The following is a 139,381-nucleotide window of genomic DNA, read 5'->3' on the forward strand; positions in this document are numbered from 1 at the left end:
GAATTGATCATTATACCTTTGATAAAAATCCTCATAAAAGTTATACTTGTACCTATAAAAAAGCAACAACCTTAAAAGGGATAACCAGTTAAAAACTTATTCCACTACTCTCTTTAAATAAAAAAGAGGTAGAATTCTAAATTGATGAACTAAAATCACACTCTTACTTTATTGTATGTCACATTTGACAACGAGGAGGAGGTTTTTAATAATGAACTTTATTCTATCTTCATTTAATTTTGATTCATCAATTTAGAATTCTGTTTTTTTTGTTTGGTAAAGATAGTAGAATGCGTTTTTTTGTTGATTATTTCTTTCAGAGTTGCTGTTTTTTCTATTGTTTATGCTGGTATATGTATGAATTTTGTGAGTTTTTTTATCGAAATATATAATAGTCAATTTAATATGTTTTCCCTATTATTATTATTGAAAAATTATTTTAAAAAAACAATGACATAATTTGTCTTTTATTAGATTTCTCATATCTAACTTTTTGTCAAAAAGGGGTTAAATGCTATTTTTTTAAGTATAAGGGGATAAAATACTACTAGATAAAAAACACAAAGGATTAAAGGTATTTTAGCTTATTATTTATTAAGCAAATACGTCGAAGCTCATGACTTGCTTTATGCATCTTCTTCCAACTATCATCAATATCAAGAGTATCCATATCAGTTTTTCTATCCAAAATATATAATTTAGGGTAAAAATTTACTTTATTAAATTTATATATTCACTTTTCACTATATCATATATCAGCTTCTCTATTTTTTTTGTCTCCTCTATAATGTTAAGGGAATGAAATCTATTCCTTAAATTTAGTAAAATATTATTTATAAATGTAAAATTTAAGAAATGAATAAGGTAATTGATATAAAAGTTATTTTTAATTATCCTATTTAAAATTCAAAATAAATTTTTTAGATAAGATAATTGATATGGATGCTGTAAGTCTTGAAACTCCTCCTCGAATATCCCATCCAATCTTTAGCACATCTTGAACCCTTGAGGCAAAATATTTCATTGCATGAACTCATGCTCCATGAACTTCATCGCCTTAAAGTTTCCTGTTTTACAATCCCTTAAACGACTCATGTGACTTTCATAAGAGTCCATTATTGAACGTGTTGCCTTATTCACATTAAATCGTTATCAAGACTGTACCTCATTGAGTCATGAGTTCCATGGATGCCAGTTCAGACATAGGCCATCCCAATTGAATTCGGTATATGATTTTTAATTAAAAATATTATAATTAAATTTTTATTTAAAACTCATTTTTTTTAAAAGATTTTTAACTAATTTTTAATTATATATATTATTTTAAAAATCTAATAAATTTTTATTTGTTCATACTCTTGAAAATGGTACCTTTGCGGCCTGTGCGTGAATTTCGTACATGTTTTTTCTCTTAGGATGTTTTCACGTATAGTAACAAGTAATACAAGTGGTTTGTTTGTCCCTAATAATTTTGTCCATTTATATCTAGATTAACACGGAAAAAATAAATTATAGATAACTATTAATCACGTTTTCACGTTCTTTTTATCCCTAGCCAGTGATAACCTGTGATATTTTTATCTCTTACCAGCAATCCTTCCTCCATGCGCTTTTCTCCTCTTCCTCGATAAGAACATAAAATTGGATTCCTTATCTATTCAATATAATTAAAGTAGATTGCTAGTATTTTTATGCATCAATTTTTTCAATTATACTATTGATAATGCCATTTCTTTACTTCAAAATAGGCTGAGTAGTTTTTTTTATAACATAGATAAATTAAAATTGTTTCCTAAGTTTTTAAAAGAAAATATTTTTTGAGTCCTATTTTTTTTTTTAAATATGATATATATGTTATTTGATATTGATGAGAAGGAGTGTAAATTATTCAAGTCGTTTGTAAATTATTCGAGTCTTAATTTGAAAAAAAAAATTGTTCTAATTAGTCCGATTAAGTTAACAAGCTGAGAATGAACCTAATTTCGAGTTCGAAAAATTATCGAGCTAAGTTCAAGCTTAACAGTATTTAGTTTGTGAGCTCGTGAATATATTCATTTAGAGACCCGCGAACGTATTTTTTAAAAGGCTTGTAAACATATTCGTTAAGAGACTCATGTATATATATATATAATATAATTAACTATTATAATTAATTATCTTAAACATGCTTAACTAAGCTCGTTTAAATTTTACATGAATTTTTTTTAACTAACTCGAGTTATTTAATTTTATTACAAGCCAAACTCGAACTTAAAAATTAAAGTTCAAATTGAACTCAAGCCAAGCTCAAGTTTACAGATAACAAATTGAGGTAGAAGTTGCTTCGAATTGAGGTCGAGGTTGTTTCTTACTATCTGACTTGGCTCGGTTCAATTTGATTACAAATGATGATTTTTTTTTTAAATTACTTTTTTTAAAACAATTAATTCAAATTTAAAATAACATTGAGATAATAAATCTTATAATAATTATTAATAACTGCTTAAATAATTTAATAATTAACATTTTTTATTGTCAAATCTTAAATATAAAAATTTAATTAGTAGCGTTCCATCTAATATAAAAGATCTAAAAAAAAAATTCACGTGAGCCCTTGAGACGAATTTTATATATGTCTCGTGTCTTGTCAAGTTCTCGAATAACTTAGTGTAATTGACTTGATATTTTATGCGGATTAGAATTGTAGGTCGTATAATAAAGTAGGAATACCCTGTCTTATATTTCACATAAAATTTAGTTTGAATTTATACAATTAGATATATATGATTGGAGAAGAGATGAAAGAGACATAAATTTCATTGTAAATGAGACTTTAGTCTCATATTGGGAATTTTAAGATATAGTGGTTGGTTTATATTGATTTATATGCATTGATGACGTAAATAAATGTATGGGGAGATATTTTCTATCATGTGTGGATGTGCAGGGGTACAAATTCAGGGTCCAGATTATATTAACCAAGTTGACTCGTGTACGAGCACGATCTGTGCTCGACTAATACCGGACCGGTCGGGACAAAATTTGCCCAAGTGGAACAATCGATATTTGGGTACATAAACTTTTTGCTACTTATTAAAGGGTATAACGAATGTATTAAATTAATGATTAATGCAGTCGAGTGAAACGTTGACGTTTCACAGTTGACGAAAAATGATCATTAAATGATCATTAACGCTGTCCATTGGTCTGAGCTCCTATATAAAGAGGCTGCAATCTTAGACAAAATGTGTCACGCTCAAAAAATTGAAGCTCTCCGCCTACATTCTCCTTCTCTTCTGTCATGCATCACCATGCTTGGCGAAGTGCAGTACTGCCCGTGATAGCAGTCGGGTACCACTCAGTCCGCTGTAACTATTAGTGCTCGATGGAAATCACGGTTCACCGTTGTATCATGAGAAAAATATGACCTGAGGAAACCTCGAAGCACAGCCAGAGCTGGAGCGAATTTGTTTCAAGAAAACTACGACTCTCGCATGCCTCAGTCCATCCGCCTGCTCGAATTATACGTTCGCTCTGCCGCTAACTCGGTCGGCCTCTGTGTTCGCTCGACCCTCTGCTCGTCCGACCTCTTCTTCGCTCGGTTGCACTCTCGTTCGACCTCTGCTCGCTCGACCTCTTCTTTGCTCAACTACATGCCAGTCCGACTGTAGCTCGCTCGGCTGCACGTCAGTTCAACCTCAGCTTGCTCGGTCAGTTTGCTCAACCGCTCACTCAGTTCGCTCGACTGCTTACTCAGTTCGCTCGACCGCTCACTCAGTTCGCTTGGCCGCTCGCCCAATTCGCTCGTCAGCTCGTTCGCTTGCTTGCTCGGTCGCTCGGTCACTTGGTCTGCAACTCGCCCGTCCGACCGCTCACTCGCTTGGCCTCTTTACTCGCTTGCCTGCTCACTCACCCGGTCAATCACTTGCTCGCCCACTCACTAGGTATGCTCGGCTATCTACTTGCTTGCCCGGTCGATCACTCGTCCGCGTTCAACACTTGGCAGAAAATCAACTTTTACTGACAGTCTGAGATTATCTGTTTAAGTCATATCAACAGATAAGTTAAATTTAATTTATGTATTTAAATTCAACTAATTCTTAAGATCTCCAGTAATATATTATTTTGTCCAACAAATATTTTGTATGTGAGACTTAGATATTAAGTGATTTTGACATTTATAGAAAAGATATCAATAAGATTATTAATTCGGTCTCCATTGACCTCTCTTTTCCGTGATACACTCCCTTAAATATCTCTTGTAATTTATCCCTAAATTATATAAAGAAAAATAAATTATAGGATAAATTTATAATAGACCATTAGGATGAGAAGATTTAGAGAGCATGCATACTATCAAAAATTGATCCTTTGTCTTGTTATAATATATCTATCATCCTCTAATTAATTACTCTAATTAATTAGACACCCGTGAAACTGATTTTTTTCCCCTCCTACCAATTTGGTACTCTCCACTTAATTATCACATCAAATAACGGTTGCTGGGCAATCATTGGTGGCTTGTGGTAGGTGTCTAGGTCAAGTGTCGGAGGCATGCTTGCGAGAGCCATCATCCACTTATGGACGACTGTGGGGCTCACGAGCAGTGACGTAAAAGAGAAAGCAAGGGCAAGTGATAGACTTAGGACGGAGGACCCAGACTCAATGATCAACTCGTCTTTCATTGACTGATCAATTCGTCTTTCATTGACTGATCAATTGGTTCAGATAATAAATCTAGAATTGATTTTCAGTATATGTAAAATACTTTATTAGCTGTCTTAATTCCTTATAATGTTATTATTAGATGTGGTAAAAAAGACGATTTGCTCGTTCCTTGTACTCTTGTCAATCTGTCCCTAGGTCAACACGGAGGATATAAATTACGGGTAATTATTAATTATTAGTACAAATGATCAAAATATGAGGGAGGTCATACTCAGATGTATTAAATTTTGACCCCAATACCTCGTATGATAATACTCTATATTTTAACCATCATACCGCTTCTAAAAGGATAGGCTACTATTATTAAATGAAAAATCTTAAGAACATCCACAAGGATGTTAATGTTTGAGGTATTAACATCGACTTAGATGCACTGTAGAATTCTTTAAATCTCGTTAATGCATGCAAATAAAATAGAATATAAAAAAAATAAAGTTTTAGTATTAACACGTGAAGACGTTACGGTATTACGGATGCCCTAAGAGGGTCGTCGAGATTACCTCGTATGATAATACTCTATATTTTAACCATCATACCGCTTCTAAAAGGATAGGCTACTATTATTAAATGAAAAATCTTAAGAACATCCACAAGGATGTTAATGTTTGAGGTATTAACATCGACTTAGATGCACTGTAGAATTCTTTAAATCTCGTTAATGCATGCAAATAAAATAGAATATAAAAAAAATAAAGTTTTAGTATTAACACGTGAAGACGTTACGGTATTACGGATGCCCTAAGAGGGTCGTCGAGATGAAAATTTTAATTTAATTTTTTTCCCTCCAATGATCAGCTCGCCGGCGGTGTAGGGGCGGCAAACTAAGTCAGTGGGCTTCTCGTATCACCCGATCCCAGGCCCGGCCAGCTCACCCAGACGGAGCACAGTCCTCGCCAGTTGCTTATAAGGGGTAAAGGTAAAATGACCAAAATAGCCAGCCCACTGCCCACCGAGGTTTACTACCTTCTTCGACATCCCCCTCTTTCCCGCTTATCTTCGATCTCCAAATTTGGAGTGTGCTCTACCACTTCGCTAGCAGCGATCTTCTCCTCGCCACCGGTGTCGTCGGAGGGATCTTTCCGACGCGCCTTTCGCTTTCTCTTCCCTCTCGTTTCTCTTACACCCAAGAAAACACACCCTACATCTCTAGCCGCTACCTCCGCCAATGTCGATCGGGGTCCGCGAGTTGTCTGTCCTGGGCGAGTTCAAGCCGTTCGGTCTTTCGGTCGAGGATCTCGACGGCAAGCCACTCGACGACGCTTCCTCGGAGCACCAGTACTTCCTCTTCCACCCGGAAGTCGCGCGTGAGGGGCACGGGACCGCCAGCAACCTCGACTTCTCCTCCCCTTGTACACCTTCCGAAGGAGATCATGAGATTTTCATACGCGGCAACCAGTAATTCATCCGCCTTAACATCTTCTTTTATAGAGGAAGCACATTATTAGGGTTTAGGGGTTGGGAATAATTAAGTTACATTTTCGTATCTTTTGAATGGTATCACTTGTTTCCATTGATCATGAATCCGTGCGTCTTTTGCCAGATGATTTCCTTTGTTTCTTTAATGCCTGTTAATCCCGGAGCGCGATGTTTGTTTTTTGTGCGATAGAAACATACTGTTATCCCAAAGAGATCTAGAAAACGCACGGCGATAAATGCCTCTTCCTGACGAGGCGTCGTAACAATTGTTCGTTGATAGGAAGCTCTCTTTCAAAAAAAAAAAAAAGTAGAACCAAAGAGACTAATACTTCTATGCCTGGAGGACTATATAACACACTTCATAATATATCACTTTCATACCTTGTGTTGAATTATAAAATTCTCCATTCTCCTCTCTGGTTTCGAATCTTGTTAATAAGCAAGGGACATGTCTTCTAACTGGCTATGCTATCTTCTTAACTTCAGTACTTATCATCCATGCCTTAAAACTTCTATGAAAGTCAGGTTATCTATTATATTGTGCTTAGGAGCTCAACCTATTTAATTTGTGTCTTTTTGTCGAGAAGGCCAATCTGCATTGATAAAACCTAGCCTTATTATGAGCAAATTCTACTCACAAAATCATGTCTGAATGCAACCCAATTCAATGTCCAGCTAGCTAGCTTGCTGATTTAGAACTTCTAAGTGATTTCAGTTACACTGAGGATGGCTTTATTGTGTTGTAAGAAAATTGTCAAGTTGTCTTTGAATGTTGTGTCCCATTTTGAATGTTATGGCTTGTCCAGCTATTGTTGTCTTGGTAACAACTGTTTCAGAGGTCTTTTCCAAAATATTTGAAATTTTCTCGTGGTTGTATATGACGCTCAATGTTTAGTTATGATATTTAGACTTTCCATGTCCTATATGACATTATATAGCAGTGCTGATAATTATTCTGTAATAAGTAGTTAACATGCTGCTATTTATCTAATCGTTTATATTATTTGTTGATAGGATAATATGGAGCAGTGGGCCCCAGGTTCATAAAAGATACACCTCCACCAAAGCAGTCATTATGGTATTCTTTTTTTTTTTTGGTTTAAACTATGGTTCGTATGCCCTTGTTAGATATTCAGCTGGAGTCACCAGTTATTGACATGTTTTTACTATTCAGTGTATATACATATATAATCTGTCAATGACATATGTGGAATTTGAAAAAATTTCATAATTATCTTATGCGTAATTCTCTATCTGGCGGCAGCAATCTTATTTGGTTTATGGAAGCCACTAGTGGAAATTGGATGGATGACTATCCCATTCCTTAAAATCTCTTCCTAATATATGCATATATGTATGTGTATGTGTGTGTGCATTTTTCTGATTTCATTATAGTTGGCATCTGTAAGATGTGAAAAAGAAGGATGTCTTAGTCACATTTGGTTTGATACATGAAGGATTCATTTAGGTACTCTAGTTTTATCAGTTTGGATAAACACTGTTTCTTGTTCTCAATTGCAATGTGTAATCATATTGCAGAACTCATAATGACATGCTTAAGAGCGGAAAGCCTTTGAACCTCGCTTCAAGAACTAGTGAAAATAGTTGTGCTCATGAGGGATACAAATATGTTGATGCATTTTGATTTGGCTACTTGATTTCGGTAGCATAGACTGATAGTTAATAACAGTTGAATTTGATGATCACCATTGTTGTTTGGTTCTTAGATGGTTTTTGATCTTTCTTAAATCCTGAAGTTGGCTACAATTTTAGGTTCAATATTTCACCTATATGATTTTATTAATTTTATGCTTTATTTGATTTGATTTAATTCTTATTCCACTAATGCAAACTTTGTTGTGTTGTTAGGTCTGTTGGTGTCACATGGAGGGTATTTCAGATGCACTCCTCTGTGTTTTACAGAGTGATGTGTTATCTATTTATGGCGTGTCTGGTTAGTTCATTAAATTTGATTTCATGTTGAGGAGATCAACAATAATTGCTATTTATTAAATTGCAGTAACTTTTGCTAAAGTTAATAGTTATTGGTGTTAAGTGATTTAGCCTCACATATGGTGTTTTAAGTTTATTATGCGATGAGTCCTATATATGCACCATGTAATAGATCTTTCAAAGTCAAAGAATATCAATGCAACATTATTATTCTCTCACTTATCATGGTTTTAGAGCCCCTCTTGGAGGGTTAGGTTTGCCAGAAGTAATCCCCTTATGGGAGATCGTTGATTACATGACAACCTCCCTTCATTCATATACTACCTTTGTTAGTGTCTTTTTTTGTTCTTGTCATTCCACATGACCTACTTTCAACTTCTTCTCTCCAAGAGCATAGTGGAAGCTTATAGAGGGATAATATTGTTTTTGATGATGTTGCTTCTTCTATGGCATGGTTCCAAGGTTCTAAAATTCACTAGGTGTTAGTCGGGCGACAGACCAACGCTTAGGTTGCTTAGGCGGGGACTAGGCGCTGCTAGGTGGATTCCTCGGTATTAATATAAATTACATAATAAATCACATACTATAACTCTAATACAACCACCGCTAGGTGCTTGGCACACCCATCGACATCAACATGAACATATTTTGTTCTGACTGTGGATTGAAACCCTATCTCAAAATGAGGTTTCAAACCTTGATATTATTTGTACAACTCCTAGGTGTAATTACATCTTAACAAGGGGTACCCCACTTGATGACATTATAAGAACAAGAAATAACTCAAGATAAATTATTCAACACACACATATACTTTTCTTTTGTTAGAAAAAGAGTATAACGAGGATATATAATACTAAAATGTCAAAATGAAAAAATTGGAGGCGAAGGAAAATGGAGACCAAGTATAAATTGCTATGTAGGTAAATAAAAAATATATAAATTTTAATCTTGATTAAGAGTTCAAAAATGTCGATAAGACATCACAACACTAGAGTTTTAAGTTGTTAGGCTTTTTATTTTAATATAAAACTTTTATTCTTGTTCCACTTAATTTTTATCATTTATTTTGCATAAATAAATCTATTTAATTTTGACCATTTATTATCACATGCTAATCCACTTTTCACTACGAGTAAACAATTAATAAGCGAATCACTAGAGTTAGGTGCTCAAAATATGGATAATATGTGCTAAAACCCTCACTAATGATAAGCAACATTATATCCCCTCGTGCGAATAAATATTGATTGTGTGCAACCCACACCACCACATATTTGTGGGCGTTTAGATGCTCTCATAGAAGGTTAGTTTTCACTTTTTAATATTTATTTTTTACAATTAATAATAATAATTGTTATTTGAAGGAGAGCCTTTACGTAACGGTAAAGTTGTTGCTTTGTGACCTAAAGGTCACGAGTTCGGCTGTCCTTGTTATTTCACTTTAAATCTTGATAAAATAATTGGGTTCACATTTTGTTTATAGACTAAGTCACCTTTTTAATATTGTAGTAATTTAATTATATATTAGTAGATGATCTCTATATAAAGGTTCATAGCTTCAGAAAGGTGTAAAAGTATCAACACGCAAATCAATAGGTAGCATAGGTAATTGAGGAGCAATCAGAGTATCAATTTTATCCTTTGATAATAGCCCCTCTTAATGTTAATTCCTACATGTTTATAACCCTACTTGCAAATTTTAGTGATGGTTTAATTTCCCTTTTCAAAATATTTGTAGCAACATAAATGGTCCTTTTACATATTTAATTCATTCATAAGGAATATATAATTGAATCTAAGGATTGATATATCTATCTCAAATATACAGTAGGTGAACATCTGAAACTCTACAAGGTTAGTGCGCTCTTGGCAATGCTTTTCTATAAAACCAAGCATAGAACAACTTAGAAAATCTTAAAATAAACTAAATATAATAATTACATAAAACCTAAAACCTAAATTTCATTAAAACTCAAAATCAATGTATCTGATCTTTGATTTAACATCAAAAAATATTAATCTTCCATCTTGAACCAAATGCACCAACATAAATACTACAACAAACCTTAGATAGAAATGAAATAAGACCAAAGTTTTACCTTGGTCAACAAAATAAAGTAGTTTTTTAAATAATACAAAACACTCAAGCTAATCAAACCTAAATAATAAATAATTATAGTCTAAAAGAAGTGACTGTTTCCCAACACCAAAAAGGAAATTACTCATTGAATTCTTATCTCCAAACTGAGAGTGGCTAATGGCTCTTCAATCTTGGTAAATCATGGTTAACTCCAACTTTGACATAAGGTAAACTTCAGGAAAGGTAGTGTCGCAGTGACTTCGCTCAAGGGCACAAGGGCGTCAATAATCTTGTGCACATCAAGGTTTGGCAAATCACTTTAGGGTGCATGAGAGCCGTTCAACAATGTCAATGCGCTCAAGGGTGGAGTGACAAAGGGTGATGCAACATCATGTGGCAATAATGGGGCTCATGCATGGTGAGGCGCAATAGACTGGTGTGACAATGCTGAGTGTGTGTGACGTTAGATGCAAGAAATACAATAAGGGAGAGAGGGAAAATGAGGGATGGTTGGCCAACTTAATGCGACTAAACAAAACTGAATTATCCTAAATAAAATTTGGTTCATCCCTAAACTGGCTAAAATGAACTCAAATCGCGTCTTCTCATGAGCCTATTAATAATCCTCTATTTAAATTTCCCAAAATGCACTCGACAATCTTGAATATGAGCCTTCTTTAGAAGAGTCTTGAAATGATCCTTCACTTGAACCTTGAACCTTAAGATCATTCATTAAGAGTCCCTTCTAGAGAACCCCCTTATCAATTCTTCACTTGAGCTTTCTAAAGAGTCTCGACTATCCTTTATCTGAGTCTTTTGCAAAACCCTTGACAAGTCATCACATTTAATAAACATTTGCACATGCTATTAACCTTGATTCAGGTCTACCATTATGATTCTACCTTAGAGACTCAAAAGAAGCAATTAACTTGAGAGAACAAAACTAAGTTAAAAAAAGAATAAGATAGAAATAAAAATCATTAATAATAGTTTTAGAAAGATATCTATAAATATGTGTTAATTTATACTAACTTTTGAGGTTAAAGCTTGTTAGCATATTGATTTGATTCCTTTTAACTTGGGATTTCATTGAACAATGATTGCTTTCAAAAAACATGCATCTCATAGGCTCAAAAGATCATAACATAGAATATCCTCATGCATTCATTGGCCCTAGAATCCCATAATGTTGTGTTCTACGCAAGAATTTACAAATGAATCTAATGCATGCTTATTTAACTTTTCAACTTATTTAAACATTATTTTAATTTCAAAGTATTTCCACTTATAGATTAGAGGTAGTGTTTTCTCATTTATTGGAAGGGATGATTGAAAAGGAAGAGAAACAAAGAAAGATGAAGATCCACTAGATTTTCACACATTGGGGAGGTTACCCAAAAAAGGAAAAAAAGAAACCATGCGTAGTGAACTTCACGAGGCAATCATTGCTTATCGTGAAAACGATGTTCAAAGGAAGTGTTACCAACTCTTTTGAAGGCAAGTCCTTCATGGTTGAGGGTAATTTATAGATTATAGTTTTTCTTAAATGACTTGTTCTTATTTTGAGCCTATAAGAGGGATTAAGCTCCCATGTATCATCTTTTAGGTTAATAATTTTTTTCTTCTTGCTAGACAAGAGTTTGAGTGTTGGCTGACACATTTTATTCTTGCTGCATCATTATGTATACACTATGTAGTATTCCTTATAAAAGAAAACATCAATACAACATTATTTTCACCTACATAACAACTTAGAAAAAGCCAGTGATAGTCCTAAGCACTTATTGTGATGTGTCTTATAAAAGTAAAGAATATCTAATCATTGTACTAATGAGATAAAATATACGTATGATAATGCAGGAACTAATGTTAATGTTGGAAAGTGTGACTAATGTTTTTCTATGATTGTTGGTTGGCATCAAGGGCCAACACTAATTCCCTATTTTTGACGTTAGTTTTAGATGAATTCACCAATCATCTCAAGTTAGTTATTCTTGGTCTATGTTATTTGCAATGGTATTATGTTAATTTGTAGCATATAGTTCGAGTAAATTCAAAGATGGAAATTGTTGAGAACCTTTAGAAGCTGAAGTTTTAAATTATGACTAATTAGATATTGCTAGCAATATATAGACATTGAATAAAACTTATTATTTAACAGTGAAATTGTTTTATTTTTTCATGCGCTTTGTCTTCATGTGCCTTATGCTTTTTGTAACTTAAATGGAATATGCTCTCAATTCTTAAGTTTGCTTCTAACCATGCCGTTGCAGGTGAGGTTGTTTGCATTCCTATCCCATCTCCCATTGCATCTATATTTCCTCTTCCATTTGGCTTACTTCTACAGAAGTCAGTAGATGGGAACCATCGGATGTCTTCCTTGGGCTCAGTTCTAGGTGCAACAGATATATCTCGTTTTGGTAAAGATTTTGTTCGGAATTACCAAATTTCCGGTCAACCATTTGAACTGGTCAGAGAGAATGAGGTTACCGTCTCATCACATTTGATTCTAAAACATCCACTTGAAGAGCCTCAGGTAGAGCTGATATCAGTTTATATCTTGAAGAAATATGTTCTTTTGTCCAATTTGTGAGAGGTTTTTTCCCCCTTATACACACTTTTGTTTTGTTTTTATGAAATACAATGTAGTAAGGAATTGCTTGGGAATGCTATATTATCCTCCATTTTTTTTTTCAATATTCACAATACTATAATTGGAATCTCTTATATCTTGATCTGACAAAGTTAGATGAATGATTTACCAGAGAAGAAGTTTTATATGTCTTAATTGGTGGAGTGAGAAGTAGAGAAATGCACTAAATTGTCATTGCCCTCGTCATCAGTTCTATTTCTATGAAAATGAAATTTGAGCTTTTCAGAACTACTCCTGATGCCACTCTTTGGCTGCTTCATGTTCCCGCAATATAACTGAAATAAGGTGTTAAAACATTTTTTCCCCATGATAATATCACATGTGTGGCTTTTTTCTTCTTATTTGGCCCTTGGTGAGTTGAACTTTTAGCAATGGACACAGATATTGGTAGTTCAATGAATAATTATTCATGTTTGTTTTCATTCTTGAATCAGTATATTTGTAATGTTTAACCTTAGCTCATGATTTTGTTGCCCAACATTTTTTATTTGTTCTCCATTAACTTTGTAGGCAACCTACATTGAAGAAAGGGGGAAGTTTGTCTCCATGAAAGATTTGGAAGAAAGAACCATTTGGAGCAGTGATGTTGTACCTTTGATGGCATCATATCATAGAAGTCTGTCTTATGTTTAGTTTCAAGTGTCCTATTAAGCGCGCTGATATTTTTTGAGTCACCAAAGTCTCTTTACTGCAGGCAAGATGCAACATTCTGTTTGGCTTGTAGAAATCATAAATCGTTCTGAGGCTGAAGTTGCTGGGATTGATGTGGTAGCAGCTGAATTATCTACTAAACAATTCTCCTTTCGGAGGATATGGCAGGGAAAACGCGCCCAGTATGCTGCTAATAAGGTTGTCTGTTGTGTAATTTAACTTTTGTCTGGAAATTTCACCAGTATTATGATTATTTTCTTCTGTGCATCCACCTAGCTCCTTCCAATCAAGGTTTAAGTCCTGTTCCATGTTGTGATTTTGGTGCCTGGCCCAACTAGATGTGCTGGTGCTGTGGCTGATAATGTTGCAGGGCTTACTGATTGATAAGAAGACATGACTTAGTGTGTGAAAACAGAAAATATGGGTTGGAGAAGTTGTGGATCATCATTTCTGCTCGCTAATGAGGTTGACAACTTCATGTTCGTCGACACCTTCCCAAAGAAGAGAAGGATGAACTGCTGGCCTCTGTTGGAAGAAGAAGATAATTCGTTCTTCTTGGGGACATCTAGTTGTGACTTTGTGCTAATCCAAAGAAGAATGTTTCATCAATAGGTTTTTCTAGATAAGAAAATATGACCAAGAAGCTGTGGGCTTCCATAGCAACAAGAATAAACTCATTGTCCACTTGCTACTTAGCTACCTTTGTGGCAAGACTTTGTTCTCATTGCAAGAAGAGTACCTATTTTAGGCATTGTTATTACTGTCTCAAGGCAATTTGCCTTTTTATCAGCCAGTGAAATAAATTTGTTTGTCATGTTGGAGAAGAAGACGACCTTTTTTTTGGATGTGGCTTTAGTGTCTTTTGACTCTTAGGGCATGCTTGGTTGAAAGTTATTGTTAATAACCTTGATTATCTTGCTAAGGTTATGTTTTTTAATAATGAGTGATTCCCATGTAATAGAGCATGCTTGCTATGTCAACAAATGAGGATATAATATGGAATGTGATTAAGTGTGAGGTTTTAAGTGATTTTGGGATTAACAAATTTTTTTTCCTAATTTTTTTTTTGAAAATGAGTTCCAAAGGTTGAACCAAATAACATTAGGTTATGTTTTATTCCATATAACCTTGGTTATGTGATTATCTAGTAATCACATAACCAAGGTTATGCATGATAACTTGAACCAAACATACCCTTAAGGTTGTTAAGGTTGAGAACCGCCTAAGAGTAGGTTTGGATTGATTATACATTCTAAATTTATTTTTGACATTTATAAGTTATCACATTTATCAATTTCAATACAGAATATTAATATGAACATCTAAAATACATACTATTCCAATATGATGAAGCATAACTAAAATTAATTGTAAATCTAAGAAAATTATAATACAATTTTTGGTGTTCCATTGGTATATAATTAATTATAGTTATAAGATGGATGATAATGATAATAATAAAAAAACATTCTTCTACTCTAGAGCTAAAATAATTTCCTATAATTTTAAATTTCCTGATACAAAAATTATTTATTGTAGTAAATATTATTCCTTTCAATATCTAATTGAATGGAACTATATTCTATGTTGTCAAAGTTGTTGGAACTGAGATCATGCATAGGAATGATAAATGGACCTACAATAAAATCCTAAATTCATAAGGTTCTAGCCAAAATCAAATCCTAATTAGGATTTGGATGGGGTTTAGGTAGTTTAGATTGAAAGATCATTTGCTCCTTGGATCTGGATCACAGTCTTGACTACCATGGTCTTGAAGCATTATGCCTTCCAAATCGTAGGCACCATTCTGGTGTCTTGAGGCATTCCATATTCAGCTTGGCCAGCGAAACAAAACATGGACATGCTGACTGGCTTGGATTGACAATTTAATTTATGTGTTTGATAGTTGACTGATGGATTCAACTTGTTACCTTATATTGTATTCTATTACTGAAATACGATTTTCTCCAAAGAATATAACAAACAGCAGGTGATATTTTGTGGGTTAATTTAGCCCCCATTGCTGGCTTCAATCCTTATCTTCCTGCATTGCATTGGAATAAATAAGAATTATCTTCTAACTCCTAAGATAATTTTTTTTGTTTGATTTCCATCATTCTTATATAGACTTTTCCTTTGTTTTTTTTAAAAAAAAATCTTATTTCAAATTTAATCGACTTGCTTTGTTAGGTGTTTCTCGCCACTGATATGGATGGAGTTCCTGTTCTTTGTTTTTTACATGCTGACCAAAAAATACTCCTTGCTATAAGGCTCCAAATTGATGAAGGTTATGATGACGCCCCCATAGACATTAAACCGCAAACCAGTTGGATAATTCCTGCTCTTTCTGCTGCTTCTGTTAATGTGACACGGCCCAGGTTTGGTTATATTTTCGTAAAGTTTCCAAAAAGTTTGGTCACATTGTCCTAAGCGTTATTTTTTATTTCAGAGTTAAAGTTGGGAGGTTACCATTTAATGACATTATTGTCTTGGGTGCTGAAAATAGTCTTCTTTTATATGTAAGATTAAGCTTTCACCAACTGATATAACATTAATTTATGTTACAATATCAAGTGTACTGTTTTTTCTTTGGCTGAATGCTTCCATTATTTTATGCTCAAGTATTATATTGGACTATCTTTTTTACTTGTTTAGTTAGTGGTCTATTTATTGAGCCTTAGTTTGATAGAGAATTATCTAATTTTTGGGAATGAATGGAAGGGAAAGTTCCCCAATCACAAACTAACATTATTTTGCCTACATAAGTTGATTTTTTTCAATATGATTCAGTTCATATCAACTATTTCAAATTAAACTTTGATGATGTTTCAACCTCTCTCTGGTAATAATCTATTGTGATGAGATGAGGCTATTAAGATCTCCATTGATACACTTGTGATGCTTTGACAAGGTGGGGAAAAGGTTTAATGAACCAAAAAAATTGACCCCAAATTTATACACTACATAATGTTTCATTGAGGGATACTATGAGCAATTTTTGAATTATAGAGGCTGCCCAAGTGTAATTAGGCTTTATCATGAAACCCGTATAATTTACTCTTATACCTTGTTACCAAATGCTGTAGTTAAATTCATGTTTCAGAACTTATGGAAAATTCAATTGACTGTATTTTATACCTACCTTTAGAATTTATATAATAACATAAATGCATGTTTATGTGGAAAGGAGGTATTTTAGAGCTGGTTAGCTTCTATTTTTCTTGAATATTGATGTCTTTATTTTGATGTAGTTTTGCAAGTTACTTATTAGTAGTTACACAGTTTGGGCTTGACCTTATTCTAATTTTTTTTTTTTCTTTGTGGCCATACATGTTCTGTTAATTTACATTTTTAATGATGGTTCTACTGGTGGAACTCTGTTTTTTTTTTGTGAATACTCTTTGTTTTTAGCATGTTTTTGACAATTTGCAGTAAAGGAATGTGTAAATGTTCAAACAATGGACTAAACTTATGGTCTGAATATTGGATTGAATTATCTGGTGAATTGAAATTTATATGCACACCTGCTCTGATCCATAAATAAGGGGCTGTTTGGTGTAGATGGTTAGATGAGCTGCAATCAAAGGTGGTCATATACTTTTCTTTTTGATGTCATATCTCTTAACAAATGCAAAAAATAAATTCTTCTTGGCAGGCATAGAACATTAGAATGATCATCTATTTGCGTGTTCAAATATTTGTGAATCTTCTATTTCTATGAATTTTTAAATTGCTCCCAATATTAGATTCAAAATTGGTTTGGTTCCGATGGTTGCATTCTTGCTGGCAAATAATGATATAATGTTGTCACGGTGAATTGGCTCTTTCTTAATTTTCAAAATTGTCTTTTGGAGCTTTGGCTTATTATACTAAGCCTGAGTTTCCTAGGAGACAGGTGAAAGGAAGAGGTCAGGGAAAAGAATCATAGGAAAGGATAACCAAATATTTTCTAGTGTTTATCTTCTTGAAAGGAATGAAAGAAGTAGAGTTTCCCTTTCAACTGTTTTCTTAGAAGGAATGAAAGAGGGAGATATAAATTTCAACATTTATTTGTTAAAACCATAAAATATAACCAATAGATTGAAAATAACAATTGTGAATTTTTTTAGATCCAATTTTAGCTCCATTGCACTTGAAACATTTTTTTTTTCCATACATTTTGGGCATAAGCAGATATAGGCTAGACTGGTTGAAGATTTTCCTAGTTCTTTCTTTCCTCCCTTCATTTTCCCCCAAAGGAAACCAAGGTAAAGGATCACTGGGAAGTCTTCTTGCCAACTTTTTTCTGTCCATGCTTTCTTCTCTTCTAGGAAATACAGCCTTAAGTTGGGAGTCTTCTATTATCTGCCTCAATTATAGATATTTCTTGGCTGTTAAGTATTGTATCTAGTTAGTTATTATTTTTGTTTTAGAACTAAAAAATATTCAAATTTGAGGATATATTTTGTGTGTTTATCTCAGAATTGTGTATTTTTCTTTTTGATTACCTCAAGCTCTGTTAGAATCATATTATTCTTGTGGACGACTTGACACCCAAGCCACTAACTAATGATTTGTGCAATCGGGATTGGTATCTTGAAGATTTGTGTGATTACTAATTATTTTACAATCTTCTCATAGTCAATATTTCTTTTATGTGCTGCTTTCTATTGTAAATATTTGATTATTCTTGACTGACTCATTCTTTTTTCTTCTGGCCTTTTTTTTGCTTCGATTTTTCCTGTAGTCTGGCAAACAATGCCTTTGCAGGTTCTTCTTGCCTAATGGTTCGGGGAGGGGCATTTTACCTATGAAGCATATTGCACGAACAACAGATATGCTCTATGATCTAAAGATTACAGGATTAAAAGATGCTGTTGAAGGTCGCATTAATGTTATTGTAAATAATGGACAGGTAGTATTCTGCTTGATAGTTATTTGCTGCTTTGGATTTTTCAGAATCCATTGCCCTTCTATTGTGCATTTAGTTTACTCTAGTGCTACTTTACTCCTTGCAGATATTCAGATGTTCTTTGCGCACAAACCCCACTTCCTCTTTAGCAACCGACTGTATAACAGCTATGGCGGAGGGATTGCATTTTACCTTTTATAGCCATTTCGCCAGTCTCCTTTGGGGTGACCACAGTCATTCAGAATGGGAGGCCTTCACTGGTACAATAATGAGGATCTGCAGTAGATTCAGAGCTGGAACACCGAAACAATATCCCTCTTTAGCGCCTCACACAGCTTGGGATTTTTTACTCGATAGCAATTTTCACAAGTGTTACCTCAAACAGTCATTTGGACATGGAATCTCTCTCAAGAACTTCCCAAGTTGTAATGGCGTTGACCATAATGATTCACAGAAACTAGACAAAGAAAATGAGAGATTTTATTCTCAGCTTTTGGCTGGAACTTTGGAGTTCTTGCATGCACTTTATGAGAGTTTGAAACTGGATAACTTGCGAAAACAGTAAGATTTTATTCTTTTGGTTCATGAAAAGTACTTCATAGGTTAAATAGTTTTAGCCTCACTTTTTTTTTTGTTTATTTTTCCTTTTCTCTCCTCTTGATGTTTTTATTGTCTCTCCTCTCTTTCAACTATCACTCATCATTGATGTGAGGTGAACTTGGTGCTGGTAGCTACTACGCTGCTACATGCAGATCTATCTCCACTTCTCTACTTTCTCTTGGATTAGGGCATGGAAAGTTTGAAACCCCTAAACCTTAGCCACAATTCATATGTTGCCATCTCTTCTCTTCCAAGCAATTTTAGTGATTTCTATTATTGACCCATTAACCTTGAGGGCCAGTTTATTTTATTTTATTTTTGGATAAGTCAAAATTTATAACTCGAACCAAGAGTAAAAGAATTGGTCGTTAGGAGTGACTTATGTCTCACAAAGAGTAAGATCAGATTACACTCCCAAGGACCGTTATACATGAATTTGCACTCTTGAAAATCTTCTCACAAGCTAATTAACCCTCATCAAAGAAACTTTATTTCTAGCCCTCCTTTACATGGTGTACTATAGAAGACAAGACAAGATGACGAGCCTTTGTCAACATTCTACTCCCACGATAATATCTCCCAAAGACCCTCATCATCCGCTGGTAAGTCCCATTTGCCGCCAATCTTTTATCCTCCTCCATAGTCACAACATCTATCGATAAAAGGTGCACTACCGGTCCTCTAGGTACTCTCGTGGGTAGCCGCTTTAGTGCTAACATCTAAAGGGTAATTGCATGACTCTGCTACATATGTTTGCCACATTGTCCGGACGCATGACTTCTTAGGACTAGGTCGCCTAAAGAAATCATATGGCTGAGTTACCCACCATCCCAAGAAAACCATTCTGCTAGCTTCTGTCCAAATGTCTTTGATGATCCATCAGCCAATAATATGAGATCCCGTATTTGCAACAAACACTTGACCAGAGGGGAATCTGTGGGGGCTGCCTCCCAGGTCCATAAATCGTCACGCTTCAGGTAAGTGTGATGGACTCACTTTATCCAAAGTGCATGTTTCTTAGCCTATTTCCTCCAAAGTACTTTAGCCAAGAGAGCTAAATTCTAAGCTCGCAAGTCTTTGAATCCCAACCCTCCTTTATTCTTCGATTTGCACATATCCGCCCATGATAATGGAGGATGGTTAGATGTCCACATAAAAGAATTGCAAATGCAGTAGATGCGATCAACAATTGCAAGGGGCAAAGGAAGGATGGATAGCCAGAAGCATTCAATCCCTTGTAAGACTGACGTGATGAGCTGCGCTCGACGGATCAGAGAGTCAAGTAGGGGGCTATAATCAGAAAGTCGGATGTGCACTGCCGTTAGTGAGATCCCCATATATTGGAAAGGCATGGCCCCTTCCTGAAAACCAGTGATGGTAAGAATCTATTGGCGTGTCGGGTCCGCAACTCCAGCTAAGAAAATATTTGACTTTAGCCAATTAACTTGAAGTTCATTCACTACACCAAAATCTAATAAACAAGTCGTCAGCGCACCTTCGGATGCTACATCACCTTGACTGAAAAGAAGATCATCTGTGTAGGCCAAGTGTGCTAAATGGAGATAGCCACACTAAGGGTGAACACTAAAGTCCGTTCTTGTGGTGCACCTTTGTAGAAAATAGGAAAGATGGAAATGAGAATTTTTTCAAAATATGAACGCTTTTGTTTGGCTAGTAACTTTGATGGAAATACTTCGAGGATGTAAATAACCTGATGAAAGTTTTCCAAACATTTCCTTGTTTTTCTTTCTGCATGTTTGGAAGGATGGAAAGTTTCAAGGTGATGAATGATTAGATTGTCCCTTTTCTTTCAAGATATTACACCATAGGCAAATTTCATGGAAGTCTTCTTTTCCATCTAAGGCATTGAAAATATCTACCATGGCAACAATCATGCTGCACATTCTTCACCCAGGGCACTCAATTTTTGATGCCTTTGATGAAACCGTATCTATAATCACATCATGACAACTAGAACATCCTAACTGCAGTGGTGCCATTTTGACAAATTCAAATGTTCCTTCTTCCTGTTTCTTTTCATATAACAAATTAACAAAGGAAACATGAGAATATTAGACTAATCCATCCTTAGCGCCTTCCTCATTTCTTTCGTCCATCTAAATTCCTATCCTTTAAGTAAACAATGCCTTAGCTTTTCTACCCATCTTGCTCTTCATCCTATGATCTCTCAATGCATCCTCTATTAATGAACCTAAATTTAATGATCTAATTAGGTGAATGGTTCACCCAATATAATAATTAGTTTTAAGCTTTTGAAATCTTTGTTGGCTCTAATGCATGGATCACCTTTTCAACTCTCCACCGCTCAACTAAAATTTTGCAAGCAACTCAGCATGAAGCTGTTTTGATCTCATAATGTCTCTTGACTCCTCAACATCATAGGTTAAATTTGTTTTTTTTTTATATTCCTCTATGCAACCAAGGAGATATGATATACTTTTTGGTAGACGTACTCATAAGTATATGAAGAAATATACAATTGAAGAATGTAGATCAATCATTTCAGGAACATGTCACAGCCACAGCTGTCAAAATCAGTCAATACAGATACAAATGGACCAAGTTGAGTGGATATTGACATAGGCTAAGCTAATCATTCTTGAGAAACTAGGCATCCCATGAAGAAGAAAACAACAAAAACCAAGCCTCATCCCATGAAGAAGAAAATGTTTAGAAAAACTAGATATTTGATGAAATTATTCTAGCTAGAAATACTCTATACTGGAAAGCAGATGGAATCAATTAACGTTTGTTCAAAATTGAGCTGATTTTTGAATACCTTGGCCAATTTAACTGTTGGTCGTAGCTTATATCCTAGAAGATATGCTCTGGGCACAGAATTTAGCAACCATGTGATGTGCAATTTTGCATCTTACATTTAGTTATCGTGTTTGAGTGAATTCTATTTTTACTAGTCTCCCATGAAAGAAATAATATGTTATATTTGTTTGAACTAAAATAGTGATATAATTCTATATGCGACTTGGATATTTGATTGTGCTCTATGCTCCTTTTTTTAATTTCATGTGACATGGCTTGGCTCTATATAGCAGGATTTTGTGGGGATTTTACATTCTACTTTTTCCTGTTGGCCTTGTTAACTAATTAGCATTCTAATAATGCATATTTTGCACTTGCAGAGATGTGAGGCAGCTGGTTTCACTATTAAATGCTATGGCTGCTTCTTTGGGCGAGTCAAATTATGTTGATCACTATGTTCGTGACTTTCCCTTTCTTTTAGCTGAAGGCTTTCCTTTCCAGTCCTGTGCTTCTCCAAGAACTCCTCCATCTATATTCCAATGGATTGAAAATTGTATGCAGAAGGGATGCTACACTTCCAACATGAATAACCTCCCCTCTTTGCTTTTCAGAGAGAAAATCTTTATTGTGAGTTGGGCCAGAAAGATTGTGTCATTCTATAGTTTACTTTTAGGTGCAGAAAGGGAAGGTAGGAAGCTCTCAACTGGAGTGCATTGTGAAATTGCTAGTGGATCAGCAAAAACACGAGAGGAATTAACAGTCTTGGCTATGGCTGGGGAAAGATTTGGACGCCAACAACTTGACTTGCTACCTCTTGGCGTATCTCTTCCTCTGCGTCATGTAATCTAGCATACCATTTTTTATTTTTATTTTTATTTTTTGTGAAAAACAGATTGCTTTTGTTTTTCTGTTAGTCCAGCATTCCTTGTTTCCTGCATCTCTATTGCTATTGCCTTTTGTCTTTGGTATTTCACTTATGATAGCTCATGATTTGCAAATTATTCCTACTTTCTACTTTGAGAAGTTAATATTTTTTTGACAATCAAACACTAGGGAAAATCTTCTTTGATCTTTTATCTGAAAATATGAATTACGTGACTTAATATTAAACATGTTTCTTTTCAAGGCTCTGGACAATTGCCGAGAATCCCCTCCAACTGATTGGCCTGCTTCTGCATATGTTCTTGTTGGCCGTGAGGACTTGGCTCTAGCATCTTTGAGATCCCTGAGCAAAGAAACTGAGTCTCAAAGCACTACGAACTTAGTGTCCATATCTGTGCCATACATGCTTCATTTGCAGCCTGTTTCTCTACCCTCATCTCTTGCTGAGATAAATGGATTAGATAGTATGAAGCTTGAGGACTTAGACTCGGCTCATAAATCTTTTGAAGATGGCATGGAACATATCTTCAATTCTAGCACCCAAATGCGGTTCGGCCATGATTTAAGGTTGAATGAGGTTTGTCCTTTCAACCTAATTTTGATTTAAGTGAACACTTTATTTAAGCTTTCGTTTAATGTATGCTTAATTATAATATAGATATCATTTTGAATTTTTATGCCATGTCAATTGAAATGTAAACTTGATGGGGATATGATTATGCCCGTGTGTCGATTTTTCTTGGAAATGCACTTGAAGCTGCTTAATTAATCTACTTAGGAAATTGTCTTCGGTAAGAACAATTCTTATGCATGCAGTTATAACTTATAAGTCCTCTTGGGATTCCATTATCACTGTGTTAACATAAATCAGTAGCACCTGTATGAATTTAGAATATTTAGGCATCTTCAGTGAGGACAGTTCTTATGCATGCAGTTTAGAGGCACTCTTGAGAATCTTTGAATTTTTCACCATAAGCAAATTACTTTTCAAATGTATCAGTCTATTACAACTGTATTTACATAGGTCACTGGTTTGTTTGAATTTGAATATTTAGGGATCATGCGGAGATAAATAATTGTTAAAGTTTATATGCCCAGGTAACTTTGAGAAGGGTGGTATCTGCTTAAACATAACTTTATTGTTTGTGTTTGTTAAACTTGTAGCATCTCATCAGAAAACACTCTCAATGACCGTTAAACATGAATTTATATATTTTTAAAATTTTCTCACTCTCCATCTATCCCTCATCAAAGATACAACTGTTCCTAGCTCTCCATACAAAGTGTTTCATAGCCGACATCGCAAGGTGTTTGGCTTTAGTCAAGAGATGACCATCTATGAAGAAACACCCCAAAACTCGTAGCATCCTTAGGTAGGTAGACATCTCCTACTCCATATGTAGCACTCTCTGATCCTCCGCCATACAGGAGGGCATCCAAAGAATAATTGCTACTGCGTCTCCATCTCTGGCCTACAAAAGACACAACACCAATATCCAAATAGTGCCATTTGTCCAAAGTGTAACTACATGACTAGGTTGGATGTAGGACTTTCACACTGTCCGCACCCATGACTTCTTAGGACTAGGACACCTAAAGAAGTCATAAACCCTAGCCACTCCTCTATCTTGCTTAAACCAATTTGCCAACCTTTGCATAGCATCTGTTGACGACCCAGTAGCTATAAGGAAAGGGTCACAGATTTACAACAACCGCTTGATCAGCAGAGAATCCGAGTACACCGTCTTCTAAGTCCATATGTCCACCCGCCTCAAATAGGTATGATACACCCACTTGATCCAAAGAGCATCTTCCTTTGCTTGTATTCATTAAAGTACCTTAGCTAGTAAGACATGGTTCTAAGTTTTCAAGTCGCGGAATCCCAATCCTCCTTCTTTGGGCTACACATTGTTGGGTGTCTCTATGTACGTTTTAAAAATTTGTTTTGTAAACAAGCAGCAGAAGCATAATAATTTCCTAAATTATTATAACACGCGCATCACACATACAAGATACATACATGCATAGACATAGCCATAGAACAAAAATTTCAAAAATAAAATTGTACATGTTGGATGACATTAAGTGAGAATGACATCAACTAGCAAACTTGACCAAGTTTGCCTCTATCGATATTCACGCCGAGATATCTTCGAGACGGCTTTGCTAAGCCACAAGTTTTCATCTCCGATTCGGTATTAGTCGAAGTGGGGGGGGGGGGGGGGGGCCGATGCAATCCCAAAGAAGGACCACGACTTGACTCGATACCCGGCGACATAAGGCAACCCGACGGTACCAATCGAGGTGAACGACAGTGACAATGGTGTTGTTTGGAGGCTGGAATCCTCGCTGCTGACAGCTAGTGGCCGGGGCTAATGGTAGGTGTGGCTGGTGGCAACAAGTGGCGTTGGCTGAGCTTGAAGGCGACGACACAAGGAGGGGCAAGGGGCACCTCCTTTGGTCAGGCGGCAAGGAGAGGGAGAAAGAGAGGAGAAAACCTAATTCTCAATTAGGCTAATAATAATTAATTCTCCTCTTAGAGGGGTATATATACACCTCCTCCTCAATGACTTGGGGAGCAAGTTATCTCCAAAATCCAAAACTCAATAGCAACCCGATCCATTAGCATTAAGTTTGGTTCAAAACCAAACCTTCTTTGGTTCATAACTAAACTAAACCAATTTGGTTTATTATTAAATCATAATGAATCTAACCTTGCCTACAAGAGGCATGACCCACCTTTGCTTTTATCCAATAAATATTTTTCATATTTGCTCCTCGTCTGGTCTTATCCGACTTAGTCTCTTTCAATATGAGAATCCAATTATCAAACTTGTTTTAAGTCTTTTAGATACACTCATAGTGTGTGTGACCCGATTCCCGGTTTATGTTGGCCGTTCATAATTAACCATTTAATTATGAATCAATTATGAGTGACATCTAGTAGTACATCACGATCTTCAATTAACCAGATAATTACAATTGATCCGAGAAATAATTCTGAATTTTTTCAGCAGCAACAATTATTAGTTTTGGTCCAGGTGGACTGGCAAGAGGGGGTGAATTGCCCGTTGAAAAAAAAATGAACCTTTTTCGACTTTCAACTCACATTAATAGCAACAGTATAATTATAACAAGTAAATTAAATAACTACAAAATGAAAAAAGAAGCAAAGAAATTTACTTGGTTACAACCTAGGTGGTTGTTAATCCAAGATAAATGAAAAGCATTAAAAGTCTCCTTCGATGAAGGCGGAGAAGTCTCTTACACTCGTTGAATGCTCAGATAGTTGCTAGGAAATGAATACAAGAGTTGATGTCTATTTCCTAGCTCCAGAGATCTTTTTATAGTCCCTGGAAAATTCTATTCGGGGCTGGAAGGCGTCTTCAACGAGGTAAGTGAGGATAAAATTTTGTCCTCTCCAACGGCCAATTTTTGCCGGTCTAAGACGCCTTCAAGTGATTGAAGGCGCCTTCCACCAGAAAGGCACGAGGGTGCCTTCAATATCATTGAAGGCGCCTTCAGCAGCTGCTTCCGAGCTCCATGCTTTTACTTTGGCTCTTCCGCTACTTCGCTCGTTTGGGTGATTTCGGCTAACCGGAATAAGGCTTTCCCGAACCCATTTTTTGGCTTTCTCCTCGAGCAATCTTCCTCCCCAATTTCTCGTCTCGGACCATTGCGTGCGTCTTTCTCATCCGCCTGTGTACTCTTCCGCAGCTCCTTGTCCCTCAGATGTACCGAGCCCGTCGACTCCCTTCTCGTGCCATCCTTCTCGTTAGTTGCGTCTTCCGCTTGACTTCTTGTGTTCCTAAGCTCCTGCACACTTAGATAAAAAAATTACCCTGGGTACTAACAATTAGTGCGTGTATGCCTGTTACTCATCTTATATCCATTTGGTTCAGGACTATGTCACATCTAGCCCAAGTAGTAGTCTTTGTTTTGCGGATTCAAATTACGCAAAAATGTGTCCAAGAGGATCATCCTCTTGACGTATAATGCTTTGGTAAAGATTTACAAGCAATAAACTTGACAAGAGACCACAGGTACATGTTTCCTTTATAAAGGGAGTGGTGAATCCTTGAAATAGTTCTGCAGATTCTTCTAAAACAGTTAATTAAGGAGTTTTTCCGCCTCAAGGGAATGCTTGAAATAAGCTCTTCTCTCTCTTGGCGACTCATTATTAATAGATTTTGCATTATTCGGAAATTGATCCATTCATTAGTGGATTATAGGAAGTATAATACCCTTGTTGAGCCATGAGAAGTATAATAAATATCACTAAGGTAAAAAGAGTATGAATCATTGGGATGTGCATCTTCCCTTGCCCCCACCTTACACTTGGCTCTCACTGCCCCCCAATATAGTCATCCCAGTCCTCTTGGCTTACTTTGCTCCCTTTCAAATTATTTCCATAATCATCAATGATAGGTAGTATAAGAAAAGACTCTACTAGTTTGTAATGGGAGATTCATTTCCAAATAGAGACTGAATCTTGTCTTCAATTATATTCAAACACCTTCAGACATTTTGACTTATACCTAATTATGCCGGACTTGACAAGATGTCAAAATATATGCCTCCATGACCAAGATGACTTAAATACCTCAAGTTGAAGGAAACTTGCACTCGAGCTGTAATGAGATCTTCATAGATATGTTTAGAACCACATGAAGTCTCATAACATGTCGCATCCAATGAATTAGTTACCCTTAATCAACATTCATACGTTAACTCTCAACATTCCAATATTTTCAGTCAAATGAGGACCAACTGCTTGGATAAACTAAGGAACATAACATATGCTAGTCTTATTGAATTGATGATGTCTAATCTCATCAATTCATCGACTAAGGAATATTTCAATACGTACCTAATTACAGATGGAGCGATACCCACTAATTATGATTCAATTACAATTTCTCTCTTGCTATGTATTATATTGTGGATTTCATTAATTGAGTTTAACATTAATATCATATATATAGAGAATATAAACTCAAATAGTGAATTTATTTATCCAATAAATAATACAATATCTAAGGTGATTGCCTTAGTATACCTCTCAAATATAATACATATCCGCCTAAAGACACCGAGGGTGTTTGGAAGTCCACATAATGGACTTGATGCTATAAATGCAATTAATAATACCAAGGGAGATAGGTAGTATAGAGAGCCAAAAACATTCTACTCCCTTTAGCACCGAGGTGATGAGTTGCGCATTTCCCGCATAAGAAAATGTCTTCTTCGGCCAATAGTTAATTCATCGTACTAGAGAGTCAAGAATTGGGTTGTAGTCCAATATCCGTAGACACTCAGCAATAAGCGATATCACCAAATATCGAAAGGGCATAGTCCTCTCTTGAAAGCTTGTAACTAAAGGAAGTTCTATGTGCGTCGAGTCATCCACTTCAGCTAGATATATGTTCGTCTTCTAGTGATTAACATGAAGCCCTGCAGTCGCTCCAAATATATGCAAACAAGAAGATAATACTCCTACTAATGCCTAATCCTCTCAACTGAATAATAATAAGTCATTCGTGTACACCAAGTGCGCCAATATGAGATGGCTACATCAAGGATGGAATTTGAAATTTGAATTGATCGTGCACTATTGTATTTGTCGCCCAAGGATCTTCGCATAGATATCGAATAAGGAGAAAGAGGGTCCCCTTGTCATAACCCTTTGGCTCCTTTGAAGAACCAAAAGACCCCTATTAATGACCAGAGACAGTGATGTAGTGGTCACACACTACATTATCCACGATATAAACTTCGTAGAAAATTGTAAATCAATAAGCGTCTCATGTAGAAACTCCCAATGAATTGAGTTGAAAGTCTTCTGAAGGTCAACCTTAATAATGCATCTATGTGAGATGTGCTTCCTGTGATATTTCCGAAGAGCTCCTGTGCCAGATGGATATTGTCTGTAATGAGACGTTCTTGAACAAAAGCTGTTGATGAAGTATCCCTTCTACTATCTCAGATAACCTCGACGCCAGTACCTTAGAGATGACCTTGTAGAATACTGTACCGTAGGAGATCAGTCTGTAATTTGTCACCTTGTTAGCATGAGCTGATTTCGGGATTAATGCAATCAAAGTGTAATTCCATCTCTAAAGTAATCTCCCACTGGTGAAAGACTCTATAACCGCAGTAGTATTTGAAGAGCGCTTAAAAATTTAGAGCTATAACTATCTGAGCCTGGAGCCCTTTAATCTCCAATGTCAAATAGCGCTTGCTTTACCTCCTCTGTTGTAGGAAGTTGCTCCAAAGCATCATGTCCATTAGGACACGTTGGCTGAATGTCATGTCAAAGTGGGGAAAATCTGTTGTGTGGTCTATAGTCTCCCTAAGCTTGCGGTGGAAGTTTTCCGTGAAGACCTTGACGACCTCTCCAAATGATTTTGTAAGATTACCATCCGACTATGCCACTGCAATGATCTCATTACGCTTATTATTATGCTATACCAAAGCATAAGAAAAGGTAGTGTTCCGATCCACTTGCTCGAAGTAGCCAATCTTTGCACGTTACATGGAGAAAGAGTGCTCTGCGGCACTTAGACGAGCTGCAGTCTTCTGTAACTCCTTGTATTCCTCTGTCATATGACCATGCAATAGACCATCTTCTTGTGCCTCCTCTAGGCGTGCCTAACAACAGCTCAGACGGATATATGATTATAATGCTTGGCGTTTAGCCTTTTCAGATCTGATTTTAGTGTCTTTAAGATTTGTGAGAGGCTATATTGTTTGTTACCGAGATCCAATTGTTGCTTGTATTCCACCCATTTCGTCTCTGCTAGTTGCGAGAATGAGTTATGTTGGGTCCACATATTGAAGAATTTGAATGACTTCAGAATGCAAACTTTTTTACCCAAGATAGAGGCCAAACACGCTGAGTGATAAGATAAACATCTTGGAGGTGTGAATTCCGCAAAGTTTTGTAACTCGGCCTCTAACCATTCTCTATTAATAAGTGTTTGGTCCAGTTTGCTACATATATTACCATTTGTCCATGTGTATCTATAGCCCGTATACGATAGATCCTCCAATCTAGCAAAGCTCATACAACAACAACAACCAAGCCTTTTCCCACTAGGTGGGGTCGGCTGTATGAATCCTTTTACGCCATTGAGCTCTATCTCCTATTATATCATCATCTATATTTAAATAAATTTTATCTTGTTTTATTGTTGCTAACCAAGTCTTTTTTGGTCTTCCTCTTCCTCGTTTGATATGCATGTTTATCATAGTTTTACATCGCTTAACTGGAGCATTTATTGGTCGTCTAAGTACATGTCCGTACTATCTTAAACGTGTCTCTCGGAGTTTGTCCTCAATAGATGCAACTCCGACTTTCTCTCTAATGCTCTCATTCCTTATTTTGTCCATCTTCGTATGTCCACACATTCACCTTAACATCCTCATCTCTGCAACTCTCATCTTATGCTCGAGTCATCAACATTCACTCCATATAACATAGCGGTCTAATGGTCTTATAGAACTTACCTTTAAGTTTAAGAGGTACTTTACTGTCACATAAACCCGACGCTCCCCTCCATTTCACCCATCCTGCTTGTATTCTATGTAAGACGTCTCTCTCAATCCCTCCATCATTTTGTAAAAATGATCCTAAATATTTAAATTTCTCGGTTCCGGGCAACTCGTTCTCTCCTATCTTAACAATTGTTTCATTACTTCTAATATTGCTAAATTTAAATTCCATATATTCTGTCTTTAATCTACTAAGCTTAAAACCTTTCCCTTCTAGTGTTTCCCTCCAAGATTCTAGCTTAGCATTTACTCCTCCACATGTCTCATCTATCAAAATAATATCATCTGCAAACAACATGCACCACGGTACTGTGTCTTGAATGTGCGCAGTGAGTTCATCCATAATTAGTGTAAAAAGATAGGGACTTAGGGCTGATCCTTGATGTAACCCTATCTTTATTGAAAATGCTTCAGTTACTCCGCCTGAAGTCTTTACTCTGGTCGTTACATTCTCATACATATCCTTAATTAGTTCAATATATGTCACGCTAACACTTCTCTTTTCTAAAATTCTCCATATAATTTTTCCTGGGACTCTATCATAAGTTTTTTCTAAATCAATGAATACCATGTGTAGATCTTGTTTTTGCTCCCGATATTTTTCAATTAATTGTCTAAGGAGATGTATAACTTCTATTGTCGACCTTCCAGGCATGAACCCAAATTGATTTTCTGTCACTGTGGTCTCCTTCCTTAATCTTTTTTCTATTACTTTTTCCCAAAGTTTCATAGTATGACTCATTAGTTTAATACCCCTATTGTCTGCACAATTTTGTATGTCTCCCTTGTTCTTATATAAGGAAACTAGAGTACTTATCCTCCATTGATCAGACATTCTTTTCGTTTTCAATATCATGTTAAATAATTTTGTAAGCCATTCAATACCTTATTTCCCTAAGCACTTCCATACCTCTATCGGAATATCATCTGGTCCAACGGCTTTTCCATTGTGCATCTCATTTAAAGTTTGTTTTACTTCTGAAGTTTGAATTCTACGATAAAAATTAAAATTTCTATACTCATTTGACCTAATTAAATTACCTAAATTAAGTTGGTCACCTAAACCTTCATTAAAAAGTTGATGAAAATACCTCTTCCACCGCTCTTTTATTTCTCCATCATTTACTAATACCCTATTACATTCATCTTTAATACATTTTATTTGGCTAAGATCTCTTGTTTTCCTTTCTCTCACTTTAGCTATTCTATAAATATCTCTTTCCCCTTCTTTTGTATCCAATTTTTGATATAACCGTTCAAAAGTTTCATTTTTTGCTTCACTCACTACTTTCTTAGTTTATTTCTTGGCTATTGTATATTTTTTTTAAGTTTTCCTCGTTCTTACAAATATATAATTCCTTATAAGCTATTCGTTTTTCCTTCATTTTCTCTTGTACTTTCTCATTCCACCACCAAGATTCTTTACTTAATGGTGCATGTCCCTTTGACTCACCGAGTACACTCTTAGCTACTATTTTCAACTTTGATACCATCTTATCCCATGTTGTATTAGAGTCATCGTATATCTCACCTAATGCTTGTACTTCTACCTTCTCCTTAAATATATTTTGTTTCCCATCTTTTAACTTCCACTACTTAATTCTAGAAATTGTATATATTTTCTTTCTATTGATACTATGTTTGAGGCGTATATCCAACACTACTACCTTATGTTGGGTAGTTAAGCTTTCTCCAGAGATGACTTTGCAATCTTTACAAATCTTTCTATCCTTCTTCCTAACCATAAGAAAGTCAATTTGCGATTTATTATTCCCACTTTTGAATGTGACTAAGTGTTCTTCTCTTTTCTTAAAAAACGTATTAGCTAATATAAGGTCATATGCTATCGCAAAATCTAATATAGTTTTTCCTTCCTCATTCCTCGTTCCAAACCCATAACTCCCATGTACTCTCTCATATTCCTCATTTTTCACTCCGACATGCCCATTTAGATCACCTCCTATTAAAATCATTTCACTTGGTGGAATATTTTGTAATATTTCATCTAAGTCCTCCCAAAACCTTGATTTGGTAGCTTCATCTAATCCTACTTGTGGTGCATATACGTTAATTATGTTTATAGTTTCTTTCGTCACTATTATCTTAAGGGCTATAATTCTATCCCCTTTTCTAACTACTCTTACAACTTCATCCTTTAACAAATTATCTACAATGATACCCACTCCATTTCTTGCTTTACTCTTTCCATTGTACCATAACTTAAAACCCGAGTTCTCTATCATCTTTGCCTTCTCGCCTATTCATTTTGTCTCTTGTACACACAAAATACTAATTTTTCTCGTAATCATCATATCTACTACCTCCATTGATTTACCAGTGAGAGTTCCTATATTCCATGTTCCAAATCTTAGATTATTAGTTTTCTTATCATAGTTATTCTTATCTAACTTATGGTGTGAGAATTTTTGCCTATTTAACACTACACCCAAGTTCTCATGGAGATGTAGCGGTCCTTGCTGAGACGTTACAGTCGGACCCTGTAACGCGAACTCTTGCATATTTATCACTACACCCGAGTTCTGGAGATGTAGCGGTCCTTGCCGAGACGTTACAGTCGGACCCTGCAACGTGTTCCTTCCGGGGAACAACCTAGCATTAGCACAATAGTTTAATGGATTCATTCATTGAATATTTGCCATAGTTTGACGCTGGCTGGCAACCTAACGCAATCCTCCTCTTTTATCCGGGCTTGGGATCGGCCATGACCGGTCATCATGGGCGGAGTTAATCCAGCAAAGCTCATAAAATTCTAAAAATCTGCTTTGCAATTCTGAGTGACCGGTAACCCTTCACACTTGTCCTCAATCATTAAGTAAGAATTGAAATCCCGAAGGACCAGTCATTGCATCCTCATATCTGCAGAAATCTGTTGAAGCCTTTCCCACAACACCTTCCTCCCCTCCATGGTAATCTGGCCATAGACAAACATGACCGCAGCGAGCTTACGAGACGTCCTGCTATGGACCTGATAGTGAACGAATTGCTCATGCCACTCCATCTCCTCCAAATCAAACTTCTGGTCATCCCAAATCAGTAGTATTCTGCTCCTACTCCCTTGGTTTTCTTGTTGTTTCACTTGTAGATGTTGGAACCTACATAACTTCAGCTTTTGATATCCCTCATCCAATAGTTTTGTCTCCAACACACCCAATACACATAACTTGACACTGCGAAAGAGGGACTCCACACCCTTTTGCTTGAGGCTTTGTTAAGGCCTCGAATGTTCCAAGAGCCCATCTTTATGTGGTCTGCGATGGCTTATGCTGCCAGAGGTATGTGGATGCTGTAGCCTTATATTTGAACTGCCTGGTGCTGCAGTTTGTTCTGTTGCCTGCTGTGTATCAGCCCGACGTGATGAGCCAGTCATGACCCTCGTCGTCCACCCTTCAACCACTGTCGCTAGGGCCTTTCCTTAAATGCGAGTAACTGGAAGCTTTGCTTTTTGAGACCACTTCCTAACAGGGAGGGCACTAACATTTTCCAGCAGGCTGTTTTGTTGCACCATGGGAATCTGGTTTCGTCTTCTGTAGACTCTCTGAGTCTGGACCTCCCACTTCTGGTTATCCCCTTGCAAAGGCGGATCATTACTCAGCATGAGAGCCTCCTTATCCTTCTGTATAACTTGATGAGAAGCAATTCCCATGCCTATCCCCACAGCCAGTTGTTCATTATCTTCACTCACTGGTTTTGGTTCTGCTGGAACTGGTTTTGGTACTGCCGGAACTGGATGATGAGCGTTCATTGGATTTTCTACCGCGGCTAACACCATTGCATTCTCAATTATCTCAGGGCACATCATGTGATGCCCCTAGTTTTATATATATATATAACTACGGACATCACTTGCACATATTTCCATAATAAGTTCTCAATTCAACTAAGATACATAGATAGTTCTTAAAACATAAATTACTAACGACCTTTGGTACTGGTCATACAGTTCGGGATTTATTTTTCAAGGAAAACACCTAACTAATGTGGAAACTAAACTGAAAGATTTTCGGGTTGTACTACCATTATCCCGAGCTGGCTTGGTCAATATCTCCTGTCTAATTCGTCCCATTATCTAAAAAAGTTAAAATTTGTGAGTCGAGAGAATTATCATATTTAAAACTGTGTTATACATGCTAGGTAACTTAAGACTTGACTGCTGACATCTCATAGATATGAACATAAGCATAAGCGTCAACATAAGCAGAAGAACGTAAACGTAAGCATAAATATGTAAATAGGCTTAAGCATGAGAATAAACATAATCATAAGCATGTATATAGCATAGACATAAGCATACTTGCATGACATAAACATACATACTAGGGATGAGCATAAACATGATCATATATACACCTATCATGATCATAACTCGAACATAGGCACAATCATAATCATAAACATAATCATGTATATAAGCATAGACATAAGCATGAACACACATAACATAAACATTCACAAGAACATAAGCATGCCCATAAACCTTCATGGTTTGACGTGCTCTCCGGGCGTGTCCTCGGATCATACCACCGTCTCATACATGAAGTTAACTGATTTCTTAGATAACCTTCCTGGACCTTCTTAAGTTGGATTCCCAGACCCCTTTGCTTTGGTAAGATTCACTCGACCTTCTTAAGCCGGATTTCCAAACATCTTTTGTTTTGGTAAGGTTCACCGGACCCTTCTTAAGCTAGATTCCCAAACATCTTTTATTTTGATAAGGTTCACCGGACCCCTCTTAAGCCGGATTTCCAAACATCTTTTGTTTTGGTAAGATTCACCAAACTCTTCTTAAATCGAATTCCTATACCTCTTTTATTTTGGTAGGGTTCACCGGACCTTTCTTAAGCCGGATTCCTAAACATATTTTGTTGTAGTAAGGTTCACCGGATCTTTCTTAAGCCAGATTCCCAAACATCTTTTGTTTTGGTAAGGTTCACCGGACCTTTCTTAAGGCAGATTCCCAAACATCTTTTGTTTTGGTAAGGTTCACCAGACTCTTCTTAAGCTGGATTCCCAGACCTCTTTTATTTAGGTAAGGTTCACCAGACCCTTCTTAAGCCGGATTCCCATCCCTCTTTTATTTTGGTAAGGTTCACCGTGTTGGTGCGATTAGCACTAATGATTTAATCCAGGTTTTGATAAATGACAAATAGGTTAAGTTAGGTTTGTCGTTATCTAATGCTTTGATCGAGTATGCAGGCTAAGTCCAGACAGGTCGACGGGCTGACCGGATGTCTGGCACGAAGTCCAAGCGGGTCGACGGGCTGAACGGACGCTTGGCGAGAAGTCCAGCTAGGTCGACGGGCTGACCGGACGCTTGGCACGAAGTCCAGCTAGGTCGATGGGCTGACCGAATAGCCGGCACAAAGTCCAGACGGGTCAAAGGGCTGATCGAACGTCTGGCAGGTAAGTCACTGGAGGAGAGTGACTATGAGGACGCATCCCAATTAAGGGACAGTAGGCGTCGGTCCAGTTTAGGTCCATTTTGGATCCCTAAATTGAGACCTTGACTAGGTTTTGGTCTCGGGAAGATAGGACCTAACTCATAAATCTATATAAAATGTCTATACATATATTTTTCTAACTCTATTTTGTAGATACAAATGTAGAGCTTCCAGAGCTTGATTCCGAGTTCGGAGTCAAAAGTTATGACCTTTGGAAGATGATATGTCAAACAAGTAATTGGAGACGACTCGGATCAGCCAGATTCGAACTCTCCTCATCTGATCCGAATTTGGGATCCGATAAGCTCGAGACCCCTAGGGTTATAAAGAGGGGTGGGCAAGGACACAACTCTCGAACGAAGAATCGCTTCCTTGTGCTCCTGCTGCCTGTGACAACAAACTTTTCCTTTATGTTCTAAGCTTTTATTGTCGGTAATTTTTCCGTATTAGCAATATTGTACTTAACTTGTAATCTATTTCGAATTGCTAGTGAATTACCCAAGAAAGTACTCACGAGTACGGCCTTCGAGTAGAGTCGTCTCGAACAAGTAAATCCATTGTTCAATTTTCTTATTTCACGCGTTTATACTCGTTTGATCCGCGGTAAGAATGGGGACCCGGATGAGGGTCCCGTCCGAGGAACCCGAGATTACCCACCAAAGGTTTCGGCCAAAGGAGAATCGAGTGGCCGAGCGGAGGTGTCCGCTCGGCCGAGGACAGAATGGCCGAACGGAGGTGTCCGCTCGGCCGGAATCGTGGCAAGGGAACAGTGGTTAGCCGAGCGGCCTATTCGCTCGGCTCGGGATATGGTATGTCAGCAAAGGCATGATGATTAGACTGTACGCAAGATGACACTATTAAAGGCCCCACCATCACGTCACGGAAAGGTTGATACAGTAGTGGTATGACCTTATGGATGCCCTTCTGACAGGCCCACACCTAGGCATGGTCGAGAGCAGGTGATTGTATCAACAGTATGGTCTTATGGATGCCCTTCTGACAGGCCCACACCTGGACATGGTCGAAAGCAGGTGATTGCTTCGATTGGTGTGCCCAGGCTCCTTCGAGAGGTCTATATAAGGCCTCCACTTCTTCAACCGAAGGTACGCGAGTCTTCATCCTGCAGCCACCTTCTTCGCCTATTCCCTTGCCTGACTTGAACGTCGGAGGGTCGTCGCCGGGATCTCCCCGGCCCGACTTCTGTGCAGGTTCGCCGGAGCATTCGAGGATCCAGGACAGGATCAAATTGGCGCCGTCTGTGGGAACGCATCTACATCCGAGCAGAGGCAATGGACGAGGCTGGAAGACTTCATACCGTGGCACTCTCACAAAAAGAGTTTTACGCTATAGTCGAGGCGAGGGCAGCCAACACAGTGGCGCAGCAAAAGGAGAAAGCACAGGCTGGGCAGGACCCTTTGAAGTGGTCGAGAAGCTCCGTTCGGGCGCTTATTACCTCAAGGATGCGGACGGTCGGCAGCTGGATAGGCCGTGGAGCGCGAACTACCTCCAGCCTTACCGGACGGGGTGAAAGAGAACAAATATAAGGCATCGTCAACAAGGAACGAAGGACCAGAGCCGGTCGGCCGAAGGTAAATTGGTCGAGCCAAGCGCTCGAGGACCGAAGGCCACGTGCAGGAAGCAAAGTGGTGTAATATGGCGCTAATTCTTTGCATATTTTCTGTTAGCCTGTATCCTCATAATGCAGGAACCAAAAGTGATAAAAAGGATGGCAAAAAGCTTCGCCGAACGGAAGCGTCAAAATTAGCCTTAAAAACCGTCTAGCCCAGACGTTAAACCGTAGAGACGAGCCGGCGTCTATAAACCCTCCGAGCGGAAAACCGACGAGCTCCGTCGTTAAAGATCGAGAGCCACGCCGACCGGCTATAAAAACCGAGCGGAAAACCGACGAGCTCCGTCGTTAAAGATCGAGAGCCGCGCCGACCGGCTATAAAAACCGAGCGGAAAATCGACGAGCTCCGTCGTTAAAGATCGAGAGCCGCGCCGACCGGCTATAAATATCCGCGCCGACGAGCTCCGTCGTTAAAGATCGAGAGCCGCGCCGACCGGCTATAAAAACCCGCGCCGACGAGCTCCGTCGTTAAAGATCGAGAGCCGCGCCGACCGGCTATAAAAATCCGTGCCGACGAGCTCCGTCGTTAAAGATCGAGAGCCGCGCCGACCGTTTATAAAAATCGAGCGGAAAGCCGACGAGCTCCGTCAAAGATCGAGAGCCGCGCCGACCGGCTATAAATATCCGCGTCGACGAGCTCCGTCGTTAAAGATCGAGAGCCGCGCCGACCGGCTATAAATATCCGCGCCGACGAGCTCCGTCGTTAAAGATCGAGAGCCGCGCCGACCGGCTATAAATATCCGCGCAAGAGTCGGTCCGGCGACTATAAATACCCCGGGCGTACGAACGAATATCAGAGAATAAGAAACCGCGGAAACTACAAGTATTAAAACATTTAGGCCCGCTCGGGCGTTGGTCCTTCGATACTTTGCACAGGCTAGATACGTGTAGAGCGAGTAGGCCCTCCCGCTCGGACTTTGCTTAATGGGTTAAACTGATCGGCCGCGTGACGGAGAACACTTGGAGCATGACTAACTCTAAGCATAAACGTTAAGCAAACAGAAGAATATTATGGATAATGATCAGGAAGATGCAAGCAAAGACATAATTGCATTAAAGGGAAAGCATGCCGAACGACAAGTACAAAAAGTTGCGTTGGGCGTAAGAAACGCAAAAACAAGATAGAGACGAGGAACGCCCTTCACTCGGGGTCTTCGAAGTTGAAGAAAGCATCCGGGATATCGTCAATCATAGCCGCTAGATCCGAAGAGGGAATGGTCAGGTCAGCAGGAAGGTGCCCCCCCTTCTTCAAGTACGCCATGGTGACCTTGACCGCCTCGGCGAAAGTTGAGGAGACGTTGCCACCGAATTTTGCGCCGAACCGCTCTGAGCGGAGGTATTCTTGGCGCGCTGCTGCTAGGCGACTCGGTTCTCCCTCCTTGTACTTTCTGAGCGCCGCACGGGAGGCAATCAGTGAATCTTGGAGAACTTTCTGGTCCACCTCCGCTTTAGTGCGTTCAGCTGAGCGCTCATCCCGTTCGGTAGCTAGTTGGGTTTCCAGCTCCTTAGATCACTGATCTAGGGCTCGGACTTCAACTTTCATCTTGTCCAGATCAGCGATCGCCCGCTTCTTCCGGTTACTGGCGCGCTTCACGTCTTCGTCGCGCTTCTTCACCAAGCCTTCAAGTCGAGCCACCTCTGTAGCCAGGTCGGCAGCCTTATTCTGTTCGGCCTCGAGGGCTTGTTTCCCCCGCTCGGCCGATGGACCCCCCGAGACTTGGAGTTTTTCCATAAGATCCTCCAGCTCGGCTAGCCGATGGCTAGTGGCGATTTGCTCGGCCAACGTCGTAAGGGAAATAATAAAATCGGGAACCAACAAAGAGTACGGCACAGAAGAAAATGAACTTACACCGAGTGGCTCGCGTACGTGGTTATCGCCAAGTCGCTAGGCGTCGAGGGCCACCAATCTAGGCCCTCGAAAGTTTGAAGCGGACCCGAGGTTATTTCATGAACGGCGTACGGCCGATCAGACAATAAATATTCCACCGATGGGAATCGAAGGGTAGTCTTGATGGTCGGTGGCCGACCGACACTTCCTCACCGTCGCGCCCGAGGACTCCCTACGGTTAAGTTGTGACCGTCGTGGCGACGAGTCCGTGGAGGAGAGCCGAGCGTGGGACGAGGCCACTGGGTCCCGATCTGCGGCGGCGATCGCGGCGACCTCGATCGGCGCTGTGGTTCGCCCTCTTGGGTCGGCGGAAGGTTGGGTCTCTTCGACGCTCCGAACTTCCATGGTGAATCCTGGGACTCCCAACCTACCGGTGCAGAGGAAATAGATCCGCCTCAACCTCCGGCGGATTGGTAACTTTGCTTTGATGCGCCCCTCTCCCGGGCGGTGAGGATAAGACCCGCCGGCGAGTTCTTTTTAGTAGCCGCCTCAATCTCCACGGCCTTGATTTGGATGATCGGTAGTCTTGAGCGCCATCGACTTCACCGCAGTGGAAGAAATTAAAATCAGACAAAAGGCGAAGGAGTAAAGAATTCTTACCCGTGCGGTAGGGAGATTGGCAACGGAGATAATCCAAAATATACAACACCTTGAGAAGCAAGTCGATCTTGTCGGACAAGCGATTTACGCGTGAAGGTAGGCGGATTGCTTCGAACCACGAGCCCTACTGGCTCAGTGATGTCCGCCATTCGTTCGAATGTTGCCGAAGTCGACATATATAGAAGAATTCCTTCAATTCTTGTTGGAGGCGCATGTTCTCAAAAAATTTAAAGCCTATTCTACTTTGGAAAATAAAAGTACCCAACTCGGATTGTTTGGGATAGAAGAAGTAGTGGAATATTTTGGGGTGAAGTGGGATACTGTGCAGCCTAAAGAGGACGACCATCCCGCTCAGCAACCTAAAGGAATTCGGCACAAGTTGGCCGAGCGGGATGCGGAAATAATTACAAACTTCCAAAATAAATGGATGGGTAGGAAATCTAAGGCCGCCCTGGAATTGGTCTAGAAAAAAACAAATGGTACCGATCGGAGGGTTATGGGGCCGATCGGTCGGGCCGGCTACAACTATTTCATGGTCGTCAGGGATCCCGTAGGTCCTAACAACGCGCCGGGCGCGCTCCTCATCGAACCTACTCTCCATACTCATATACCACGGACCGTGAGCCTGGGCAGTGGGTTCGGAAGAGCTCGCCATCTCGAAGAGACAAAAGGACAGCAAGAAATCGGAGGAATGGGAACGAAAGAGAGGCAAAATGAGTAAGGAAGACCTAGTAAGCAAAGAAAGAAGGCTCACTGAGAAGGAGACGGACGGAAGAGATCACCGGTGAGATGGTAGCCGTCGAGAAACAGGAACTGGATCGCCGGAGGCCGTAGCAGTAGAAGAGTTAGAAGGACAAAGCACGAGCAAAGGTGCGGCAGAGGATGACTGAGGCTTTATACGGCCGAAGTCGATCGGCCTCCACCGTCGGATGTAGGGCACAAGAGACGAGCTCATCATCTAGCCGTTCATTTCAAAACAAAGGGCGTCCCATCGTACGGAACGTCACCGCCAATAGAGACGAGCCACGTGGCGCTCTGTCACCGAGCACAATTAATGCGCCCATACCGCGCATGCTTCGGCTTAATGAAAAAGACTTGCGCGATTTTCAAGAGGATTTAGACAAGCAAACAGCCACGTTGGGCGCCAAGGCATATAAAGCGAAGAGCTGAGCGGCTAAATTTGGCATTAGTGCCGAACGACTCACGGGATGTCGGCAGCGTCGATAAGGCGACGACCGCCCGCTCGGACACATAGTCCAGTCAGTCGGACTCACTGCCTCCTTCGACTAGACTTGAAGGGGAGGCAAGTGATCCGGCGGTAAGAATGGGGGACCCACTTCCTGAAGGGTCTCAGCTTTCCGACGCCAAAGGAGAACCGGAGCCGAGTGGCCGAGCGGAGGTGTCCGCTCGGCCGAGGACAAAATGGCCGAACGGAGGTGTCCGCTCGGCCGGAATCGTGGCAAGGGAACAGTGGTTAGCCGAGCGGCCTATTCGCTCGGCTCGGGATATGGTATGTCAGCAAAGGCATGATGATTAGACTGTACGCAAGATGACACTATTAAAGGCCCCACCATCACGTCACGGAAAGGTTGATACAGTAGTGGTATGGCCTTATGGATGCCCTTCTGACAGGCCCACACCTAGGCATGGTCGAGAGCAGGTGATTGTATCAACAGTATGGTCTTATGGATGCCCTTCTGACAGACCCACACCTGGGCATGGTCGAAAGCAGGTGATTGCTTCGATTGGTGTGCCCAGGCTCTTTCGAGAGGTCTATATAAGGCCTCCACTTCTTCAACCGAAGGTACGCGAGTCTTCATCCTGCAGCCACCTTTTTCGCCTATTCCCTTGCCTGACTTGAACGTCGGAGGGTCGTCGCTGGGATCTCCCCGGCCCGACTTCTGTGCAGGTTCGCCGGAGCATTCGAGGATCCAGCAGAGAGCGCCACATCCCCACCGTCCGTTGACTCCTGATTCGGACAGGATCATCGTTGTTTTTCGAATCAATATTCACCCCTCCCCTCCCCCCTCTATCGACGTTTCACGATCCAACACACCAGACCCTTCTTAAGCCGGATTCCTTATTTGTTCCCTACGTCGTAGTAAGAATTCTGGACCCTTCTTAAGACGAATTCCTTACCCGCTCAATACAATCAATTTGCACTATCCTTCTTTTGATTTCACACCATTCAATTTACGTCTAATAACAAATTAATACCTTATCAACTTCTTAACCACTGATCCCGTCCGGAAGCTGAGTCAGACGGACCGTCGGGTGAGGTGGATGAAATGTTAACTAAGTCGCAACGTCCCGGAGGGGGGTGTGCTGAGATGACTCCCGTGTTGACCAAGTCTTCAGAAGTCCTCTGGTCAACGCTACCTGCAGCCAGTGACCGGGTTGGCCCGGCCCTCGGTACCCCGAGTCTCGAGGCGGATCCACCGAATATATGAGTAACCGGCTAATGATATAATAATAAAATAAATAAAGGGTGAGTACGGAAAACGTACCCTGGCCCAGGGGGGCGCCCTCGGATGGGACGCGGCTCGAGTTGTCGCGACCCGGAAGACTAGATGACTCCGATCAGGCTGGAGAGCTGGATCTGACGACGAGAAGCTGAACGAAGCACGGACCCGGAGGACGAGCGGCAGACCGGGATATAATACCGGTACGCAGACCGGGACACGAGATCGGTACACAGACCGGGATAAGACATCGGTACGCAGACCGGGATAAGAGCTCGGCACGCAGACCGGGATAAGAGATCGGCACATAGACCGAGATAAGAGACCGACACGCAGACTGGGATGAGGTATGGGCACGCAAGCAAGAATACCACATAAACACACAAGTTGAAATACCATCACCGCACGAAGGCCGGAATACACGCTTGCTCGAAGGTCATATCAGTGCCGAAAGCGCACAGCGGCGTGGATCGGATATCGCGTCGTCGTCAAAACTATACGACAGCGTAAGTCGGAGCATGGCCACAGCTGTGCAGTCAGCGGAAGTCGTGGATCGGCCGACGGCGGCTACTAGTGTGCGCTGGGAAATGACAGCGGCATGCACGAGCGCGGGAAAAGTGGTAGCTCGGCTGCGGCTCCGGCGAGAGGATGAAAGGAGGAGGAGGGGCGGCGCAGGAAGGACCCGGCGGCAGCGAGATCCTCCGACGGGGCAGCGCCGAATGGGGGTGGCGGCGGCGGCATCACACGAGGAAGCGAAACGACGGAGGCATTTGAGACCGGCTCGCGTGGGTGAGGAGAAGGGCAGTGGCCGGTCTGCCCGGCGACGACATGGCGCGGAGGACGAAGGAAGCAGCACTGTCGTCGCCAGCGTCGAGAGGAGAAGGAAAAAGGGGAGAGATGGGCGGTCGTCGGGCCGGCGGCAGCGCAGCGAGGAGAAGGAAGATGGTGCTGACGCCGTCACTGTGGGGAGGAAGAGGAGAGGCTATCGTCGGCGTTGCGAGGGTGGCGGCGAGAGAGAGGGAGTGGCACAGTGAGGAGAGGGAGAGGAGGAGAAGTGGGGGCCGGCGCCGGCAAGGAGCCTCGCGTGAAGGGGCTGGCGGCGAGAGAGAAAGAGAGGGAAAGGGAGGAGAGGTAGAGGCCATTGGTGAAGAGAAGGAGAGGAGTAGAGAAGAGGCGGCCGGCGACCTCGGCTCCGGCGACGTCGACACGAGGAGAAGGAAGAAAACCCGCTACTGTGGCGGCGGAAAACAAAACGCGAGTTCTCCCCCCCCCTTTCGCATGCTACAGTGCCACACATAAACCCCAAAACTCTTCCCAAGTGAAAAGATCAAAATGCCCTCATTCTTCCCCTTAATTTCTTCTCTACCCTTCTCCCCATATCCGTATCACAAGTCTCCCCCTCAAGTCTAGTCGAAGGAGGCACAAGTCCGACTGACTAGACCCATCCAATTAAAACAAAGAATCGCCACTGAATGCAGAGTTATATCGCGGGTCTGTCATATGACGTCGAATGAGTAGCTGTGGCGATGCTGAGCTAATCAGGGGGATGGGGAAAGCCGAGCAGGCAACCGAGCGAGTGCCGACTGAGCGAGTATCGACTGAGCGAGTATCGACTGAGCGGGTGCCAACCGAGCGAGTATCGATTGAGCGGATGCCGACCGAGCGAGTGTCGACTGAGCGAGTGTCGACTGAGCAGGTGTCGACCGAGCGAATGTCGACTGAGCGAGTGTTGACCGAGCTACAACGGTAAGCGAAGCATTAAGGATGAGTACCGAGCAGAGCGGCGAAGCGTGCATGATGAGTGCCGAGCAGGGCGGCGAAGTGTGTACAATGAGTGCCGAGCAGAGCGATGAGTGAAGCGATGAATGCCGACTGAGCAACAGCGATGAGCGGAACGTGGGAGCCGAGTGTCGTGCAGAGCAGCGAGCAGAGTGAGCATAATGGGTGCCGGGCAGAGCGACAAGTGAGCAGAGCGAGTGCGGTGAGTGTCAGGCAGAGCTGCGAGCAGAGCGATGAGTGCCGACTGAAAGGTCATTGGGCGTGAGAGCAGAATTCACTTATAACTCGCACTGGAGCGAGAGTCTGGAGGCGTGAGAGCATAGTTCACTTATAACTCGTACCGGGGCGAGAGTCAGGGACCCCGACCGGGAGGTGCTCTGAAGGCCTGACCAGTACTCGATCTGGAGACTTGACCCAGAAACAATCTGAGGGCCTGACAAAGAAGCAGTTTGGAGGCCTGACCAGGAATTGATCTGAAGGTTTGACCAGGACTTGGTCTAGAAGCACGACCGGGAATTTGTCTGATAGCCCGATCGGGAATTTGTCTGAAAGCTTGATCGGGAATTTGTCTGAAAGCCTGATCGGGAATTTGTTTGGAAGACTGACTGGGAATTGGTCTGATCGCCTGACCAAGAGATCGTTAATGATGCTCTGATCCGAGACCGGTGGTAATACTCTAGTCCGAGACTGGTGGTAATAGCTCAACCCCGAACGGGTGAGGATAAGTCTTGAAGCCCATAGAAACGAAACCTGTAGAAATATAAGGGGACAGAACCTTTATCATACTTGATCACAAAGTGATGTCAACCGACTGAGGATCCGTCTCGGTCCCTCAACTCCCAAATACCCGGGGAGCTAGGGGAGAAGAGAATAATCTGAGCCATGACCGTTAGAAGTCTGGGACTACCGACCTGAAAGCTCGTTGGGCGTGAGAATAGAGCTCACTTATAACTCGCACTGAGGCGAGAGTCTCGGGCTACCGACCTGAAAGGTCGTTGGGCGTGAGAACAGAGCTCACATTTAATTCTCGCATGGAAGCCGACCTGAAAGGTCGTTGGGCGTGAGAGCAGAGCTCATTTATAACTCGCACTGAGGCGAGAGTCTGGGACAACCGACCTAAAAGGTCGTTGGGCGTGGGCACGGGGCTCACTTTTGATTCTCGCATGGGAGCCGACCTGAAAGGTCGTTGGGCGTGAGAGCAGAGCTCACTTATAACTCGCACTGAGGCGAGAGTCTGGGACAATCGACCTAAAAGGTCGTTGGGCGTGGGCACGGGGCTCATTGACCGAGCTCAGCCGACCACGAAGGTCGTTGGGCGTGAGAGCGAGCTCACTTATAACTCGTGACCGAGGCGAGAGTCTGGGACAACCGACCTAAAGGTCGTTGGGCGTGGGCACGGGCTCACTTTTGATTCTCGCATGGGACCGAAGGTCGTTGGGCGTGAGCAGAGCTCACTTATAACTCGCACTAAGGGGAGAGTTCTGGGACAACCGACCCAAAGGTCGTTGGGCACGGGCTCACTTTGATTCTCGACGGGAGCCGACCGAAGGTCGTTGGGCGTGAGCGGAACTCACTTATAACTCCACCGAGGCAGAGTCCGGGCCACCGACTGAAGGTCAGAGCTCACTTGTGCGTGAGAACAGAGCTCACTTATAACTCATGACCGAGGGAGAGTCTGGGATACTCCGGTCCGAGGACCGGTGGCGATGCGCTGATCAGGACAAGTACGATACTCGGTCCGAGACCGGTGGCGATGGTCCGAGTCGTTGGCGATACTCCGGTCCTAGACCGGTGGCGATGGCGCTGGTCCGAGACTAGTAATGATACTCCGGTCCGAGACTGGTGGCGATGACTCGACCCCGAATGGGGGAGATAAGAAATCCAATAAACTGGTCCGAGACCAGTGACAACCGCTCAACCCCGAACGGGGGAGATATGAAATCCGATAAGCTGGTCCAAGACCAGTGAAAACCGCTCAACCCCGAACGGGGGAGATATGAAATCCGATAAGCTGGTCCACGACCAGTGAAAACCGCTCAACCCCGAACGGGGGAGGATAAGCCTTGAAGCCCATAGAAGTGAAGCCTGTAGCAATATAAGAGAATAAAGCATTTATCATACCTGATCACGGAGTGGTGTCACCTGACTGAGGATCTGTCTCGATCCCTCAACTCCCAAATACCCGTGGAGCGAGGGGAGAAGATGATAATATGAGCCCCGACTGTCAAAGAGAATGAAACCCATGGTAATATAGGGGAGCAGATTTCATAAAAGTAGAGGTAAGCAGAGCACCGTGGTTGAAGGAAGCAGAGCGGTGAAGGGTGCAGAGCCCATAGCAGTAAGAGGATGCAGAGTCTCATGGTGAAGGATGCAGAGCCTGTCAGCCAGCTGAAGCTCCACTCGATCCCTCGACTCCCGAATACCGGTGGAGTGAGGATAAAAGATAATATATGCGTCGAGATCCTCCGGGATTGTGATAATAGCAGAGAACCTCCCGACGTCGTCCATCTTCACGATCCAGAACAGGCTGTTGTGTTCCCATAGACGGCGCCAAATTTGATCCCGTCCGGAAGCTGAGTCAGACGGACCGCCGGGTGAGGTGGATGAAATGTTGACTGAGTCGCAACGTCCCGGAGGGGGGTGTGCTGAGATGGCTCCCGTGTTGACCAAGTCTTCAGAAGTCCTTTGGCCAACGCTACCTGCAGCCAGTGACCGGGTTGGCCCGGCCCCCGGTACCCCGAGTCTCGAGGCGGATCCAACGAATATATGAGTAACCGGCTAATGATATAATAATAAAATAAATAAGGGGTGAGTACGGAAAACGTACCCTGCCCAGGGGGGCGCCCTCGGATGGGACGCGGCTCGAGTTGTCGCGACCCAGAAGAGTAGATGACTCCGATCAGGCTGGAGAGCTGGATCTGACGACGAGAAGCTGAACGAAGCACGGACCCGGAGGACGAGCGGCAGACCGGGATATAATATCGGTAGGCAGACCGGGACACGAGATCGGTACGCAGACCGGGATAAGACATCGGTACGCAGACCGGGATAAGACATCGGTACGCAGACCGGGATAAGAGATCGGCACGCACACCGGGATAAGAGATCGACACGCAGACCGGGATAAGAGATCGGCACACAGACCGGGATAAGAGACCGACACGCAGACTGGGATGAGGTATGGGCACGCAAGCAAGAATACCACATAAACACACAAGTTGAAATACCATCACCGCACGAAGGCCGGAATACACGCTTGCTCGAAGGTCATATCAGTGCCGAAAGCGCACAGCGGCGTGGATCGGATATCGCGTCGACGTCAAAACTATACGACAGCGTAAGTTGGAGCATGGCCACAGCTGTGCAGTCAGCGGAAGTCGTGGATCGGCCGACGGCGGCTACTAGTGTGCGCTGGGAAATGACAGCGGCATGCACGAGCGCGGGAAAAGTGGTAGCTCGGCTGCGGCTCCGGCGAGAGGATGAAAGGAGGAGGAGGGGCGGCGCAGGAAGGACCCGGCGGCAGCGAGATCCTCCGACGGGGCAGCGCCGAATGGGGGTGGCGGCGGCGACATCACACGAGGAAGCGAAACGACGGAGGCATTTGAGACCGGCTCGCGTGGGTGAGGAGAAGGGCAGTGGCCGGTCTGCCCGGCGACGACATGGCGCGGAGGACGAAGGAAGCAGCACTGTCGTTGCCAGCGTCGAGAGGAGAAGGAAAAAGGGGAGAGATGGGCGGTCGTCGGGCCGGCGGCAGCGCAGCGAGGAGAAGGAAGATGGTGCTGACGCCGTCACTGTGGGGAGGAAGAGGAGAGGCTATCGCCGGCGTTGCGAGGGTGGCGGCGAGAGAGAAAGAGAGGGAAAGGGAGGAGAGGTAGCAGCCAGTGGTGAAGAGAAGGAGAGGAGTGGAGAAGAGACGGCCGACGACCTCGGCTCCGACGACGTCGACACGAGGAGAAGGAAGAAAACCCGATACTGTGGCGGCGGAAAACAAAACGCGAGTTCTCCCCCCCCTTTCGCATGCTACAGTGCCACACATAAACCCCAAAACTCTTCCCAAGTGAAAAGACCAAAATGCCCTCATTCTTCCCCCTAATTTCTTCTCTACCCTTCTCCCCATATCCGTATCAACCACCTTTCATCAAACAAAGTTAACATGTTTTATTAAATCTCTATTCAGAAATCACGGGTTAACCAATTTAGTGGATTAACTTGTTATTAAATAAATCAACAATTTAATCAATAATTAGGTTAATCAACTCATTAATCGAGTTAAACGTTATTCATTAAACTTATCAATAATTACTGGTTCATGCAACTAACTTTGTAGTTGTTCTTAATTACCTTTAATCAATCAAGTATCATTTAATTAATCCACCAATCCTTGATTAATTTGCTAAAGTTAACAGATTAAGTCCTATTTGACTTATAAATGACTGAATATTAAACAATTAATCAATTCAGGAATTAATTAATCTACCTATCAACTAATTTATTTATAGTCTAATCAATCTACTTAAATCAATTTAATCAGTCAAATTTTTAATGGATTAATTAATATATTAATGAGTCTATCAATTAACTCATTAATCAATCTTTTGATTTAATCTAATAATTCAACCTATTAAAGAATTAATTACCATATAATATACGGATGAATTAATTCAATTAATTAATAGCTATCAAATTAATTACTTAAATAATCACTAATGAACTTAATAATCTGTTAATCCTTTAATTCATTCATTAATTAATGGATTATTTATTCACAATAATCAAACTTTAATTAGCATAGTTAATCAATTAAACCAAATAATTATTCATTCTATAAACTTATTAGTTAGTAAATCAATTAACTAACTAATAAATTATTTAACCTAATTAATTAATGTCTTTAACAAGATAATCTAATAATAATAAATCAATGGCATAATTAAGTTACACTATTCAATTAATTCCACCAAATATTCTTCCAATCATTCAATCTATTCATGAATCAATCCCATTATTTAATCATTAAATCGATTTCCCTAACTTAATCAGAATCAACCATTAAAAATCCTAATTTAACATGTACCTACCCGATTTTCAAACATGATTACTTTCATAACATGTTAAAGCCCTAACCAACATTAATCCCCATCATATAAAGTTATCGTGATAAGAATTAAGAAGAAACATAAACCTAGAATCCAAAATTCACACATATTACTTATAACATTATTATGATAAGAAGTAAGAGGACAACATACACATTCCTAAACTTAATCCGAAACTTATCAAAAACCTAGAACTCGAAATCTACATAGAGCACCCAAGAACTACAGGATCTGAATTCCACAAGACATAGAAACTAATTAAAGCATTAACAAAGTAGGGAACATGTCTTCAATCTTTGGCTACTAACTCTCTCTTCTTTGTCTTCCCTTGGAGCTCTAGAACCAGTGGAGAACAATGGGAAGGGCAGCTTCTTAGGGCCGACAGAAAACATAAGGAGATGGAGCTTTTGAAGGTAGGGGTTTTTAAAGCGGTTAGAAGCTTATGACTTGGTCTCTCTTTTCCTCCTTCTATAAGAGACATTAAACCTAGTCCTATTAAAATTACTACATAACAAATTTAAGAAAACATCTAAAATTTATCAACTAAGTCATATAAATTTTATTATATTAAGTCATATAATTTTTTTTATATAAAAATTTATATTCATGCGTTATATAAATTTTTATCTACATACTAAATCTTATAACTGAAGGGGAGCCTTGGCGTAACGGTAAAGTTGTTGCCATGCGACCAAAACGTCACGGGTTCGAATCCTGGAAACAGTCTCTTGCAAAAAGCAGGGTAAGGCTGTGTACAATGGATCTTTCCCCGGGACCCCGCATGGCGGGAGCTTCGTGCACCAGGCTGCCCTTTTTACTAAATCTTATAACTTCTATAATGCTAAGTCATGTATAATTTTTTTTATATATAAAAATTTATATCCCTACGTTATATAAATTTTTATATGCACACTAAGTCTTTATAAATTTTTATTCTTAATAAAAATTTATATCCATTGTTATATAGATTTTTATATGCATACTAAGTCATATAAATTTATATACATGGATTATATAAATTTTTATATACACATTTGGTTTTTAATTAAATTTTATACATATTTATATTCACCCGTCTTTTTAATTGATCAATTCAAATTCTATAAATGTAAGTTAATTCTAATTAAATTGCAATCCAATAAATCTCCTTAATTAAATAAATCCGAATTCTAATTAAATTACAATTTAACCCAATAAATTCCCTTAATTAAATAGGTAGTTTCAGACACTACAGGTCATCATCCCTCTATACAATACTCTTCTTGCTTATTGTTGTGTTCAAAAGGAATTCACATATCTCCACAATGATATGATATTGTCCACCTTGGGCTTAAGTCCTCATGACTTTGTTGTTGTTCTTTACCTAGAAGTCCTTATGCCAATGGAGATATTTTACACCCTTTTAAACACATGATCGTTTCCATATCTTTCCAACATGGAACTTTGATTGTATCCCCAACAATCCTCCCCTCAAACGAAGGACCATAATTACTCTCATGGTCCGGAACTCCTCACAAGCATTCAGTCATCTTGACCTGCTCTAGGCCTCTTCGCAAGTATTTAGTTACCCTGACCTGCTCCAAGCCTTCTCGCAAGCATCCGACACCTACCAATATATTCGGTTCCTAATGATGAACAACATGCTCCTTTCTCGGTTGAGACCTAGATTGTTCGGCAAAATCCATAATAGATGCATTATATCCTTGTACTAGTGCTTGTCTACTCAGACCTTCTTTCACGTGTGGATATTGCTCATTTGTTACCACAATCCCTGGATGTTGAATTATTTTCGTAGAGACATGTGAGGTCAATTAGGTTTCAGCCCCAGTTCTGCATTGATTATGGTGGTGGCCCATGTGATGACAGTTTAAACAAAATTTGAATTTGGACCCAAAGAAAAGGGGAAGATCTACTTCCATGCCTCTGTGGAGGATTGCAGGGATTGTATTCGGTGGTTCCTTTGTGATGTCAACCTCTACTAGCATCCATGCATAGTTGATTTGATTACGTTGTCATGTCATTTGATCAGTGAATAATGGCCGGCCAATCTTTGAAGCCAACTTGCTTAGGGAACGAATGGTCCAACATTTGAGTGGTAGATTAAATATTTGTACCCACACAAGTAATCTTTGGAGTTCTCTTTGGAAGAAGAACCCCATTAGAAGCGGTTTTAGGTACAAAGGACAACCAAGTTCAAGTGTGCAACATAAGGTCCCCCACGCATGACTCTGTCAAAAACCTCAACAGACTGAAATTTGAAGATAAGCCACATAGTTTTGTGGACATTTATGTCATATTTGACGTTCCAATGCTTTGCCATGGCTTTGATCGCGAGCCAACCCAGAAAACGACCGACGAACCTCCCTACCAAACAATCTCCCATCACCGTCTTGATTGTGTCAACATTGTCATCCTCCAGCGTCGTTTGTTCATTATTTTCAAACAACATGTACTGGAGGGCATTGTCTTGGGAAAATAACCGATTTAAGGAGAAAAGATCAGCCCATCTTCTTGTCCCCTTAGGTCTCCCATCCATCTCTTGGCCTGTGATATCGCCGGATGACCATCCTCTCCCGGAGATTTCAATAAATCCTAAACCCTAAATCCTAAAACCCTAACAGTTCCAGTGCCGCTTTCTTTTGTAGTTGTGACCTATCAACCTGGCCCAATTCAGTATCAGCCTGTGCAGTAGGTTGAGGAATAGGAACAATTACTCTCTTCGACTGAGGAGCCACTGAACCATGGCTGCTCGCTGCCCGCATCAGATTTGGCAAGCTGGTAGTTTTGGATGTCATGACCAATTTAGCACCTTTTTTTGTGTTGTCTTATGTTACATCTAGGTGGTTTTTGCTGGGTTTTATGTTGCAATAAAAATTCAATTTATTGTGCAGGCTTATGTTACATCTAGGTTTTCACCGTGTTCCTTTGTTAGGCTTTGATCATGAGAGAGTTTTTGTGTGAATGGAATGCTCTTAGTACTTATTAGACTATTTTGACATGCTTTTGATAAATGCTCTTCTTATGTAGGTTAGACGCCTGTTATGCTCCTCAAGGCCTGTGGCTATGGAAACGTCTACTAATCTTAGTGCTTCTGATCAGGACCTGCAACAGGTATTTTGGTCTTAGATTCCCTACATTTGTAATCTTTGTCTGGTATTTCTTGATGTTTTATTCTGACCAATTGGCACCTCTTTCTACTAAAACGGTTAAGTTCTTAGCAGAATTTTATTGGTTGAATTTAAAATAATGAGAGTTGATGAAATTTGGTCATGTTTATAAAAATTTGTGAAATTTAAAACACGTTAAGCATGTTTCAGTGAGTGTTATGCTGCATTCTATATTGTGTATTAAAATGCATTTTTAGGTTTATATCCTTGCACTAGTTGAGCTTATTGATTAACTTTATTGTTGTAAGTATAAAGTTGACAGTTTATTAAGTTGGTAAAGTCTTTGGAAGTTATTGGCAAGGTCCTTGGTTCAACATCCTCTTCACCGTAATGCGGGATTGCTTCCATATATATTATCAAAGAAAAGTTCATTGTTAGTGATTTATACATCTATACTTCTTAAAATTTAGAAGGTTATGCATCAACAATTTCTGGTTCTTAACTAAATAAACAAAAATGCTTGTTCTACTTGTGAGATCATGATCCATGTTTTATTATGCATTTGTAATTTAGTTAGATTTTTTGGCTTTTCTAACTAATGATTTTTGCCATTATTGTGAATGCAGTTGATGTAGGTTTTCGGATCAAGATATGTGCTTTAATTTGTGCAAGTATTTTGACGTCCTTATGTCCCTTTTTGGTGTTATCCTCTTATAGCACATAGTATATAATCACTTAATTCATGCAATCATTTTGACATTGAAATATTTTTTCACCTGATATAAGCTAATATGCATATGCTAAATAATTCTTTTTTATATTTTCTCCCTTATATTTTACATATTTGGCTCCTAGAAAAACCTAAGAAATGTGTTATCTATTCATCTTGTAAATTGAACTCTCCTATTTTGCTTATTTCAGCATCAACTTTGGAATCTTGCACAAAGGACTACAGCTCTCCCATTTGGTCGTGGAGCATTCACTTTAGCCACTACCTATGCTCTGTTGACTGAGGTAGTTGATCTTTTGTTATACAAATCTCGTCAAAGTGATATTGTTGGTGTACATTTAGATTTTCACGTTTTCCATTGTGAATTTATCTCTATTTGGAGTTTTGTAAATGCTCTTGTGATTTATTGTTGTTATGTTTCTAATTCATTTTTATAGGCTCTTTGTGTTCCCAAGCTTATTTTGGCTGGCAGATTACCCGCACAGCAAAATGCTACCGTAAGACAAATGTTTCTGCTTTGGAATTCTTATTTTGTTACCGTCTTATTCCTTCCATTTCAGTTTCTTTGCTCTTTTGCACAAAGCAAAAATTGGTGAGCATGATAGCTGAATGAGTTGCAGATGCTGGATTTTTTGTTGCTACTTGGGATCTTTTATGGATCATGTTTCATTTTATATTGCTTGCATTGAGGAAAAATTGTTATGGTTTAATCAACCTAGGTAGGTAGTCCTGTTTAATTTAATTTATATTCACTTTCCTTTTTCATTTACATTACCATAATTTGTACATCTATAATTAAGCTCCATTTACTAACAATTTAGGTCCTCTACATTCTCACTCAAGGTGGTTTAAAAGTATTATGAAACCCTCTGATTGTCACAATTATACTAAATTCAAAGACCTCTCAATGATTCAACAAATCTTCAAACCAATTATTGAACTAACAAAAGAAATGTCGAGTTCCTTGGATTGTTCTTTCTTGGACGAAGTGACTATCTCAATAATTTTTGTCCATTGATTGGAAACAATGTGCATAGAAGGGGAGCTTTGGCGCAACGGTAAAGTTGTTGCCATGTGACCAAAAGGTCACAGGTTTGAATCCTGGAAACAACCTCTTGCAAAAAGCAGGGTAAGGCTGCGTACAATGGATCCTTCCCCGGGACCCCGCATGGCGGGAGCTTCGTGCATCGGGCTGCCTTTTTTATTTTTTTATTGGAAACAATGTGCATGGTTGAGTTATGCCTTTGTATCCTGATTCTTTTACATTCAATTTAGCATATAATGGTTTGCTTCTTGCTTTTCTAATATATCAGGTTCTCTCCAAGAAGAATAAAATATCTTGATGTGGATAATCTATCACAGGGAGAGCATGGTTAATCTGCATTTGCATACCTAACAATTTGTAGATGAATAGAGCCATGGTCACAACATTGAGGCTTAACAAATTGACTAATTACTTTTACAACAAATAAGATATCAGGTTTGGTTATGGTGATATACTTTATCCAATTAAACTTGTTAATTGAAGCACATAAAAACTCTCCCGATCATTATCAATCTAATATTAGGATCCATATGAAGTATCAACTGGTTTAAGAGAGGTATACAAGAGCTAGTTCTTCTTCAATCATAAAAAGTACATCCTTCCTCTGTAATACACTACTTCTTCCTTTGTGCTAAGAAAATACTTCAGATTGCCACAGCATTTAGTTTGGAAGTGTTGATGAAGATACACTTTCAACTTATGATTATCATGAATATAGACAATCAAAAGCATGTGTGCTCCAAACTAAGCAAAATCATAAAAGACAGAATAATGCGTGTGCTCTTGGTCATACCAAATTGGTGAAATACACACTTGAATTTACCAAATCATGCCCTAGGAGATTGCTTCAATTTATACAAATATTTCTTTAATTGACATACAAGTTCACTCTCCCTTTGAACAGTAAAACTATGAGATTGCTCGACGTACAACTATGTTACAAAATTCCCATGAAGGAAATGTTTTTGATTCGGGGTTGATGGAGCAACCCCCAGATTATAATTGCCAAAGTGAAAAAGAATCTAATTGTATCAATCTTAGCCACAAAAGAAACTCAGTGTAATTAATCCTATAAATTTGAATGAACCGTTTAGCCACCAATTGGGCCTTTACTTGATCTACATTATCTTCAAGGGAATACCCAATTATAAATGACTGCAGAGTTGCCAAGAGGAAGAGAAACTAGATGTTAAGTTTCATTAGAATTTAAGGTTGTTATATGTGAAGTCAATGAAAAAAAATTAAAGTGATTTATAGCTAGGTGAAAGAAGAATTATAGATGTTAGGGTGTAGTTGTAGATATCTTTTTGGAGAGTATAGAAATGTCCAAATCAAAGGTCAAATATAGAAAACAAGGTTTGAGTAGGAAGTAGTTTTAAGATTAACTCTTTGCTTTGACTATAAGTCCTTGGTGGTGGTGGTGGTGGTGCTAGAGTTTGTTAGAAATGACAAAGGGCAGAGTAAGATAAACTTTTAAGTTCCCATCTCTGTCCAATATATGAAGCAAGGCAAGGTGTGGTATTGGATGAATACCTTTTCCCTATCCCTTCCCCACTTCTCATGTTGGTGGGATCCAGGCTAGGATAATAAAATCAATATATATATATATATATAGTGACACAATGCATACAAATTGTATCTTGTATCTCCCCTATTTATGAGTGTAACTTTTTTGTCCTATCCCTTTGCCATTTATATTAGAGGGTGCGACAAGGCGGGTCTTGATTGAGACTGGCAAATTATCATCGTTAGGGTTGGTGCTAAAATCTTTGTAGAAGTAGAATTTGGAAGGTACAATAAAGTAGAAATAGGAAGAGTTAGAATGAGAACCAGAAGAATCTCTATAGCATAGTTGGGTTTAGATGTGGCTACTCTAGAAGACAATTATCTCTACTAGAGATAAAAGATCAATTAAACAAGTACGCTCATACATATGGAGGTAAGTAAAGGGCATTATGAGAAAATAAATTGTGAAGGAGCTGTAAACATGAAAAAAAAGAAAAAGAAATGTGATTTATTTGGTAGTATGCAGGGAGAATGACATAATAATTGTGTATAAGCTTAAAGAGGAACTCCCATATATTATAATAATGTATAAGCTGTTTCATCTAATGCCTTTTATTCCTCAGCAATACCATTCTGTTGGGATATAAAATAATATGGAAATTGATAAAGGGGACCTTGGCTCGAAGTAACGGATTCAAAGATATGAAAAGAAATTTATTGACATTGTTGCTTAAAGTTTTAATAGAATTCAGATTGAGTTCTAATTTCAACACATAGGAATAAAGAATGTTTAACAGTTTAAAGTTATGTTTTTCAATAAGAAAAGCCATGTCATTTTGGAATAGTGATCTATGAAGATAACAAAATATTTAAAAGCATGCCTTGAGCATACAGAATTTCTCAAATGTTAGAATGTACGAAGACAAAAGTGTAGTAGCATGTCTATGAATACTAGGAGAAAATAATGATCAAATCCTAATTCACATGGATCATATTCAAGATTTTTATGATCAGACAAAGTAGGGAACATCATTGATGCATCTGAAGGTTAAAGGTCCTAGACGGCTATGGATTTGAAGTGGAGGATGGCTAGCTACTAATGCAAATGAATTTGAAGATATAGTCAAGTGATATGATTCTCCACTCTTTCCCTACACTGAGTACTCTTCTGTTCTGTGAACCCAAAGTTGAAATAGGATCAACAATAAAGGTTACTAGACATTTTTGCATTTTCATGAGTTTTTCAACCGAAAGTAAATTCAAAAAAATTGGGTATATTTGAAGTGAAGAAAATTGTGAGGATGGTGTGGAAGTGACCCGATCAACATCTTGAATCAGTGAGAATAACCTATTTGTAGTTTTCTTCCTTCCAATCTAGAGAGAGAAGCTCTCCGTCTAGGTTTTTCCTTGAGATAAGGTTGTTGGAAGTTAGTTAGGAGACTTGCGAACACTATATGGTAGCTTTCCGCCCATCACCGATGGTGAGGGACGTGGGAAGGGTGCGGCGCCATCTCCCTTTGGGGCGGAGCTATTGATTTTCATGGTATTGGGTGGCAAATCTGCAGTTTTTGGAGGAGGAAGGTGGCTGCTCGGTGTTTGAAGATGGCTATCCACTGTTTGTTTCTGGACGAGATTTCTGGCTGGGGTATTCTGACGAGTTTCGATGAAGGGGTATTTTCTTCTTGTTAGTATTTACTCCGATGATCGTCGGAGCATTAGGAGGAAGACGGTGGGTACAAAGGTGGAAGGTGTTTCTGTGGCTGGTTAGAATGTGTCTTGTCCAAGATCTTTTACATTTATTCCTTCACTGATATGGCTCGGAAAAAGCTGGCTACCTATGTAAATAGATCTCGGAATCAATTGGCATCATCTAGTGGTCCACAAAATGTTGATGTGGAGCCGGAATTTCCGAATTTGCCTCAAGCTTATCCTGTGGTAATAACGGGGTAGCAGGAGGATGTGGCAAATCAGGGACATGTCAGCCTCTATGTGGAACAAAATCTGATCTAAATCAGCACCCCCTTACTCATGACGAAATCTCACACTGGCAGAAAGGGGAGGAGTGCTAGAAGAAGATGGGTTGCCTGAAGAGGTTGAACAGCAGGAGGAAGAAGTTCGGGAGGAGGGTGATGGAGTTCCTAGTGAAGGAACATTCCCATAGCAAGGGGGACTTGAGCCAACTTTTTCAAAGACAATCGAATGGCGAAGTTTTAGCAACGCCGTTTGAACAATACGAGGCAACCAAAAGCAGCTTGTGTTTTGAATATGACAACATTGAAACAATGGATGGGGCATTGGGCTTTTGTGTTGTGGGGTGCTTCATGGGGCGCCATCTTGGATGAGATGGACATATGGCTATCACCTCACGATGGAGAGTTTCATACAAATTTTTCATGCACAAGAGTGGTTGGATTGTATATCGGTTTGACATGAAGGAGGATCAGGACAAGGTGTTGCTTGGAGGGTTGTATTTCTTCGAAATTTTGATCTTTTTGAAGCTTATGCCAAGCTGTTTTTTCTTCAATGAAGATGGACGTATCATCCCGGCGTGGATTTTGATCCATGACCTACCGTCGGACTATTGATCGGTGTGGGTGCTAAGCCTAATAGGTTCGAAGACTAGAAAACCACTTTACATAGATCAAATGACACAGACAAGAGAAAGGTTGGAGTATGCGCGTCTCATGGTGGAAATTTCGGTCATCGGGGAAAGAGTCGAGAGCGTGCCGATCACATTATCCATTGAGTTCAACTTGATCTAAAGGTTGTCTATGAGATGGTGCCGGATTTTTGTGAAGACTGTTGAAGACTAGGGCATCGGAAGGAGTGTCACGAAAATCGTAACCAAACTAGACGGGAGGTATCAGTTGATCAAAATCATAATCAAGACAAGAGGCAGCGTTCTAAATCTTCAAGAGGGCTTCGACATTAGGTATCGTCGCAGAACTCAACAGGGGAGAGGACTGGCCAGGATGCAAGGACAAGGGAGGTGCCGGAGGATATAAACCGATTGGCGATTGTGGAGCCTCCCACCCTTGTTGCGATGGTGGCACCACCGGTTTCGGATGAAGGCACTCAAAGGGGGGGGGGGGTGAGAAATGAGACACAACAGCATGAAGAGACATCACAATCATCCTCATGGGATGATGTGTAGGAAGACGAAGTGGAGGCTGTTTTGCATCCACCACAAGAAAGGGCATCAGCTACTACAGCTGTCGGTGCCCCCACCTCATTAGAGAAGAGAGTCCAGCCAACCACCGTTTCCTCTACCTTAGAGGAGAAGAGAGTCCAGTGGCCATTGTTTTCTCTACCTCAGTGGAGACAAGTGTCCTAGCATTGACTTTGTCCTCAAACAATGGGGCAACAAGTAAGGTCATGGCGGGAGGTATGACGATTACACAATACAGTAGACAATTACGAGTGTGAGCAGGCCCCGAATGAGTCCCAAATGAAGGTTGTAGCATGGCTCCTACTTGAGACAACTTACAAGGCTTCACTTGATCCTATCATGACACAACGGTTTGCGGGTATGAGACAAGATAATAATTTCGGTTTGTCTAACTGTGGTCGCATTATGCTCTTATGTGATATGCAATGAGTTTCTTTGGATTTGCTTGTTATGAAGGAGCAATTTGTTCATTGTCGCATTCATTGTCGTATCACAGGTCGAAGCTTCCTCACCTCATTTATGGTCTTCATTCTATAGTGGCTCGTAGGCCTTTATGGAACTCTCTTACGATGATTGGGTAGATCATTTTTGAGCCGTGGCTACTTATGGGTAATTTCGACACTCTTTTAATGGTCCGACATGGAGGGAGGGCAACCGATCACCAATTATGAGCTTCATGACCTGGAGTAGTTTGTGCATGTGTGTGGTTTAGTGGATCTGCGATCAATTGGTTGTTGGTTGACTTGGACATACGACACGGTGCCTTGCAAGCTTGATCGTACCCTAGTCAACTCACATTACCCTAGTCAACTCACATGGGTTATTGGTGGACTATGAAGTTATGTGGAGTTCACAACGCCGGGTTGTCTCTTTGATCATTCATGCCACATAGTTTCCACACTAGCAAGGGAAAAGGCGCTGATAGACATTTCAAATTCTTTAATATTTGGACGTTACATGAGGGGGATGAAAACTTGATAACAAATTCTTTGGGAGAATTGGCCTACGGGAACACACAATACACCCTAAAGGCGAAGCTTACAAGATTGAAGGGCATGCGTAGTTTCTTGATAACCACCATTTCCAACATATCTCGGAGCAAGCGACAAGGGCAAAAGAGGAGTTAAAAGAAGCCTAGAAGGGGCTCTTGGCCGGGGGTGTAACCTTGTGTGATTATGGGGTATTGATGAAGAACGCCACATTTTTTGCGGAGGTGGTGAAGATGTTCTATCAACAAAGAGCAGAGAGCGTTTATCTCAATAATAGTGATAGGTGTACCAAGTCCTTCATGATCTAGTGAAGCGCAACAATAAGAGAAATGCTATCTTAACACTCACTAAACAGTTCGGGGAGAAAACGTCTAGTTTGGAGGAAGTTGTTAATGAATTTGTGGGGTATTTTCAAGGATTGCTAGGCACTAGGGAGACTTGTGCACTGGTGGACAACAACTCTATTCCAGGCTAGAAGCTATCATAAGACCAACGGAAAGAATTAATTACGTCGGTTACTACGAAGGAGATCCGGGCTGCACTATGGGATATTGGGAGAGATAAAGCTCTCGGGTTTGATGGATACAACGCAAAGTTCTTTACCTCGACATGGGATAGGACTGATCTTGTGGCCGCAGCCAAGGAGTTTTCCAGCATGGTAGACTTCTCAAGCAATGGAATCACACCTTATTTGCTTTGATATCCAAATATAATCACTTTCCACAGGTTTCAGATTTCTTGCCAATATCATGTTGTACGGTATTCTATAAAATCATCTCAAAGGTATTGGTAGGCCGGATAGCTAAGCTGATGGATAACTTATTAGATCCGGCACAAGCTGCTTTTGTTCGAGATTGATATATAGGAGAAAATATAAATCTTGTGTAGGAGTTATTGCGGAAGTATGCGTGCAAACGTATATCTCAAAGATGTATGATCAAAGTGGATTTAAAGAAGATTTTTGATAATGTGGATTGGAATTTTCTTATGTCGGCTCTTGTTGGTTATGATTTTCCCCAACAATTCCAAGATTGGATTATCACACAGTGATCGAAAATCAATTTTGGTTCATGCATGGAAGGTCGACAATAGAAGCTATACATCTTCTTAGACAACTAATTTAAAAATATTGGGAGCAAAAATAAGATCTGCACATACTTATGATAGAGTCTAAGAGAAATTATATGGAGAATTCTAGAAAAGAGAGATGCTAGCGTAACATATATTGAACTAGTTAAGGATATGTACGAGGATGTAACGATTAGAGTAAAGACTTTTGACGAAGTAACTGAAGCACTTACAATAAAGATATGGTTAACATCAGAGATCAACTCTAAGTCCCTATCTTTTTACACTAATTATGGACGAACTCATTACACATATTCAAGATATAGGACCGTGGTGCATGTTGTTTGCAGATGATATTGTTTGGTAGATGAAACACATGAAAGAGTAATGCTAAGCTAGAATCTTGGCGGGCAACACTAGAAGGGAAAGAATTTAAGCTTAGTAGAATAAAGACGGAATATATAGAATTTAAGTTTAGCAATATTAGACATAATGAGACAATTGTTAAGATAGGAGATGATGAGTTGCCCGAAATCGAGAGCTTTAAATATTTAGGATCATTTTTGCAAAACTATGGAGGGATTGAGAGAGATATCTTATGTAAAATATAAGTAGGATGGTTGAAATGGAGGAGAGCGTTAGGTGTTGTATGTGACTGGAAAATACTATTAAAACTTAAAGGAAAGTTCGACAAAATCGTAGTTAGACCTGCTATGTTATATGAAGCTGAATGTTGGGCTATGACTCGAGCACATAAGCAAAAGATGAGAGCTGTAGTGATGAGGATGTTAAGGTGGATGTGTGGGCATACGGGATGGATAGAATAAGAAATGAGAGCATTAAAGAGAAAATTAGAGTTGCATTTATTGAGGGAAAACTCTGAGAGACACGTTTAAGATGGTGCGAACATGTTTAGACGATCAATAAATGCTCCAGTTAGGCGATGTGAAACTATGACAAACACACATATCAAACGAGGAAGAGGAAGACCAAAAAAGACTTTGGTTAGCAATAATAAAATAAGATAAAATTTATTTAAGTATAGATGATGATATAGTAGGAGATAAAACTCAATGACATAAAAGGATCCATATAGCTGACCCTAGCTAGTGAGAGAAGACTTGGTTTTTGTTGTTGTCGTTGTCTCAATTTCCTAAACTGAACTGGTTCCATCCCTTTCTTTCATTTGAATCCATTTTCTAATGTATATTATGGCATGGCAGCTTGTCTTGCAACCTAGGAGTATGAATGGCACACACGGGAAAGGACATAGAAACAACATGAATTCAGGCCAAAATGTAGAGAAATCTTGCTATAAATAGCAGTCGGTTATCAACAGTGTGTATTAGCAGTGTAATCGTCAATTGCATGATGGCATAGTAGCTGTTAGTTATAGGAATAGTGGTTTCTTAAGTAGTTATATGCCTTGCCCATTGTATTGGTTTAATTGGTTGCTTGTAGTAGAGTAGTAGGGGTGGCAGTGTAATCATCACTTTTCTTTAGTAATGACATAGAAATAGTGGTCGGTATAGGTAGTCTGTGGTAATCTTGCAGGTGGCCGGAAATTGTAGAGTTGGAGTAGTCATGGTTCATGGTGGAGTCACAGTGCATATGCAGTGGATACATTATGCATTTGGTATTGGAAAACAGACAGAAGGGGAGGTTTTCATCTTTGAATTCTTTCTTATCCTTTTATTTGAAGATGGACCTCTTCTCCAACTGAGGCACTAATGAATTGCCAATTTAGGGCAAGGAAACAGCATGCAATTGCCCAAGGTCTATCCAAAGAAGGGGCTTTATACCAATATGCTGGGGTATCCTTTGATACGATCCCTCAGTAGGGCCCATGCCATATTAAGTTTTAGCATATATATTTTACTGGTTTAGTGATTTTTGTCTTCTGCTTTTTCTATGTGATTTGTTCCTGGTTTTGTTTACTAGGTAAATCTAGACCCTAGTTCAAGGAATATTTCAGAACTCAGATCTTGGCCTGAGTTTCATAATGGTGTTGCTTCTGGATTAAGGTTGGCACCCTTTGAGGTATATATATATTTCTGCTCCATGTTGTCAATGCTCTATTTATTGGATTGTCTTAGTCTTGAACTACTTTATCAAAAGATCTACCTGATTGCATTTATCTCTATTCTTGTGCAGGGTAAGATGTCCAGAACATGGATTCAATATAACAAACCTGAGGAACCAAACTTCACTCATGCTGGCATTCTTCTAGCATTTGGTCTTCATGGACATTTAAGTGCTTTATCTATGGCAGACGTGTATCGGTACTTAACTCAGGTATAGTTCAATATATGTAGTATATAAATGTACAAGTTCATGGCTATCTTTTGCTCATCTCAGATGCTTGGATGGCTTATTAGTCTTGAGGTTTACCTCTCACAGTTTAGAATCTTATGTAGTGACACAGTTGAAAAATACCATTTTGGTAAATTATTGAAATCACATATTGATTGACATAAGTAATATCTCCTGTGTTGCCTATGCCAATAAGTATTGTATTGTGCTGTCATTTGACATGATTACATGCTTCAATACGTGTCAAAATAAATTATAGGAATTTTTTTGTAACTTGTTTTCCTAAATTTCTAATTTAATTATCTAATTGCATATTCATATTTTTAAAAGTAAACGAATTAGTGAAAGAAGATTACTGTAGAAAATGTTTATGAATTTATCTTGATAAGCATAGAAATAAAAATGAGTTAAAAATATTTATTTAATTTAACTATCTAATTGATATAGTTTTGTTAAAAGCAAAAAATCTAAGTGAAAGGGATTAAGTGAATAAAATTCACCACAATTCATCTGGGCTTGCTTTAACATATGCTTAGGTTCGTTGAGTACCGTATAGTATATAGTATAGTACAAACAATTTTAATTCTATTGATTTATCTAATAACTATAGTTTTATTTTTTAATTAAATAAAATAAGTTTAAAAATATTAGAAGAGTGAAACATCTAAAATTATCTCATCGCACATCGTTGTGTAATAAAGAGTGTTGAGCGTGGCATAACATGATGCTGAATTTGTATCGTTTCTGTTTGGAACCAAAGCCCCGACATGGAACAATACTCTTGTTCTTATCTGGTACAACACTTGTTTTGGCATTAACGCTATAAATGACAGTCAAGATGCTTGTAATATTATTAACTTATTTGTCTAAAATATAAATTCAAATAACATTTTTTGCTCTGGAGGGTACAGGTTCCTAACCCAACATCAAATGAGTTCCATGGTTTATTGGCAAAATTAATTCAATGACATTGTGGGAGTAAGCTTTTTTTTTTTTTTTTCCTTTTAACATGATCCTTGGATGGTTTTCAGGACATGGTGTTTCTAATTCTCTCTGCTCTAACACGAGTTCCATGCATTCTCTAATCGTTAATAGTGATTGAGTGGGTGAGTTTTCACTGAAATCCTTTTTTCTCAAAAAAAAGAGAAAAAGATTGCTATACACTTATATTGGAAGTAAATAAGCTAAGTAGACAATATTTGAAGTTATGGCAGGACATTGAGAATACCGTTTCAGTTAAAGAGTGAAACTTCAACAATGCACAAGATTTTAAACCTCCAATCTTACAGTATATTGAGATGGGAATATTTTCATATACAAGTTGAAATTCATGTTTGTTCATCTTTTCTTCATGATATTTACATCTTGCAGACTCTATCTACTTAACTGGCATTTATATATGTTGTCTCAAACAGTTTTTGTATCTGCTTCTATTGAGGATAGCTATGGGACGTAGGATAATCCAAACGGGTTGTCTGATAACCAAGGGATGCTCGTGACATTCATGGTGGAAATGACTGTTACATATTACACGAATTATTGATAAATACTAGGTTTGGTGTTGCGAAATAGGGCTTGTATCAGTTGTACTAATAATGGCTGGCCTGAGCTCAATTTTCTGCCCTGAATTTATCATGGGTCCAAACATTTCTTTCTCGTACTGAGCTCAAGTGATGTTCAGAAAATAATGTGTTGCTACTGTAGTATTATTCTGTCACCCATTTATAGGTAATCTACTATCGCGCACCATTCATGGACTGGTACTCTATCAGCAGAAGGACCTTGGTTCTTGGTTGTTCTCCTTATAAGTTCAATAGAAGTTCATTCTTAACACCTAACCCTTAGCAACACCCTCAGGAATTAGCAAGTTTTATCTAATCATGAGATGTGTTAGTGTAGTATAGATAAAATGCTAAGATGCAACTGTGGGCTTATTAGAGAAGTAAATAACATTGTTGTACAAGTGTACATGTAGCTCTCATAAATTATGGAATAAGAAAAAAAAGGTTAAGATAATATGAATGTGTGCATTGAAAATAGGTAGATTTTGTAGTTACACTATTGAATTAATTAGATTTGAATAGACAAGGGCTATACAGTAACCCAAGAAAACAAAAGATAATTGTGGTTGTCAGTCATTTATGAGTATTTGGCTATTATTAACGCATAACTTTATGTAGTGTTGAAACTTCAAAAACAGGATAAAATCCATATTGTTGACATCAAATAACTTTTGTACACCTAAGTGTATGTATGATATCATGAAAAAATAAATCCATCTTTTGAATGATGTGAAGCTATATACCATCTTCTGGGAAGTTTATAAGATGATTGTATTGGTGAGATTATATCTATGTTTGCTAATGTAAAGAAATCAATGTCCTACTAGTAACAATTAACGCCATGAATTTTGTTTTACTAGTAGATGTCTGTATAGTGATTAACAAACTCGTTTCAGGATCCTCACAGATAAGATGATTTAAAAGAAGAGTCATTTCATCTGATTGTAGATCTTGTTTTACTACTAGGAGCTTCTTCGAAGTATGATCTGCTAATATATGAAAATGGCAGCGCCACTGCAACTGATCCTAGATAATATTTTTGTTGGTTTATCAATACTGCAACACTAGTTGGATTATTTCAGAACTTCTCTAATTTATTGTAAGTTGTTTAATGCCTAATAAAAAGAAGAATCAATAGTAGTCACTTTTGTCTAAGGTTTTGGACAGTGTGTGGTTGTGGTATGTTGTCCTGTCATTGCATAATGCATATTTTGATGTCTCAAATGCAGATGAATACAAGTTTTTTTATTAAGAATATATTTGTCATCAATTTATTTTTAAAAATATTTAAGCAGTTGCTTTCTGTTAAGAAAAAACCGTGTATTAGACACCACAGAGTTATTGACTTATATAAAGAAGGATATACAACATAATTACAATAACACCCCTATTTATTATGTTACAATATTCTAACACTTTCCCTCAAGCTGGAAAATATAGGTCATGTGTACCCAGCTTGTTACATATGTAGTTAATTCGGGGACCTCTCAATGACTTAGTGAATATATCTGCTAGTTGATCATATGAGTTTACAAAACTAGTAGATATTTCTCTTGATATGATTTTCTCTCTAACAAAGTGACAGTCAACTTCAATATGCTTTGTCCTCTGATGAAAAACTGGGTTCGAGGCAATATGCATGGCAGTTTGGTTGTCATATATAAGTGACATTTGTGTAACCTCCCCAAACCTGAGTTTTTAAAGCAACCTTTTTAGCCATATAAGCTCTTGACTAGTTATGGCCATAGCCCGGTACTCTGCCTTTGCACTGGATCTTGCCACAACATTCTGCTTTTTGCTTTTTCAAAAAACAAGTTTATCTCCGATGAATATGCAAAGCCCAGAAGTAGACTTTCAATCAGTGGGAGATCCTGCCCAATTTGTATTAGAGTATCCTATGACTCGAGTATGCCCTTTGTCTGCATACAAAAGACCCTTTCCTGGTGCGCCTCTGATATATCGAATAATGCGAGTCACAACATCCCAATGTTTTTTGCATGGAGAATTAAGAAACTGACTTACTACACTTACCGCAATGAGATATCCGGACGAGTAACAGTAAGGTAGCTTAGCTTTCCTACTAATCGCCTGTACCGTTCAGGATCTGGAAGAGGCTCCCCTTGATTTGGCAGGAGCTTGACATTAGGATCCATAGGGCTGTCGACTGTCTTTGAGTTTAACATTCCTGTTTCTTCCAGAATATTCATTGCATATTTCCTTTGGGATATGACGATCCCCTGTTTAGACTGTGCTACTTCTATCCCCAAGAAATATTTGAGTTTGCCGAGGTCCTTTGTCTGGAAATATTTAAAAAGATGTTTCTCCAGTGAAATCCCAAGATGATCACTACCTGTGATGATAATATCATCAACATAAGCCATTACGTATATGCAACCAGTAGATGAGTGATGATAAAAGACAGAATGGTCAGCCTCATTCTGAGTCATGCCAAACTGTTGAATTACAGTACTAAATCTATCGAACCATTCTCTGGGTGATTGCTTGAGGTCTATAAAGATTTCTGCAGGCGACATACAAGACCAGAAGGCTCCCCCTGAGCAACAAAATACGGAGGTTGCTCAATGTAGACTTCCTCGAGCATATCACCATGTAAGAATGTATTTTTGATGTCCAACTGATAAAGAGGCCAATGACGAATCGCAGCAATTGACAGAAATAGGCGCATAGAAGACATCTTGGCAATAGGAGAAAAAGTATCCCCATAATCCAATCCAAAGATCTGAGTATATCTTTTAGCGACGAGACACACCTTAAGTCTGTCAACCATACCGTCTGGACGAACCTTCACCGTATACACCCATCGACAACCAACAACTGACTTCCCAAGTGGTAGAGGAACGAGGTCCCAAGTCCCACTACTCTGTAAAGTACTAATTTCATCGAGCATAGCCTGCTTCCATCCTGGATGGCAAAGGCATCTCCTGCAGTCTTAGGAAGAGAAACATATGACAAGGAAGAAAGACAAGAATAATAGGAAGGAGAAAGACGATGATAACTCAAAGAAACATAGTGAGGAGAAGGATTACGAGTGGATCGCATACCCTTTCGAAGTGCAATAGGAATATCAGAGTCAGGAGATGGAACCGGAGGAAACGACGAAAGACTTGGCTCCAAAGATGTGTCCACGGTAGTGTTAGTGTCGGTCGGCGACAAAGCAGGATGAGGACGACACTGATAAACCTACAAAGGTGGAGACGAGGTTGGGGATGATAGAGATGCCTCCGGAGGAGAAAAGATAGTCATTGGTGCAGGTGGAGAGGGAGAAACTTCGGACTGGGAAGCGGGAGTCCCAAAAAATGAAACCGAATCAAAGAATGTGACATGCAGAGATGAAATACCGACGAAGAGTAGGGGAATAACACTTGTACCCTTTCTGAGACCGTGGGTACCTAAGGAAAACACACTTATGAGACCGGGGAGAGAGTTTATCAATGCTAGGATCATGATTATGAGCAAAACATATAGAACCAAAGACCCGAGATGGTAAAGGATGAAGAGGATGATGAGGGTAGAGGGTATGATGAGGTATTTTACCTTGGAGAGTGGAGGAAGGCATGCGATTGATGAGATAACACGCAGTAAGTACAACATCACTCCAAAACTGGTGAGGAACATGAGAATGGAGAAGAAGAGTCCGAGTGGTCTCAAGGAGATGACAATTCTTGCGTTCTGCAACCCTATTCTGTTGAGGGGTATGAGGGTAAGACGTGCGATGCAGTACACCATGAGATGCCAAGAAGGAACAAAATTGAATAGAAAGATACTCACGTGCATTATCACTTTGCAAAGTTTGATGAGAAATACCAAACTGAGTTTTGATTTCATGAAAAAGAGATTGAAAAATAGAAAACAATTCTGAACGTTCCTTCATCAGATATAACCGTGTATAACAGGAAAAATCGTCTATAAAAGTAACAAAATATCGTGATCCCAATGTAGAAGAAACACGACTCGGACCCCAAACATCAGAATGAATCAAAGCAAAGGGGGACGTAACCCGACTTATAGTGCAAGGAGAAAAAGTACTACGAACATGCTTACCTAACTGACACGACTCACAAGACAAAGACTCTAAGTGAGAAAGATTAGGATGTAATTGTTTCAACTTATCAAGATCTGAATGTCTCAACTGAGCATGAATAAGAAGTGGAGATGCCGTCACCGAACCAACAAGAGAGCATTGTTGAAGCCATGAGACTTACATCCGAAGCCAATCATCCTCCCCGTACTCCGGTCTTGTAAGGAAATAGACATTTTAGTAAAAGAAATAACACAATCAAGAAACCGAGTAAGTTGACTTATTGACAATAAATTAAAGGGAGCTCCGGGAACATAAAGAACATTATGAATGGAAAGAGACGGAGAAGGATGAACAATACTAATACCCTTGGACTCGGTTTGGGAACCATTGGCTATGGTGACAATTGGTAAATAACCAGAAGTGGTGAGAGAAGAAAATAGAGATTTATTACTAGTGATATGATCAATGGCCCGAATCAAGAACCCAAGGATCTGAAGAACGAGATATGCCGGCAAAGGAATTACCAGCGTGTGCAACAGTAGTAGTGGAATTAGAAGCCTGACGATCCTCAAACCATTTCAAAAAGTCATTATATGAAGGTTGGGGGGTCGGATCCGGTGTTAACTGTGAAGTGGAAGCTGAAGAAGCAATATAATTCGGAACGATCTGAGCAGCGCGAGGAGGTCGACCATGCAAACCCCAACACTTATCAATCGTGTGGCTCGGGCGGTGGCAATGATCACACCAAGGACGACCTTTGCCACCCTTCCGAGGCGGAGGTCTGTTGTTGTGTCAAGAGACCAAAGCTGCAGGAACGGAAGGAGGCATCGTCAAGATCTTGTTCGGGACACAGAGGAGAGTTGCCCAGGCATTGTCGTAGCTTCTTTGGGGCTGCTCAGGAACTGATCACGAACATGAGAATAATCTGTGGGCAGACCATATAAAGCCAGGGACATAAAAAATTTCTTCCGATTTTCAAGCTCTTTAATAGGACTGACCGCAGGTGGTAGCAGTTCATTGAAGCAACAAAGGAGGCTAGAGATTGAACCCAAATAAGTTGACATTGAATCCTTAATCTGATGGACACCGACGATAGTCATAAGATCTTCACAAACTTGATAGAGTCGCTGAGAGGTGTTTGTAAAGAGTTGTTGAGCCTGTGTCCAAATGGCTTTGCAGGTTTTGTGAGTACGGAAGACATTCCTAAGAGATGGATAGATGGATGGTGGCTCGAATAATACAACACAACTGAGCGTCAACCTTCTTCCATAGAGAACGATCGGCGACTTGAACATCTTCTTGAGTTTGAGTGAGATGTGTCTCATAACCCTGTTCAACAAGCCAAAGCTTAATGTGAGATGCCCAAGAGACGTAATTTTTACCACCCAACTACTCGGAAGAGATGGGTGCAGTGATGTGGTTGGTAAAGATTGAGGTATCTGGCTTTGGGATGTCGGATCTAGCCATTGATTAGTTTGGAAAGAACTGTGAAGAACGTCAAAGGAGAAGATGAAGAGGCAGTCGCCCCTTCTCTGGTGAAAACTCTTTGCTTCTGCAGCCACGTCAGCAGAAAGTCCACAGTAGAGAAGAGCTTGCTGGAGATGAAGTTGAAACGACCAACTGGAATTGAGAAGAAGATGCTCACTGCTCTGCCAACCTCCTCCTCTGTTGAACACCTTGCGTTAGCAACCACGTCGGCAAAGAAATCTTCGGATGTAGAGACGGAGAGGAAGAAAGAACAACCAGAGAAGAGGGAAGAACAGCCGGATTCCTCTGTTAGAAACCATGTCCATGGGAAGCCTTCAGAGAGCAGAACCACTGCGGCAATGAAACCCTAGATTGAAGCCGACACTCTTCAACAAGGATCGGGAGATGAGAGAAATCCACTGCGCTAGAGCAGAACTACTTCGCATGAAGGGAACATTGAGGAGTCAGAAGAACCCTAAGATGAGGTCGTCACCTTCCTCAGAGCCGTCGGAGATGTCGTCGTCGTCGGAGAACAGAGGAGCCCGAGGCGGGATAGCTTCGTTGGCCATCAGGGATGGGAGTCAGCCTGCGGATCGCGCGCTTGCTGGTCACGTCGAGGACGATCGCGCGATCATTGGCGAATACGAAGAGGTGCTGTCATGGAGGAGGTGGAGAAGAGAAAATGCAAGAGCGCGACGGCACAGGAAATTAGGGTTTTCTTTTAACCTGGCTTTGATACCATGGTAAGAGAAAACCGTGTATTAGACACCACGAAGTTATTGACTTATATAGAGAAGGATATACAACATAATTACAATAATACCCCTAGTTATTATGTTACAATATTCTAACACTTTCAAATGTAAATATTATTAATTTATTTTTGGATCATATAAATTGAATATTTTTAGAAAATTGTTATTTCCAAACGTATGGCATGACATACAAAAATTATACCACAATTATTTTCTTTTCTTTGATTGGTTGGACATACTTATGAATAATGTCCTATCCTTCATCCTGGTCTGCTACATGGGTTTCGACAAGCTCCCATTATTGGTCTTTTGTATTGTCAAAACAATCAATGTTCTTTTAGAAAATAAATTACTCAAGGTATTGGTTGCACATCACATGTTTTTTTCTCGTTCTAAACAAGTTGATGTACTGAGAACGTTTGAGCACTATACTTGTGTTGGCCTTGATCACTAAATGGTGGATAAAAGTTGCACCACTAAACCACAATAATCTATGTTTGCTGTTCTGATCGACACCACTGGATAGGTGCTATGCTTTCTCATGAACCCTGTGTCGGTCACATTTGTCTAGGTCTGGCATGCCTTGCCTTCTCATTCCAATTAAATTTTAGCTAAATATGTGGATTGCTGAAGTCAGATCAAAGAAGTGTCAAAACTCTTTACCCGTTTAACCTTCAACAAATTTCAAAAATGCTTGCCCGACGTCTCTTAAACTTCATAGGAAGACACTCTATATGCTTGATCAGAAACTTATTTGAGGACTGCAACTTTGCAAAGTAGGATTGGCTGTAGGTGTACTATTCCACTCTCCTTGGAATGTACGGTTCTAGATGAGGTACACAGGAGTTGGAACAATAGTTTAAAATAGATCCTCTATTGTAAATTTCTGTGTAGATTTGGGCAATTGGATAGGAGAAGCGAAATTTAAAATTTAACCAATGATCAGAACTTAAATGGAAATTTATAGATGGTAAATTGAGGTATTTCTCTTTTGTGTAGCTAAATCTAGGTTCACTCTACCTTATGCTTTATTTATTGTACATAAATTCCCCCTTCTTACACTAATATTGGATAAGTATATAGCTATGCACTTTGACTATCTACTTTTGAAGGAGCCTCCGACCTTCCTTAAAAAAAAGTATCTCTTGATAGTCTGTTGGTGAACTTTCTGATTCTCTTCTCTATCTCTTGAATTTTTTTTTTCTTTTTAGAAAATACTCAAATAATTCCACTTTTTTCAGCATTTCTTCTTATGCAGTGTGTTACTTGAACTTGGGCATGTGTTTCTGACAACTGGTGCAATCACAAGTGTTTGAGATTGCTCTTACTAAAATTTCTTACAATGATCAATAGAAATATAGAGTATTCTCTTGGAACATGGGTGTGAGATTCCAAGTGTCTGACATTGTTATTTCTAAAATTTCTCACATGTGAAATTTTTTGTCTTCACTTAGAGTGTAAGTGTCTAGTGTCAGTATCTGACTCGTGTATGGAAGGAGGTAGATGAAGAGCTCATATTGGAACTTATGCATCACTACATGTTTTCCACTAACTAGTTCTCATATTAAGCAAGTTGCTTATCAATTAATTCTCAAGGATATTACTTTTGCCATAGGAACATGATATTACTACAGTCGGAATGCTTCTAGGTATGGCAGCATCTTATCGTGGAACAATGCATCTTGAAGTATCAAAGGTAAGAACTAGGTATGGCAGCATTTTTGAATTTATTAACAATTTTGATTTCAATTATTTTTAGTAAAAAATTAAGGTCATTGGATTGTTTCTACATGGGAAGTTCTGGTCATGAGCATATGTTGTCTATTTATGTCATTCAAAAAAGGAATATCTTCAATGAAATGAATGTATATCTGTAGCATCAATTTTTCCTAATTATTTGGCTTTGTCTTACTCTAAGCTCAAGTAATGTGTTTGTGACTTCATTGGCATCGCTGTTAATATTTTATGGGAGTTCCTATCTTGTCATTTTTATCTTACTCTGTGATGGTTTCTAGGATATATATATATATATATATATATATATATATATATGTATATATATATTATCTAACTGAGATTTTTCATTTTCCTCTTCCATTTTTAGTCACCTTTTGCATTTCTTTGACTGAAAAATTATTTTGTAGTCGTCTTCTATTTGCAAGAACCTTTGTTGTGAGAACTTATGTGACATTTGAAGGTTGAGGTCTTATTAGGTGCTTCATCTGCGACCTCACTGTCATTACACCATTTAGACTCTCATCGCAGACCCATCTATTCATTTTTTCTACGAGAAGACAAATAGTCAAAATTTTACTAACTAAATTCTCTCCAAAGAGCTCTCTTAGCCACTTAATATTCTGATTTCCTCAGATACCTTAGTTACATCATCAACATCTCCATATGGACAAAGTGATAGTTGCTACCATCTCTCATCAGTTTGATCCAACAACCATTTAACACTAAATTCGACCTATGAACATTTTGGAGAGCCTAGAAAGGCGCTTTAGCCATTGTATCTGATTTCAGGGTTGCAACCTGCCATATTTGCCTTTGAGTACAATAGACCAATAAGTTTTCAGTGATCAATCATCCCTAAAACCATGACTTCCAACAACCTGCATCTCACCATTGCACAAAATAATTTCTATATATTTCAGATCTCGTCTAAGGTTCAAAATCTCGAGTTGCATAGAGTTTCTCTTTGACTGCAAAGATTCAATAGCGTGCCGATATTTTGATCTATGGTGCCATAGCTAATTGAAGATCAAAGGAGGAATGAAAGAAAAAAAGAAGAAGCTAACTATATGCTTAAGTTTGAAATTTGTGTTTCCATCTAGAATGATATAATTTGATACGATCTTGTATAAACACAAGCTAAAAAACAACATTTAATTCATCTTGACCCATGCATGCCAATGGAGTTGAGTTTCAACATGACAAAATATTCTTCAACATAATTGACACAACGACTTATAGAAAGACTATACCTGCCAAACAGTATGAAGCTGAGCAATTTATCATAACAACACATTTTGAATGCGTCACGCGATACAATATGAGATTTCAAACTATGATTTTGTCAAGAACAAACTCATTCAACCATCTAATAGTATGGGCCTATGGGGGTGAACAAGTAGTGCAGTGATAAACCAATCAATTAGGGCCGTTTTCTTTTATTATATTTTTTAGCTTTGTCAAGAAATTCTAGACAAGTAAATTCTGGAAATTAGGACACTAACAGAGTCCCTTGTAGCATATAACCATTATGTTTTTAAAAAGGAAAATACCATGGTTTGAAATGTCATACAACATAGTCAAAGGGTATCATTCCGATCAATTATCGAAACTTGATTACTACTTGGCACAGGTAAAATCTTCATGTGGTGCTATGTTAATCATGTTCACGCTTGATACCCTTTGACATGATACACATTTAGATTAATTGAATGAATGTTTGTTATTTTTTTTAGAAATTGCATACACACATAATGTCAAAACTAACCATTTTGCATGAGGCTAATTCCGAACTTGGATATATAGTAGCTATGTATATAATTGTCGTTTCTTCATATTCTTTCTCTTGTTCATCTCGTTCCTCCTTCCACTTCCAGTTTGTTACCGGCACCATATACAGGAATGTTGGCACGATACCGAAATAGTATCGTTCTAGTACAAAACCAAAACTTTTGCACGACTAAAGATTTTGAACCCTTGAAATACCATTTCTTAATAATCAGAATAATCAGAGATTCAGACTATCAGCATAGTCCTAGCATTTCTACCACCAGGAAAGAGGATTTCAGACCTCTGTATTCACTTCCTGGTTGGTAAGCATTCAAACAACTTCATTGGTTCCTTAAGTTCTCTTCAACAATTACCATTAACTCTAATTCTAATTAGCTGGTCATTGGCATATATAATGTTGTAGAAAGTTACTCCCCCAACTCTGCAGGGATCTGTGACACCTTATCAAACTTGAAAACAGTTGTTGCATAATAATGGACAAATAAGAGAAGACGATCTCCTTACCTTGCACCAATTATGCTAGAACAAACTTTAAGAGCAGACACTATTAACCTTACAATGCAGATGCTAGGCAAGAACAAAACTAGTTCAAAAATTTATCACGGAACCCCCTTCAATTTCTTTATCTTTAGCAAAGTCTTCTCCATCAAAGGTTTTGACTTAAAAGTCACTTAAGGCCATTGACTGATAGAGTTGTGAGAAGAGTGCAGTGCTCTATTTCATTTATCGACAGAGTATTGCCCTAGATCTCGTACCTAGCAGAAAGGCCCTTTGATTAGAAGTGATAATTATACAATGTAATGGTCTCATCTTGTTAACCATTTTCTTAGCAAGCACCACAGCCTATACCAAACACACTACAAAGGGATATAGGGCTAAAATCAGCAATAATGGCAGTCTCTTTGTTTGTGGGATGATTTGTTTTGATTTCTTGACAGGTTCAAAATGTCGTTTTGTTTACCCACTCATAGACTGGAGTGGGTGCTAGAGGGGTGTCAAGTTGTTGAAGAAGATTGAAGATCGAGAGGATGCAAGAAGTGATAGAATGGTGATTATAAGGTTTCAATTTCAGGATTTACTTTCTATTGGCAGCAAAGGTGAAACCGTCACTTCGGTGACCCCCCAACAACAACAGCATATGCAAGGAGGGGTTGAGGCAACTAGCGGGGTATTCCGCACCCATTGGGAATTGACTCGGCCCATTGGCAGCAACACCCTTGCATGAACTAACTGTGCCAGCCCGTGGGGGCTTCAGGATTTACTTACTAGCAATTATTGGAGAAAAGGCTGCAATTATGGCAAGAAGAGATGAGCTCTAATGAGGAAGAAGACAACCTCAGGGAAAGACGGTGTTGATTTTTGATGTGGGTGTGTAGCTGTTGGTGATGAGGCCAACAATTATGTTTGGAAAAAAGGGGAAGGGTGGGCTGAATCAATAACCTCGGAGGGACAAGGAGTTACAAAAGAAGTGCTGTGGTTTAGACTGAAGATGAGATGAACATGAGGTCTATTTGGGTTGCCTAAGGCAAGGTAGACAACAATTGTGATAGACGAAGGATTTATGATGTGTGTGAGAGAGCATGGTTCCCTGGGAAAGTGAGCTATTGTATGGTGTGATTACTGGAGGAAATGAGGGTTTGGGGGTGGTCGTTGTGGGTCCCAAGATGGCGGTGACCTTTACGAGAGAGAAGGTGGCATGTCCTAGGTAACAAAATGGGGATTAAAGATAAGGGGCATGATGCATTCCTATATAGGCCTTCGGGAAGTATCACTTGACATGTTAAACAATGTTGGTCCCCATTAAAATTGTCCAGTTTATAATTTTCATTCCTAAAATTCCTTCTTCACATTGGAGTGGACACATTAAACTCAGTAGATTTGAATCCCAAACTCAATAAGTGTATTGTATTGTCAGGATAAATATTAGTGTGCACATATTGAATCTGGACATACAAACTCTTGTTTTGATAATATGTTGATTTAGATGGATCCTAATTCTTCCTGAAATGACTAGCCACTTGAGAGGAGAATCCATTATCTACATAAGTGCTAAAAGGATCTCTATGTGCAACGATGTGCTTTAGCACATTATGGGCATGGAACACTCTTGCTTCAACACAATTAAAGAGTAATGCTTTGTTTTTTTTTTTCCCCTTTTCTTAACTTGCCCATTATGCATATTGATCACTAGTTTGGGGTTTGTTCATTTCTGCATTATATATGGTTCATGATTCTCATAGATGCAGATTCATTCATCTTAACTTCTGGATCGTGATTCATTCCTAACTTCAAATTGTCTTTTAGATGCTATACCTCCATGTTCCCTCTCGACACCAGTTGTCTTTTCCTGAGTTGGAACTGCCAACAAGTTTGCAGGTATATCTTGCTTATTTGTATTTATGGTTTCTCAAATTGAAGGGTATGCAACACATCCATGTTCTTCCCATTTGTACTTTTGTTAGCTGATTAATTTTTTATTTTCGTTTTTTGATGCTGTTATATAGTTAGTAAATGCTTTCTTTTGATGAAAAATAAATCAATTCATTTTCAAAGAGCAAATTTGTAGATAAGACTGGCCAAGCTTTAGCTAGAGCTTAATGTTTGTGGTAAAACAATTGCACCATTTGAGGGATTTTTTTTGTCGGTAAATCTTCTGATTTTGCATGACTTTTCCTATCATTGCTATTTCTGCAATAATTCCCCATATTCTCTACTATGCATGCTGGTCTGAGTCAAATTCTATCAAACTTTATTCTCATTGTAGGAGAATAAAATATTGTATCACAATGAATTTCGTAAAGGACAATGGCATGCATTTATAGATACATACAAAATTTTAAACATGATTTATTCTATTTACATAACTAATTTTATCTAAAATATAGACATAAGAACAAAAAAACTTAGACTAGCTTATATACTATATTTTTATCTAATACCCTACCTTAAGCTACCTCAAGGTAGAGCATATAGACTACCTATATCTAGCTTGTTACATAAACTAGAATAAATTTATTTGATTAATTAAAGTTGAAGAAGAGGATTAGAAGGATGTTTAATCTTTGTTGTCATTGTTATCATCATTGTGGACAACATAGTACGAAGGGAACAATATGACTTGTAGTGTCGGCGATGTGCAATTGGACATGTGAAGAGACATTCACACGACACGAATGAGTAGAGAAAAGAGAGGATCTAGTGAACGATAAGGGGAGTGACCTCTACTTCAAGTGAAATATCTCTTTCAGAAAATCCTAATCTAGAAAGATGGCTCTCATATCATGTTGGTGAATAAAATATTATATTGCAGTCTATTTCATAATAGATTAATTCTATTAACTTATGTAATTTTTTTCTCTAAAATATAGACATAAGAATGTGTAGCCTTAGGCTAGGTTATATTTTTATCTAATATTGATGTGTGATACAGTTGTAGGATATCGTTTCCATTATTGGTGCTATCTGCTTTACATCACATATGATATTTTAGTGGACAGAAACAATTATAGTTTGCTTCAGTTTCTAAAATCTCACGTAATGTAATGCCTTTTCTTATTTTTTTGACAAAAAGGATGGATCATGATATGGTTTTCTTATTTAATTTATAAGATAACATAATATGTTAGACTCTAGAGCAAGCAACTGGAGTTGAATGAATAAGAGTTGCTGTTGAATGATTCTTTTGATTTCCTTGGAGATCTTATTATGTTTTAGAAGCGAGTTCATGAATGAACTCTGGCATACATAAAATATATTTGTGATGGAGCTGGCTTACAATTGGCTATTTTATAAAGAAGAATTCATGTTTATCTGATTACATTTTCTGTGTATTGGAAAACTTGTTTTTTGTTTCTCCTCTACTCACTTTCTTTTCCTATGAGATTTCTTTCTTTCCACTTTCTGTTACTGAATGGAAACACCCCGTATACCTGCAGCGATAATCCATTAAAGAGCTAGAAATTTGTTTTAGGAAATAAAGGGAGAATTACTGTCCAGCCATAGGATTGAGCTAACATTCAAATAAAAGAAATTCAGTCTCCATAGATTTAGTCAATGACAAAATTTTTCGAAATTTAAAAAGTATTGATATATGTTTTTTCAATTAGTTTTTTTTTTTGAAAAAAAAGCTCACCTACCTGTCTTTGATGGCACCAGAGTAGAAGATGAATCTTGCTAGTTAGTAATTTAAAAAGTGTACTTCCTGTTAAACTAGCACATATGTTAGCCTTTTTTCAGTCCATTACTGATAATAGAAAGTATGAATTGACCTTTTTCATAATAGCCTAATCTTATGAGATAAGTGACTTCCAATGAATCTAAACTATGAATAATGAGAGAAAATTACACATTGCCCCCAAAGTTTGCCAACTTTGCATTTCATGCTATTAATTTGATAATTTATTGTTTTCTCTGTAGGCTATGTTAAACCATACTATTTTGCCTTCTTGACTTAAATTCGTTTGGTTAAGATGAAGTGTTGGGACAATTTACAATTTCAAATTTTGAGGGTTGCATGCAGAAGTATGAAACTCTGTGGAGCAATGCAAAATTTTATCATATGATGATGATAAATCAGCTTTATTTTGTGGCTGAAGCAACAACTTATCTTGTGCTTTGGGCGATTTTTATAACATTCCTTGACATATTTTTAAAATGTTATTGTTTTTTCCCCTTTGTTGAAGATCTCTATATGAAGATAATTAATTCATATCCAGCCAGAAAATAGTACTGAGTGGCCATCTTATTAGTCTTCTGTGTTAATAAATTGTTGGTAAACTTTTATCTCTTAAAAATTAGTTCATGATGTTCAGTTGCAATTGCAACTTTTTATGTTATGAGATTTGCTTTTATTTTTAACCGCATCAGTTAACTTTATTCCATTTTTTGATCTTATAAATGCCTTTTTTTTTTTTGTCTTGGAGCCATGACATGTTTTCTTTTCATAATTCATGTTGCATACAAATCCGTGTTTCTTATGTAATGTTTGTTATAAACTAAATAGTTAATTCATGGTTTCTTTAAATGATCTCCAGTCTGCTGCTTTGGTGGCCATTGGCCTTCTCTACGAAGGTTCAGCACACCCATTCACCATGAAGATTCTTTTGGTATGCTATTTTTCTTTTGAACAAAATATCTTTTATGGTTTTCTTTGAAGCTTTGGTACACAAATGTCTTGTACTATCACGATAATACAACTCTATTTGTACTATTCTGTCTAATTAATTTAGCTTTATTGTTATGCTAATATGCTGAAGTGCTAAATGCTACTGTAAAAGAGAAAGAGGTAGGATAATTCTATATTCTATTTTTATTTATGTGTAGGTATTTATATACATAAGACATCCAATAATTATGCCTATCAATTGCTAATTACAAACTATTACAATCCCTACAATTAAACTAATTAAAGATGCTAAAGTATTCAACACGCCTCCTCAAGCTAGAGCATATATGTCAATCGTATCCAATTTGTCACAAAGTTCTGAGAATCGTTTTCCTCCTAATATTTTAGTGAAGACATCAACAACTTAATTAGACGATGATGTGAATGGAGTAGTAATTTTTTGGCTCATTACACACGAATAAAGTGACAGTCAACCTCAATATGCTTAGTGCTCTCATGAAAAATCGGATTACTTTTGTATGAATGAGGGAAAAAGTTGACCAATTTCTTTACGATCACTTGAAGACGTCTGTGAATTTATTTTCAAATTTGGAGTTGATCCTCCATATTGTAACCACCACTCAGTTGTAAGATAAATAAGAATAAAATTAAAACAATACTTACATTTATTGACAATAATTAGTAATAATTTTTACTATATTTACTTGCATCCATTTTATTTCTACATGACAATGTAATAGGATCGCTAAAAGAATTATATGTCTCTTGAAATAATCGACTTTCATTAATAGTCTCAACAATTGATTCTCTATTTGTATGTAGTCTTGATATTACATCTTCACTAATAAATCATCATTTGTTCCAAGATTATAACAGTATTGATATGCCAGATTGAGATAATAACCTACAATAATTAAAGATATGTAATTATTAATAACAATATTAAAAATTCTTTATCATTCAACAAAACATATTGGCCAAATGAATATATTTTCCCATTTGATCATCCTATCTTGTAGAGATTATATCAATATAATGTTGATACTTGGTTAGTGATTACATTGCAATATAGTAAAAAGTTGATAATGCTCGTCCGTGTAGGTCTTGTCCTGCCATCACACATCAATGTAACCCCATATAAGCTCCATTGCTTCTTGCATGATAGTATTCAAATCTTGATCTCCTCCACTTGTTCATCTAAATATGGACTGATAATTTCATATGCAGTTGGAGGTTGAATACCAGGACTAGATTTTTGGATGTTGGACACCATGCTATGGCAGTACATGTTGTTTTCTACATTAGGGGGAATATGATTAAAATGAAAAAAATTTAGCAATACTTTTATCGATTGATTTCTTTTCTCTTGAATATGCATTATCAATCGTAGTCTGTTTGCTAGCTTGGTCTGAGAATGCTAGTGGATTAATATCAGCAATATCAATTGTACGTCTTCATCCCATAGAAGGAAAAAAATGACCAATACCACTTTATGTTGAAGTAATACGAACACTTACACTCCTTCCTAATGTTGCTGCAGTAGTTGAGCCACTTCCACTGGTAACAGAGCCACTTCTATGTCGCATATTTTGTTCATAGTCATATTGAGTTCGAGAGGCACTGAGCTGCTAAAAAATCTTTGTCATTTTGAACTTCATCACGACCTTCAAATTCATCATAGATTGATTCTTTAGAGTTTCGGTTATCAATAAGTTTACGTTATCGTTGTTGTTTATACTTTAATGCTTTTTTTCCATTAAGTTTCTCTTTCATTGCACGACGAACTTCTTGAGAAACTTTTGGACAATTAAAAACATCAAGATATTCACCAGCAAGATGTTGTAGGCGTGTAACCCCACCGTCGCATCCAATCATATCGCAATGCAAACATTGCCAATAGAATCAATTTTCTAATCGACGTGCACGTGTCCAAGTTAGATCATGAGATTGTTGTTTTGGTGTCATTACCTATGCATTATAAAAAATTAAGAATAATACACATTTCAAGGTAATGGTCATCATTTTATAACACGAAGAATGCATTTATCATTGTAAACTTACAAATTAAGTATATAAACTATAAAGAGCAACTTCTTGAAATTTGAAACAATCTCTTAAGAATATTATTTTAACTTTCTCAATTTAGAATGATCAGAATTGTACAAGATTATAAGTGCTTTATTAGGAATTATAAACTTGACAGTATACTTTTATCAGAACTTTTAAAATAAATGACATGTAATATTTCCTAGAAAGATATTCTAAGACAAAAATATATATGACAGTTCAGTAGAAACATTATAAGACAAAAAATATATATATTTCATATGTTCAGGAAACAAGAATCTTAAATGTAAAATGTTAAATATGTCAATTTTTATGGATCCAAATTTCAAATTAATTCGAAAATAAAAAAACATTATCTATAATAAATATATAAATTAATACAAAGATGTTACTTTACATGTAATAATTATACAAATTAATTATTTATTCATTTAATTAATTATTAATAATATAATTTTAAATAGTAAAAAATATCAATTAAATAGTAAAATAGTAAAAAAATAATAAAAATAATAAAAATATTAGAATATGAATTTAATTTATTAGAATTTATATGATACAAATTAATTATTTATTCATTTAATTAATTATTAATAATATAAATTTTAAATAGTAAAAAATATCAATTAAATAGTAAAATAGTAAAAAAATAATAAAAATATTAGAATATGAATTTAATTTATTAGAAGTTATATTATACAAATTAATTATTTATTCATTTAATTAATTATTAATAATATAAATTTTAAATAGTAAAAAATATCAATTAAATAGTAAAATAGTAAAAAAATAATAAAAATATTAGAATATGAATTTAATTTATTAGAATTTTTTAGATTTTTTTTAGAATATTAGAATATAAATCTAAATTATTATAATTTTGTTAGAATTTTAAATGAAATTTAAAATAATAAAAAATATTAGAATATAAATCTGAATCTTTAGATTTTTTTAGAATTTTTAAATGAGATTTAAAATAATAAAAAATATTAGAATATAAATCAGATTTATTATGTATTTTTTTAAAATTTTGAAATACAATTTAAAACACTAAAAAATAAATTTTCAGTATATTAATTAGAATTTTAATTTTAAATATATTTTTTATATATTTTATTGAGATAATTTAATTAGGGTTTATAAAGGCTTGTTTGGAATTTCACATTTATCTTGGGAATTGTATAAATTAATTAAATCTAAAATATAATTTTCTCACGGGAGCCGTAGTGGGTAGCGGCGGATCGTGAGGGTCCGATGGCGCTGAAGGCATCGCGGGATGCCTTGGTCGACGACAACAATTCCAGTGCCGCTGGAGGAGTCCGACGATGATTCCACCGCCGAAGGCATCGTGGGGCGCTTCCGGCGCCTCCGAAAGAGTCTAGCAATGCTTTCGGCACCTCCGAAAGCGTCCAGCGACGCTTCCGGCACCACTGGTAGCGTCTAGCGACTCCTCTGGCGCAGCTTGCGACGCATCCGAGATGGGGACGCCAACGAATAGGGGAAATCATACTTTTGGAGTGGTCGCCTCTCGTTATTGTCTCCCCGCTTACGTCGCTGCTCGCCTCACCGTTGTTGATCGAACGCTCTCTAGTGCCTCTTTATAGGTTTTTTTTACCTTCTACCTCGCGAGATTAATCAATCGCAACAAAAGGAATCGATTCGATTCCTTCGGTCGCACGATTAATTGATCGTGAATGAAGGAATCGATTCGATTCCTTCCGTCGCTCGATTAATCAATCGTGACAGCGTGCGTGCTGTTGCCGATGCGTGCGTGATGCATGCCAAAATCATACCGAGCCGGTTGTCGGTTTTGTCAGGGCGGCGGAATGATAAAAACAGTCCGTGCTGCCTGGCACGGAACGACATTCTTTTCCTTGCATAAAAGATAGTCTCATTCAATTTAATAGTGGTAGCCAAATTAGATTTAGAATCTGAAGATGCCATTGTAGGAGAAAGTTAGAGACAAAAACCTGAGTAGTAGTTTAGAGCAACAACGGCGGCAAAGTTTCAGGTAGTGGTGACATGAGGACCATCAATAGCGGAAGTAGAAAACTCGAGTAGAAGAAAAAAATAGAAACTTAGGTTAGAGAAGGATCAACTTGCTCTGATACCATGTAAAAAAAAAAGAGGTAGGATAATTCTATATCCTTTTTTTTTTAATTTATGTTTAGGTTTTTATATACATAAGACACCCTATAATTATTCCTATCAATTGCTAATTACATTCAATTACAATCCCTACAATAAGCTAATTACGGTCAAAGATGCTAAAGTATTCAACAGCTACTATGAGAATGAAAGTTGATGTGTAATATATGATATCTATGGTGTCATTACCAAATTATATTTCAAGTTGAAGGTTAGAAGATCTATTCTCCCAGTTACTGAGGTTTTGCTTCATTATCCTTGTGTTTACTTTTAGTCTTGATGTGCCTACCCCAGAAGTTAAACAATAATTTGTTTTTGTTGCTTATAATAAAGTTTAAAATCTCCAGCTGTGTTATAGTTTTGGTATGTAAGGAAAACAATGATTTGGTACTGTATTGTGTTGTAATGATATGATTTCAGAGCAAATTTATTTTTAAATATATGTCTGTACCAATTAAAAATCATTTGCACTAACGTTAAGGAGAAATAGGAACAAACTGTTACAAGTATCTCAACTATCTTGTTAATACCAAAAGGAGTGTTGTGTATCAAATGAGGGTATGACTCTTGCAACATTCTCATGTAATCAACTCCATAGTTTTCAACATTTAAATTAAATAATTCTCCTACAATATTGGGTGGTTAGAACAACATGAAATTGCGCATTACTGGCTCTCAAGTACATGCACCTAATGCTGATGATTAAAATGTCACGGCGAGATATATGGTTACTTTCAAATCAACAAATAACTCGAAAATGGAATATGACAGTTGAAGTAACATGGTTGTGGTACTAATGGTGGTAGGGGCTTCTTCCTCTTTGAAATCTGACAAGGGTGAGTTTCTCTTCACACCACTTGTCAGTCGGTCGACACAATCTTATTCTAGATAGGGATCAATACTCCTACATCAAGCAACACTTAAATTCTTGCTTCACATGAGTATGGATTTAAGTATATGGTGCTTCATTTTATAAAAGTTAAACTTGTGTTTGATGGGGCATCGAGCATTCAAATTATGAGTAAAGAGTATTGGGTATTTAACATGGGGTCAAATGGGTTGTTGGTCGAGGTAGATGAAGAGATTTTTTAGTATCAGAGGTGAGGTGTGCAAGGTCTTGCTGAAAGCTTGGACAACAAGCTTGTCTATATGTGTTTTCTTTGAAGTTCTTAAGTTTCTGTAGAATGGAGAAATTGTGATTATGAGATAAAGTCATAAAGGAAAGAGGAATTAGGAAAATGTCTTCGACTCATTGCATGTCTTCAATCTTTTCATGGCCAAAAAAACTTGCATTCCACAACATTAGTGTTTGTTATATAATTGCAGTGTGCTCTAGCATCTAAATTTTCGTGCTCATTTAATGTGCTATCTTTTCTTCCATTAGCATTGAGCATCAACTTGTAGAGGACTTTTGTTGGAATGCATTAAAATTAAATCCACTTTAAATGTTTATTGAAAAATCTACAGGGTGAGATTGGTCGAAGAAGTGCTGGTGACAATGTGCTTGAAAGAGAAGGATATGCTGTTGCTGCTGGATATGCTCTGGGACTTGTAGCTTTAGGTTTGCATGCCTCTATTTCAATATTAGTTTTTCCTACATTTTTTCTGATTTACTTAATAATGATTGTAAGGTCGAGGAAATGATGCCCTTGGCTTTGTAGACCGATTTGTGGATCGAATTTTCCAGTATATTGGCGAGAAAGGAGTTAAAAATGTAAATTTTCTACCTGTGTGGAATGCCTCCAATAAATGTTTCTGTATTTTATGTCCCTTTCCTAACCATACTGATTTTATTTTCCAGGAGAAATTTTCAGTAGTTGCACAACCAGCAGAAGATCATGTCCGTATTCTTGGGCAGGTTGTGCTACAATATTACAATTTTCTTTTGATGGAAGTCTGATGATTGTTATACAAGTATGACTGGGAATTAGATGTTCTTCATTCCCTGTGCAGATAGTGGATGGAGCCCATGTAAATGTTGATGTGACAGCTCCTGGTGGTACAATTGCACTCGCTCTGATATTTATGAAGGTGAAGTTTATAGAAGACATCTTTCAAAATTGTGCATATCTATTTTTCTTTCCCTTGGGAATCCATCAAAGTGCACTTATGGATCATTTGAACGTGACCTGTTTCCTTCAAAATTACAGACAGAATCAGAAGAAATTGTGTCTAGACTCCGTCTGCCCATTAGCCACTATGATCTGCAGTATGTTAGGCCTGACTTCATCATGCTTCGTGTCATTGCACGTAATTTGATTATGTGGAGCAAGTAATGTACCTTATTTATTCACCATTTATATAAGCATGTGCCATGTCTTTGTTGTTAATAAACTTTTGGCATTTTCAGCATGCAACCATCTATTATTTGGATTGAATCTCAAATTCCTGATTTTATCCGATTAGCGGTCCTGAAATTAGATGGAGCTAGTAGTGATGATGATGAGTTCGATGCAGAAGCTATTGTCCAGGCATATGTGAACATTGTATCCGGTGCTTGCATTTCACTTGGTAATTAAGAATCTTTTTTCACTTCTCTTCTAATTCTTCTGTCATTTTATTTTTCTGCATCTATAAAAATTAGATCAATAGTTACATTTTAGGCCCTGTTTCATCTTCTACATGGGTATGATTAATTTCCCATATGTCAATTATGTTTGCAGTTGAATTGGCTATATTCTTTTATGTATAATATTTGGGTCAATTCAGCATTCAGAATCTTTTAGATCTTTTAGTGGGAGATCGTTTGGCTGTGGCTAATTGGTCACTGGGGCTGACATGAATGTTCCAGAATTCTTTGCTAAGACATACTAAATCTACCCTTAATTTTTTTTAAGAAAAACTTCGTAGATTTATTATACTTGCTGTCTTACATTTTAAAGATCAACCTTAGGTAGAATTAATCATCTAATATATTAAAATTAGTCATTATTATTTTTTTCACTACTGATTATAGCATCAGATCTTCATTAGAGTGATGTGTTTTAAGAATATAATTCTTCACTCTTCCCATAGCGACCCATCTTTCTTTCTGGATAGTTTAGTTCTGTTAATTAATTGGTTGCTTATTGCTTCCACTTATACCTCTCTCACTTTTAAAGATATGGTTATAAATTTATAATCTATGTTGGGCTACATACTGCAAAATTATCAACCAGAATCAATATCAACCGTGTTCAACATTGTTGGCCTTCTAAAAGTTTCAGCTTCACTAACTCTACCTCTGTTTACTAAATAATATAGTAGACTGAGAATATGAAATGCTATTATCATCTTTTCGCTTTAATTTTACTCAACTAAAATACAATATGTTTTGTAAAAATTTCACATAATTGAACCCCAATTGAATTTTCAATGACTAATTCTCATCTTAATGCATCTTCCAATATATATATATATAGTTTTTCTACTTTACAATAGATTCACTAGTTTTTAATTATTTTCTGCTATTGTATCAAAAGAAATATCTGTTATTGGGTCATCCCAGATGACCCAGTATCATCGGCCCGCCGCTAGATACAAGCAGATAAATTACGGGGGGCATTTTTGCCCTATGCAGCGGCCCTTTGTATGGGGTGGTTAGACAAGCAACTACTCATGTAGTTACTAATTGTGCCATCCCGTTTGTGCAGACTTGGAATTTGATTGGAAGTCAAGTTTCTATGTTTATAAATAATTCAATGTCTTTGTTTGGTGTACTAAAATAGATTTGTGATATTTGTTAAGAAGCCTTTGATTTGCCATATATGTGTCTATGAAAGTTGCTAGATTATTGTTGTGTGCCTATGGTAGTGAATCAATTGCCTGACCAAGATTCAATTCTTCTCAGCTTATTTGGATTGTGCGCATGGATCTATAGAATAAAAAAGTCAGGAACTTTTAATTGCCATTAAATGTATTATTTATTTATTTATTTTGTTTTGATTCTTTAGAGCTTTTTTCTGCATGTCAATTTACGATAGTAGAACTGTAAGATGAATCTTAAATTGTGAATTCTTTTCTAATTTTGTATTGCAACACCTCTTTTAGGCACCCCTAAATATGATACTATTCATTTTTGTTTTGTATATCATTTATTTGTGAGAACTGCTTCTAGGATTGAAGTATGCTGGCACCAAAAGTGAAGAGGCTCGGGAGCTGCTTTATAATTATGCTCTATACTTTCTTAATGAGGTAAAATCTTATGTTTTGCTTTTCTCTTTTCATGCTATTATCTCTATGCTAAAGTTGTGAAATGTCTATTTAGTTTAAGCACATTCCAGCAATGGCTAATGTCTTACCAAAGGAATTGCTGCATTATGTGGATCGCGGGACATCAGAAATATGTTTGCATCTGATTATTCTCTCTCTCTCTCTGGTCAGAAGTTCTCCAACTTCATTTTCAATCTTATAGAGTTTTATTTTAGTATAGTGAATTCTTTCTTTCATAAGATTTTCTTACCCTTTTGCCTTTCTATGAATTGGTTTAATTTATAGTACCTTATATTTTTGGGCATCTGTACTGCAATTGAACTCGAGATTTTACTACAGTCAGCAAGATATGAAAGTTGAGGCCCTTTGTTGTAATCCTTCCTAAAATCTGCAACCATTTGATGCATTTTTCTATTACATTTAAATTAAAAGAAAGTTATGGCACATGGGAAAATGGTTTTTGTTTCATGGTTCATTGAATTTCTCCTTTTGTTCAATTTTCAAAATCGACAGTCATGTGAGTCCTATCTATTTGGAATCAGCTACATGGATTTTATCCTTCCTATTGTTGAGATCTATGTGCAATACCTAATGCAACCCTCAATCTTTTTCATCAAGATTGGCATTAATAATTAATTCCAATATATTCCAGATAGTGTTTGGAACAACATGATCAGATATTTTTGAAAAGTCAGAGTTTAAAAGCTGTTTGAGTAATTTGGAAATTGGCAATGTTAGGCCATTGCATTATCAAATTATCTAGGAGCATTCATGACCTGAAATCAATCAAGATCAGTATCCTTTGGTTGCTGTTTGGGGATTCTAATATTTTTTTTGGATAAGTAAAATGTATATATCAAAAACAAATCCAGAGTACAATATCCAGAAATCAGTAGCGTCTTATGTCTGATGTAATGTCAATTAGAAAACACTCCCAATGACCGGTAAACATAAATTTGTACATTTTTTTAAAAATTTCTCTCTCCAACTCTCCCTCATCAAAGATACAATTGTTCCTAGCTCTCCATACAAAGTGTATCATAGCCGGAATCGCAGGGTGTCTGGCTTTAGTCAAGAGACGATCACTTCTTAAGAAACGTCCAAAAACTCGTAGCATCCATCTGTAGGTACATATCTCTTGTTCCATATGTAGCTACTCGTCATAAGACCGTTACAGAAAGGCACCCAAAGAACAAGCGCTCCTACGTCTCCATCTCTTGCCTACAAAAGGGACAACATCGATCCTCCAAATAGTCTAGTATATCTCGAGTGAGAAATCACCTCTGAGCCAACATCCAAAGTGTAATTGCATGGCTAAGCTGGATGTAGGGTTTTCACACTGTCCACACCAGGGCTTCTTAGTATGGGGATGCCTAAAGAAGTCATAAGCCCTAGCACACCTTTATCTTGCTCAAACCAATTCACCAACCTCTACAATACACCTACCGACGACCCAGCAGCTGTAAAGATAAGGCCACGAACTTGCAACAATCGCTTGATCAGCGAAGAATCCGAGAGCACCGCCTCCTAAGTCCATTAGTATAGCAGATAGCTAGAGTCATTTACTTTTCCGCTGTTCTGGCATGAGTCTAACATTAGGATTCATAACCTGACTTTCCTTCTAACATACAAACCGCTTGAGTGTGCCAAGCATATATTTTTCATGGAGCTCTTGTCCCTAATCCTTTTTGTGCTTTGCTTTTATTTTTAGTACTAGTTGAAACTAAACCTAGAATGCATGGAATGAAGTGTTTCCCTTGATAAACCAAATCCATGATCTAAAGTGGTGAAGAAATATGGTTATTAGATTGACTTGCCTATTTGAAACATTATATATATATATATATATATTTCACGAACCTCACAATACTAACATTAAAGAGACTCAAATTAAATAAAACAACTTCAAATGATAATGCATTACAAACTGATTCAACTTGAAACCCAAAACAATATGAATTTGAATATTATAATAGTGAATAAAATCTTCAAAAGAACAGAGAGTGCAACAAATTAGTGAGATGAACTCAACCGATTATCAAAACAGATAACTCAACTCCGACTAGATTACAAACTGATTCAACTTGAAACCCAAAACAATATGAATTTGAATATTATAATAGTGAATAAAATCTTCAAAAGAACAGAGAGTGCAACAAATTAGTGAGATGAACTCAACCGATTATCAAAACAGATAACTCAACTCCGACTAGACGACCCAACATCCTAATGCAAGTAGAAAAGTAGACTAATAAAAGTAGCCCTCGTGTGAAGGCTCATCTATCAAGTGTTGTGGCAATTTCCCTTGGTCAAGTTTGACCAGTTTGACTAAGCTTGAGTTGAGTCAAGCTTGAGTCAGGATTTGAGTTTTGATGTTTGACAATATAAGGAGATTGCTGGAGCAATCGTCCGGTTATGGAGATGGTCAAAGGGTTGACCAGGTTGATGAGAATACAGGTCAAGTAGGTCAAGGTTGACAGGAGACTCAACTGGGAAAGTCCTGACTGGATGTTAGGCATTTGGAAAGTCCTAGTGAGAAGCTACGCAAGGGAAACTCCTGATGAGGAGCCAGGCAACGGGAAAGTCCTAGTGAGGAGCCAGGCAAGGGAAAGTCCTGGTGAGGAGCTAGGCAACGGGAAAGTCCTGGTGAGGAGCCAGGCAATTGAAAAGTCTTGGTGAGGAGCCAGGCAAGTGGAAAGTCCTAGTGAGGAGCCAGACAATTGGAAAGTTCAAGTGTGATCTTGGCAAAGGAGAAAGTCCTGGTGAGGAGCCAGGCAACTGAAAAGTCCTGGTGAGGATCCAGACAGTTGGAAAGTCCAAGTGTGATCTTGGCAAAGGAGAAAGTCCTGGTAAGGAGCCAGACAATTGGAAAGTCCAAGTGTGATCTTGGCAAAGGGTGTAAGTCCAAGCATGTGGTCTTGGCAAGGTAAGTCCTAGTGTGACTTGGCAAGGAGAACTCGATAATTAGGATGAGGCCGAAGGAAGCTCTTGAAGGCAAAGCGTGAAGGATGGGAGATATCCGAGGGACGCAAGGCTGATGGAGGAGGCTAGAAGGCTAGTTCGAGGTTGGTCGGGTGTGGCCAAATACTAGGCACGGAGACCCAACAGGTTACGGTTGACCAGGAGTTGGGTTGGAGGCTTTGGACTTGAGTTTGAGTCAAGTCCAGGATGGTCAATTGATCGGGCGATCGATTGAACCAGCGTCCAATCGATCAGTGGATCGATTGGAGTGTGCTGCGAAGGAAGGAATGACCTAATCGATTGGTCGATCAATTATCACCATAATTCGCGAGCACATAGGCCTTCCCAATCGATTGGGAGCTGTCAATCGATCAGTCGATCAATTGGGCAGGGGAGTTCTAGCACAATCGCGAGAACACAGAAAGCTTCTGAATCGATCCACCGATCGATTCAGATGTTTCCAATCGATCGGTCGATCGATTAGGATTCGACTGTTGTGCAGGATGCAGGTGATGGACGACTACGATGAAGCGGTGCTGACATGGCAATCGATTAGGGATGAATTGGATCGATTGGGAGTACTGTTTAAAGCCTGGGCGGAGCGTTTTCTCCGCAGTTCTTTGCGAGCTTTCTTCCTGCGATTTTGCTGCGATCTTTAGTGACTTTCTCCGATCTTCACCGCTAGTTCTTGAAGGCTCTTGGGAGTGTTCTCTAAAGGTTCAAGAGGCAACAACAAGTACAAGTAAGCAAGAAGAGTGTCTTTCCGTGTATTTGTATTACTTCTTCTTGTATTTTTGTGTGTATTGTTGTGTGAGTTTGTACGAGGCTTCTCCGCCTCCGGCTGCGACCGAGAAGGAGTGTTTCATAGTGGAGATAGCGTGTCGTGTGTGGATCCTTGGATTAGTCACCTCTTCTTGAGGTGGATACCAAGTAAATCCTTCTTGTTAGCATTGTATAGTTTGTCTTCGAGTTGTATTCCGCTGCAAACCATCAAGCAAACGACGCAAGCGCGCGACGAACCGCTATTCACCCCCCCTCTAGCAGGCACAAAGGTCCCTACATCAAGTCCCTTCATCTCCTCATTATCTGCACCATATGGATCTAATGAGTCAAAAGACACGATAAGTTCAACCTTTATATAAATAACATCTATTCACATTTAAGAGAAATATTTGATAAATTACCTTGTTAAATATCAATGCAAATTAACCTCTGACTTCAGTTTCATGAACCTCCAAACTACCCTAAATTAACATTCAATTTTTAACCTTTGTTATATTTTATTTTGCTTGTAAGATTCGTAAGTTACAAGAATTCATATCATCAAGTGTAGTTCCTTTATACCTTAATTTCTGATTGTTTGGCCAAACTTTTCCCTAGTACTAGGTTGATAAGGTTCACCGGACCCTTCTTCAGCCGGATTCCCCAACCCCTCTATTTTGGTAAGGTTCACCGGACCCTTCTTAAGTCGGATTTCCAAACCTCTCTATTTTGGTAAGGTTCATTGGACCTTTTTTAAGTCGGATTCCCAAACTTCTGTGTTTCGGTGTGGTTCTCCGAATCCTTCTTAAGCCAGATCCCCCTACCGTTAGAATGTCACATATGAATCACATTATTAAACAAAGTATTATTACTTTTCATGCCTATCAAACATTGTTACATAAGTTACTAGTTCACTTTGCATACCAAAACGATCGTTAGCTTGCGTGTATTCACATCCTACTAACAGTTACGGTAATAGAGTTCAAGGTACTAATACATGTAGGAAGTAAATAATAGCTTAGGATTGGTGTGTTAGAAAATAAATAAGTATGACATTGAATTAGAGTTTTGTTTTAATATTTCTATTTTTTTTTTTCAAAAGGCTAGTTCAAGACAATCAGTCTCCCAAAGAACCACGTGTCCAACATCCAAATGTGACAAAGCAAACTAGAGCAACTAACATTCATTTCTCAAAAATCTTGGTTCAAGTTCATGGCAACTGACACATCATACAATAGTGAAATCAATTCTACGAGTAATTATCTCTTACTGATAGGATGCTAACCACCAATACTTATATCTAAAAATGAATTATTTGCATTAGATATCCACTATACATCAGGTTTCAATATCATTTCAAGGTGTTCCTCTTTGACATACACTTCAATGTTTATGCAGTTATGGATGTTATGATAATTAGGTAAAATCATCATAACAATGAACCTTCAATGTTTCAGTAGCTAAAACTCGCACATATAAAAATAAGGGAAAATATACATAGCATCGATAAGTGTCCTCTACTACAAAAATCATAAGTTATACTGCTATATCTGATAGCGTTGTGAAAAGCATCTGATATTGTTTTATGTTGTGTACCAGCAAGTATGACCAAGTGTCTCGAAGTGCCAAACTTAAAGAGATATATGAGTTCTGAGCTTAAAGGGGAAAACTCACCGATAAAAACCCGACTTTGACAAAAAGGTCTTAACTAATCTTATGGCAATGAGAAAACCCTAAACTTCATCATGTTTAGGTAAACTCATTTAGGGTACCTAAACATACATGAACGTGAGAAACTAAAATAAAACATGATATGAGAAAAATATGAAACAATGGTAGAGCAACCATGATGAACAAACCCTTAAAACAGGATTTAAAACTACTACTATCATATCCGAAACTTGCAAGGTCTATAACATAATTTGAGCATACAAAGATCTCTAGTTTCTAATGGAAAACAAATAGAAGAACATGAAGCAATTATAGGGCAACATCATGATGAATAAACTCCTAAAAACAGTGATTAAAACCAAACCTATAGAATCCACAACTTACTAGGCCTACAAATTCATGTGAGCATGAAAAGATCCCTAACTTCTAAGGGTAAACCAATAGCAAAACATGAGGCAAACTTTTGTACATCGTCCAAATAAATAGCTCCTAAAAACAGTGGTTAAACACCCCTCCGCCGCTCTATAAATCTAAAACACCCAAGCTTTATAATTCGTATTAAGCTTCTTGGAACTAGCAGTAGACACAACCCTTTCAGGAACTTTTGCTCTGATACCAACTGTAATGTCCCTAGTTAAAAACGTGCGATATAAATCAAAATATCTTACTAAAATCCATAGGGTGTCGTAATTTCAAAATCAACAAAAGAGAACTTGCCTTGGTGTTTTACGTGTGGGAGATTACTTGCGAGACATAGGTAAAGACGACCTTAAGTATTTCGACGAGGTTCTTCCTCTATCTCTTCCAAAGTTGCTAGGGTTTCAATGGGGGTGTGGGGAGGCCGACTGCTTTCAGGGTGAGGGGTGGGGAAAAATAAAACTTGTATTTAAAAGGGTAAACTGGGTCGGATTGCTAGCAAATCGGGTAGGGTTCGTTAACCTACTAACACTTTAATTACTTAAACCCTTTAGTATTGATCCATAACATAAATCTTGGTTTGTTTAAGTGAACCTTTTTTTTTTAAATGCTACACTATTGCTTTAGCTGTTCGTATACTTAGTTAGGGATAGGGCTGAATTTTTGCTTTTGTGCAACCGAGCAACCTCTTTTTAATACAACACTTTAGTTTGGGAGCAATTCCTGGATTGATGACCCTTTGTGAAGCTCCTCATATTGGACATAGATTCTACCATGGGAGAAAATCACAATGCTAATAGTATGGGATGCTAGCCAAAGATACAATACCTTGATGTTGCCACATGGCATGTTATAGGCATTATGTGAGATGAAAAAGGATGTGAAGTAGTGCACTTCCTGAGGATCATCCAAAAATCAATAGATAGGCCCAAATTAAAAGTGGATTGATGACCGGTGATAGTGTCAAAAGAATATTAGAATCTTGAAGAATAATAGTCACAAATTCAATCCTAGGTCAATGAATATAAAATCTCACGTCTCTGTAGTCGAAACGCTGGAGTAGAAATTAGAGTAGCAACAAGAGTCAAAGTAAGAACAAGAGTAGGAACAAGTGACAAACTCCAGTAAATGGTGTGGTAGAGAAGGGACTAGGACTAAAAGAATGCTATATTTGCTAAAAAAAGGCTTGTTGTTATGTAGGAGAGTAGCATCAATATCCTTTTGCACTCAAGAATAACAAGGAAGATATACTTGGTATTTTATAAGACAATTTGTCTCTACTAGGGGATGAAAATGAACAAAAAAAGTGCTCCTAAGCACATAAGGTGGAAGTAAATGAAGCCATGATAGAAATGAATTGTAAAGGGAATTCAACAATGTAGTATTGAAAAATACATGCAATTTATATGGTAGCACATAGCATAGGAGGAACCTCCAAGTAATAGTGTTCAAATTGTCTAATCATGTATCAAATTTTCCTCTAAGCAATACCATTTTGTTAGTATACGAGGATATGAAGATTATGGGAAAATAACTTGGCTAGAGAGAAAGGATTAGAATGTATAAGAATAATATAGGATCGTAAATGAGCTAACTAGGGGGTGAATTGACATCCCTAAATTCATGCTTAAACACAGAATAATGATTAGTAGCGAGTGCATGTATGTGACAATATCGTGATAGTCTATGATATAAATTGTGCATGTTAATACACAAATAAATAAGAAAATGCTAACACAAGTGATATTACATGGTTTGGAGACTGCACTCCTACTTCACAACCTAAGGTGCTTAAGTTGCGTACCTTCTCACAAACAATTCAATAAAACCACTCTTTCACAAGGGGCTATAGGGTAATCCTATTAAAGATACAAGAAATACACACAAGAGATTAAAAACAATATTGGTGTTAATGGGTCATGCTTAGGTGCATGATATGACCCTCTTGGGGCTGATTTTTTTTGGGTTATACCTAACTCGACATGACTCCAAATGGGCCATGCGAAGCACGAACTAGAAATAGGGTTTGCCTAGCTTGAGCATGTATGTATTCTTGCCATTGCCTGCAAAGCTAGTGCCTACAAGCCTGATTTATACATTTGACATGCAACTGACGCTATCTCATTCTAGTTGGGGCCGAAACCCCTACTCAAAACAAGACTTAAATCCTTAATTTAGAGTAGCTTTATCTCATTAGAAAGTATACATAGATAAATCCATCAAATATATATCAACGTCGAAAATAACTAGACAAGACCAACAAATGTAATTATTTTCTATAACATCATCATCATATTACTTATTTTAAGTTAAGTTGTCTCTGGTACTTTTTATACTTGCACACAATTACAACGGTAACATAAATTGAATTTTAAAGTATACAAAAATTGAGAAAAAAAATATTAATACCTTTTCTATTTTCACTTTTTTTGTTTGATGTTGTTCATATATATCTGGTGTTCTTATATGATCAACAGTACTAGATACTCAGTCGTGATCATATGATCACTTTCTATTCCAATTCCAATTTGGATCTGTGAAGTATATTCTAGTCCTGATCATAGGGACCACATGCCTTTTACACATGTTCCATAAATATATATATGCTGCAGAAGATCAAGACTATTAAATTATGGTTTGAGTGTCTTTTAATATATTTGCATTAAAACATAACAAACCATAGTTTATTAGCCTCTACTTGAGAATGAGTATTAATGAAATGGGCCCTTGCAATTGTATTGCGCTCAATGGCTTTGTTGCATGGCATCCTTAAGAAAGTTTGTGTTATGGTATTGTGCTTAGGCAATGTAGTGTTTGCATGGTTTTTGGAGCTGTTTGCTATTTTACATTTGAGGTTTCTATAGTGTTTCCTTTTTTGACAAAGTTGATTAGCCATAAGATGTGGTTTGTAAACTTCTTGTGTTCATTTGAGGTTTCTATAGTGCTTCCTTTTTTAACAAAGTTGATTAGCCATAAGATGTGGTTTGTGAACTTCTCCTGTTTTCTGTTATAGAGTATTTTATTAATTTTCTTTTTACCTCCATTACTTTGTAGGAGAATTTTGGTTGCTTTCAAATTCCATTGTACATTACAAATGCCAATTTCTTTTTACAAGGCAATGGTTTATTGCACTTTGTATAACATATCAATTTTTTTTTATATTCAAAATTATAAATCAAGGTTAACACCTTTAAGACATCAACCTTGATCCACACTAATGGAATTTCCATAAGTGTGAAACCTTGACACATTTGTGAAATTTCTAAATCTCTATTAAAGATACAAGAAATACTGACAAGAGATTAAAAACAATATTGGTGTTAATGGGTCATGCTTAGGTGCATGACATGAGCCTATTGGGGCTGATTTCTTTTGGGCTATACCTAACTCAGACATGACTCCAAATGGGCCATGCCAAGCACGAACTAGAAATAGGGTTTGCCTCGCTTGAGCATGTATGTATTCTTGCCATTGCCTGCAAAGCTAGTGCCTACAAGCCTGATTTATACGTTTGACATGCGCAACTGACACCATCTCATTCTAGTCGGGACCGAAACCCCTACTCAAAACAAGACTTAAATCCTTAATTTAGGGTAGCTTTATCTCATTAGAAAGTCTACATAGATAAATCCATCAAATACTCATTAGGGTAGCTTTATCAACGTTGAAAATAACTAGACAAGACCAACAAATGTAATTATTTTCTATAACATCATCATCATATACTTATTTTTAATGAAGATGTACCTGGTACTTTTTATAATTGCACACAATTACAACAATAACATAAATTGAATTTTAGAGTATACAAAAATGAGAAAAAAAATCTTAATCCCTTTTTCTATTTGTGTTCCTATATGATCAGCAGCACTAGATACTCAGTCGTGATCATATGATCACTTTCTATTCCAATTCCAATTTGGATCTGTGAAGTATGATTCTATTCTAGTCCTGATCATAGGGACGACATGCCTTTTACACATGTTCCATAAATATATATATGCTGCAGAAGATCAAGACTATTAAATTATCTTTTAAGCTATTTGCATTAAAACATAACAAACCATAGTTTATTAGCCTCTGCTTGAGAATGAGTTTTAATGAAATGGTCTTTGCAATTGTATTGCACTCAATGGCTTTGTTGCATGGCATCCTTAGAAAGCTTGAGTTATGGTATTGTGCTTAGGCAATGTAATGTTTGCACGGTTTTTGGAGCTGTTGTTTGCTATTTTACATTTAAGCTTTCTATAGTGCTTCCTTTTTTGACAAAGTTGATTAGCCATAAGATGTGGTTTCTGAACTTCTCTTTTTCTGTTATAGAGTACTTTATTAATTTTCTTGTTACCTCCATTACTTTGTAGGAGAATTTTGGTTGCTTTCAAATTCCATTGTACATTACGAATGTCAATTTCTTTTTACAAGGCACTGGTTTATTGCACGTTGTATAACATGTTGATTTTTTTTTGTATTCAAAATTATATTCTATTTTTATCCGATGTATTGGTATTTGGAGTTAGGTTATGGCAGGATCAGGGCATTTGCAAACATTTCGATTATTGAGATACTTGCGTGGTCGAGGTTCTACAGAAGGACAAATAAATTATGGAACACAAATGGCTGTAAGTTTTATGGATCTGTATTTTCTAGTAATAGATGACAACACAATCAAAGATGTTATAAATTTATTTGGTCATAGTTTCTAATTTCTAGCATGTGCTTTATTTTTAAGTCATCTCTCAAAAAGTCTTGTCATTGTGAACTTAGATTTTTTTTGTGTTCTTTCTTTTTCTTGGTGTTATCAATGGCCTTTGAGGATTAATATTAATGGTTGCTTGATGCAAATCCAAAATTTTCTGTTACTCTATGCTCAAAGAAAAACAATATATTTCTTGTTCTGAATCCCCACGTGCATTTCCATATTTGTCACATTGGTTTTGTATAGGTCGAAATTATTTGACTTTAACAATTACTCTGAAGGGGAGCTTGACGCAATGATAAAGTTGTTGTTTTATGACTAAAAGGTCATGGGTTCGAATCCTGGAAATAACCTCTAAAAAAAAATAACAGGATTAGGCTGCGTACAATGGATCCTTCCCCGGGACCTTGCATGGTGGGAACTTCGTGCACCAGACTGCCCTTTTTTTAATTTTTTTTTTAACAATACTCTCATATCAATCATACATTTTTAATTAGGTTTTCAAGACTTTAACTCAAAGTGGTTTATAAGTATGATTGAGTTTGTTCAATTCATGCATTTCTCAAAGACTTGGTTAACAAATTTGTCAATTGATTTTCAAAACTAGTAGAATATGCAATAATCAATGCATTGAACCATCTCTTATGTAAAATGACAATCTGACTTAATGGGTTTTAGCCGCATAAAAGGTTGGATCAGAGATAATCAATGTATGTGTCTCATAGTTGATTACCATTATACTTTCATTGGACCATTGTGACCAATACACACTTCATTCGTTGGATACTTAACCAAACAAGCCCATTTTTAGCAAGTCCATGGTTCCATATTCTGTCTTTGCACTTATGTAGTTTGGAAGATATCATATTCACTCCCAGAAGAATACAATTACTTGTTGTGGATCTCCTGTTTAGAGGGAGAAACTGTCTAATTTGCATCAACGTATCCTATAATCTGAAGGTGGTTTTATATACCCTTGTTTAATCTGCTGTATTTACTGAAGAACCCTTAGACTTGCCTCCCAATGACCTTAGCAGCCAAGGCCCAAGAACTCGGCTAATAACATATAAAAATAGGAGATACCAAGTTTACAAGAATTGTAAGATGATTCAAATTATCCATCAATTTACAATATTTTCAACAATATAAAAGCATCTTTGTTCTAATATTATTCTGACATTTGATTCTTTGAATTGACTTAGTTTTGCACTTGAGATATCAACTTCTTCAAGCATTTTAAATACATATTTTTCATTGTGAGAGATATGTATCTCCCCATGATCTAGCAACCTCTGTCTACAATGCTTGGTATGAAGGTATTGATGGAGATAAGAGTTTCAATCTCATTTATTTTTGCAGTCTTCATCTGGAATCTAAGTGTCATCTAGACTATACAAGGAGGAGAGAATTTTTATCACGCAGAGTAGTATTGTGATATTGTGGATGGTACAATGCACTTTTGAATCTTGATCATGCCAAATTGTATAAGAGCAAAGTTGAATTTATCAAACCATGTTTTGGAGAACGCTTCAATCAATACAAGAACTTTTTCTGTTTATGCTATGCCCATATAAGGATTTTTTTAGTTTACATCCATGCACTTTTCCGGGTTCCTATTGATCACCCAAGTTTTTTTTTGGAAACTGTGTCAATCACTTGGATCCACACTCATGTCGGACACTTTGGATGCACACTGTTTTTAGATACTTGCATTAAATCATTTCTTCTTGTTTATATTGGATTTTGTTTTAATTTTATTGGATTAATTAATCTCTAATGGATTTTTTTAACATTATAGATAATAGGATTAGCATTAGTATCAAATTGAATCTCCACTATTCCTTTAAATTTTAATTCTTTATATATGTAGGAATTGTTACACAATTGATCTGAATCCTGATCCATACAGTTCTCACAACTATGCTTGCCTTCTGTGATGGTCACATTAGTATCCTACACGTTGCCATGATTAAAGCAGTGTATGTCCAAGTTGATGGCAAGTGGAGCCTTCAGTTGGATTATGACACTATTGAGGCTGCAATTAGTGTCAAGGCAAATTGCTTCTTCAAAGTTTCCCACTTAGTATTATTTAGCTTGGAACGACAGTATCAATACTCATCAAAGTATAACCTATCCTTTTTTTTAATATTGATTTGTGCTAAAATCTGGAGCAATGTGACCGTTTCTTATAGAGATTTCACTGGACAAGAATAAGGGTATAAAACTAAGCTGTCTTGCTACTAGAGTTGTTTCATTATCATAAATGTTGTGTGTTTTTTTTATTAAATTTATATGAACGTGCTATTTGAAATGAATGATGTGTGATTTTGTTGTCGTCAATATAAAATGCAAATGGTAATATCTATGTGACCAAACTATGCCTTGTGAGTTACAGGCCTCATTTGTGAATACTCTTGCAGTCTACATACAGAAGATATTTCTGTTTGTTTGTCTCTGTGACCAGCCTTTTTTGTGTTTTTTTTTCTTATTTGCATAATTTATTGTAATAATATGTTTTAATCTATACTTAGATGCTGCATTATGCATCTGTCGCTTGCCTTTGACATGCTTTGCTAATGACTGTGTTTATACCTTAGGTTAGCTTAGCCATTGGTTTTTTATTCCTTGGTGGTGGCATGCAAACCTTTTCAACTGGAAACAGTGCTGTTGCTGCACTGTTGATTACTCTTTATCCTCGTTTTCCTACAGGTCCGAATGACAATCGTTGCCACCTTCAGGTACATGAGATTTTCTGCATCATAATCATGTTCATATTTACTTTTACAATATCTCACTGGCATTAATTACAGGCCCTACGGCATTTGTATGTAATTGCTGCTGAATCTCGTCGGCTGCAGACAGTGGATGTTGATACAGGTCTTCCGGTATATTGTCCAATTGAAATTACAATCAAAGAGACAGAACATTATGCTGAGTCCAGCTATTGCGAAGTTACTCCTTGCATTCTTCCAGAACGTTGTGTGGTATGTTTATAACACATTCCTTTATAATTTCAAATTTATTCTTAATTGAAAGATGGTGTGATTTGCATGAATTACATGGTTAGAATTTATTAAGTGGAATTTAAGTTTTAGTAGTATTAGACGTAGCAAAATAATTGTTAAGATAGGAGTTGACGAGTTACTTGTTATGATAGCTTTAAGTATTTGTAATCATTTTTTGTAAAAGGATGGAGAAGTTAATAGAGATGTTTTACATATGATATAATCAGGATGGTTGAAATGGAAGAGAGTGTTAGATGTTTTTTTGTGATCGTAAGGTATCTCTAAAGCTTAAATGAAAGTTTGATAAAATAATGATATGTTATATAGAGATGAATGTTGTGCTATGAATCAAACATTTGAGCAAAAAATGAGAGTCGCAGATATGAGGATGTTAAGGTGGATGCATGGACATACGAGGATAAACACCAAAAGAAATGAGAATATTAGAGAGAAAGTCGAGGTTATACCTATTGAAGAAAAACTCACACATTTCAGATGATATGAACATATACTCACGTGATCAATAAATATCTTAGTTAGGCGATGTATACATTAATTGAGGAAGAGAGAAATCAAAAAAGACTTGGTTGACATGTTAAAATAAGATAAAAGTTTATTTAAATATAGATATGATAATATTATACGGGATCAAGTTCAATGATGTAGGAAGATCCATATAGCTGACTCCACTTATTGAGATAAAAGTTTGGTTGTCGTATTTTTTCCATTTGTTATTTTATTGATCATAAATTTTGCCTAAAATTGTCAACATCCTAAATTTTACCTAAATTTTTTTCCATTTGACTTCATTGCATGTTGAAACTCTACTGAGTCAAGATTGCAGATCTGTTCATTATTCCTTTTCAAATCTATAGGAACTCTATTTTTCCCCATAAAATAGAGATATTGGTAAAAAAACTGCTCATCAATGCCTAAATCCTTGATTGGATAATTTACATATGTGATTCACCCATCTCCTAGTTTTACTAATTGGAAACGTTGCCTAAATCCCACAATAAGCATGCTCATTAAATTTGACTAAATTTTACGCTCATTGCTCAGTCAGAATTCCACGTCCTTCACTATTCTGAATAGCACTAAAGAAATGTGAGGAAAGTAATCCAGGGCCCAATTCTAGGATTGATATTTAACTCATTTACTTTAATTGCAGCTGAAGACTGTTCACATTTGTGGGCCTAGATATTGGCCTCAAGTCATACAAGTTATACCTGAAGGTGCTTCTGGCAACAATCAATTCCTCTGTCTCCATTCATATATGTATATTTGATTGATAGTCTTGTGTTCTTTTGTAAATAGAAAAACCTTGGTGGAGATTTGAGGATAAGAGTGACCCTTTTAATGGTGGTATCTTATATGTTAAGAGAAAAGTTGGCTCCTGTTCCTACGAGGATGACCCCATTGGTTGTCAGTCTTTGCTTTCAAGAGCAATGCATAAGGTAGACCTACATGCTAAATTTTCTGTGGGTATTTTGTCTTTTAATGATCAAGCTGCATTAACAGGTTTTTGATATGACGGATTTGGACTATGCAAACATGAGAAACAGCAATAACCCTGTACCTGATTCATACAAAATGGATCAATTGGTTAGCACATTTTCTGGTGATCCAAGCTTGATTGCTTTTGCTCAACTTTGCTGTGACTCCTGGAGGAGCAGGCAAGTATCAGGCTGTTCATTTTGACTTTTCTACTGGCAATATTTGCAAATTAAAATTTCAAATTTGTTTTATCCGTGTTGTCACCTTTAGTGTAGCTTTTTCTAGGTGCACTTGGATTTGAGTTTGCATTGTATTGTCATAATTCCCAAGAGGTTAAAAGGCTTTCTGTACCTAAGCTATTTTGTTTTTGTTGCCTTGGCTTTGTTTAAATAATGTGTTTTGTGTAAATGCAAACTGGAGAATATTATCAAAAGGAAATCTCACAAGTGGAAACTAATAAATAGTAATGGTCTTTAGAAACTCAGTGCTTTGTTTTTAAAATTCTTTTCTTCTTTGAATTAATTTTTTGTTTGGAAGGACAAATTATAGTTTCTTAATATATTTCAATGAAACACATTCGACTAAACTTATTGTACTAAACAAGCTCAGTGCTTTGGATGCTGGAAGAGCCAACCTGTGTTCTCATGTGATTTGGATACCGGCCTTGGTGAATAGATCTTTAGTCTGCAAGAAAGAAAAACATTTGAAAATCCTAAAAAATTGTACTATGATTTGGTGGGAAGATTGTAGTGTGCTTTTTTAGTTTTTGGACATCAGCCTGTGAGGACTTTTGACCTGCAATAAAGGAAATCATGGCCTAAGAAGGAAAAAAAATTATCTAAGGAGCAGGAGGATGAAGGAACTATATACTGAATGCATGCAGCTCACTGCAGATTACACAACCTAGGAATCATGATTAGACTGTGGTACAATTGCTGTTGGTCAACAAACTTTGTACATGGTATTGTCATTGGTCAATGTGCGGAATCTATATTAATAAATTGTGGGAATTACGATAGTTTTGGTAACACTCGATGGGGATGGGGTTGGAGACCGCTTTAACACCACTTGCTAGAATCCACCAACTCAAACCACACACTTGTAGATCCAAATCTACTGCTTCTAGAAGGAAGAATAACAACCTTCACTAAGCACGTGTGATGAAATCTCTCTGCTTTTGTAGAACAACAGAAACTCAAGCCAAGCACATGTGATGAAAATTGTCTTCTCCAAGGTAGAACAAAGACAGATACAAAGACAAGCCACTTAACGTGATTCGACATGAGTCTAAATTCATAGAAAAATCTAACTTTATAATATATGAGTGAAATTTGAAAAAAAAAATGTGCACACCTTGTTTAAAAAATCTCTTAATTTTTCTACACTTCCCTCTAGTGCTCCCTGGACATAAGAACATAGTCTTTAGGGAAAAAATAACTGCAAGTAGTTTGCATTTCTCTGGCCAGAATGCTCCACCGGCGTGAAATTCACATCCCTTAACACTACTGTGTAAAATATCATCGAAAGCCATCCCAAAAAATTCTTATTTGGTACGTGAGGATGAGATATAGCCAACCTTTTGCACCCAATATATTACTGAACCACTGAAAACAACCAACCTTTTGGGCCCAATATAGATGAAGATTTATTTTTCATGATGGTTTAATGTTAGGATGTTGGTAGTTAGTAACTGTCAACCTCTCGCTCAAATGAGACATTTGACCCATTTCCCTTGTCGTGCTCAAACACCTGGGTAAATTTTGTAAGCCAAGTTAATAGTAGCTGGATTATAAGCTTATGAATTTCATGCATTAGCTTAGAGCTTGGCATGTGGATTGAAGCTAGAGTGTCACATTATATCTATACTTAAAGAATGATGTTTTTAATGTGAACAATTCTCCAGGTTGATGTTTGCATATGAACCAATAATAGTAGAGTACTAATAATAGTGTTGCTAGTAAAAGATATAAGGTTTCCCAAACTAGTATGAACAATTTGCAACTATACGTTCCTGGACTAGCCATATTTACTTGTCCACGCAATTACTAATTTTTCCACAATTTGTCATGATTTCTTAATTTATTTGATTCACCTTTTCTGTGTTTGTTTTTTGCAAGAGAGATCTAGAGAAAGCCTGGTATATATCTTTGATTTGACTTTTTTTTTCACTTGAGAACGACAGGTCAGATCCCAATTTCCAGGAGTTTTGCTCACAATTAATATTTGAATGTGTGAGCAAAGACAGGCCAGCTCTTCTTCAGGTACACCATTTTTATGAAAGGTTTCCTTTTGTTTATTTTGCTATTTTTACTACCATTTTGCCTGCTCTGCAATAATGGATGATCATGCAGATCTATCTCTCATTATATGCTTTGATTGAGTCAATGTGGAAGCAGGCTAACAACAGCCATCTTATTTTCGAAGATTCACTTTTCCTTTCTAGTATAAAGGCAAGCTTTTCTAGTTTTCCTCCTATGAACCAGGGGTTGTGTTTTTGATCATGTTGTATTTTATTTGTGAAAATACTCTTGCTTTAGTTTGTCATGATCATCTATTTAAAATTTAGTAAGCTAAATATATTAGCAAGAGTTTCAAACTTGTAACTGTGGAATGCTAAAATATTTACATGCTTTTGTTTTTCAGCTTACTTTAGCTTACAATGAATCTCTTGTCACTGGCAAACTGTCTTCTCCAATTGGATCTATTGTTCAATGTGCATTCATTCAGTCAGTTCGGAAGCACATAGATGAAATTTTGACCTGTTCAAAAAGTCTTAGTGAGAACTTCTTCAATTATTTGGAGACGGGAAAGTGGCCTGATTATCAAAGTGATAGGGGTAAATCAGATGCAATGTTTCTTTCTTGGTACCTGCTCTGGTATGGGATACCATCATCTCATCTTGTGAAGTCAGCTGTTAAAAATATCAAATCGAAGGCTCCAATGTCCTTATCTATGGTTCCTCTCTTGCAATTATTGTTTCCATCAACTCAAACAAAAGGAATTTTTGAAATCAACAAGTTTCATTACTCGTCATAGCAGGAGAATCATACAATTGAAGTAAAAAAACATCATCTTGTGCGATCTCTTCAGAGGTAAGCTAGAGCATTGCCAGTGCAATTTTTAGTACATGTTCTTGATTTTCAGCGTTGTTTCTGAACTATCAATTTAGTGTGGAACTACAATAAGTTTAAGTTATTACTAAGAAAGCCAACATGAAGAGTACAATCTTGTGCATTTACTCTAGTGTACTAAGCATTCAAATTTACAGAATGTTCAAAGTCAATCTCTTTGAAGTTAAATTCTCTAATATACTATTATCTATGCAAAGACAAACGTTTGCTGCTACAATTCCGCTATTAATATCAGTAGGATTTGGTGGAATAAAATATTTTATCACATGTATCATAAGTAGAAGTGCCAACAGGTCATGCCTGTGTTGGGCACAACTTATAGCATCCCTGCCCTGACCTAGTTTGGCCTCGAGCTTAGTTGGCCAATGTTGTACATTAAATAAAAATGTATAGAGTTACAAAAAATCATTTATTTTTAATTGTGTCATCTTCTAGTGTTACTTGATTTAAAAATTATAAATATAAACAATGAGAACACGAATATATACTCACATAAACAATCGAGATTTGGACATGTGATGGCCATGCCCATGTTCCCAAAGAGTGCTGCTGCTGCTGTAGTCATTCTAAAACCTCATCATCTATGGAATTTGATGTTAAAATCATGGGGAATGAATTGCTAGATGTTAAAAGTGGCATCCTTGGATCATCTATGGATAATCAAAAAACCTGTTCCCAATTGATTGATTGTGGATCAAAAAGATATACTGTCACCATGAAGCCCCGATTTGGATGATTGGATGTGACATCCTCAATACAACTCCAATATAGTCCGCAAAGCATATTCTTGATTGAGAATTTGGATATATGGCTAGTATGGTTGAGATTTGAGGTTCATAACATTGTCACAGTGCAACGATAGGCTACATTGTAGCCATAGTCCTCGATGCAAATGTAGTCTTAGGATTCTACCTGGCATTATCCTTTGTTTTCTTTATACTGTAGATGGTAGAACTATGTTGTCCTTGCCCATGATGCTGACTAACAATAGACCTCCAAACTCCAGTTGAATAGTGAAATATGATATAAAAGATGAGAACACAGAGATTAAAGGATGACATGAAATATTATCAATGAAAAAGTAGAGAAGAGATTATGAAATTAGGAGTGCATATGGATGAATATGGAAAAGAAGCATAGGAAAATGTGTTGTTTTTTAGCTTTTTTTTTTTAAAAAAATGTTTTAATTATTTTGTTATTCTAAAGATTTAAAATACACCTAAATTTTATTAAAAAGGTTCATTTGGGGTTTTAAGGTGTAAAAGTATATCGATTGCGGCATGTGGCTAGCATGTTGTCCAAATACTGCTTGGTTTGCATACCATGCTCCACCAAGAACTAGTTTTAGGTTAGGTTGGGCCGCCATGCCCAACTCGGCTCTCAGTCAACTGTGTTCGAGATCATGTGTCTGGTTGAGCATTACATGCCAATCGACCACGCCTAGCTTGGCCCAAGTTTTAATTTAATTTGTGCTAGATCATGCCAAACACTACTAATTTATGCCATGTCAGATTGGTTCATTGACTTCCCAGGCCCATTTCCACCTCTTAATTATGAGGTAAAGTTCTGCAATTTACTGTAGGTTCTGTGGGGCTGGCAAGAGAGGGTGAATTGCCCTGCACTGCTGCACAATAAAATCAAGTATACCTTTTTCAAACTATTGGGCTTAAACAATTACACACTTAACAAAAGATAATAGAATTAAAAAGAATACAAGACAAACAATTTTACTTGGTTTGCAATCAGAAGATTGTTACTCCAAGGAAAGTTGACTCATTATGAAGATCTCCTTCTCGAACAAAACGTCATAGGCGAAGAAGCCTCGTACATGAAAATGAATCTTGGAAATGAAAAATAGAATGGATTTTGAAGTATAGAAGTGTGTTGTTTGAAATAAAGAAGACGAATACTTTAAGCAAAATTGCTTAGTAAGCGCTATCTAGCTCACAAAACTCGAATATGCATGTGAATAATATAAATCTAAAACTGAATGCTTTAAAGGAAATACTACACATGCTCATCTAATAGCAAAAGAAACAAGACATGCTGAAATGCTAAACTTGTAAAGTTTATTTCACTTGTTTAAAACTTATACTTTTATACTTCAGAATAATAAGTTTAACTGAACTGATACATAAGCTGAGCTAAACTGATGCTAGGCTAATGCTGAATCTGAACTGTATTCACGTAACTGATTTGTGAAGTTTTGAAAACTATTTTCATAATAGATAAAAATAATAATCATGCTGCTGATGGGCCCGACAACTGTACTTGCTATGCGCGCATCCCTAATTAGACCCGAGGTAGCTAGTCCCGAATCTAATAGGGTTTACTAGGTTATCTAAATCTAGGGACGACTATGGGAGTCCAACCCAAGGACAACTAAGAGTCCAGCACAGTGCCACTGAAAAAGTAAAATACTGATTCATAAGCTGTTTTATCTTAATTACTTCTTCTTTAAATGCCTTGGCATTTTAACGAGCACCTTGTGTGCCAAAATCCCTAAAGTCTTGACTTTGGGATTTACTTAAGGCCTTGGCCTTTTTCTTTCTTTTCTTTATCTTTCTTATACTTGTTAATACCTCTAATAAAAGAATGCTTCTTTAAAAACTGAAATGTTTAAACAAATTCTAACTTTGAAATGCATAAACAAAAATCTGCATACTATGCTAATCAAAATTCTGCATACTATACTAATCAAGATTTTGCATTCTATGCTACACTATTTCTGCATACTATGCAAACATAAACTTTGCACTATAATACTTAACCAAACTGCACTATAATCTTTTTTTAAAAAACTGCACTATAAGTTCCATAAAAAATTTGCACTACAAGTTCCACAAAAAATCTGCACTATAAATTTAATTAAAATCTGCACTATAAGCTTAATTAAAATCTGCACTATAAGCTTACATAAAAATCTGCACTATAAGCTTAATTAAAATCTGCACTATAGGCTTTAACTAAAATCTGCACTATAAATTCCACCAAAAACCTGCACTATAAACTTAATTAAAATCTGCACTATAAGCTTAATTAAAATCTATACTATAAGCTTACATAAAAATCTGCACTATAACTTAATTAAAATCTGCACTATAGGCTTAATTAAAATCTGCACTATAAATTCCACCAAAAATCTGCACTACAAGTTCCACCAAAAATCTGCACTATAAATTTAATTAAAATCTGCACTATAAGCTTAATTAAAATCTGCACTATAAGCTTACATAAAAATCTGCATTATAAGCTTAATTAAAATCTGCACTATATGCTTAATTAAAATCTGCACTATAAGTTTACATAAAAATCTGCACTATAAGCTTAATTAAAATCTGCACTACAAGCTTAATTAAAATCTGCACTATAAGTTTACATAAAAATCTGCACTATAAGTTTACATAAAAATCTGCACTACAAGCTTAATTAAAATCTGCACTATAAGTTTACATAAAAATCTGCACTATAAGCTTAATTAAATTCTGCACTACAAGCTTAATTAAAACCTGCACTATAAGCTTACATAAAAATCTGCATTATAAGCTTAATTAAAATCTGCACTATAAGTTTAATTAAAAGTTTGCACTATAAGCTTAATTAAAATCTGCACTATAAGCTTAATTAAAAGTCTGCACTATAAGCTTAATTAAAATCTGCACTATAGCTTAATTAAAAGTCTGCACTATAAGCTTAATTAAAATTTGCACTATAGGCTTAATTAAAATCTGCACTATAAGCTCACTTAAAAATCTGAATTTCTAATTACAAGGGAAAAACAAATCTTGGATCTACTCTAAATTCCCAAGCAACCACAATCCTTTACAGCATATTCCGAAAACTAAAAGAAACACTAAATCAAAGCTCGAAACTACCCTTACCGCACGTGAGTAGCACCTACCTTGGTTTCTTGGACTCAAAACCGAGAAGAAAAGCCCTAGGGTTTCTGGTTAGCTCGAGCTTTTCGGCCTCCTCTTGTGCCTACGCGATCACCTTGCTGAGAGGATCGTGAGAAGGCGAAGAGCTCTCGGATTGGGCTCTTGATCGACCGCCGAAGACAAGACCTAGCCGCGGCTTGTTTTCCGCCCGAGCTCTGCCGTCGCGAGCGAGAGAGAAGAAGAGAGGGGAAAGGGTTTTCGGTCCGGGAATTTACCACCTCAACTTATCCCTTTTATAATCTCCAATATTCTGTTAACCCCTCAAATAAATTTGCTTCCTTTTCTAAACAAAATCGCCCGCTTGGGCACTTGGTTAGCCGGATTTGCTTAAAACTTGGTTCGGCCAGAGGTCGCGGGTTCGAATCTCGACCGCAACCCTTTTATTCCTATTTATTTTCTGCTTATTAACTACTACTTAAATAATTTTCACTCCTTTAATCAGCAATGCCCGCTTGGGCACTTGGTCAGCCGGATTTGCTTAAAATTTGGTCCGGACGGAGGTCGCGCGTTCTAATCTCGGCCGCAACCCTTTTATTCCTATTTATTTTTCTATTTCCTATTACTACTTAAACTAATTTCCATTCCTTTTTAATCAGCACCGCCCGCTTGGGCACTTAGTCAGCCGAGACGACTAAAGGCTTTGCTTAACCGGAGGTCTCCCGTTCGAACCTTGGCTTAACCTCTTTATTTTTTTACACTTGTTTCTTTTGGTAAAAATATCAAACGAACTCCGAAAATTGCATAAAATTACTCTAAAAATTTCTAGAATATTTCTATAGCATTTCTAAATATTTTTAAGTGCTATTAGGACTCGGAATGAGGAAATTTGGGTTGTTACACTGGTGGTCTGGGCGCTCGGACGGTCCAGGCATCCGGATCAGTCAGCCTTGTGTTGACTGGTCCGACGCATTCTTCCGTCGCTTGGGTGATTTCAGCTATTCGGAATTGAGTTCATTCGAACCCATCTTCCGGCCTTCTCCTCGACCAGTCTTTCGATTCAGCTTCTCGTCCCTCGGAAACGTCGTGCGCTTCCTTCTTGTTTACCAGCGTACTCTCCGCATCACTTCATCTCTCGGACGCACTGAGCTCGTCGATTCTATCCCGTGCTATCCTTCTTACTAGCTGCATCTTTCGCTCGACTTCTTGTGCTCTTAAGTTCCTGCACATTTTGACACAAGGATTAAACCTAACGGACCTAACTTGACTTGGTTGATCACATTAAAACTACCACGGTATACTTACATTTACAAGTAACCTACACCTAAAAAACCCATGTGGATGACGCTTGAATATAATACCTTTTTCACCTAAGCCTCTCAACATTTCCTTCTTAAAGTTGGAACATAAATACTGATGCAAAAAAAAATATATATTGACATGCAAGTGAAATAAAAGTTGAGGAGCCAATTGATATTTAAGTCAGCACATAGCCAATGTTTTCTTTGATCTCAAATTAGAACATCAATAAAGCAAGAGAGAATAAGTGAAACAAGAATGACTGATCATAGAAATTAATTTTGAGTGAGTTTTTCTCTAAAGCGACACATACAACACCATGCAATAAACTAATGAGGAAGAAAAACTCAGAGCAATTGCAACATTTGACGTTTGGATAGAAGATCTAGTGTCGGCCACAATCGCCCCTCGGGGTACAACGCAAGTGGTAAGGCATGAGAAACACAAATAGGAGCATTTGGCTTCAATTCCCAGCAAGTGCATTTGCCTGGCGTGATTAATTCCCAGAAAGTCCGGCTGCGAGTGTCTGATCACTTGTTGCTTCCTGGATTTAGGTGGTTGGCGGAAAATTTGTTAGGCCGAGCGAGGCTGGTCACCTCCGGGATAAGTCAGTTTGAAGAGTGGTTATCAAAAAAAAGTGTCTGTCATAATCAAGAAATAATGGATCTGAGGAAACAGAGATCAGAGAGAAGCGCAAATGCAGTAGATCTTGAGGTTGGAGACAGATCTGGTATATCAGAGATCATGGGATGACAGTAAAAATGGGAATACGGTGATGGGTCTCTTAAATGCAAAGAGAACTGAGTCTAGTGTTACAGTCTTTAGGGCAATGCAACAACAAAATTGTGGGTTGCCACATTCAAAGATTCCAACTGACAGAAGAAGAATGCCAGTAGCACCATCCCTCGCACTCGTGATTTCTCAGGAAAAGAGGATAACAGGAGCCAAAATTGATCAGGTGAGCAGATTTCATGTGAAGGCTTCTTGCAACAATGGATCTGCAATGATGGATGCTCGTAGATGGCTTGCGCATGGTGGTGGTAAGCAGTGTGTTCGTGTGGGGAAAAGACATGAGGGCACAGAGGGTCACATTGTAGTGAATTCCCACGTGGTAGTTTTTGCATTTTTTTCACGCCAAACTCTGAGTGCTTCTGCTATCGGTTTTATCCATTCCATTGATGATGAAACTCAAGTGGCATTGCCATGACCATGTTCTTCAACATCACCTTAACCATATACATTCAGTTGATGGACGCCACACTAGGTGGTGATGCTATGTTGATCCTACTCATTGAGAAGCACCATGAGGCCTTATACTAACTATGAAGGGGAGGCAAAGATGTCTTTCAAGAGTTCATCAATGCAGTCAACCTTGGAGTGGCCAAGTCAAGCCACTTACATAGGATTCTTTTCGAGTGCCAGATCAAAGTGCATTCGTTGTGAATTACTATATATATCAAATTCAATTTGGTTTTATAATTGAATTCATTTAAAATTATAGTTATTCTAGTTCATTAAGAATTGAGGGGGCGTTTGGTTTAGAGTAATAGGAGTGAGGAATGGGAATGAGAATCATTGATTCCCATTATTAATGTTTGGATTATAGGAATAGGAATACAAATAAGGGAATGAATCCTTGAAATTGGGTAATAACTCATTCCCATGTCCCCCCCCCCCCCCTTCAATGAGCCATTATCCTATTTTCATCAATCAAAATATTCCCTTATTCCAAAAATACCCTTGACTTAAAACTAAAATTTTCTCCATTAATATCAAATATCAAAATATATTTATTTATTTTTTCTTTCATATCACTTATCTCTCCTTATTCTCTCTCATTATATTTTCTCTCTCATCATAGTTTCTCTCTCATCATTTTATCACACACTTTCTCTCTCCTTAATCTCTCTTATCACACTCTCTTTCCTCTTTTTTTCACATTACACTTTCTCTCTCATCATACTTTCTCTCTCCTCAATCTCTTCCATCGCATTCTCTTCCTTCTTTTTTTCCTCATCACACTTTCTCTCTCATCATACTTTCTCTCTCCTCAATCTCTCCCATCACACTCTCTTTTTTCCTCAACACACTGTCTCTTTCATCATACTTTCTCTCTCATCATACTTTCTCTCTCCTCAATCTCTCTTATCACACTTACTCCTTTTTCCCTCAACACACTTTCTCTCTCATCATACTTTCTCTCTCCTCAATCTCTCCCATCATATTCACTGTTCTCTTTTTCTCTCACCATACTTTCTCTCTCCTCAATCTCTCTTATGACACTCTCTCATCATTTTTTTCTCACTATATTTTCTCTCTCTTCATCCTCTCCTATCATAGTTTCTCTCACATCATATTTTCTCTTATCATGCTCTCTCCAATCACACTCTTTTTTTTCATTTTTTCTCATCACACTCTCTCTCTCTTCATTCTTTCTTATCACACTTTCTCTCTTATAATACTTTCTCTCTCATCATTCTTTTTCATCATATTTTTCTCTCACATTCATCTTTTTCTCACATCTAATTTTTTCTCTTATTTTCCTTTAAGGGTAAAAAAGGAAACTTTGATTTATTCCGATAGAAGATATACAACTAACTAAACATTGCTTTTAATAGTGATATCCATGCTCATACCCATTCCCATTCCACAATACAATGATTCTCATTCCGATTCCTATTCCTAGGAAAGAACCAAACGCCCCCTGAAATACTATGAGGAATATAAACTTCCTCATCAAATTCTTTTACATAAAAAACATTTTTATTTAATGAAGGACGCAAGACATGTCAACTTCAAAATCAGTATTCATTTTGTCATTTTTTTATTTGATGTATCAGTATGATTCTTTTCGATCATTATTATATATAAGTTTATATCTACTATCATGGATTATGCATCTCCACTTAATAAAATCTTTTCTTTTTTGTTATTAACTTTGAGATGACACTTTATTTGATCATTATACAAATGATTGAAGTACGAGGTTGGGTCAATCGTCACAAGCATAATTTATCATTATGCTTGCTAATTGACACATGAGACAACTTTAGCACCAGAGTGACAGCGTGCGACAGGAACTGCTTTAACACTGACTCCTAAAAGTCAAAGTATTAGTTTTTTTTTGTTTAATTAGTCATTTTAAAAAATAAAATGTAAACATTTAAATAAGACAATTTTCTATTTAACATCCATGATTTTTTTTTTTAACTTTCATAATGTTGGGAAATATAGCTAAAAGTTAACTTCAAGAGTACTTTTTTGTGTGTAACTTTTGTAACATATTTTCTATTTAACATCCACGGATACTTTTTTTTTCATGTTATAAAATGAAAAAAATATGGTTTACAAGTAATTATAGGTAATAATTGAAACTTGATTGGGTGCAAGTATTTTTAACTTTGAATATTAAGGTGTGATCAAATTAGTCAACTAATACAAACAAAAATTAGTTAAAAGTTACAACTTAACTAAAATTAATTATATTACACTGCATTGAGATTTTAAACCTTGAATTCTATTATATAATATAAAATTCATTAATAGTTTGTTTATAAAAAATGTGATTTAATTTCTAGGGAATTAGGTTTAATTTAATTTTTTAATGGGTGAGATTAACTTTTAGTATGTTAGATTTAGTTATCAATTAGTTTTCTTTTGTTTAGAATCATTTAAAATAAGATTTCTATGGGGATCAAACATTGCTTTGTATTGAATTGGAGAATTGTCATGGTCCAATTTGCTTCTGATTCGTATTATATAGTAAGATACTAGTCATAAATTGCATGATCCTGATAACTATGATTACAAAGTCAAATTAAAGGTTGTAGGCTGGTTCCTCTTCTAGGGCCAAATCATCCTTCAATAACAAAATGATAATATATCCATTGATAATATACCTCTCCTATGATTGATCAAGTTTTGGAACCTGAGATTCTAGTAGAAAATTCTAGGTAAATTTCATTAGCCAAATGAATTTCAAATGTCATGATCAAAGAACAAAATTTGCTGGTGGCAGGATGGTGATTGTAGATTAGCCAAGGTGGTGATCCTTTTAAGCTGACCTCTATGTCTATGTTTGTGCACTTAATTTGACCTCTAGGAGTTTAAATTAAGAATTTTTTGTGATGGCAGGATGGTGATTGTAGATTAGCCAAGGTGGTGATCCGTTTAAACTGACCTCTATGTCTATGTTTGTGCACTTAATTTGACCTCTAGGGGTTTAAATTAAGAATTTTTTGTGAACTGTTTGAAGAAGATTAGATTTCATCATTTTATTATAGTACAATTCCCCTATTGGACTTATATAAACAACAACAGGCACATTTATTTTTCCTTTGATAGCTGTGGTACCTAATTGAATTCATTAAACATTTCCACAGACTGAAGCAGGTTGTCTTTAACTCCGATCTAATTTTGACCGAAATGACATGGATTTGACAACTACCAGAGAAGATGGCATACCACTTAGCGGACCTTTTCATGCAAATCTTTTTGGAGTGGTTCTCTCTTTGCTGGAAATCTACGACGACCAAGAAACTACATGACAGGTTATTGTTAAGTTTCTGGGTCCTTTTCTGACACATTCTGGCAATCAATGTCTCATATGGAGACGTTATTTAACAACTGTTGGGGGTACCAAGTTCTTGTTGAGTTGCTATTCTGCCTCGAAAACCTGCTTTGAATTCTAGAATGAACACCTGTGAGCCAGGAGTGAATGAGGTGAGGTTGTCTTTCATATTTTTGGCTGACAAGCAGATGAATTGTAACACTTACAAGTAATTGCCAAGGAAGATGAATTGTATTTAATTTTAAATTAATTGTAAAAGATATTATAAAGGTTATTTAGTTTATACAGTCGTGATAAGGCTCCAAAAGACATTCTTCAAATTTCAAAGAATTTCAGTTAATTGTATGTGCATATGTTCTTTGTAGCAACTTCTGGTCCAACGTTAATAAAAATGGAAAATGACTGTCTGGAATAGCTAAATAGATTTACAATGCTTCAATGAAAGTAATGGAAAGACATGACGATAATCGGGCATGGATTTGTTTGTTATGTTTCCAGTTTTTTTTTTAAAAATTGTTCAAAAAAAAAAAAACTGTTCTTCCTTGGATCATTTCCACCTCTTTTTATCCGCAGAAAAATGAACATTTGCTCACGGATGATTAGCAACATACCCATTGTTGGCCGTGAAGCCATGGGGCGGCATCGTGTAGAGGAGCTCGCCCCGGCGAGGGTACGCTGGGGCACTGATTGATTTAGTCAGTTAAGCTGGCCCGGTCTGCCTGTTGCTCCGGCGTCAGCGGTTTCCCCTGTTGGAGTCCTTGCCTGTCCTAATAAAATTAATTATCATGTTAATCCATTTTTTGAAATTAATTATCATCACAGGACTTTCATGTTGAGCATGTTTATTCATCAAATATGTTAGTCATTATTCCAAAGGTTAGTAAATATTTGTAATTTACCTTTTCCGTATTAGCCTTGAGATGAATTGACGGGGACACTGGGGCGAGCGTATTTATTTTTTTATCATCATGTTTATTCACCAAATGTCTCTATAGAGTGTCTAGTTAGTTAGAGGGTTATAGATTTCTTATAATGGGTGATCAAATATAAATTAATTCTTGATTTACCTTTTTTATATCAAAATATCATTTCGAGACAAATTGGGAAGAAGAGTAATCATCTCTCTTCACATCATTTCGAGACAAATTTTAAGGAGTAATCATCTTTTATAATATTTATCCAACACATATAAGTTTTAAAAATGAGGAAGTGGAGTCCTTGGGGTTATGGTGCAGCGATAGAATATTTAAGTTATCATCTAATTATTCGTGGTTCAAGCCCCAACTATGATGAATTTATAGAAATTTTTTCCTTTGATAAGCTTGGTCCTCCAAAGATGACTAGACAATTCTTCGAAGTTGAAAGGAGAGATCATGTTGCTAGCAAGAATGGATGGTTGGCTTCTTCTTGTGAGAAGAAGATTTTGACTAATGTCTTCATGCATTATGGAGATATAAAGGTGAGAGCTGAGACCATAGAAGAAACAATGTCTAAGGAGGAAGATGAAGAAAGCTTAGCAGCGTCTTACAATCACATCATCTTCAAATGGAGTACATAATTATAGGATAATGGATTCTTAAGCCGTTCGCTATGAGCACTTCCAGATTTATCCTGATGACTAGTGAACATTATGATATAGTTCAAGATGTTGTATTAGTTCCAGTCATCCAAGTTAAATTTGACCAGGGATAAATCTAAAAATTAGAGTCTGAGCCTTGAACATAATACATTTATATAATAAAAAAAAGTCATTGTTCAATTAAGTGCTTACTATATTTTAAAATATAAAATTTATCTATAATATAATATAATATATATTTATCATCTTAGTTAAATTTCTGTTTAATATAAAAGATCAAATAATTAGTAAGAAAGTTATTTTCTATTTTATTACAAAATATCTAACTTTACATATTTCAGTATTAAACAACTGTACTTCACTATTAAACATACTGTAATGGTGGTAAAAATAAGTTAAAAATTCTCATTATGCTTGTTATTATTTTATCAAAAATTGTTCATAGAAAGTATTTTTCTTTAATAAATTCCATTTTATTTTATCCTTTAAAAGTTCTTATCGATTAACATTTTAAATTTTAAAATAAATTTATTAATTTTTATTCCTCTTGATTATTAATATAATTATTTAATCTATTTATAATAATATATTGTGTACATATTTATTGTCTGTCATATTATTTTTCTATTAAAAATTTTAAAATTAAGTTATTTGAATTATATTTTTAAATATTTAATTTATTCACTCTTTTGTTTTTTAAAAAAATATCAAATCACTTATTAATTTGTCAAAATACTCCTCTGCTCTCTCCTCTAGTTCCTATCAGCTACATCTGTCTAGGGATGTAATTGAGCCAAATCGAGCCAAACTCTTGGATGTTGAGTTTGACTCGTTTATAATCGAGCCGAGCTCGAGTTTTATTTAACGAATATATTCATGGCTCACGAGCTTATTCGAGGTTTTATCGAACCTAAACGAGCTTAATAAATATAAATTATAAATTTAAATATTTATTAAAAACTAAATTATATATTTTAAAAAAATTATAATATTCTTGTTAAAATTTATAATTTTATTCTAATAAATAAATTTAATATATTTGTCTATGTTTTTCATAAGTAGAGTGTAAAATCTATAAATTCAATATCAAAGCTATTATTATTTTTATTTAAAAATTGATCCATGAGCTTAATGAACATGCTCACGAGCTAATGAGCCGAATATTGTGAAGTTTGAGCTTGACTTGTTTATCTTAACAAGCCTAATTAAATGAGCTCAAACGAACTTTTATCGAATCGAGCTTTGAATAGCTCACGAGCGGCTTGACTCATTTACACCCCTACCTCCGTCGGCATAGACACATCTCCAATCGAAGCCATGCACGCAAGCACACTAAGGTTAGCTCTTTCTTCTAACCCCGTTCCTTAATTTTTTGCCCATTTTCGTTGGAAATTTCGAGATCCAATTCTTTCTGTTTTGCAAAGAAAAATACTAGATCTTTCTGGATCTAATTTTTACCATCTCATTTTATTTATACGAGAAGAAGACTATAAATGAGTTTTGCTTCCGGATCTAGCAACAAGATGACATCTTTTTTTGGATCTGCCTTCCGGTTCCTTGTTTTGCCTAGCCTTATTTTGATCCGGCGACGAATTTTATCTATTTGAAAGCTACCATCATGAATATCCAGTCGAGAGATCCTACCGACTATTGATAAAATGAATTTCATTTCAACTACTATAGTCTTCCATTCTGTCGCACTCGAGATGGATCCAGGAATGCACCAAGAATCTAGGAGAGCTCTTCATGGGAGAGGGAAGAGCAGAACTGGACTATAGCTCAGGACTGCCCTGCTATAGATCCGTCTCTGAACTCGACCAAGAACGACAACCAATAGAATTCCACACTCGCATTGTAATTCTACACGCGTCCATCTAATTAATCAACTAATTATCAATCCCAATCATCTTAATTCCACACTCGATCAAGATGTTACCCGGCCTGATTATTTATTTTTTTAGTTCGATTTAATTAAATTAATTACGTGGAGGCGGAAGACGTTGAGCGGTCTTAGTCAGAATCATATTGCCGGGTGGGACGGCGGTTTGGACCAGGCAGATCATCGACTCCCATTGATTCCGGTTCAGTGAGCCGCTTCCCCCTCAATCTCTCCCGCATCAGATCTTTATTTATTTATTAACTAATTAATCAATTAATCTTCGGCTGCACCGCCACTTCTGGTAGGCGTCGTCCCACCGCCGACCATTCCTCATGAACGTGACCTGCTCCGTCAAGAATAACCACTCCGACTCCTTGTAGACAGGGTAGTTCTCCTCGTCGTACACCCACCGGCCGGTGAACAGGTCGCAGCTAGCCGGCACCTCCACCTGCCGCACCTCTTCCCTCCGCCCCTCATCCTCCTCCTCCACCTCCGCCGCCGCAACCTCGGCCTCTACTTCACTGTCGCTAATTAGTACCTGGTCGACCACAGCGAGGCCGAGCTCGCCGACCATGCAAGCCAGCGGACTTGTCTCCGGCGCCCCTGCTTCTGCTGAAAGGGAACTCGGCGATCGACTTCACGTCGTAGTTGTACTGCTCTTCCTTCCGCTGCCGCCGATGAACGACGACGCTTGCTTCCCTCCAAACCTCTAAAACAGACGCTTTCCGGCGAGGCGACATCATCTGTGTGTGGGTACGTAGAAGCTTGAAGTCGAACTTCAATAATACGAAATAATTAAATAGATAGAAAGAGAGAGACGACAACACAGAGCAGTTGAAGTACGATGGGATTAATTAAATTAACGAGAAGAGATTAAAGGAACGGTGTCAAAGGAGTTCGATCGTGATTTGTTGATAAATGATTCAAAATTAATAATTGAGTTAATGGATTGACGAGGTGATACTGAATGATAGAAATGGTAATAATGGGGTAGAGTAGTTGAGTTAGTGGAGTGAATTATAGAATTAGTGGGTTATAATGAATTATGTAGGTAGTTTATAAATAGGCTACATGTTTTATGATTTAATTGAAGTGTGAAAGATTATTGTGTTCCACTTGTCCATCTTATCCTCTTATCCTCCTCCCAATTTTTTCTAACAGTGATATCAGAACGCCGAGTTTGACGTGTCTTAGTTTGCTTTCAATGGCAATCAATGGAGTTTCTCAACCCCTCATCTCCATTTTCAAAGGAGAGTGCTACAAATTTTGGAGTATCAAAATGAACACTTTATTTAGATCTCAAGATCTTTGGGATTTAGTAGAAAAAACTTTGATGAAAACTTGTCGTCCAAATTGTTGAATTTATATGAGTTCTTTTGATTCTCTATTGGCTGATTTTAATTCTAATATGATGAAGAGATTTGAGATGTCAGATATGAGAATATTACATTATTTTCTTGGTCTTGAAGTGAAGTAAGGAGTTGATGGGATTTTTATCTCATAAAGAAAATATGCGACAGATCTTCTGAAAATGTTCAACTTATTCAATTGCAATCCAGCTACTACACCTATGAATATAAATGAGAAATTGCAACTGGAAGCTGGTTCAGAAAAAGCTAATGTAAAAAATTTCAAAAGTTTGGTTGGAGGTTTAATTTATTTAACTCATACTCGATTAGATATTACTTTTTCTGTTGGTGTAAGCAGTAGGGGATCTTGTGGCCGGCTTGAAGGGGGGATTTTTATCTCATAAAGAAAATATGCGACAGATCTTCTGAAAATGTTCAACTTATTCAATTGCAATCCAGCTACTACACCTATGAATATAAATGAGAAATTGCAACTGGAAGCTGGTTCAGAAAAAGCTAATGTAAAAAATTTCAAAAGTTTGGTTGGAGGTTTAATTTATTTAACTCATACTCGATTAGATATTACTTTTTCTGTTGGTGTAAGCAGTAGGGGATCTTGTGGCCGGCTTGAAGGGGGGGTTGGATAGACGGCGCCCCCAAATCGATCGCTCCCTACGTATTCGTTAGTTGCACAGCGGAATAATACAAAACTAAAATACGAATACAAAAGCTAAAGACAAAGAAAGGAAATGCAAACCAATACACGTCAATGTAACGTGGTTCGGAGATAACTTACTCCTACTCCACGGCTGTCCGTAGGCTTTAACCAAGTATAATTTCGTCACCTTGGCTGGCCATCCCAAGCTCCTTCTTATAGAGCTTGGAAGAAATCAACAAGCTGATTTGCCCGTTACCAGTTGACTGGTCCTTGCACCAGTCGGCTAGTGCCAGCCCAACGGCATGCCAACGACTATCTACCAGTCGACTAGTCCAGGACCAGTCAACTGATCTCAGCCATTTCGGGCACAGAGAGCTTCTATGCTCACCACCAGTCGACTGATCCCAGTACCAGTCGACTGGTATAACCCTATACCTAGGATTCCCATCCCGAGTACATTTCTCTCAGCACTCGGACCCTCACGACTCACTTGACTCTTCTTTGCAGCTTTGACCTCTTGCCTTCAAGCATACTTCCTTTGGCTCTCGTCCCTCGGATGCATTCAAGCTCGCGGCTCGTCCCCAATGTCATCCTTCGCGTATGCCTCAAAGTCGCTTCCCTCAGCCCTTGTCCTTGCTGCCTTGTCCACAGTCCCTCAGATGCATACAAGCCCGCGGCTCGTTCCCAATGTCATCCTTCACCGTGTTAGGACCTTCGGATGGCTAGAGAGGGGGGGGGGGGTGTGAATAGCCTCCTTTAAAAATCCAATCAATTTCCTCACAAGAGTTTGTTAGCACAGCGGAAATAAGTAAAATGAAAACTGATGCAAGGAAAAGAACAAACCACCACTAACAAAACGATGTACGAGATTCGGGGATAACTTGCCCCTACTCCTCGGTGTGTCCGTAAAGTGGACGATCCCTTGATCTTTCGGTAGATCACACCCCGGACAAAATACGGCTAAGTGTTTCTCCTTCTCGGTGGAGTAACCTCTCCACAAAAGTCACAGAATTGATTTGAAAACAAACCACAATGACTTACAGAGTTTTGGTGGCTGAAGGAATGAACAAGTGAAACTTACAGCCACGAAGTGAAAAACGCAAAGACAGAAGGAAGCTTCAGCCAAGAGCTCAACGACACAGCCTCTTGCTTGAGCGACAGAGAGTTTTTTCAGAGCCTTTACAAACCTCTCTTCTTCCTCCTTCTTATTCTGCTTTCTCACTGTCCCGAATCACTGTCACATGTGTCGAATCGCTGCAACCAACTCAGGCGTCGTCAATCACTCTTCCTTCTCATCTGGTTCTCTGAACTCACACCAATACCATCCATGGTCTTCACTGGTGTCTCTGAGCTCGAACCAATGAGCAAGAGTCTAACTGATCGCGGCCAGTGAACGTTGAAGCTTGAATTGTATCACTTGCAGTGAAATACAGCATAAAGGGCGCTTGTTCTTATTCTTCTGATGGAGCTTCATTTGAAATTAACCAATGGTACGATACCTGCAACCTGCAACTTAAAAATCTCACAGCAGATGATTTGATCAGGTGAATCAGAAGTGAATCAGAAATATCAGAGAAGCAGCAGAAACAAAACGACATGTTGTGGATCGGTCAACAGACCGATCCATAGCTCTCTGGACCGATCAGGACTCATCCTGATCGGTCTGGGAAGTGTCTGATCGGTCTGTGGACCGATCAGCCTATGGGTGGATCGGTCCACAGACCGATCCCCCCTAGCGCTTTGAGTCCCAGCGCATCCCAGCGCTTCTTTCTGATCGGTCTGTAGACCGATCAGATAACCCACAGAATGCTTCTGTGTGGTTACTGATCGGTCCACAGACCGATCAGATAACCCACAGAAACTTTCTGTGTGGTTCCTGATCGGTCCACAGACCGATCAGATAACCCACAGAAACTTTCTGTGTGGTTCCTGATCGGTCACGAGACCGATCAGGTGACTCATGTATCACTGGATCGGTCTGCCGACCGATCCATACAACCAGAGTATCGCTGGATCGGTCAACAGACCGATCCAATATCCTTGTGTTAGTTTTAGAGCCTCTCAGCCCTAAACCCTAACGTCTTCCTGGTCCAGAGAACGAGCTACCAAGCCCTCTCTGACCTAGTCAGGAGAACGAGCTGCCGAGCTCTCTCCGACTTCGTCCGGTCCAGAGAACGAGCTACCGAGCCCTCTCTGACCTAGTCCGGAGAACGAGCTGCCGAGCCCTCTTCGACTTCGTCCGGTCCAGAGAACGAGCTACCGAGCCCTCTCTGACTTTGCGTGCCAAGTATCCGTACTTGGACTTTTCCTCTCCTCATGATCAACCTTGATCATCAATCAGTCTGAGTTTAATTAATATCTGATACAAACTTAAATCAGTGTCAACATCAAAACAACAGCCAGGTCAGACTGTATCAACACATCAGACCCGAAACCATCAACCTGAGTCACATGTGTATCTTGTAGTCCTGCACAACTCAAGTACATATATCAAATACAAGGGTGAACCTAACTTAAACCCTTTGTCGAAACACCAAAACACATGGTCGCACGGACCATTGAGATTGCTCCAACAATCTCCCCCTTTTTGATGTTTGACAATACGTTTAAGTTAGGGAAAACAAATAGCAAATAACAATGTTTAAAACAATGGACTTATGATGCCAAGGCTACATACTTGGACTTACACCTCCGAATGGACTTACGTTTCCAAGGCTACACACTTGGACTTATACTGCCGAATGGACTTACGTTGCCAAGGCTACACACTTGGACTTACACTGCCAAATGGACTTACGATGCCAAGGCTACACACTTGGACTTACACTGCCGAAACAAAATGCAACATGCATTGGAACCTATCCCAAGGCTCCCCTATACCTAAGCTCCCTAATGAGTTAGGATTTTCCCACAGGGATTTTTAAGAACCTATCTCAAGGCTCCCCCAACTCAAATGCACTTAAGGTTTTCCCAACTAAACCTTACTTCTCCCCCTTTGCCTAACATCCAAAAAGCTTTCCAACAATATCCAAATTGTTGAAAACTTGTCGTCCAAATTGACCCTAAACTCATGTATTTATCCCCCATGGATCCCATACATCTAAACGAGTTGACACGGTCAAGAACAACCCTGAAAAATAAGTTCAGACTGATATCAGTCGACTGCCCCTTGGTACCAGTCGACTGACCCTATTAAAATCAACACACAAAAGCATTCTGTATTCGAAATCTACTGTTACCAGTCGACTGGTATCTGCACCAGTCGACTGGTACCTTATTTATGAAAAAATTAATCTTTTCTGGTCAACTTCAGAAATACACCAGAAATTCCACAGACCTCCAAAAATCTCCAAATTTTGTGGAGAGGTCTATTGTACCCATGTCTACTTGGGAAAAATACATTACAAAAATGTATCTATCACCAATCCCAAGATTGACACAAAATCCAAAACTAGCTAAATGGTTCAATTGAACCTTGACCTAAAGTTCTAGTTTTGGCTTCCTCTTGATGTATTTGCCCATACTAACCCACAATGTATCCCTAGCATTGATATATATGGTATCTATACATCCAAAACCAATTATCATGCTATATGACTCCAATGTCATATTTCTAAGCATGAAACACAAACTATGTGTGCCAAATCCCTAGGTTTGAGACTCGAGTCCGTCTCCAAACCATTTGGCACACTCCATGGCTCCTCTAGACTCCCAAGTAGTACTCACCTGAGATCCATTTGCCATGGGTCCCAAATTGACTCTTTGAGCTCCCCCTAGAGTCTTTAGCCTTAGCCACCTCCCTAGGTGACTCATCTACAATTATTAGGCCACATTGGTGCACCTCCGGTGACACTTGACCTACAAAACTAACCTTCTTAACCTTGGACACCTTGTCCTTGATTAATTTCTTCTTACCATTAAATGACTTTTCCTTTCCATTTATTGACTTCTCCTTGCTATAGTCATATGCAACCCTAGCATAAGACTTTCCCTTAGCCTTGGAGAACTCTCCCTTGCCATAATCATTTGCCACCCTAGCATATGATCTCTCCTTGGCCTTAGAAGGACTAGATCAGTATCCCAAGCCCAATCTATCATTGTTGGGTCTTTGGCTACCCAACACCATTTTTAATTCCTTAGATCCAACATTGAATCTCTTAAGGAATTGTTCTAACTTATTAAGCTTTTCCCTTAAAGCTTGATTCTCCTTCTCTAGGTTCCTAACCCTAGAGTTAATTTGTCGAAATTGGACATTCCTAGACCTACCCATTCTAGGCATGTGTCTCCCCTTCTTGGGATTAATGCCTTGGTTTTCCTTAGGTCTACCATTTTTAGGTTTATCGTGCATGACTTTCCTAGGGTTTTGATTTACATTTTCCCTATTTCTATCATGATATCTAAAGCCAAAATTATGCATGGGTAAATAATAGCAATTATTTCTAGCATGCATGGAGGAATTTAAATTTGATTTCAAATTTAAACTAGGGTTTACCTTACCCTTTACCTTTGGAGCTACCCTTTGACATGAGCCTTCATTCTTCCTCCACTTCTCCTCCTTCTTCAAATGCGCCAACTTTTTGATCTTTTTCTTTTTTGGGCATTTGGTGTGGTAATGACCCCGCTCACCACACGTGAAGCACACTATGTGCTTTTTCTCCTTCTTCTTCCTACAACTCAAATTAGATTCAAAATGAATTGAATTGAGTTTAGGAGATACCTTCTTCTTACCCATAGGACATCTACTCTTGTAGTGCCCTTTTTCATTGCAACCGAAGCAAATGATGTGATCCTTAAACTTCATTTCGGTGGAGATGCTCACTAAATTGGTCTCCAAGACTTCTTCTTCTTCTTCTTCACTTGTCTTGGAATCTTCTTCAATTCTTGAGGATATAGATGATACCTCATCTTCCTTCTCCTCCTCGGATGTTGAGCATGACTCAACTTCCGGTTGCTCCACCTCCTCTTCTTGAGCACTTAAACCCATCCCCTTGGGCTCTACCTCTTCATGTGTAGGCAAAAGTTCTTCTCCTAGAACCATCTTTATCTTGCTCCACAACTCATGGGCATTCTTGTATTCACCTACACGACTTATCACGTTAGAAGGCAAAATTTCAATCAACATTGATATTACCTTGTCGTTTGCCTTTGACCGTGAGGTTTGCTCCTCCGTCCAATGTCGTGGTCGGAGCTCCTTTCCCTTTTTGTCCTTCGGGACTTCAAATGGCTCTTCCACCACCATCATTGTGTCCCAATCCATCTCGAGGAAGTTATTCATCTTCACCATCCAAAAGGTGATGTCCCATAAGCTTCCTCTTTCGAACTTCGGCGGATCTATCAAGTCAGTCATCTTCTTGTATTTGCTCTTCTCGGCGATTAGTCCGGTGAAGTGCGACCTCTGCTCTGATACCACTTGTAGGGGATCTTGTGGCCGGCTTGAAGGGGGGTTGGATAGACGGCGCCCCCAAATCGATAGCTTCCTACGTATTCGTTAGTTGCACAGTGGAATAATACAAAACTAAAATATGAATACAAAAGCTAAAGACAAAGAAAGGAAATACAAACCAATACACGTCAATGTAACGTGGTTTGGAGATAACTTGCTCCTACTCCACGGTTGTCCTTAAGGTGGACGATTCCGATCCTTCGGTGGATTAGCCCCTAGAAACTCCGACTACTCAAGCAACTCGTTGTGGGTGGAGAAACCTCACCACAACACCAACCAAGAACACTTGGACACAAGATAACCTTGAGCACTTTGGTAACTACTAATTAGGCTTTAACCAAGTCTAATTTTGTTACCTTGGCCGATCATCCCAAGCTCCTTCTTATAGAGCTTGGAAGAAATCAGCAAGCTGATTTGTCCGTTACCAGTCGACTGGTCCTTGCACCAGTCGACTGGTGCCAGCCCAAAGGCATGCCAACGGCTATCTACCAGTCGACTGGTCCCAGGACCAATCTACTGATCCCAGCCATTTCGGGCACAGAGAGCTTCTGTGCTCACCACCAGTCGACTGATCCCAGTACCAGTCGACTGGTACAACACTATACCTAGGGTTCCCATCCCGAATACATTTCTCTCAGCACTCGGACCGACTCACTTGACTCTTCTTTGTAGCTTTGACTTCTCGCCTTCAAGCCTACTTCCTTTGGCTCTCGTCCCTCGGATGCATTCAAGCCCGTGGGTCATCCCCAATGCCATCCTTCGCGTATGCCTAGAAGTCACTTTCCTAGGCCCTTGGTCTTGTTGCCTTATCCACGGTCCCTCAGATGCATACAAGCCCGTGGCTCATCCCTAATGTCATCCTTCACCGGACCCGAAGCCATCAACCTGAGTCACATGTGTATCCTGCAGTCCTGCACAACTCAAGTACACATATCAAATACAAGGGTGAACCTAACTTAAACTCTTTGCCCAAACACCAAAACACATGGTCGCACGGACTATTGGGATTGCTCCAACATAATCTCCAGGTTTATGCAAAATCCTACGAAGCATCATCTTAGAGCAACTAAAAGGATTTTACGCTATGTTGCTGGAACTGTGGATTATGGAATTTATTATACTAAAGTTTCAAAATTTGATCTTTGTGGATTCACTGATAGTGATTAGGCAAGTTTAGTGGATGATCGAAAGAGCACTTCAGCTAGTGTTTTTAATATTGGATCAAGGGCAATTTCATGAAGTTCAAAGACACAAGCTACTACAGCCTTATCATCTTTAGAAGCAGAATATGTAGCAGCAACTTCAGCAACATGTCAAGCAATTTGGGTTAGAAGATTACTTACAGATCTTCGCCAACAACAAAAAGATGCAACTACTATTTTTTGTGATAACAAGGCAACAATTGCAATGACAAAAAATCCGGCTTTCCATGCGAGGACTAAGTATATTGATATTCGTTTACACTTCATTCGAGACTTAGTTGCAAATAATGAAATTATGTTGGAGTATTGCAGCACACATGAACAAGTGATGGATGATGGATATCTTGACGAAGTCACTTTCAAGAGAGACGTTTATTTATTTTAGATCGTGTCTTGGTGTTAGTAATTTTGAATCAAAGGGGAGTGATGATAAATGACTCAAAATTAACAATTGAGCTAGTGAATTGATGAGGTGGCAATGAGTGGTAGTAGTGGTAGTAATGGTGTAGAGTAGTTGAGTTAGTGGGGTGAATTGTGGAGTTAGTGGGTTGTAATGAGTTATGTAAGTAGCTTATAAATAGGCTACATGTTTTATGATATAATTGAAGTGTGAAAGATTATTGTGTTTCACTTGTCCATATTGTCCTCTTATCTTCCTCCCAATTTTCTCTAACATGGTTAAGCTTTCTTCTTATTTTAGCTCATTTAGGAGTAAGAAATAAAATCCAAAAGAAAAGAGGAAAGAATTATTATGGAACTTATCTTATTCATATTAATCAACTAGTGTTGTCCCCATAGGGTGGTCGATTGATTAGAGAGTAATAGATTTATTATAATGAGATAGAGATCAATTCTTGATGGAAGTATATTCTAGGAGAAAAACTCCTTCCACTTCTTAGTCATTTGACAATCAGATCTAACGACGAACTATGAGGGACATATTAAAATTAATCAGTCTGTATTAACTACAACTGTTGTATTGTAACCTAACTAAAGGCATTGGTAACAGTTTGAGCATTAAAGTTTAATATTTCATTTGAAATGTATAACATTATGAACCCAATGTGGGTCAAACAAGTCCAAACAGATTAGTTATTATATAGACGAAACACTGTGTATTAGAATTTTGGGATAATCATAAATGTGTCATCGATTAAATAAATTAATATGATTTAATTTAGAATTAAAGAATTTATTTAAGGACTTAATGTGGATACGACATATGTAATTTCTAATTTGTTGAGAGGTTAAATTAGAAATAGACAAACTTAGACAATTATAAATACGAGTTATGGTCCCAGTTTGGAGAAGTTTTTTTTTTTTTTGATATTTTGTACCCATCAATAAAATTATTTGAATATTAAGGAAATTTATAAATTAAGATCATTGTCTAAATTGACTCTAAATTATGGATTTTGGTATGCTTCCGTAATTATGATTATTATATTTATGATTTCTTGATAATTGAATAGAGTTTAAACTTTTGTATTGAGATTTCCCAACCCTTTAATCTATCAATTGATATTAGAACAAACTATTTTAAATTTTTAAGAAATTATTCTATCTTGGTTGTCATACGACTACTGTTCCATCCATTCCATTATCACTCTTTCATCGTTGGACTCTGGGTGATTGTTGGCATGGAAAGTACCACCATGTTTAGTTTTTTCAAATTTCCAATTTTGTTTCATTTTAAAATTGAGGGAAATTTGATTTTGGGTTAGGGCTGCCAAAATAGGATATAAATCAGCCATATCTACAACCGATTTTCGATGGCATAAGGTGACCTGTTAGGACCGATTGAGCTAGAGAGGGAGGGGTGAGTAGCTTGCTTTGATTTCTTGATTTTCTTGGTTACACAGCAGAAACTTAGAAGCAATGCTAACTTCTTGTGTTTAGTTGGTATCCACCTCCTTGAGGTTACTAATCCAAAGATTCACACCATGATCACAACATCCATTATGAAACTTCTCCTTCTTGGAACAATGCCAAAGGTGGAGAAACCTTACACAATTTACAGCTCTCTCTCAAATGAAATAGCTCACAAGGAAGAAGAAGAGAAAATATTAGGGTTTCGATGTAGCATCTTCTTCTTAGAGTAGCTTGAGGATGTAGCAAGGATGAGAGCACTTGAACTTTTTTGAGCGCTTGTGAGCAATGGAACAATTATTCTTATTTGTGTCCAAATATCTCCTTTTAAATGCTTCGAAATCTAGTTGTTTCTTGGTTTTTTATAACCTTTAATCGATTAGAAGGAAATCTCAATCGATTACAGATTTTCTGACTTTTCCATTGAACGGTCACTGACTTCAGATTAACGGTTGAGATTACTCCATTTTCAATCTTAATCGATTGGTGGGAGTCTTCAAGGGATTTGTTTCCTTAATTGATTGAGCAATCAATTTGACACCGTTCTTTTCTCGTGAAGAAAGCGTTCTAATCGATTAAGTCAATCAATTCATCATGCCTAATGATTAGCCAATCGATTTGGCAGCTTTCTGTGAGTTCGCAGATAGCCCCTAATCGATTGGTTAATCGATGAGACAATCCTTCTGTGCGCTTGTAGAAAACCCCTACTCGAGCACTAATCAATTTGGCACCTCTTTTGTGAGTCATAGAAAGGCCCTGATCGATTGCACCAATTGATCAAAAACTCTCTATGCATCATAGAGAGCATTCTAATCAATTGCACCAATCAATTAGGCTTATTCCTAATTGATTGGTTAATCGATTTGGGACCATTGAGTGCTTGCGATCAGTTACCAATCAATTGATAAATACATCAATCAATTTCAATTACCTCATGTCTAAAACCTCTTGTTCCCTGGACTTTGTACCTGGAGTTTCCTCATCTTCGGGTCCTCGTCTACCCTAGCATCTAATCTACTCGGGTTCCCACTGTTTGCCAAGAATCCAATTCTTGACCTTTTTAGACTTCTCTTGCCTTGCATCCAGTCTTCCAACTTGCAAGGACTTCATCTTGACAAGAATTTGACCCTTGACCTACTTGGACTTTTCTTGCCTTGCATTCAGCCTTCCAACTTGCAAGGACTTCATCTTGCCAAGAATGAGACTTTTGATCTTCTTGAACTTTTCTTGCCTTGCATCCCATCTTCCAACCTACAAGGATTTCATCTTGCCAAGAATCGAGACTTCTCTTATCCTGCAAACTGATCCAACATATTAAACTAAACTTAAATACTTGTCAATCATTGAAACTTCTCATTTAGGATATGATCGCATCAACAATCTCTCCTTTTTTAATATTTGAAAATCTATTTAAGTTTAGGTTAATTTTCAATATATAATATTATCAAGATGTATGATAGACATAAGAATTGCAATCAACATGAATTAATCAACAAGCATCATGTCAAAAGAACTAAGAATCATGAACTTAAATACACTAAGTCTCTCCCTTTGTCAATATCAAAATGAAGTTAATACAAAGGAAGACAATAATGATAATGAACTCCCCCTCAATATATGTACCCAAAGGAAATTAGCACACTTTAAAACATATAGAAACATAAACATAATCAAAACAACAGCACTTCCCCAAAACAATGAACGATAGGATAGACCCCTACGTATCATGTAAGCAAAACACTCAGTAATGGAATAACAAAATGAGATACACCTCCGTCACAACATAAATCCATAAACATTTTATATATATATATACACACACACACACACACACACACAATATAACAAAAACATTCAAATATAAAATAAACATCCATACAAGGAACGTGGACTACATATGTCAAAGTGAGACATAGAGATTAACAATATCATCATGAGCAGGGTTCATATCCACTAGGGGGTCAGCAACACTCGGAGGAGCATCAACCACAAAAGGGATAACACTCGTTGGAGGAAGTGGTTGAGAAGGAGGATGACTCGACATCCATGAGCATACTAGATCAGTCAAGGAATCAATGCTCGTCTGCAAATCAATTTGTCAGCGCCCTATGGTCACAAGGTCAGAGCGCACCTCAACCATCTCAAGAGTGTGATCCATGCACATCTCCTCGAAGCATGTGTCCATAGTCTCCTCGAGTTCCAGAATATGAGATCGAAGATCATCATCATTGCTATACACATCGTCATCATCATCGTCGTCCTGAGTTATTGCCACTGGAGCCCCAGCTGGTGCCTGCTCCGTAGCTTGTAGTCGTGGCCCCTCACCCAAGAGATGGCCGTCAATCCATCTCACGGTATCCCCCTCGACCTCAATGCCAAATAATAAGAAGGATTGAGCCGAGACTCCCGAATACTTCTTCATCATCTGTTGCACCCTGCCACGTGAGATATCATTGCCCAAAGATGCTAACTACTCTGTGATGATATGTCCAAATGACATATAAATAATACTATAGGCAGGCGTGACAAAGTGAGTGATGCAGTGGCAAACATTCAATGCAATGTTTATGTCAAGGGAATGACAGAGAGTGTATAGTATAAAAAGGTGAGAGGTTCGAATAACAGCTAAGGCACGAGTTACAATAGGTAACAAACAATTGACAATAACTTTGAACAAAGCATTGTCCGGTACGGATCTCAAGTGTCGAGAAACTAGTGATCACGACACTAGGGTTGTCTGGATGAGGTCATCGATAAAAAAGCTCATACATAGAAGTCAAAGAGAAATGGTCAAAAGGTGGAGGCAGGAGATCATGTAAGATGGGATAAAAAAAACAAGAGCATCCATGGATGGACGACAATATAGAAACTCTTGAAGAATGGCGGGAGAAAAGTCGATATTTCATTTTTCAACGCGAGTACGATATGTCGAGTCCACACCAGGATGTAAATTATTATAGAATTCAATAACTAATGATTCATTGATAGGATGCTCACAATAGACAAGCTTCTACAACTGATAGTGGATAATGATCCGATCTACATTGTCACAGTGATGACGGAAGAAGGCCGGGACAATTGACTGAGAAAGAATAAGTTTGAACTTTTTCGAGTTGAAAGCATGCTAAAGAAAAGCATTTGGAAAGAGAGGGTCAGTAGGTGGTTGATGGTGGCAAGATGAACCCTCACCTGACTCTACTTGCTTTTGTTTCTTCCTAATGGTAAGGAAATAATGCACTAAAAATGCATGCAAAATAATAGAAATGAGATGGAATGATGTATTAATGAGATGCCAAATAAACCGATTAGCAAAGTGGACACAAAGACATAAACAATCGAATGAAAGGTATGGATTAGGGTTTTAGCGTTTTACCTTGGTGGCTACATTGCTTTCCTAGCAAAGTGAATGACGAAGAGATAAGGACTAGCAGGCACCACACCAGTGAAAGTAGTCACTAGAACCACGCTGACACCAAAAACCTAGGTCTGAGAACATGGAAAGGCTATAACCGAGAGGTTGAGAGGGGAAAACAAGGACACGAGAGAGACCTAGGTCTTACTGGAGCGACCTAAACAACGTAGTCACCATTGGAGAGATGTCGAGGATAAGCATGACACTAGCAAAAATTTCGAAGGTTTTAGGGCTTGATAGAAAGAGAGAAAATAAAATGAGTGAATGAATAGAGCAGTTAGGGCACGACGTTTAAGTCGAGATCTTGAATCGATTGGAGAATTACACCAATCGATTAAACGAGTTTAATCGATTCCGATTTAATCTGTACGTGGAAAAATAAATCCAAATAGATTTATTCAATCGATTCTGATCGAATCTGTGTACGGAAAAATGAACCAAAATCATTGATTCAATCAATTCATATGATCATAATCGATCAGGTGATCGATTCAACAAGTTTTTGTTTGCACGACAAAATGACTCCTAATCGATTGTAGCAATTGATTAATCTAACACAAATCACATTGGTCATCACTAATAGATTGATTCAATCGATTTGTGTGTGGTAATTGATTGATCCAATAGATTACCGTATCTTAATATCTGATTTTAATTTCATACGGAAATTTAGAAAATCATAGATAATTCTACAAGTATCAGAAAATCATAAAATTTTATGTAGATATTACTTATGTCATATACTATCAAGGAAACATAGTTTCATATGAAAATACATCCCATTTTTAAAGATAGATCAAAAATTAAAAACCATTAAAAATTTTAATATTTCAAATACATCCCATTTTTAAAGATAGATCAAAAATTAAAAACCATTAAAAATTTTAATATTTCACTTTACTTTGTATCTAACTAATCAATAGTGACTTCTATCAAAAGATAGACTTCACCAAAGTTTTCAAAAATTATTTTGAATTAATTTTTAAAACACAATTTTCAACCAAAATTTTTAGGCTAAATGTACATGATTTGTACACTTGCTCTCCGTATGATTGGACAAATGAATGATCCATGAAAAATTCAATCTTCTTGACCAAAGAAATGCATCATAACAAGTATTATGACCAAGAGAATTATCCTTAACATACATCTCACTTCCATCTAAACATATCAAAGGAATAATCAAGGGAAATCCTATGTTTATGTGAGATGCAAAATAAAGGTTAAGTGGGCTTTAAGAATTTGGATCTTTGAAATGATCATGAAAGGTTGTGGTCTGGTCAACATAACACATTCCCAATTCCCTTCAAAGAAAACTAAATTCAACTTCAGGAAGAGGTTTAGTCAAAATGATGACTAAGTTGGATTTTGACTTAATATAATTAAGGACAATATCACCTTGAGTTACATGATCACAAATAAAATGATGTTTAACCTCAATGTGTTTTGTTCTTGAATGGTGAACTAGAATTTTAGTTAAGTTTATGGTACTCACATTATCACAAAGAACTTAAACATTTTTGTAAGTGAGTTTATAATCTTCTAAAGTATGGGTCATCCACAATAATTATGATACACACTCTCCTATAGCGATATATTTCACTTTGGTTGGTAGAGAGAACAACACAATGTTATTTTCTACTTGACCAATTCACTAGAGAGGATCCTAGAAATTGGCATCCTCCACTAATACTTTTGCGATCCAATTTGCATCTGACATAATTAAAATCTGTATATCCCACTAGATCAAAGGTTTTGATTCGAGGATACCAAAGGCCTACATTTTGAGTTCCCTTGTGATATCAAAGAATTCGCTTAACAACACTCAAATATGACTCCTTGGCATAATATTGATATCTTGCACACATACCCACGGTAAACAATATATCGGGTCTACTAGCCATGAGATAAAGGAGACTATCTATAGCACTACGATACAACTTAGGGTTAACTTCTTTTCCTTCAAGATTACTATCTAATTTTGTACTAGTGGCCATGGGAGTAGATATATCTTTGGTATTTTCGATTCCAAATTTTTTAAATAACTCTTTTATATATTTAGATTGATAAATGTAGATTCCTTATTTTGTTTGTTTAATTTGTAAACCTAGAAAAAATATCAACTCACCAACCAAACTCATTTCAAACTCACTCTCTATGTGATTGATGAACTCCTTTAAAAAATCTTTGTTTGTGGAACCACAAATAATATCATCAACATATACATGAGTCACAAACATATCATTACCACTATTTTTAAAAATAAGGTGAGATCAATTTGACATCTATGAAACCTTTTTGATACTAGAAACGTTGGCAATTATTCATACCAAACTTGAGGAGCTTGTATTAGCTCATATAAGGTCTTTTTAAGTTTATACACATGATTTGGACACTCCAAATTTTCAAACCTCAGTGCTTGCTCAACATATACCTCTTACTTTATAACATCATTTTAAAACGCTGATTTTATATCCATTTGGTATAGTTTAAATCTCTTATGCGTGGCAAAAACCAACATCATCTTAATAGACTCCAATCTAGCTACGGGTACATAAGTTTTTGTTGGATCGAGTTGCACGTGAGAAAGGCGGTGAATCATGTGATTTTGAAAAACTTTTATTTTTATTTTGAGATTAATGTAAATGCAGCAGAAAAACATAAAAATTAAAAGCAAGTAAGAAGACAGAAACAAACATGGTCGGTTTTACTTAGTTCGGAGCCTTCGGTAACTCCTACTCCAAGACCCAAGTCCCGCAGACCTATCGATGAGTAATCCACTAAAATACCTCTTCTAGAACCTCCGGAAGAGGGAATTAGGTATAAAGAAAATTGAAATAAGTGCAACACACTATACTTATCATTTTACAATAATCAAGTACATAAATTTAAAGTTACCAAACACTTTTTTGAAAATGGTCGGCTCAAGCTCGGTGTTTGGCCGTCTTCTTAGCGGTAGACGGACATTGTAGCATCATAGTAGAGTCGTAATAGGAAACCGGAGCAGTCAAAACCTTAATCAGACGCGTAGAAGCTTGTATCTCAGTTGTGTTTTGAAGCTTGGTCTAGATGCCCTTATAAAGGGTGTGGAAGGTGCCTTCCATATGCTTGAAGGTGCCTCCATCCTGGGAAATCTGATCCCAAGTTTGTTGCTCCTTATTGCCGACGAGTTCTAAACTTTATCCTACGGAAGACGTCTTCTATGCACTGAAGGCGCCTTCCATGAACAGTGCAAAGGCGCCTTCCTTCACTTGGAAGGCGCCTTGGACATTGTTCACCCGAGGCCATTTGTGCTTCTTTTGCCTTGCAAAATGTGTTAGTAAAAAAATTAAAACATCTATCTTGCAACATAAATTTAGCACAGTAATAATAAGTAGTAATAATTAGTTCCTGTCCTCCTTGGACCATGAATTTGTTGATTCGGGAAGCATCCGACGATCGAACTCGTGTTTTGATAATGGCAAAGGATTCAAAGTTAAGGTGTTTTGTATTCTAACAAGTCTACTTGAGGATTTCAGGAAAGTCCTAGCTGCGGTTAGGCAAAGGGAAAAACCCTAGGGGGTGGTAACCCTAGGTCATAGGGGGTGGTAACCCTATGCGGAAAGTCTTGGCAGGTCGATGACTTCAGGCAAAAGTCCTAGGGGGTGGTAACCCTAGGTGGAAAGTCCTGGTGTCGCGAACCAGGTGAAAGACTGGACAAGCAGGGAAGCGGATGTCCAGCAGAAAGTCCGGAAGTGTCGAGTGCTGAGCAAAAGTCCAGTCGATCTGGAGGATCGACTGGCAATAGGTAAATCTCCTGAGTGGAGTAGGTGAGGACGCGTTCCCCGTAGAGGGAACAGTAGGCGTCGGGTCGACCTAGGGTTTCCGGTTGGAAATCCGAAGTCAGACCCGGACAGTCCGGAGACTGTCATAAACATTATTTATTATTCATACTGTTATTTTGTACTAACTTTGTGTTGCAGGATGTTGTTTGGGACTAACATGTCTTGCAGGTACAAAAAAACGAAGATTTGTCTCGGATGAACAGTATCCGAGGCACCTCCATGGAGCTTGGAGGCGCCTCGGGTGCAAAAGCTGACCTGGCTGCGAAGCTTCAATAGAGGCGCCTTGGTGAGGGTATAAGGCACCTTGGAAGGCGCCTTGAGCAGGGCATAAGGCGCCTTAAAGGGATGAAATTCGACCAGATCAGATTTGATCCACGCGGAAGACTTGACAGTATGGAGGCGCCTTGGACAGCCTTCAAGGCGCCTTAAACACCCTTTATAAAGGGGTGTCGACGAGCACTTCAAAACATCAAGTTCTAGGCTTTCCTTCTTCAACGTGCTACTAACAAAGTCATTCCGAAGTGCTGCTACGACATTCCGACGACCCGGAGCTCCAATCTTCTTCTTTCTTAAGTTGTTGGTACAAAGTTATTTCAATACTTTCATTGTATTTTGTAATTTCTATCGAGCTTATAGTTGTTGTCCACCGGAAGCGATCAAGGATCGCGGGCCTTCGAGTAGGAGTCGCCTTAGGCTCCGAACGAAGTAAATTCTCTGTGTCATTCTGTTTGTGTTTCTTTGTTTTAATTCTGCTGCTTTAACTCCGATAGTTTCACGATTCCGATAAATGTTCAAAATAGCCACGAGCGCTATTCACCCCCCCTTAGCGCGGTCTCGATCCAACAATTGGTATCAGAGCGTTGTTGTTTTGAATTGGTGCAACCACCATTCAAAACAGTTTTTTCTTTTCGTGGTATTTTGTTTCGGAGTCAATTAGAAATTAGCTAATTAGCTAAAATTCTAATTCTTTTCAAATCGGTGTTGCTCAAAGTTGGTCAATACCACTTGGGCTCGTTATTTTTTCTTCTTCTTCCCGCACTACTAATCCAAGACTCAGTTTTGGAATAGATCTTCTTGTTTGTGTTTTTTTTAGATCTAAATGGCCCAACAAGAAGGATATAGCACTGTTCGTCCCCCACTATTTTCCGGAGAAGACTTCGGATATTGGAAGGGGCGAATGGAGATATATCTGAAGATCCAGTTCGACACCTGGATGATAGTCAAGACAGGACTGCAACTACCAACTGATACAGACGGTAAGCCTACATCCTGTGAGAACTGGGAGCCAGCCTTTATCAAAAAGGTGGAAGCCGACGCCAAAGCTACCTGTACCATCCAGTGCGGTCTTACCAAAGAAGAGCTCAACAGAGTTGGTCCGTTCTCCTCCGCAAAGGAGCTGTGGGAGAAACTGATCGAACTTCATGAGGGCACCTCGGAAACCAAGGTAAGTAAGCGTGATTTGTTACTTAATAAACTATACAATTTAAAAATGTAGGAAGGCGAGACGGCAAGTTCGTTACACGCTCGAATTCAAGATATTCTGAATTCTCTTCATGGAATCGGGCAGAAGGTAGAAAATAGAGACATTATAAGGTATGCTATTAACCCATTTCCTAGGAGTACATTGTGGGCATCGATGGTAGATACCTACAAAGTCTCTAAGGATTTGTCTTCCTTAAAATTAGATGAATTATTTAGTGAATTTGAACTGTATGAACAAACTAATGCACAGCCATCCGAGAAGGGTATTGCTTTGGTTGCAGGTACGAGTCGAACACGGGAATCAAGAGTACGGTGAAAAATTGAACCGGAATCAGAAGACGAACCCGACTCAGAAGATTCAGAAGATGAACTGACCAGCGAATTAGTGAATCTCGTGAAGAAGCTCTACAAGAAGAAGAAGGGCTTCAACAAGAAATATTTGAAGAAGGCAGTTCAATCCAAGGAGGCCCAACAGAACTCAAAGGTAAAGTTCGAAGTTACTTGCTACGGGTGCAACCAGAAGGGGCATATCAAAGCCAACTGCCCCAACCAAAAGGAAGCCAAGAAGCAAAGAAGAAAGAAGGCCCTGAAGGCAACCTGGGACGAATCTTCTTCGGAGGACGACGACGACGAACTCGATCAAACGAGTTTACTCGCGTTGATGGCCCGGGACCAGATCGTCGAGAGCGAGAGCGAATCAGAGGCCGAGTCCGAGCAAAGCCACGGATCCGCAACCGTTTCAGAAGGGCCAGACTCCACTGTAAGTATTCCAAGGCTCAATAATTTAGTTAATTACTTATTACGCAAGTTAGCTAAGTCAAATATTAGGATTAAATTACTTCTAAAGGAAGTAGCTGTCCTTAAAGAAGTGACTATCACTAATTCCTTACCTGATCAAGTTCAGAC

At 38.0% G+C, this 139,381-nt stretch overlaps 1 protein-coding gene across 3 annotated transcripts; it reads left to right on the top strand.

Moving 5' to 3' along the window:
- Positions 1-5,653: 5,653 nt before the first annotated feature.
- Positions 5,654-116,123, top strand: LOC121989427 (anaphase-promoting complex subunit 1). Of its 3 annotated transcripts, XR_006114251.1 has the most exons (38): positions 5,654-6,102; positions 7,138-7,201; positions 7,993-8,077; positions 12,433-12,695; positions 13,323-13,428; positions 13,507-13,661; positions 15,654-15,841; positions 15,913-15,982; positions 18,190-18,357; positions 18,461-18,915; positions 22,116-22,575; positions 22,862-23,194; positions 52,113-52,196; positions 53,114-53,206; positions 53,360-53,419; positions 62,641-62,739; positions 62,854-62,994; positions 72,454-72,534; positions 76,668-76,739; positions 79,397-79,468; positions 85,171-85,264; positions 85,335-85,417; positions 85,505-85,561; positions 85,657-85,734; positions 85,854-85,975; positions 86,054-86,214; positions 87,800-87,876; positions 87,950-88,060; positions 98,223-98,324; positions 100,999-101,139; positions 101,212-101,385; positions 102,578-102,641; positions 102,724-102,863; positions 102,928-103,082; positions 105,086-105,164; positions 105,255-105,353; positions 105,547-105,995; positions 115,591-116,123. XR_006114251.1 is itself a non-coding variant. In XM_042543486.1 (37 exons), exons 1-37 carry the CDS (start codon positions 5,873-5,875, stop codon positions 105,937-105,939), a joined length of 5,409 nt encoding a protein of 1,802 aa, XP_042399420.1. In that variant the 5' UTR covers positions 5,654-5,872; the 3' UTR covers positions 105,940-106,029. The 3 variants fall into 3 exon arrangements, 1 of the variants encoding a protein (XP_042399420.1); XM_042543486.1 differs by lacking the exon at positions 115,591-116,123 and having other exon boundaries at positions 105,547-106,029; XR_006114252.1 differs by lacking the exon at positions 5,654-6,102 and having other exon boundaries at positions 7,168-7,201; positions 12,507-12,695.
- Positions 116,124-139,381: the final 23,258 nt, after the last annotated feature.

Source organism: Zingiber officinale, chromosome 6B, assembly GCF_018446385.1.
Source record: "Zingiber officinale cultivar Zhangliang chromosome 6B, Zo_v1.1, whole genome shotgun sequence".
Lineage (NCBI taxonomy): Eukaryota > Viridiplantae > Streptophyta > Magnoliopsida > Zingiberales > Zingiberaceae > Zingiber > Zingiber officinale.

What these genes read in the sequence shown, in the direction of transcription:
- LOC121989427 (XM_042543486.1), top strand. Translation starts at nt 5,873, where the DNA reads ATGTCGATCGGGGTCCGCGAGTTGTCTGTCCTGGGCGAGTTCAAGCCG. An exon ending in ATGATTTAAGGTTGAATGAG is followed by an intron (nt 23,195 to 52,112) that starts GTTTGTCCTTTC and finishes CTTCTTATGTAG; the next exon opens with GTTAGACGCCTGTTATGCTC. An exon ending in AACTGCCAACAAGTTTGCAG is followed by an intron (nt 76,740 to 79,396) that starts GTATATCTTGCT and finishes AATGATCTCCAG; the next exon opens with TCTGCTGCTTTGGTGGCCAT.